This window comes from Rhipicephalus microplus, chromosome X (genome assembly GCF_043290135.1).
Source record: "Rhipicephalus microplus isolate Deutch F79 chromosome X, USDA_Rmic, whole genome shotgun sequence".
Lineage (NCBI taxonomy): Eukaryota > Metazoa > Arthropoda > Arachnida > Ixodida > Ixodidae > Rhipicephalus > Rhipicephalus microplus.
Window position 1 is genome coordinate 408,254,990 of NC_134710.1, and position 144,179 is coordinate 408,399,168.

The 144,179-nt window shown below is 43.8% G+C and overlaps 3 protein-coding genes across 4 annotated transcripts; all 3 read right to left on the reverse strand.

The window, feature by feature from the left end:
• Window positions 1-23,638: 23,638 nt before the first annotated feature.
• LOC119160969 (uncharacterized) lies at window positions 23,639-95,146 on the reverse strand. 2 transcript variants are annotated; one of them, XM_037413263.2, is made up of 4 exons: window positions 94,812-95,146; window positions 85,073-85,287; window positions 42,877-42,981; window positions 23,639-24,550 (listed from the first exon to the last, which is right to left on the reverse strand). In XM_037413263.2, the coding sequence occupies exons 1-4, from the start codon at window positions 94,966-94,968 to the stop codon at window positions 24,152-24,154; spliced, it is 876 nt and encodes a 291-aa protein (XP_037269160.1). In that variant the 5' UTR covers window positions 94,969-95,146; the 3' UTR covers window positions 23,639-24,151. The 2 variants fall into 2 exon arrangements, with proteins under 2 accessions (XP_037269160.1, XP_037269161.1); XM_037413264.2 differs by lacking the exon at window positions 42,877-42,981 and having other exon boundaries at window positions 94,812-95,145.
• Window positions 95,147-106,077: 10,931 nt separating this feature from the next.
• LOC119160970 (uncharacterized) lies at window positions 106,078-111,911 on the reverse strand. Its single transcript, XM_037413265.2, has 2 exons — window positions 111,758-111,911; window positions 106,078-107,408 (listed from the first exon to the last, which is right to left on the reverse strand). The coding sequence occupies exons 1-2, from the start codon at window positions 111,767-111,769 to the stop codon at window positions 107,142-107,144; spliced, it is 279 nt and encodes a 92-aa protein (XP_037269162.1). The 5' UTR covers window positions 111,770-111,911; the 3' UTR covers window positions 106,078-107,141.
• A 14,234-nt stretch (window positions 111,912-126,145) lies between these two features.
• On the reverse strand, window positions 126,146-129,444 carry LOC119161727 (uncharacterized). Its single transcript, XM_037414246.2, has 2 exons — window positions 129,337-129,444; window positions 126,146-126,791 (listed from the first exon to the last, which is right to left on the reverse strand). The coding sequence occupies exons 1-2, from the start codon at window positions 129,346-129,348 to the stop codon at window positions 126,480-126,482; spliced, it is 324 nt and encodes a 107-aa protein (XP_037270143.1). The 5' UTR covers window positions 129,349-129,444; the 3' UTR covers window positions 126,146-126,479.
• Window positions 129,445-144,179: the final 14,735 nt, after the last annotated feature.

Genomic DNA, 144,179 nt, shown 5'->3' on the forward strand with positions numbered 1-144,179 from the left:
TACCACCATGAGAATGATCTATACTGCGGATTATTTCGTACTGAATACACCTAAGGCGAGTCTTTTAGATGTTCTGTCTATAACAGTTTGGCAAAAGTAACAGGAAGGGCTGTATGTTTTCTGCAGCTTGGAGAGTCATCTGCATAGAAACGACAAATTACTAAATTAGCATAGTCATAAACTGTAATGAAACAAGGGATCGCGGGAGCTCAAGCAATAAAATAAAATATTAGGTAAATTGTGCACACTAACACCCATTCTGTTATATATTTCTTCCCTTTGTTACCCTTTGCACAGTCAGTTCTTAACAGGAACCACAAAGAACCGCATGTTTGACGCTGTTTCACAAAAAACAACTGCGAAGTCAAATGTGCGGAAAATTTTCTTTTTATGAAGTGCAACACTGCGCTGTGACTATGTCACAGCGCAGTGTTGCACTTCAAGAGAGTACCCGATAGTGTTGACATCAAGAGAGTACCCGATAGTACTCTCTTGATGTCCAGGTTTTTACTATACTCTCAGTGTCCCAAGTTCAAAGCTTTCTCAGGCGCAGCATTTGAACCAGACAATTAGAATTCTGATCCACCAGCAACGTGGGGCTCGAACCCATTTATAGGAGTCGGATTTTGACACTGATTATCATGCGCGAAGTCAACTCTACTTAAGTGGTGCCATTTTTGCAGTTCCGACGACGGCCGCTTCCCAAGTGACCGCCGATACTCGGGCAGGCAAGGGAAATCTAGGAGGCTGGGCAACAGCTTATGCAACGCCGAACAAAACCTTATGTGGTTCTTAAAGGGAAAAGAAATGTTAGCCCCGTAACTGTCTGCATCAGGTGCGACACCTCAACAGTAGCTTACAAGGAATGGGGGTAAGGAGTGATTAAAATGATAGGAATAAAAGGTATATATAGAGAGAGGAGGGAGAGAGCGAGACGCAGGCACAGCGAGCGACAGAAGTAATGAGAAAATAGGAAAGATGGAGACGTTCTCAGGAGTCCGAGGACGGGGCACCACTCGACGAGAGCTCTTGTCAGCGTCAGGAAATTGGAGGGGGGGAGGGTGATCTTAAATAAAAAGAACAGAAAAGTGAGCCCCGTAACTGGCTCTCGGGGGGAGGACACCTCAACAGTAGCTCACGAGAGGTGTGGGTAAAGGAGGGATTAAAAGAATAGAATTAAAAGGCAAAAAAGTAGGAAAAGAGAAAGGAGAGAGCGAGACGCAGGGACAGCGAACGACGGAAATAAGGAGAAGATAGGAAAGATGGAAATGGTCGCAGGAGTCCGAGGATGGGGCACCACTCGACGAGAGCTCTTGTCGGTGTAAGGAGATGGCGTAGGGCAAATGCAGTCGGCCAGATCTACGCTGTCGTCGGAGATCGGCGTCAGGAGATGACGTAGGGCCAGCTTAGTCCGCCAGAGATGCGCTGTCGTCAGAGATCGCGAGGGCATGACCGGTCGGCACGAAATCCAGCGAGCGAATCACCAAACAGAACATTGCCTTGTTCTGTAGTATTTCAGCAGCGTAAAGGCGAAGTTGATGATGATGCTGATGACCTCTGATGGATGGCGCTCACCCACAGAGGGGGATGGGCCAACAATGTTTGGGAAAAACAACAATGTTTGGGAAAAAACAATGTTTGCTGAGCAATCGGTCAAACCATCTCTTGTTTTTGACAGACACAGCTACGAATCATAAACTAAAGATCTGAAAAGGTTAGGGTTCACTAGCACAGTAATCATTTAGTTGCGTTGATGTTATCAAACACAGTGGAGCATATATCCCTTTGGCAGAAACCAAATGACGTTCCGCCAAGTTGTTCGAAGTTAAGCGCGGACAAGTTTTTTTCTTCTTTTGTGCGGAGTGCGAAGCAGGCACGCGCAGCGGGACTGCCGCGGCAGATTTGAGCAGAGTTGTGGGAGCGGCCGCCTCTGCCGGGGCAGTGGTGTTGAAGGGGGGACCTGCTCGCGAGTGACCACTATTTTTGCTTGATAATTCTGGGGCGTTTATAAGCTGTAGGCGTTGATCATGCCTAGTGCGCGTAAGCCTGCTCATATTGTGCGCTATTGAAGTGAACGTGTCTAAGGCAGTTTCATCTGCTGTACGTTCTATTTTAAACAGCTACAGGATTGTTATACGTTATGACTACTATCAGAGACGTTTTTCCTTGCGGGTGGCCGAATGTATGCCGATGTATGGATGCGCGCCGGCACGCGTCTTTATAAACTACCGTGATACTCGAGTTGATGCAGGTTCGCATGCAGTGTGTTGCATCGTCTCAGGTATGGCTCGCAAAGGTTGCACTTACGCTTCATGCAGCCCATTTAGTAAAAGTCGAACATACGGTATGCAGCAGCAGCATAGGTTGCCTGATGCGGCCAGAATCCGTTATTTTTAAGCCATTCGTTCACATTGAACTGTATTTTCGAACAAATATTTCATGGCTGATTGTGGCCGAATTGCTGTCCCTTACTGTGCGAGCACTAATTCAGTCATTAGTCCACGCGTTCGAGCACGATCGATTTTACTTTGCTTGTTTGTACTATGTTTCAATTTGTTTTGGTTTATTAAATGTTATATGCACCTCCTCGCCCGACCTTGGTGTTGAAACTTTGCTAAACACCTTTACGTGTACGATCATTAGGAATAGTTTAGAGCACCACCTCCAATGATATTTTCTGATCAATGTGAGGCTTAACGGTATATTGGATAAAGTAAACTTTCTAGGCATGCATTACAGATGTTAACGGGATCTGTGGTATGTGCCGAATGAATATTTTATTTATCACTCGAACTCGCGATAATGTTATAAATCACGGTAAGCATGCATAAGTCATTCACGTATTGCTCTCAAAATGTGAAAATGGACATTGTATTTATTTGAGAATAATAAATATAGACTACAAGTTAGCAAGCTATTCGTACGGAAGGAATTATACTATTTCGAAAATCAGTTTCATCAAATCTTCTTGCTAAATCGCGGTCAATAGCTTCCAAGATTCTGGTTTCCGGAGATTGTTGCTAAAGCTTGCATGCTTTATTAGGATGGTGCCTGGTTCATGGTCGGTGCCACGTATGTCTAAGTATTTGAATTTTTTTATTAGACAGCCTGTGATGCTTGAATGAGTTTGGCAGCAGACAATAGTGATATATTGACACTAATTTCTGACATTATAAGTATAATCGTCCCAGTGTGAGCAGTCTGAAGATAGCTACATTAGTTTTATTTGAAATCAAATTCACATTAAATTATATAAGTTACCTGCAATGGATACTTGATGAAAGTGCATATCATCATGTATGTGTCGTGGTATCATTTAATTAGCTGTCAATGCACTATGCACGAGCGCAATTCAAGCATGGTTTTGACACTTCTGCAATGTGCAACTTGCATTTTCTTTTATAAGGTAGCATTTGTGTTCACCAAAAACACCAAGAAAGTTTTGCTTGTGACCTTTCTAGTTTGTGTACATCCTGTTTGTTTTAAGACACATTGTTCCAAATCATTTTAAATAGACTGACAAATTCAGTTTTGCTAAGAGACACATGCCACTAAATTGTTTATTCAGTGTTTCCATCGCACCCTATGCATGCACCTTTATGCATGCACGAACTGAGTGTGAAAGAATTGCGGACAAGCCCGTCATCAATGGTGGCTCGTGGAAAAATTGACTACTGAATGTACAGAAGCTATGTATGGCTTCTGTTTCCTATGGAAAGGGAATTTCACTGAGCCACCTGGTTGCTGTATCGAAGTAGCTCGCATATTCAGGATGTTCAAAAGTAAGCCTTTTGTTTTTCTTTGAAAAATTTAGTGCTCTAAGTTGTGTGTGTAAAAGCCACCTTTGCAGATAACTAAGTGTTCAAGCGAACACAATGTGCAACAATAATTATTAATACCAGCCATGCCGTTGAATAAGATTCAATAATGAACCTGTTAGTGACTGCTGCAGGTAGCCATGCGCGTATTAAAAATTTGAGTCACTCACATTTCTACGTAGGTCCAAAAAATTCTGGCATGCCTGCGCACAGATATCCCAGTGGAAAGTTTATCTGTGGCTTGCATCATTATGCATGCAGGACAGTGAGCACTAACACACAGGTACACACACACACCCTGAGGTGCCCCATATAATCTGATCATGGGTCGAAGCCATAGAAAACATTAAAATGGTTACCTTTTTACTTCCGGCTGATGATAGCAGGCACTCAGTGCTCGTCCCACCACGGAGTAATATTTTGCTGATCCTCACTGCCTTGCATGCATTATAATAAAAAACACAATTAAACTTCCGAGTGAAATATCTCGGAGCATAGACATGCTCAAAGAATTTTTCTAAGTGGTACTGTGTACAAACACGACTGCCACAAACTTTTCTATGCAAACATGCCCATTTATTCAGAGTGTCAACCAACCCTGAAAACCTGGAAAAGTCAGTGTAATGTGTACAAACACGACTGCCACAAACTTTTCTATGCAAACATACCCATTTATTCAGGCTGTCAACCAACCTGAAAAACCTGGAAAAGTCAGGGAATTCGGAGCCTTCTTGAAAAGTCAGGGAATTTCAGAAAATTGTGGCCAGGTCATGGAAACCGACAGCAGTTCTGTACGACCGTCACAAGAATAAGCATTACCATTCATCAAAGCTTAAAAAGTCGCTCTTTCGACTCCAACTACAGTGAGCTGCTAGAACAGGTGTGAAAATAAAAGACAGTGCTTAACTGTTGTTTTTAGTATAAACGCGAAAGGATACGCCGACCCATGGAACACAAAGTTTAGTAACGTTTCGGCACTAGATGTGGGAGGGAGCCTTCTTCACAATAAAAGCCATCAGAAAAGCACAGTATACTTTAGTACGCCTAAATACGTGACATAAGCAGCGAGACTACATTGTACCGTCACTCCTGTTCAGCGTATGCATGGTGGTCCGTATCTGTATTCCAGGTGCAGGCATGATGCGAGCTTCTCTTAAATGTGGAGCATTTTATAGGCGCACCTACTCACAAATCTGGTGTCGGCAGTCGTGTCTACACCCCTAATGCACATGCTTGCGTCTCGCGTCTCATGTTGCATGCTCCCGTATCGTGCCAACTGTCGCCATCCCAGGACTTTTGTTGCACTTGAAGCATCAGAGCCGAGAGACATAAAATACAAACATGCATGTGCTTGTCAGAAAAAGAAAGAAACAAAATTTTGCAGTACGCTTCTGCTCTTGCAACGTTTTTGTTACTCGTTGTCAAGGAAAGGTACACAGATTACGCGAGTAGTAGTTACCCCCGTATTCACAAACGCTCCTTGACTCGACTTTCACCCTTCACTTGACAGAGTTGCACACTGCGCCGCTGCGCGGCTGCAATGACGCTGCGCTCCTTAAGAATAGCAGCAAATTGTCTCTTAGATGCAGTGACTTTCCCTGCCTACAGATGGCGCTTCCATCGGCTTTTTTATGAAGGTTGAGCTTTGAATGAAGGGGCGTTATAGAATACAGGGGTTAGTCTTTTTTTTCGAAAAGTGTATTTTAGAAATGCGGAAATTAGGTGGGGTTGCAAATCAATAGTGAATACAGCTGTCCAGATCCAATCAGGTCAAATGCAATCAACATCCTAAATAGTTCAGCCAATAAATGCAGCAGTTCAGGCCGATATAATTCAACCCAATCCACCTCCTAAGCGGCGCGGGCTACAGCCATCATAATAAACTAGATTACACTCTAGTGGCAGAACCGGCCAGGCTCTCGTGTGCTCATTTTACACGAATGCTGGGAGGTGGCACCACTTCTACGTTTCCTATAGGAAACGTAAAAATGGTGCCCCCTCCCAGCATCATAGTGCATCGCAAAGCGGCTGTAGCAGCTTTGCGATGGTGGACTATCGCAGGCTCCTTCTAACTTTCATCTGTGGTTACTTTTAACAGGTGTGTTTGCTTCGTGGTTCTTCTGTACCTCAAAGGGCTGACTTGCTCACTGCCTGGCTCAGTGGTTTTATTTTGGCGAGATATACATACTTTTTTTCACATTGACAGCGTGTGCTCAGAACATTCTAAATGCATCTGGGAAATATGTTTACCTATTTTATATGGAGCGCCTGATTTTTTTACCACTATAGGTTTGTTTTTAGTGCACAGAGTTTCCCAAGCAGGCCTGATGGTCATGAATTTTGCTTTTAATCATCATGGAAAACCTGGAAAATTCAGGAAAGCTGTATATATCTAATTGAGTAGACACCCTGCTTATTGTAGGTATCAAAACTTTGTTCTTAGTTGACTGGGCAGGCGACAGCATTATTGTCTTACTTTGTGTCCCCGTGGACACATAATTAGTCTGCAAAGGCGCTTTTCCGTTCTTAGGGCAGAATTTGAACGCAAGCACGAAACACGTCTCTGAATGTGTCAGTGCTGCTTCTTAACGCTTTATGTCATGTTTAATTTTTGTGTAGTGCGCGATTAGTCACCTAAAAGTAAACTTCTTTCATTGCAATAAGGCTGTACAGTGAAACCTCGTTAACCGTAGTTGGCCAGAGCTCGGAAAAAGTACGTACTAAATGGTAGTACTGCTTAATCGAAATAGCGTCAGGTCGCTCACTTACCTGTCAGAAAAAGAAACCCTGAGGGAGTGCGATGAAAGAGCAAAAAACGTGCAGTAATTTATTAACTTCGCGTGACAAAGTCTGTAATCTTCATTTGATGACGCGGCGGCCTAGCAGCAACGACAGCGGCCTCAAACTCACTTATGCTGTGAGCCAGCTTTTCCGCCAGCCCCTCTTCTCGGCAAATACCCGCATGACGCTGACGCAATGCGCAGCTTCGGCCACTGTCAAACTTTGATCACCAGTGTTGTCGCTTTTCATGTCGTCCTCATCACTATCATTTGGCGACACTTCGACAACCGAGGCAACAATGGCTTCGTCGGACATGTCCGGAGATGTCTGCACATTGCTGTCTGCGTCTCTGAAGTCGGGAAAGGAAAAGCTTTCGTAACGCCCTGCCGCTCCAGCACTTCAGCTAGCAGAGTTTTGCAAGCTTCTTCTACGATGTCCGAAGTCAGGTCGATGGTGTTACTGGCGTCATCTGCGTCGCCCGCACACACACTGAAGCCAGCACGCTTGAGGCAATTTTGAACTGTCGTTGCTTCAACCTGCCGCCACTAGTATTCGAGCAGGTGAATCGTGCCAATCAGGTCGACGGAGAAGATTTTGCCACATTCAATGGCGAGAATAAGTCTGCGCAGCAGATTCTTCTTGTAGAGCTGTTTTACAGCTCGAATGATGACTTGGTCTAAGGACTGGGCAATCGCTGTTGTGTTTGGTGTCAGAAACGCCAACTTCACAGCCGTCAGGTTGTCCAGGGCGACGTGCGCCGAAGCCTTGTCTCAACTAATAGGAACTCTTCTGTTCTTAGCCGCAAAACGACGATCGATGAGGCGCACGTACTCCTCAAAGAGTTTTGCCGTCATCCATGCTTTGGTGTTGCTGCGATAGATGACCCCTGATGGCAACCAGGAGCCTTTGAAACATCTAGGCTTCACCGACTTTCCAATCACGAGGAGCAGAGTTTTGTCAGTTCCAGTCATGTTTACGCAAAACGCCCCTGATATTCTGTCTTTTGCATGTTTGCCGCCGGTGCACGTCTCGCCTTTGAACGCGAGCGTTTTGTCTGGTAGCAGCTTAAATAATTGCGCCGATTCATACATATTAAAGATGTCTTCAGGTGCGTAGTCTTCCAAGATGTTCTTCAGCTGACCATTTTGCCACTGCTCCACGCCATCTACGTCAGCAGCAGCACCTTTTCCCGAACCAGTCCTCGTAGTAATGCCATGCCTCGCCTTAAATCTGGCCAGCCAGCCCTTGCTGCACACAAAGTGGTCATGGTTGATCTGCGAGGACACAGCCGCCATCATCATCAACACAAACAAGCGAGGCGTGTTTTGATCTCTGCGGCTTGCTGTTCTGTCGGGACACCAAGTCGGCGACGACAAGTCGCGGCGAGTGCGCAACGAAAATTGGAAAAACTACTTATTAACCGATACATGCGCGACAAGCTGGTACGGCTTATGCGGATACAAAATGCATTATGTTCAATGTCTGCCGAGTCGGGGATTTGACTTCACTACTTTTAGAACAAAACTACTGTTTACGCTGGTACAGTTTAACGAGGTTTCACTGTAGCAGATCAATGATTTTAATTTCACTGTAATATTGACTGAATATTTAGTTTTATTATGTTTTTGTAACCTTGGTTCAGTGTCTTCTCAAAATTATTGCCATAAGTGCAATCAAGTGATCTTCTACTGCCATGCTTAATCATACCTAACTTTGCCAATACCTAACCATGTGTGATATGTTACAGTGATATCTAACTATGTTTAACACTATCAATGATAACTGACAGATGGCATTCTGGAATATTGAAACATTTTTTACTTCACTTTGACATTTGTGCGAGCATTTTGGGATGGAATTAGAACTCAGGGTGTTGCCAAAGCCACAATTTGATTGTTAAACACAGATTTGTGGTGAAACCCACTCATTCTGACTACTCATAGTGCCAACATACTCAAATTTAGGCGCACTGGGTGAGAAAAAAATCAATTTTTGGACTGCTGTTTTTGGCTGTAACAAATTCTCTACCTCTAAATATTCACTACTGGGCCAATAGTGTGTTTGCTAAGCTAGCCTGCTAATTTTCGTTTCACTGATAAAAGTCTGCACGAAAAAAGAGTTTGTGCTTTTTGTGTGTCGGTTCCTGGACCAAGTATCTGGCGGGCACCTCAATTGCTTTGTACAATCATAGGTACTATAAAGCGTGCATGTTTTGGGACAAGGTGTGTAGTGATTGTTTTGTACAATAAAGGTTACAAGTATGCAACAAGATTTGTTAAAACTTTGTATTTACTTTTGGATGTGCAGTATGATGCATTCCAGGCAAGACCAAAAACGAAAATTGAAATTTTGTATTTACTTTTGAATGTGCAGTATGATGCATTCCAGGCAACACCAAAAACAAAAATGACTTGACGATTAAAAGCCTTTCTTGATCTCCAAGCAAAACAAATTATTGTAGTGATAGACGGCAGTGACTAATTCATTCTTTTATCATATAGGGCCCAAATTTTGCTGGTTAGAAAAGTGCCAGCAATCAATTTGATGCTAAATTATGCTGCTGTCCCTACTTCTCACTTTCAACAGTGAACAGCTAAATGCACCATTTCAAAACACTGAGGTGATCCAACAAATTAACCACGAGAAATGCTCAACAAGCTGGTTTGCATAAAAAATAAATGTCTAAAGAAGTGTTATATGATCTAGCAAAAGTCTTTTTAGAATTTCGGCAAGAAGTTTACTTGGCTTATAATAATATAATTATAGTAAACATTTACAAAAGTTCTTTAAAAATCTACGAAGACGTTTTTTAGAATTCTTGCTAGCAGTTTTCTAGCTAAATAATAACGTGGCATTAGCAACGCTACAGGAGGTTTTCAAGCTGCATAGGTTTAAATAACATCTCAACAAGACTTCTTATATACCTTTGGACTACCCTTTTTGGGCATTTACTAGAAGTTTTTTAGCTTTTCTTGTGTTTCGTGCGATGCCTGGGTCAGCGTGATGGAAGAGGCACGTAACCTCCTCCGTCAAAATGGTGACATTTTTATTGGGCAGCTACACCCGGGTCTCCAGCAACGCAGCGACCGTATCCTTGCGGGCGATGCTTGTGAACGTTTGCAGGAATGTGCCGCAGAAGAGATCACAGGTTTGAAAGGCAGACTCCCGATTTTCGAACCAGGTCCTTGCCGCATCTTCTAAATAAAAATAGACGCGACGGAGCTTGTCTTCTGGGTCCCAGTGATTGAGGGCGGTCACTCAGTCGTAAGCCTCTAGCCAGGTCTCTGGGCCTTCAAACGATGACCCATGAAAAATCAGCAGTTCTCTTGGCTGCAGCATCACAATCGTGGGCTGTGGCGCAGCAATTGTCATCATTGCCAAGGTCGTGGTCTTCCGAGCCCGTCTTGTAGAGGCCCGTACTACGGTGGTAGAGCCTGCTTTCTGTGGCTTGTTCGGTGCTCGTGGCTAGCGTCGGTGTCTTCTTCGCGACGTGGGCTGGGTTCGCAGCTTAACAAGGGTGTCCGGTACATGAACGAAGCAGCACCTCCACCAGATGTCACGAAATGGTGACGTGAACGGAAGGAGCAGACTCCAGGTCGAAGAAGAAACTATTTATTCGGGTCGAACTTGTGGCCACGCAAAAGGTCAATAAGACACTGGCACTCATAGCGGCGAACAGAGCATCGGCCGTCAATCAACTAATAAGTGGCGAGGCGTGTCAGCATTTATACACTTGCCATTGAATATTCTAGCGTTATCGCTAGCGGTGACGTAGGCTCCAGAATAAACTGTACTGTTCACGAAGCGGGAGTAATCGTAACGAAATTGCCCTGTCGCGGTGGTCTAGTAGCTAAGGTACTCGGCTGCTGACCCGCAGGTCGCGGGATCAAATCCCGGCTGCAGCGGCTGCATTTCCGATGGAGGCGGAAATGTTGTAGCTCCGTGTGCTCAGATTTGGGTGCATGTTAAAGAGCCCCAGGTGGTCAAAATTTCCAGAGTCCTTCACTACGGCGTTTCTCATAATCATATGCTGGTTTTAGGACGTTAAACTCCACATATCAATCAATCAAATGTCAAAAAAGTTATCTACTACCATCCCGAAGCTTCTAAAACAGTGTCGGCGTGGTTGGTGCTGAGTATTACGGACAGTAAAACGGGGTGATAACAAAACATGAGCAGAGAATGTGGCACTACATACACGGTGTCACACACACACAAACACACACACACACACACACACACACACACACACACACACACACACACACACATATATATATATATATATATATATATATATATATATATATATATATATATATATATATATATATATATATATATATATATATATATATATATATATATATGATAGCTATACCTATACGTTGTTTCCGTTCCCCCTTCATCATAGCGGCTTTATGGTTGGTGAAGTGGTGAATCGGTGATGGGGCATAGTGGGATGTTTGCAAGGACGAAGTAGTGGGCAGTTTGCAAAGGTGGAATTATAGACGGTCACGTAAAAATAAAGCATGGACACAGTGGGACAATCTATAGTTCTTGAACGAGCACCTGAATACAAAAGTGTGCACGACCATCTTGCATTTCATGTTGGCTACTTCTCGACAGTAGTTGCTTCATGGTCGATGAAGTGGTGCACCGGTCATGGGGGTGCAGTGGTATGTTTGCAAGGACGAAGTATTGGGCAGGTGGCAAAGGTGAAAAATAGGCGCTCACATACATACATACAAGGAATAGACAGACCCGCGCCTTTAAGAGCTTCGCACCTAAAGAGCAGTATTGCTTATATTCGTCGCTTTGACCAGCATTTCTTTTATACACTTCGCATGCGCATGTTTTATCCCTGCAGCCCCTGTCGAACATCGGTGCACTTGCAGTCGTGTCATCCTCCTGCATAAATGAGATGGTTCAGACTGGTTCCCGTGTTCTAGCACCCATATCCTTCGTTTCATCTTCTGCTCAGCGTACCCGGTGATTTGATTGTGCCCATTATATAGTATTGTGCCCATTACAGAAATTAAAAATTGTTTTCATTTTATTTTGTTTGCTGTTTGATTTTCTGTGGAGCGTGAATTTTTAGAATGAACTTGATGGGCACCAGTGCCCACTGGGTTCTGAACAATTGTAAAAAGAATTGCAGTAACAACGTCATCATCACCTCTACTACGCCAACTGCAGGGCAAAGGCCTCTCCCATGATTCACCAATCAAACCGGTCTTGTGCTTTGCCATTTGCCATGTTATACCTGTGAACTCTTTAAGCCCATTTAACTTTCTGTTAAGTAAGTTGTTAAGTTGGTGTTAAGTCAGTGTTAACTTTCTGTTAAACGCACAAAGGGGAGCGTTTGTGCGTTTGCCTTCTCTGGGATCCAGTCAGTTGCTTTTAATGACTGGTGGTTACCTTGCCTATGCGCTACGCACTGGCCCATGTTCATTTCTTGTTCTTGATTTCAACTATGATATCCTTAACCCCAGTGTGTTCCCTGATCCACTCTGCTATCTTCATGTCTCATAAGGTTACACCTATCATTTTCTTTTCCATCGCTCGCTGCGTCGTCCTCAATTTAAGCTTATCCCTCTTTGTAAACCTCCATGTTTGTGCTCCGTAGGTAGCTACCCGCAGGATGCAGCTTTTATATACCTTTTTCTAGATAGTGGCAGATCACCATTTAACAAGTATTTACAATTTAACATGTACTTTGTTAAGTTGTATTTTTGAAGGTGCTGAACATTTGTATTTACACCTTCCATGTCTCGAAAACTGAAAGAGCAGTATTTGTAAATAAATAACATCAAGACATGCTTTGTCACTTCAATTTCATTGCCCTTTCAGGGAAACGAATTTTTTTTTTCAGACTTCAAGGAACAAGTTGCTATTTCTACCAGCTATTGAATCCTGATCGTACCCCTTTCCCCTACCCGTGCCACGCCGCTGCCGATGGACCGCGCGCCGTTGGCACACTGCTGCCGGAGGTGAAAACACCAGCTCATTGCTGGCGGCAAACTTGGTACCAGCGCACAGGTCTATATGAGCGATGGAGAGTTCCGGTCATTTGGACCATCTGGTGGTCCTTAACATCTAATGACATCGCGCACAATACAGGCCTCTAGTTTTTCGATTCCATTAAAATGCGACTGGAGAAAGTGGTATTGAACCCTTGACTCTGGGTCAGCAGCTAAGCCCCATAACTCTTACACGATCGTGCCAGACCTGGAAAGCCATTGTGTGGGGAAGAGAAATAAACAATAATGTGAGACTGACTAAAAGCTGGGTAAATAAAGAAGGAACCCTACTGAAACGTTCCGTATGCGAGTCCAATAATTCCATATCTTTCCGTAAAGAATACATATGTTTCCCATATATTTTCCATATATTTCCGTAAGATTCTTACGAAAACATACGGAATTATTGGACATCGCATACGGAACGTTTCAGTAGGGAAGGAACCAAGATTGTGCTCCTCTCTCTCTCCCACCGAGAAGTTCCGATTTCTGCATGTGCACTGGTGAAGACGTCAAATTCCTATGCAGTCCAGCAGATGTACTGTACATGGTTGCATGGAATTATTGTCTGTATAGGAGGTACCAATACTCCCTAAGAATCCCATGCAACAACCACACTCAGTTTTATGTGTATAAAAATGTTCACTGCCTCCAGCGATAACAATGCTGTGCCCCTGCAGGTGAACCGTAATTAAAAAGTGATTCTCAACAAGAGTTCTGCAGTCATTTAAAACATTAGGGCAACAAAACCGTGCAGGTTTTGCACACGCTGCCAAACAAGGCATTGCATCAGCACTGAACTGCAAGAATAAATAAGCAAGGTGCATAAGGAGGGACACGGGTCTTAAAAGGCCGAAAATCGAGGGGAAAAACCGACTTCTTCAAGTTGATATTTTTGGCATCTGCAACTATTTTTGCACTTATTTGAGAAGTTTCAAGCTTCTCGCGTCATTATTTCTGGCACAAAATCAATTTATAACACCCCTGTGAGATGAATCTGAGCACAAATAGACGCTAAAGTCGCGCTTTTTCCACGCCGAACCGTTGCCGTAACACACGAGCTATCGTTGTCATTTTGGTCTCATTTGAAAGGGTCGTTCTTCATCTTCGATTTTCCGCCACCAGTGGCTCGCCTTGCTCATTGGTTTTTCAGCAAAAGAGGCACACCCGCACAATTTTATTGGCTGCTTGGGGCATGTGAAAAACCTAGGCAACCGATTTGGCAAGTGGCGTTTCCGGCGTCTGCTTCTTCATAGTGACGCGAACAGACATGCGCCATTTTCTCATGGTGCTGTCGACTGCCAACCGCAGTAAAGAAGTTCCTCGCCGCACTAATTTGTGAAGCGGGTGCGGCGATCGTTCGTTCGCTGTGAACTTCAAAAAACTCCCAAGCATTTCCCCGAGGGTGAACATGGTTAAGTGCGAATGCACGGGGTGATGCTATGAGGGGTATTTATTAATTCGCACTATTATCTTCCAACGTCGGCGAAACCACCGTGGTACCGTCACCTCCAACGACGGGTGCAGTGCTGGCATTCGGTTGTACTGCATTCGTTGTTGCTGGTAGCGTTGCCTCCGGGTGGTGGTGGTAGTGGTTACAATGAAGAGGAAAAAGGCACCTAATTTCTGTCTGCCTTCAGGCGACACGGCGCAGTGCCTTATAGGGGTGGGGGGAAGGAGGGATAAAAGAATAGAAGGAAAGTAGAAGCAGAAGAAGACAGCCAACGAGAGGAAAAAAGAAGGAGATAGGAAAGTGGGGATCCGGTCGAAGCAGTCCAAGGGCGGGGTGCCACAATGCGAGAGCTACACGGCGTCAGGAGACCGCGGAGGGCGAACCAGTCGGCGGGAGCTACGCTGAAGTCGGAGATCGCGAGGGCACAACCGTCCAGCTTGAAATCCTGCGAGCGAATCTGCCTCCGGGACATCCATCGCAAGACCCGCTCTCGACGGGAGACTGAGAGAGAAGGCGGGCGCGCGAGAGAGAGGGGTGCGCGCGCAGCTGCAGCGAGCGAGGAGAACGTAGGAGCGAGCGAAGGGGGCGGGGGACGCGCGCAGCGGCGTTAAAGATATAAGGCGCGTTACTGACACCGATATCAGCGTCGCGTTCGTGGCTTATTCGGCAGCGCTTCGCGCTGCGGCCCGCCAAGTTTTCTTTCTTTTAAAGATAGAGAGAAGACTGCGGACGCCGCCAACGGCCGTGGATGGTTTGGGGTCGCTTATAAAGTGTGTTCACACTTAAAAGAACCCCGCTATCACTCAGGACAGGGAGGATAGCAAACTCGCGGCGTTCAACGGCGGTCGCCGGGTCACCGGTGTAGGCCTAACTCACGTACGAGCCCGTCGGTTGTCGACAACGTCGCTGAAAGCGGCGGTGTTTTGGAGCTTCAACAGTTACATGCAGGAGAGTAAAAAAAAAAAAAAAACAGAAGTGAAGCTTCGAGAGATAGCAATCTTTGCAACGATGGAACGCAAGCGCAGTCTTATCGCTAAGCGCACCGATGCCACGGGTTCCCCCTGTCTGACGTGATTTGCGTGACGGGTCGTCAGAGTGGAGTTCGCCGCGCGTCGGCAAACAACAGAAAATCAATCCGTTTACGGTGAACGCGCTCGCTGCCCGCGCAATGAAGCCTAGTGGCAACAGGTAGAGTGCTTGTAACGACGCGTGCGTCCGCAACGATGAACATATTGCGCCACAGCCTTCAATCTAAAATGTGGCAATCTTGCGTGAAAAGAAAACTAACACCTCACTGCTCTTGGAGCCTTGCAATTGATGAGCGAGTGCACGAGTTCAGTCTGCGACATTAACAACTCAATCTGAACAAGCCGAAAACACGCTTTATTATACGACAAATCGCGTATTACGCGCGCACATTCGTCGCACATAGGCGACACCAAGCTGATATGCGGCCTTGTCGGCAGACGAGCACACGGCGATGGCATCAGCTCGAAAGAGTGCCTCTGCGGAGAACATGCAGCGGGCATTGAAGAAACGCCATTTAGGGGACGCAAAACAGAAGGACTACATGCCTGTTGCCTACTGAGAAACCTTAATTTGCAAATCATAGTAAATAAACAGGTTCTCCATGCTATTGTCTGCCCAAAATGGACTTGTGTTTTTGCATGATTACTCAGGATTCAAATTTTGCTGCAGTTGCAAACTTGTCTTAAAGATATCTCTGCTTTCACAGCAGCTAGGACTGTAATTTTTATCGTGATATGCAGCTGTATCTTTAGTTCACGCAATGATAGGTGTGAATTTTCGATTGAGATCTTCAAAAAAATTAATTTTTGGCAGAAATCGGGTGCATAAAGTGGGTGTGTCTGCAACACTTAAATGGAAGGTGCGACAAACCTAGCTAAAATTATCAAATAAAAAAAGCACTCCTACCGTTGTGTAGCTTAAGTTCATTAGTACACAGGCATATCCCAATAGTAGCTCTGCAATACAAATTTCTTGTGTCATTATACTAGAAAACAATAGGTAATTAATAGGAAATATCAAAACTAATTGGTTTAGTCGAAGAGTAATTGCACTTTTGAAATGAGCATCCCTTTATGGGACAGTGGGACATTTACAACCCACTTTATGACTGCAGTTTAAAAGCCGCGCCACACCAAAACCACCGCCGCTGTTTAGCTGAGACTGCTGTCGCCATCTGGTGAGTGTCTAACCTAACGTTTTTAAACATTATTTTCTACGAAGCTCTAGGGGGCAGCCCAATATAACGTTTCATTCGAAGCGTTCCGAATTCATTTACCGCGCTCAGTTTCGCGGGTATTTTGAGTCGACGTGCACTGAATACACAATGACAAGTAAGTGTGAAAGTTTTATTTCTCGTGTGGGTTTCTATATAGAATCACTGTGTTATGTTTTCTGATTTTATTGTCGTACTGGCTACCCGGAAAGTTGTGCAACATGAGTGACGCAACTCAGAGCTGGCGAAATTTCCTAGGCCTAATTTTCTTCTCGCTTACGTCGGAATTTTAGCGCGCTATTGCATTCTCTTTTCATTCCAGGGAGGTCGCTATCAGTTGAAGAAGCGGTTGAGCTTCTGTTCAGGCTTCCAGATGATCCTCGAGAAAGCGACATCGAGAGTGAACTTGCAAACAGTGAGAATGAAGTTGTGCCCGCGCTGGCTCCGGTCGAGGAAAGTGACTCAGATGACAACGCGCTTGATCAGCCATCCACAAGCACAGGAAAAAGGAGGCGATCATCGTATATACGTCAGGAAGAAGCCCCCCCAAAAAAGAAAAGACGCCCGAGAAGTCCTGAGCCAGTCCAATCGGATAACTCTGACAGCCGAGATGTTGCCTCGGAAGGAACCGCTTTGTGGTCTACAGCTCTTCCGGTTCTCAACAATCGCTCTGTGAGTAGCCTGGAACCGCAGTATTCAAGCAAGTTGTCCTCATCTTGTACACCATCCGAGTCATTCAGCCTGTACTTCAATGATGATGTACTTGAAATGATCGTGCTTGAAACAAACCGCTATGCCAGGCAGGAGGCTCGAAGAGGGTGGCACGATCTAACAAAACGTGAACTGAAAGCCTATTTGGGCATTCTTATTTTGATGAGCGTAAATCCTGCGCACCATCTGTACCTCTACTGGAGTAGCGACAGCTTTTTCAATGTGAAGGAGATATCCAGTGTGATGACATTCAAGAGGTTTCAGGCCATTATGAACTCACTGCACTTTTACGACAATGAGAAGATAAAAAGTAAAGGTGAAGAGGGTTTTGATAGACTAGCCAAAATACGACCTCTTGTGGACACCTTGAACAAAAAATTTCTTCAAGAGTACAAGCCTTCTGGCCGCCAGGCAATTGACGAAAGTATGGTGCGTTTCAAAGGACGATCGGCTTTGAAACAGTATGCCCCCGTGAAACCAATCAAACGCGGGTACAAGGTATGGTGTAGAACGGACTCTGTGACTGGCTACCTCTGCGAGTTTCAAATATATGAAGGGAAGTCTGCGGAAAGAGAGGCTGGTCGTACACTTGGAGAACATGTCATTCTTTCTCTTTGCAACAATGTTGACGAAGACAGTACGCTCTACTTTGATAACTTCTTCACTACGACCAAGCTCATGGAAGAGCTTTCAGAAAAACAAATTATGGCAGCAGGCACGGTTAGAACAAATAGGAAGGATTTACCTCATGAAATCAAAGTGGACCAGAAATTGAAGAGAGGGGACTATGTTTGGCGATCAAAGGGCCAATTGACGGCGTACCAGTGGCGTGACAACCGAAATGTGACGATGCTGTCAAACTTCCATGATCCATCTGAGGTGGTTGAAGTGAACCGGACGCTTTCTAATGAAGCCAAGGTGGGCGTGACATGCCCCAAAGTAGTCTCTGACTACAATAAGTTCATGGGGGGTGTCGACCGATTCGACCAAAAGCGTAACGCATATATGTGCGACCGTAGGTCGAAAAAGGGTTGGTACAGACTCTTCTATTACCTCTTAGATGCAGCTGTAGTCAACGCTTTCATTCAGCATTGCCACTTCACACCAAACGAATACTTGTGGTTTCGTCTTGCCCTTGGAAGGGAGCTTATCAGCGGTCAGAGCTTCAGGAAAAAGACGGCCATTCCCGCTTTTCAGCACAAGAAGCGTGGACGTCAGTCTGGACAGAAGATGGTGGGCGTTCCTGGAGAAATCAGCTTTCACAAAGGTGACCACCACCCTGTGAAGACAACCGGACGTAAACGGTGCAGGTGGTGTTCTACCAAGGCGAAGGAAATTAGGACGGCACTTGTATGCAAAGTCTGCAACGTGCCGTTGTGTGCTACATGTTTTCTGCCTTTTCATAACGGAAAGTGAAGGTTTTCATACAGCCAGAAGTTGCTGTTTGCAAGAGTGCAATTTTGAATAAATTTAGTACCCACATTTTTTTTATTGCCAACAGCCCTGTCGAATGTGGTTACTGGGACCATATTGTCCCACATTCTTTGGTTGTCTGAACAACCAGTGGGACATATGCTTCCCACTTTTTTTGAGTCCCCCTTTGCACTGACGAAACTAAAATTTTATATGTCACATAGTGATGTAGTAACCATCAGTTTTATACAGACAAAATGAATTGATCGTGTTTTTTCTCATTGTGTCCAATAAAGGGTTATAAAGTGTGTTCACACTTAAAAGAACCCCGCTTTCACTCAGGACAGAGAGGATAGCAAACTCGCGGCGTTCAACGGCGGTCGCCGGGTCACCGGTGTAGGCCTAACTCATGTACGAGCCCGTCGGTTGTCGACAACGTCGCTGAAAGCGGCGGTGTTTTGGAGCTTCAACAGTTACATGGAGGCAAGTGAAAAAAAAAAAAAACGGACGTGAAGCTTCGAGAGATAGCAATCTTTGCAACGATGGAACGGAAGCGCAGTCTTATCGCTAAACGCGCCGATGCCACGGGTTCCCCCTGTCTGACGTGATTTGCGTGACGGGTCGTCAGAGTGGAGTTCGCCGCGCGTCGGCAAACAACAGAAAATCAATCCGTTCACGGTGAACGCGCTCGCCGCCCGCGCAATGAAGCCTAGTGGCAACAGGTGGAGTGCTTGTAACGACGCATCCGCAACGATGAACATATTGCGCCACAGCCTTCAATCTAAAATGTGGCAATCTTGCGTGAAAAGAAAACTAACACCTCACCGCTCTTGGAGCCTTGCAATTGATGAGGGAGTGCACGAGTTCAGTCTGCGACATTAACAACTCAATCTGAACAAGCCGAAAACACGCTTTATTATACGACAAATCGCGTATTACGCGCGCACATTCGTCGCACATAGGCGACACCAAACTGATATGCGGCCTTGTCGGCAGACGAGCACACGGCGACGGCATCAGCTCGCAAGAGTGCCTCTGCGGAGAACATGCAGCGGGCATTGAAAAAACGCCATTTAGGGGACGCAAAACAGAAGGACTACATGCCTGGTGCCTACTGAGAAAGCTTAATTTGCAAATCATAGTAAATAAACAGGTTCTCCATGCTATTGTCTGCCCAAAATGGACTTGTGTTTTTGCATGATTTCTCAGGATTCAAATTTTGCTGCAGTTGCAAACTTGTCTTAAAGATATCTCTGCTTTCACAGCAGCTAGGACTGTAATTTTTATCGTGGTATGTAGCTGTATCTTTAGTTCACGCAATGGTAGGTGTGAATTTTCGATTGAGATCTTCAAAAAAATTAATTTTTGGCAGAAATCGAGTGCATAAAGTGGGTGTGTCTGCAACACTTAAATAGAAAGTGCGACAAACCTAGCTAACATTATCAAATAAAAGAAGCACTCCTACCGTTGTGTAGCTTAAGTTCATTAGTACACAGGCATATCCCAATAGTAGCTCTGCAATACAAATTTCTTGTGTCATTATACTAGAAAACAATAGGTAATTAATAGGAAATATCGAAACTAATTGGTTTAGAGGAACAGTAATTGCACTTTTGAAGTGAGCATCAAAAACTCAATCACACTGTGAGCTTTCTTTATACACACACGAAAATATCTGGAACTTCATCTCAAGTACAGTGTCCCCCACACAAGTTTTTTCATAATTAGAGCTGTGCGAATAGCAAAATTTTTGATGCGAATTTGAGTATTGAATAGTGAGTGTTAATCAAATATTTTTCGAATATTTCTCTACTTCAATAATACTTCAAAGCGAAATTTCAGAAGAAAAAAAGGTAGAGAGGATTCCTAAGCATATTTTGATGAGCTAGCAACATAAAAGTGTTTCATTCGCTAGCTCGATGAAGTGCTGGTGGGGTGGTGCATAATAGCTGTCTCATCAGGCTGAGTTGTATATATGTAAATAATTTGGTTCAATGAAGGTGCTGTCGCCAACACTTTGCATGTGAAAGGCAAAAATGCTATTTCCTTTGCCTCTCCTTCTCTTTCAACTTCCGTGGAAGGTTAACTGATGTGGCGGACAAGGGTATGCTCTCTTTCAATCGGGAGTTCCAAAAATTTGCCCCACAGACATCAATGTACAAGAATGACTGAAATTTTGATTGCTCGAAATCTGTGGACTATAATTTTTTGGATTTCCTGCCAAATTACAGGTTGAAAACAGCACTAATTCAGCCCCCACATCTACCATCTTCTTCTTGGAACCAGCATTTTCAATACCATTATGAGTCAATACCATTACGACAGCAGCGGAGCTTGAAAGACAGCTTTGCAGCATTAAGGGATTGTAATCAGGTGAGGCATTTGAAAATCTGAAGGGGCTGCTTTGAGTGTGACATTGTATTTTTTTTCGAGAAGTTCGAATACTTGGAATAGTAAAAGTCTAGTGCTAATCTAATAGAATAGCAAACACCTTTAGGAACATACTTAAAATTTCGAATATTCCCACATCTCAAAATATAAAGGAAGAACTCTGCCTGCACTCAATATTTATGAATTAGCTTTTGATATGCTTCAATTCAGCAGAAGGGTATTGAGGACTATAGCCCACAATTGGATAACTACCAATATATATGAAGTTACATTGTAATCTTCAAATGTGATACAACAATGTTCACTTGTATTATTGTTTCCAAAACTGCAAGTATGACAGGCTCACAACGATTCACCAGAGGAAGTGGATGAGGTGATCTTGGAGTCCCTCTGATGAGGTATAACTCATGAAATCCGAGGGCTTTCAAGGAGGAACGATAGCTTCAAAAATTTCAAGGGTCTTAGAAGCATATTTTCCTTTTCAAGGGTTTTCAAGGAATTCAAATGCCTGTACACACACTAAAAAAAGCGTGGAGAAGAACACGAAAGAATAACTCTAGAGGCATCATGAAAACTGTCCACCTAGAAGTATATAGGCGGGCTTCAAGAACTCTGTTTCAAGTGACAATGATACATTTGCTTTTCCAACCATTCTTTGTTAAATACTATGGTCAGCAAGTGTTTGCCCCCATAATGTGTCAAGCAATGCTGCTGACCGTGTGAGCTTATTTTACACTCTGCTTTGTGCAGTTGTGCGTCTCAACGAGGACAACTATAGTTGGGCAAGCTTGCATAGCTTGCAGCAAGTGTTTTAAATGACGTAAATCATTTATGAATACAAGCAGAATGAAAAAAAAGGAATAATAGCAACATATGCAAATTAACATGTGCCCTTTTTCAGCACACGCCCACCGAGCTACATTACAAAAAAGTGGGCAGTAATGAGGTGTGTCCTTAGTACTTCTACCGACTTCTTTCTCATTCGATTACTAGAGTAGAAAAGGAGGACATTAAAGATGTCCCTGCTTTGTTCAAACGGTTTTCATGACAACCACATTACTATGGCTAGTAGTTTACACATATGCCAAACATGTCCATGAATGTGCATGACTGAAGCCTGGCATGAAGTTTTTGTTTTCACGTTTCAAGCTACAGTAAGTGCAAAAGTAAAAAAATTGAGACCCTCAAGGCAGAATACTGCTTGAAACTTGGTAATCTAATCAGGGACCATATTTAATGCAAGACATTATGAGCCACAGTGTAATGTATTAACATTACATTCGCGTCGATTCCATTATTCCCCCATCCTCCTTTAGCTTTGTTCACCTCACCTGGTGTTGTACATTCACTGTGGTTGACCGACCTTTGACCAAGTGACACTGTCAAATATCATGTCATCATATGAGGTTATGTAATTATGCCATGATAATGACATAATGTCACATGATGAGGTGATAACTTGACATCATAAGTGACGTATGTTACATGAGTATTCGTACCACTTCATACGATTTCCATGTTTCCCTCAAGGGGCTCCACAACAAGACAATGTATTTGGCAGCTTAAGCAAGGCAGAAAGTTTGGGAAAACAAGAAACCATTATTTCAGCATTGCCATGTTTACATGGGCCTGAGCTTCTGCAATATACAAAAATAAAGAACAAAGTGAATGCAGGTTACTGGGGCCATAGAGTTTTCTAAAATTAACTAAAGGGGACTTTGGTTCTACAATCATTCAGCCGTCATGGGAATGATAGGTTTTACACAAATTTGCCTATTCTTTGTCCTTGCGCACTTTAAACATACTTGTGCCTTTGTCCATTGCTGTGTCTTAGTTTTGTTTCAAATAAAAGAATGAACCGTTGGGAACTTCGTGATGCGATTTGAATTGGTGAGTCTAAAAGGTGAAAATACAACTGCTGAACATTTGCTCATTGTCGTTACATGACAAAGTGGCTCCAAGCCAAACGCGAAGCCAAACGGAGCTGAAAGTACGAATACTAGACAAATTTGTGTACTACTCATCATTCCCATGCTGGCTCAAGCACTGTACAATGCAGCTCCTATATACACTAGCGCCATAGTTCCCTCGAGTGTAGTGCTCCTCTATGACTGGGGCATCATGTACTAGGGCCTTCCACAAAAATACGCCACCAATCGCATGTTTGTTTCATTGCGCTGAAACTTAGTCGTTGAAATTTTTTGCAGCATAGAAAAATTTGTATGTGTGCACAATATTACAGTACTTCCAATATGTGGAGAGACAATGTGGTGGTACAAAAAAATCTGAGCTACACCTTAGTGTGTTTAGAGCTTTTTTTTTGTATGCCAGGATAATACTTGATGTATAGCTCACTTGCTGTGTACGAACACCCAGGTCATGTAGCCATAGGATTACATGAGGTAATAACCTGGAAACATTTTACCGCTTTTGTACAAACGATCAAGCATATAGCGAGAATAGACATTGAAAATTTAAGATATCCTTGATGGTGGCATGTTTGATTTCACCATCATAGACCAATTCTCACCTCCTCATGCTTGAATTCCTGATTTAAGCTGAGATGCAGCAATGGGCTCCAGAGGAAACCATGCAGCTGAATAAAATAAGAATTAATGCATAATTTGTCGACTTTTTTTTCTTCACTCTAAAGTTTGCTTCTGATGTATGTGATATGCATGATAAGACCAATTTAAAAAAGAAGTCAACAATAGACATACTGAATGATGCAGTAGTGAAATTTTTATCCTGCACATTCTCACTTCATCAGCAGCATATTGAGCGATTGAACAAGAGTGCGAAAATATTTTCGTTTTTTAAGCTTTTATTAAAAGTACATTTAACCTTAGTACCTAAACATTTCATTAGCAGCAAATGTAGAACACCTACTTTATTGAATCTTGATAAGCACTTATGACAAGAGAGCCAAAAAAAAGGCAGTGGTGACATGCACAGTAAAACAATTAACAAGGGCACATAGCGACCAGCAGCATCACTATATGCACAGTGGGTGTCACCGATGCAGACAGGTCTCTTTTTTTTTTTTTTCATTTTAGAAAACACACGATCCTCCTTTCTTTATACACCACAAATTCAATACACATGCCATGAGACATTTGCAAACATGATCGGAAACCCAAGATCTGCCACAGCGAATTCACTCTCTGAGAAACAATTAACCAGGACACACATCCAGCTATGATCAACTCCTGCTAGCAAAAAGGGCAGTGGATTTAAAATCACTGCAATGTACAACAATGCCAGCAAAGGCAGATGTGTGCACCACATACAGCCAGGTCGTTAGAACCTGACGACGCATTCAAGTCCTGAAAAGTTCACCGAGCGTGATGTCGACTACATCACTGCCATGACCATTGAGTGTGAGCTTGAACCTCACGAGGGCTTGGTATGCGACCAGCATTGCCAGGTCTCGATTAGGGCCCTCAGGAATATCACTGACGCAGTTCTCCATCATAAGACCAAAAGCACGACATGCGCCAACTGTTGGTGACACCACAACAGCTGTCGAGCCGGAAGGTTCCTCTAGGGGAGACTCTCGTCGATACCGGCCCATTGGGATGCTACCAACGTTGCAGGTTCCCACTCCACCAACAGCTACACCATTGTCGCTGTAGCACTTTCGCTTCATAGGTATGGCAGAGTGGGTTGGAGGTGGTGCGGGCTCACAAGGTGGATGCGATTCCGAAAGGCTGTGATCCTGCAGCCAGGGTTAGTAGGTAAAGAAAATGAGCGACAGCATTAACACAAAAGTGCAAGTCCAGTCATGTCTAGCTCTGTCTGTCAGCACAGTACACGAGCTCAGTAATTTTTTTTCATTTGCAGTTGTATGACAATAAGATTTCCATGTTAACTACAGTTGATAGAAGCATAAAATTTGAGCAATGAAAATGATGGCATTAAGACCTTACAATGTAGAAGATACGATAGAACAGTTGTGTGTCGTTAATATGAGAAACATAAAAAATATATGTAGCATTGCTGCAGCTTTTTTATATTGCATTATACCCACTCCATCAATCAGTCCTCTCTCTTCAGTCACAACAGGCATAGAGACAATGGCACTTTGAATAACTTTTAACTTCTATTGGGCAGGCGAAATCTATTTGAAATAAAATATGGTGGCATGTGTTATGGGTCAGTTACAAGACAATGACATTGGTGTTAGAATGATCAGCTGCTTTGAAAGCTTGGAACTGTGGAGTACCTTAAAATATCTATTTTTCTCAAAGAATGTTCACACAAAACTGCAACAGATATTTGGGTAAAACAAACTTTTATGAACTTTCACAATGAAAGTTCATAACTTTCATTGTGAAGTTATTGTGAATTCATTGTGAAGTTCATTTTGAACGACGAGGCGCTGGTCGTTCGGACGAGCCAGCGCCTCGTCCGAACGATTTACCTGGTTACATGAAATGTCGTCCCGGACATTGCAATTCGCTTCCACGAAGCCGTCTGAAGACACTTTGTATGAAACTGATGCTGGGAAGCGAGATAACAGCTCACGAAACTCATCGTCTGCGCACTCGTTGTTGTCTTCACCGGTTTCCGCAAGTTCCGCCGTCTCGAAACCTGCCTTGCGTAAGCAGTTGTCCACTGTGTCCGTCTTCACGTCTGGCCAGGCATTGAAAATCTCCGCGGGAGAAAACTTTGCGGAGATTTCAGGCCACTTCTTCGTCATCCACTACAGGATCTCCTGGCTGCTCAGAGCTTCGCTTTCACCAGAATTTGTTTTGCCAACGATGTTGTAGTGCTGTTTAAATTAGTGAAGCCACCCGCTGTTGTCGGCGAAGTCGTTTCATCGAGTGCAGCGGCAAACCATTAGGCTTTGGCAATCAGTATCGGGCCATCCACTGGAATGTTCTTCGCGTGCACTCCTAAAACTCAGGCTTAGAGTGCCTTTTTTACATTCCAGTGGGCAGAAGCGCGCACATGACATGCTCCCGACATTTGCTGCTCCGGCGACTTTGCCTTGATATCAGCCTTGTTTTTAAACAAGGTACTCAAAAAGCTCTGTGGTATCCCGAAGTTGTCAGCGACGGTCGAAAATTTCTCGCCCGCCTAAACACGCTGAATACCCTTCAATTTCGTCGCAAAGTCAAGGGTCTTGCGTCTCGTGATGCTGGCCATAGCTACACGAGAAGTCGACATATCAAGGAGTCTACAGCGGCTTTACACACCACACACGCAAAAGAAAAATACTGCACATGCGTTGGTACACAGGCGTCGCGAGAGCAGAAGCAACAAAGCACTCATGAGACGATGTCCACCAGCGAGGGCAACAGCAAAAGGCACGAGCTGTGGTTGGCTGATAGAAACTCGCAAAACAGCAAAACAAAACATGGACGTCGGCTCTTCCGTTCCTGCTCCCCGAGCCGACGAGTACACGGAGAAAGCACGAGTTAGAGAACAAGAAGAGAAAGAAACGCCGTTCTGCAAGTTAGAAATAGTGCAGTCTGAACCCTGTCACCCTTACCTTTTTTTTAGCGTTTCGAGTTTTGGCGAACGCATGGTGCCAGGCGGAGGTTGCGAGGCGCTGCGAGTGCAAAACTGCACCTTCAAACTCGCACACGGAGACGCGCTGCCGCGGAGATCGCAGAGGGGTGAGGAGGGGGAGTGCTGAAGTGCATCATTCAGCTCACGCGACGTTCGCTATATCCAAAGCTGGGTAAAAATACCGTTTGATATAAACGTGAAAATTTTTATACTATTACAAAGGAATTTCAAGGGGATAACTTGCGAGCTCGATATACCCAAAAATTCTATATATGTGGCTTTGATATAACTATGTTCGAATGTATTTTGGGATATGCACTATGCTGTGTGCCATAAGAGTGATGTAAATGCAGACGATGCATGAGAAAAAAAAACAACCAACAGAACCTGCTAACATGACACACTTCGTAAGTAAACAAACCAGGTGGAGAAAATATACAATGTTGCATGCATTATACAGTAAACTCCCTTTAAGATAAACTCCAAGGGACCACGATCATTTGTTTTTCTCATCAGGAGTTGGTCTCATCAGAAGTGCCCCCAAAAACCAAATGGTAACATGGCAACTATGCCCAAATATGTTGCATGAAAACACTTGATGATGTACAGTGGACTCCCATTAAGTGAAACTCGGTTGAACGGAAAACCCGCATAAACGAAACTATCCAGGCACATTTGATTGGTCGCCTATATAATTATTAATAAAAAGTTTTGGGTAATCGGAACACTTTTTAGCTTACACCGGTTAAATGAAACTAAAATGGGCAAAATCCATGATGTTAGTGACTCCATGATCCATGATGTTAGTGAAATGGGCAAATCCATGAGATAGTGACTCACTATTCGGAAATGCATTGTATAACCCGTGTGCAGAAAAGAAAAGGTTTTCATCCAGATATTGCTCGTGATTCTCATCTCTGAGTATGACGCTAGGAATGATGGGGCTTTATTTACAGATTAGAGCTTCAGGAAATGATGATTCGCAGTGGAAGGTGTTGCAAGCAATGGCTCACAGCCGAGTTCATCGTTCCACTCCTCTACCATTTCACATCGATAAAACGTTTCAGTGCCGTCACGTTCTCACTTTCGTCATCCTGTTGACCTGACATTATTTTAGTTCAGTCGCGCACCCGTGTCGGCATCCTGTTTTCCAGAAGCTAATTAACATAATTTTTCGGGCACCATTTGAGGCCATACACGAGCAAAAAAATACATTTTAAATGTTTCACATTGCCCGCGCACATGGTTGATTACCGTCTCTGCGCAGTGCATCGCTGCCTTGCATGACGTGCAAAGATGTGCCAGTGCCATCTGGCGGTTTCCTCCCAAGGTATTACGCGCTAGCTGGCGTGTTCATCACACTTCCCTATTCTAGCCAGTGCAGCCTAGCCAAGTCAATCCAGCGAGTGCACATGTCCGGCCACGCCCATGGCGCATGCCGAGCAGCAATCGACGTCTCGTCGTGAACTTGAGGACAGCCTCGATAGTCTAGCCTTAAAGAACCTAAGCTGAAGTTCAAGATGAGGATCAAGTGATAACGAGATGGTGTGTGATCCTGAGCCTCTTTTGTGGTGAACAGTGCAGCAAGAAATGCTGCGATCCTGTACTTTGAGCCCGATGGTGGCAAAGAGTTCTTGCGCAGCCTTTCAGCAATGAACTCCTACTATGGGAGAAAGTGCTTGAAAAAGGCCAAGCAAATTGTTATCAACTCCTTTTCTCTGAGTCAGCAATATTAGAAACATTTTTCTTTCTAATCAACTATAGTTGTGTTACTGTGTACTTCAAAATGTTTTTGTTCAGTCAACCACAGTTTGTGCTTTTAAAATAAAGTCATACGTATTAATTCATTTCGTGGGCTTTGCTTAAATGAAACTTCTCATAAATGGAACAAATTTTCTTGCCTCTTCGAGTTTCGTAGCAGTCCACTGTATATTTACAGTGGAGATATCAGGAACAAGAAAAAGCATTTATTTGGCTCAGCTTGATCAAAACTGTGCTTTCAAGTAGACTATTTAGGCTAATCTACAGACTGCTCGATTTCGAGAGTTCATAGTACCATATTTACTCGCGTAATGACCACACTTTTTTTTCTCGAAAAATCAGAGCAAAGTTGCGGATGCGTTTCTCATACAGGACAAATTTTATAAAAACATTTTCCGAATGAGCGAAAATTGCTGTAATGTAAAAAAAAAAAAAGTTGGGTCGCTCAGCATTTCCCATATGCGTAGACTGTTTGCAAACAGGTTCTTTGTTGCGCTTTACTCATATTCAGTGGTTTATGGCACTATCTTCTGCAAGCTGTCCACGTGCCGCTCGTGCACGCCATAAAAGCAATTTGCGGCTATTTTTTCTTGCAATCGTTTACCTGCAACCGTGAGATCTGAAGGGCACCCAGAAGCGCGCGCTATGACGCTACGCCTCACTTTTCCAACTTTGCGACAACCTCGTACGACGATGACGTTGACACTCTAGCAAGTAACCAACACTTTAGCAAGCTACCCCGAAACATCAAAACCAACTGTCGATAACTAGACTAATAACAAAATACGGCCACCACCCCGCTTCCACATTAGAAGTTCCACTATGCGCGGCGAACAAAGAAGTCAGAATCGGGGGGGCTACAATGTTGAAGAAATCGTCACAATTTTTCCTGGGTAATAAGGGATTTGTTATAGTTTTCCAGAAACCTACAAAGTGATAGCGACGAATGACCCTTTGCGAACGCAAATTCAGTCATAGTCACTCGAAAATACACTCGCACCGTTCGCACCATTCATGAACCTCGCTGTGGCACACATATAACAAAGATGGGGGACGTGCCACGCACAGATAGAAAGAAAAACAATACGGCAACAGGCGAAGGAGGGGAAACAGTGAGCTGAGGTGGGTTGACATAATAAAAAATGAAAGAGATCCAAAGGGTAAGCAGGCGCTAGGTGTCGCTTAACGGGACTGCAGCAGATGAATGTAGGAGGTGTGTTTGTACCACGGGGGAAAAAAATCCAAATTTTGACGACTGAAGTTGAGGGTTCATTTATTATGCAAGTAAATATAGTAATTATGCTCATGAATAAATTGATGCCACATTTTAACAATAAAACTTTAGCACAACCCTTTTTCGATGATTACAAAAAGAGAAAGAAGAAGAGAAAAGCACAATTTTCCTACAGAATGAAAAATTTATTCTTCTGGCTGTTCACATTCTGAAAGGCTGTCTTACCGGCTTTCCTATCACTTTTTGATATGCCTCAATCGCATACCACTACCTTGACAAAGCCAGTATATGCCAAGTTGCTTATGAAAGTCTGCAAGCTTTTCTTTGAGGTTCAAATATTTTATTTTCAGCCCAAAATAACTTATGCTGAACGAAATGCAGCTGAAGAGCTCAGTTTAGGCTAATCCCGATCACAAGCCTTCGGCACACACACAAAAAAAAAAGACTTTACGCAGCAATATTTGGTGTACAAACTAACCTTCCTTTGCCGTGCACTTTCATAAAAAAATAGCACATCTCAATTAGCTACATTTCACTAGGAACGGATAGAAAGTTGACAGGCTCTATGCAAAACAACAGAAACTGACCAAAACAAGTGCTCAGGTGCTGACAATGCATCCGACTTCTCTAATGGGAGTACTAGTGCCGCATATGTGGTTTCAGTTTCATATTAATATATTGCACAGACAATTTTTGTTCTCATGTTCCCTTTCATTTTGCTTTTTTCTTTCACTAACCTTCATTTGCATTTTCCCCTCTACCCAAGCTCTTGTGTTCTTCTGTTTCCCAGTTGAGGAACTGAAGAACGCAAGGAAAACACGAAAAGATTAACACTTTTTATTACTTTCTTTGCTGATAAAGCCTGACCTTTTACCACCTACAGGGATGGGAGAGATACCAGTCTTATGCGCTGACCTTTCTTTTCCACTCAAGTCGCTTTCTCCCTCCAAATCGCCATTTGCTTTCGATTTGCTTCAAATTTATGCACCAGAAACTTTTTCTATTTTTTTTTATTTTGCTTCCTCTTGTTCGCCTGAATGCCCACATCAAGACTCCTAATGTTTGTTGCACTGAATTCTCATCATTTTCCGTCCCTGTGATAGTTCGTCTTAGCCCGTTACATGGTTCGTCTTGACAGATTTTTTTGCATTGAGTCTATGAGAAACCAAACAAACACTCCCGTGCTGTTAGTCTTAAGTAAGAATTTGTCTTAACAGAGTTCATTTCATTAAGAGTTTACTGTAAAGTGAATTGTGGTCATCCGGTGTGTGTCATTAATTTTACGTGTGTCATCTTAACGGAATTAATATCCGCCCGCTCAGAATTACGTGCCAGGTGGAAGTACCCGTTGCGTAAGCTCTTGTCTCACGGTTGGTGCACGAACGCCTTGCATGAAAAACACTGTACAATATTCTTGAAACAGGGAAATGACACCCGCTATGTTATCGCTGCATCGATCACGATCAATCACGATTCATTGCATCGATAATGATTGTTAATGAAGTGACATTGCTAGAACAATTATGAAGCATAAAAAAGATTTAATTTTTAAAGGCCCGTCTTTCTTAACGATATCTTATTAGGTATCTTAATACTTTTGTTTTAGATGTTTTTATTTCACCTGTGTTGTGTGCATATATTACATAGTGATAACATAAAAAACGGTAGGTGGAGAAAGATGGAAGCTTGCGATAAAAAATCCGTAAATAAGGGTTGTGTCGAGCTGACGTTTTGGCAAGCGGACTTGTCTTCCTCAAGGCTAGCCTTGAGGGAGACAAGTCCATTTGCCGAAACGTCGGGTCAAGACAATCACTGTTTACAGATTTTTCATCGTAGTGATAACTTGTTATATTAAATTAGAGTCTCGTGAAAGAAAACCTCGTGAAAGACAGCGATGGCGTAGTGGTTAGAACATCAGCCTTGCATGCAAGAGGTCCGTGGCTCGAATCCCAGTGCCGCGCAGCTCCCAACTGGACTTAAAAAAAAAGTCCGCATGGTGATAGAACTTCATTAAGAGGCCTAGGGTGCGGCCTCAACGGTGACCACCGTCGGTAATGCACTCACTCACTAGAAAAGGATTTGCCACTGCCTCCCACATGCATACGTCAATTATCTCATGGCCCTCAGTCCCCAGCGGCTGCGAAGCAACTGACAATGGCGGCGGTAAGATCTGCAACGCAGCAGAGAGTGCTAAGAATCTCTGGATCTGGACATGCCGCCACTGGAACTTGAATTTGGCAACGTTTAGTGCCAGAACCTTACCTAGTGAGGTTAGTCTAGCTGCACTATTCGAGGAGCTAGAGGGCATTAAATAGGATGTAATGGAGCTCAGTGAGGTTAGGAGGACAGATGAGGCCTATACAGTGCTACAGAACGGGCATGTCCTTTGCTATCGGGGCTTGGCTGACAGAAGAGAACGAGGAGTGGGGTTCCTTATGCACAGAAATATAGCTGGCAACATAGAATACTATAGCATTAATAAAAGTAATGAAAGGGTCGTAAGTATCGTAATTAAACTCGGTAAGAAATACAAGATGAAGGTGGTACAGGTTTATGCGCCTAGGTCCAGCCATGATGACGCGTCAGTTGAAAGCTTCTATGAAGACGTGGAATCGGCAATGGGTAAGGTAAAAACACAGTATACTGTACTGACGGGAGACTTCAATGCAAAAGTAGGGAAGAAACAGGCTGTACCCCAGGCAGTTGGAGATTATGGCATCGGTACTAGAAATGCCAAAGGGGAGCTACTAGTAGACTTTGCAGAACGCAATAATTTATGAATTTTGAATACCTTCTCTCGAAAACGAGGAAACCGTAAGTGGACATGAAGGAGCCCCAATGGCGAAAATAAGAACAAAATAGACTTTATACTGAGTGCACACCCAGGCATAGCAGCAATAGCGACACTGGATGATTCAGCATCAACACAATAGCAGAGAACTCGAGCAAGACCAATCTGCCCGTGCCTTGCCTGCTGACAGGAACGATTTTCCACAACCAGTTAAAGACAATTCGGAGCATCTTAGGGCCAGTAACCTGCAGCCAATGGCCTCCTCTAAAACACACCTAAAGAGCAGCTTTACGAATGAACCTGACTACAGGGCATGGCTTCACCTGCTCAATGCGACTGTCTAACCAATTTGTCATCATCGTGCAGTTCTGAATCAGGCAGTTGTGCGCCACCAGCAATGATAAGACTAGTTGGTTCAGGATCAACAAATACTCAGTGGAAGCTGAAGAAGCTCAGCCCCGCTACTTCGAGCAGCACAAAAGAATAAGAGAGAGAGAAAGAGAGAAACCGGTCTTGTGGTCAACCAAAACGTGTGCGTGCAGAAAACAAGATGAGCTTCACTGCAATACAGCAGTGACGTGCAAGCAGCATAATGCATGTTTCTCGCAACGTCAGCGCGTAATGACTAGAGATCGGATTATAGGCAAATGCCTATTTGGTTCCTTGCGTTCCATTCGTACCATTTTGATATATGAGCATGAATTAGAGATTAAGAAGGGCTTTTATGGTGTTTTATAGTGCCTATAAATGCCTCTTTTGGGTGTTCGTGTCTAAATGCCTATAAGTGCCTATACATGCCTATTTTCCCAATGAGCACCTATACGAGCGCTGTTCATGCCCAAATTTTGTTTTAGAGCATGGTGTGAAACCATTATTCACATAAAGAAGGCAATATTGATATTTCAAAACATAACGAAGGCAAAGCTGACATGCTGTGAGCGATTGAAGGAGGAGCATGAGGAGTTCAAAAGACGCCATTTCTGCAGCCCTCAGTGGAAGCACGTCTCACCGTCTGCAGGGGAAGGAGGATAAAGAATTAAAGATGGGGTAAGAAAATAAAAGTAACGTCTATGGACGAGGACGTGGCGACCACCTTCTACAAATAGCTGTCTAGTGCCCTGAAGGAACTGAGAAACCACCCTGAAAACCTGGGTGTTGAGGTCGGAAAGGAACAGCAGGTTTTTCTGGGCAGCTGCGGGTTGCTGGAGAATGAATGAAAAATCATGGAGGGCCACTCATGGAATGCTCTTCTTGATTCAGTGGTGGCCAAGGTCGCCAAATCGTTATACTTTGTGCAGCGAAGTCTGAGGCAGGCGCCGGCATGTTTACAATCAACGATGTATTTAGCATACATTACCCGTATGCTTGAATACGCTTGTTTCATATGAGATCCCTTGTCATATCTCTTTAAGTGACAAACATGAAAAAATACAGAACAGGGCTTCAACGTTTGTTTTAAGGCATTACTCAAAAATGACAGTTGTAACAATATGAAAAATGAACTAGGATGGAAATTACTATCACTGCATCAAATTAAACTGTGGTCAAAGCTCCTATCTCAAGCATTTCATGACAAAACTCGGATTCAAAAATGAATATATCTAAAGAGTCCTCTTTGCACAATGGTATAGATTAAGAATGTCGTATATTAATTTGTTTTTTGTTAGTTTTATGACAGAATGAAATGGCTTATAAAAGAAAAAAGTGTGTTGCGTTAATGAAGGTGTGTTTTCTTTAACAATGTAACCCTTCTGCTCAGCGCCTTTGGGTAAAAAATGTGATGTGCACGTGGCTTTTGTTTTGTTTGTAATTTACTTTTTAAGCATTTCTCTCTAGATGACATAGTCAGTTGTAGTTAAACACTAGAAGTTCTTGCGTGCCCAATGAAAAGCGTTCCACCACAGTGATTTTTCACATTGGTTCGCTATAAGCCTCCAAAGCATGATGCGAAGAAGCAAGCTAGCTTGAATCTCTTGCCTCTCCTCCCATGTAGCTATTGCGAGCCTTATTTCTTCCTTGTTCTCTTCAGTATTGGGGCTGGAGAAATACATTTCATAGCATCTTGAGGCTATTCAAAACAAAAATAAAATTAATAAGCCGAGATTACATTTGCATGTTTTATTATTTTTCTTAGCTTTCACTCATTTCTATACTAATTTTCAAAGGGCAGTGCAAATACACAGGGAAAAGAAAGACAGAGACAAAGAGCGCTGTTTTTCTTTTCCCTTTGTCTTTGCGCTTCCCTTCCAAATATTATGAAGCAGCTAGCCCAAACCAAAGTACTCCTCATTCCTGCTACACAACAGAACACACAAATTGCACATGGCAAGTAGAGCAATGCCACGTTCGACGCTCTTAATGAGGTACCGTTTAAAATGCAGAACATCAACAGGAGGCGGGATATTTTTCGTCTGTTTTTCTAGATATAGCTTGCATTTGATGAAGTTGTGATGAAGAGCGTATACGGTATGCGACGTCAGCCCACCAATGTCAATATAAAGAAGCTACGTGAACACGGGATAATTCCTTGCTGTACGTCACTCCCTAGATACTGGGGCGCACGCTCGCGAGACGGGCAAGTGGCATTCATTAAAAATTGAGCGTCTTTTCGCGACTTGTAATTATGCAAGTTTTAACAGAAATGATCCGGAGTGCTCAGTGCAACATTATGCTTGTCAGCTCGAAATACCAAAACCTAGTGAGGGGCTCTTTAAGGTGCTCACCGATAGGGGGAAATAGCTCCTACGTGATTAGACCTAGCATTCCTCCCTTCTGGAGTATCAGTGGTCTGGTTATTGAAACGAAAAAGACCCAGGAAAGTGGTAATTGAATGATGGACACTTGACGCACAATACAAGACTACAAAACGAAAGACCAAATACTGCGAATCGCGTGGAAAATGCATGCCTATGTTCGATCGTTGGTATATTCCTGCAATCTTAAACAATGCCATTTTCTTGCTTCTTTCCGCAGATACAAGTCACCGACGTGGTTGTTTTGAAATATTTCAATTTTCGTAGGTATTTATTGTTCCTATAATAATGATTTTGAGGGGCTAAAACGGTGTTTTACCTGCCTGTCTTTGGTGCCTAAAACACACTTTTTTAGTGCCTGAAAATCCGGCCTTTAGTCATGACTTACTGCTTTTTTTGGGAATTGTAAAGAAACATATTAAAGGACAGTTTGGCGAAATTCGCAATATATGCGAACCTTCAACTGCCGGTTGCTGTAGCGATTTGCACACTTAAACTGCTGGCAGAGTTCTTGCCTGCAACGCCTACTTCAAAAAATGAGTTTGAAGGCTTCAAAGACGGTGCTTTTCAGCCAAAACATATTGCAATTTTCATCACAGTGGCCATTATTAATTTATTTATTTTACCAGAAAAAATGGGCGAATGGTCGCATCACGACATGCTGACGCAACGAGGAGCAGGCGACATGCTGCCCAGGTGTCATTACTGTGCTGCAGTGAAGCACGTTTTGTTTTGCGCAGGTGCGCTTTTCAGGTGATCACGGCAGCGGTTTCTTTGTTTGTTTTTTCAGTGGCAACATTGAGGCCCGCCGTTTCTTAGTGTTCGCCACTAAATTAAGACCAGGTGTTGAGAGAAAACATAAACCTTGGAGCCGCAAACTAGCTTGTACAGCAAATGATCAGCCCTGATTACCTAGAATATCTCAAGTTCCTTGCATCCCCCATTTTGCATGTTCTGTTAATTCGAAAACCCACTTATTTGAACATTTCTCGTGGCCCCAGTGATTTTGATTAATTATTTATAACAGTTGTCATGGTTCATGATTTGCTCATCACATTTCAATTCATGATGATGACATGTTTTAGCAAATGATGCGCCTCATTTTCAGGTTATGAAAATGATGGAGTAGAAGCTCCTTGTGGCATGTTTTAATAGTTTTGTCAGAAATAGCAGTGTTTTAGTTATGCTACTGCCATAACTTCAGAGATGGCTGGTAGGCGGCGTGTTTTTCTCCAGCCATTCGAATTCTTGCCCTCTCCAAAACCAATGAGTTTCTCCTCGCATGCCCGGCTACTGTGAGAGGACGCTTTCACTGTGGATTTTGGCAGCAGCGGAGACCACGGCAGAAAGCAGAGCACATGGGATTCCAGCATGCGCATTTTTTTTTCAAGTACGATCAAAAATCACCGCCAGAATCTTGTGGCTGCACTGAAGGCAAGCATTTTCTTTTCTGTTGCTGCATTTATTTTGGTCCAATTTATGAAAAAAAAAAAAAAGACAAGCAACTGCTCAATTTTCCTGATATTGCAAAGAGGTATAAATGCGTCTGTGACAGTGTTAGTTTTTCTTCATTACGGTCCGTTTTGTCTTAGTGCTAAATACCTTGATTTGAGAAATATATTCATTTTTCTGGATATGTGTATTGGTGAAAACTGGGCTAATTATAATCGTTCAGTCAAATTGCTCTTTTATTATGACACATCATTTCACTACTTTATCGCGTGCGGATATTTATGAGGTGATCAACCGAAGCACAGTTACGCTCTAAATTACTTAGTGCCCTGGTCATGTCACTGAAGTAAGGCGATAAGTAATTTTGAAGGAACATAGGAGAAGGCTTCGATTAGCAGACCTACATTTACTCCCCACATCTTTCACAGTGAAAGTACCGCAGTTGTCATTGTTTCTTTTTTCGTCACTTGTATTTCGACTATGTTTTAGTAGCACAATAGCAATTTCAGTAGCGTGTTCACTTACTGTACTCTCTCGACTGCAACAAAATCAAAGAGTCGCACATGCAGCACAACTGCGTCTTTCCGAAGAAAACTAAGTATTTGTCGACGTAAACTACTGAAGAAATAAAAAGTGCAAATTATCACTGCTATGTCACGTACAACGTTTCATACGAGCTACACCAAACTGAACGTGTGTTGCCTTCTTCTTGAACAAGCAGAAGATTTCGATCATGTTCATTCTTCATTGTCCAACATATCCACCAAACTCCATAAAACTCACAGTGTGAATGGGCGACCATAAGTGACTAAAACGCCCCTGTAACCAGCCTGTGCTCATCGCTGGCAATGTACATATGGCGATCACCTCCACCCTCCCACTGTCTCCTGCTTCTGCGGCTCGACGGGATGTAGTTGGAAAGAGAACACGGGGAAGCCTTGCAGGCTAGTGCGAAGTGTTGTGCGCTATGTATGCGCGGCTTTCGTGCCAGCTGTATTACATCAGCACGTTTGCATGAATTCTTGAAAAGGAGTTACAATGAAAAGCAGCGCTAGCTCACGAAAGGAAAGAAAAGGCATTTAATCGAGTGTAACCCGTGAGAGTAGAACGCGGCACTCTTCCGATTTTGCTTGTGGATCAGGCTGTCATTTTTTTCTTATTCGTCAGTGGGCTCCCCAGTATATTGCCCTCAAACTTCGAAGCATAGTAAGTTTCCAGCACATGCAGACCTCTTGCGGATGCATCACAATTGTAAGTGTACTATTATGGGCAGTGCGAATCTCCAGCAAAAAAACAAACAAACCTATTAGCAAATATATATGCGACGGCATTGAATTTGCCTTTCGTACACCTTAACCCGACATTTCCCAATAAGTGCAAAGTTATATAAATAAATAAAATCATTTTTTTTGTCACATGCAAACTGTGCCAACAGTGCAGCAGCCTTTTCGATCCTCTGTAAAAGCACCGCGACGCAAAAAAAAAAAAAAAAAAAAGAGCGGACCATGCCTATCTCTGGTAACAGGCGCTCTCTGTGCAATTGGGACGCCAAAAAAAAAAAAAAAAAAAAAAAAACATGTCGTGCACCTGCCACTTTGGAGGCCATGCTACTGCTCAAAGGGATCACGAAGCACACCTCAGGCTTGATGAGAAAACACATCCTGTAGAAAGGCAACACTGCTATAAAAAGCTCAGCCATTTCTTACAGTCATGAGTTGCAATAAGAGGTCAGAAGCGGATCACGAATTTGTCATTTACTCAGGCGCTCTCATTTTCATACAGAGGCCTGAGCTCCCTTGCTTTGGAGTTGCTGGCACCTGCTGCCTGACGTCAAGAAGCAGATAGGATGGTATTGGCCAACAGCTGACATAAATAAAGAGCAGCGCATGAATGAGATGCACTTCATGTATTGGGGTGCCGGAATGTGCTGGCACTGCACTACACAGTCAGCTAACATTGCGGAGTGAGCCAGAATCATGTGCAGCAATTGCGACTGGAGAGAGTACTGCATTTCCATTTCAGAGTGACGGATTTCATCGGCAACACTTTGGAATTCAAAAGAATGTAAAAGAGGATGTTTACTAAAGAATCAGCCCTTCATCCGGGACCAGTCTGATCGTCTCCATTTTACTATGTGTGAGGGGGGAGAATCAAAAGGCCCGGAAGGAATAGAAAGATGGCAGGTGAGAGAGAGAAAAAATGGAACGCAAGGAAAATAATGGTTAACAATGTTTGCAAAGAATGCATTTCCATTAAACTTTGTCATTGACAGATGCTTTTAACATGGACTTTGTCAGTGATCAGACAGGTTAAAGGGATTCAGAATACATTGACAGGCTAGTAGTTTCTTATCCATAACAACTTCATATATAGTGCAAGAAAACAACACAAGAGATACAAACGAACAGAGAATTGTGTTTTTTGCATTGTGTTTTTTGTAATAACTACAGGTTTTCCCGCTCACTTTAATCCAAGTGCCAGCCTAAATAATCTGCACGCCATTGAAATAATCTGAGTGCCGAGCTATTTAGTCCATGTGCCAAACATTTAATCCAAGCGCCAACATATTTAATCCAAGCGCCAACTCACTCAGGCCGCGTGCCATTGAGTTTAATCCAAGTGCCACTGTATTTAATCCAATTGCCAATGACTTTAACTCAGGTGCCAGTCAGTTTAATCCATGCGCTAGAAACACACAGTTAGCCACTATATATAGTATAAATGTCAGAATAACGTAAACATGGCATAACAGCAAGAACTTTTCCCTCGGCTATACATGGTAGGGCTTATGAAATGAAGTGCGTAGTGCGACTTCCCCTTAACATTTTGGTGTCATAGCTTCAAAATAAAAAAAAAACAGTCAGTAGTAATTGCATTTATGGGTACTTAAATGTATTTGCTCATAGAGTTCATGTTAGTCTTTATTGCATTGCTACTGCTTCATTCCGGTTAACTATCTACACCATCGCATATGTATAGATTCGTGTCGTCTGCTCAGCAGACGGCATTTGGCTACTTATGCGCTGAGGCTACCACAGTCGTCTGCTCAGCCCAGGGAGAACAGTGACCGACAGATGATATTAATTCCTTCTTGAAATCAGAAATAACCACTTAAAAATACCAAACTTGCATTTAATCGGGTTCATGTGGAAATAAGTTGTTATAAAAGCATCAAAATAGATACTCCGGTTTTCATGTAACAGACGACGCTTAGTGTAGCTGAAGCGTGTTTACTTGAAACGTGTGTTTTCATACGGGAACATTTGCAGACGAAGAGAGAGCTTTGCTTGAAGTCATGGCTGGACGCAAACGAGGATCACACTTTAGGAACCTCGACGAACCTCGTCGAAAAAACAGCAGAGTATCGGTGGTCGACAGGGCTAGGATTGTGGACGTTTACAGGCGTGGCGGTGACTTAAAGCAACTGGCCGACGCTCTAGGCATCAACATTAAAACAGCAAGATTGATTGCCGCTACCGACAGAGAAACATCAAAGCATGCTGGGGGTTCAAAAAAGAAATTTGGAGATGACTTCGTGAGTACTTTGAGACGAATTGTCGACGAAAACTGTACATTTACATTGAAGCAAATAAAGGAGGCCCTGGAGAAAGAAATGCCAGGAGTAACAATCAGTGCAAGCACAGTCGACTGCTTGCTGAATGCCCACTGCTACTCGATGAAGCTAGTGACGCAGAGGCCCACAGATCGCAACCGTGATGATATCAAGCACAGCCGCATGCTGTACGCCCAATGGCTTCTATTTGCCGCTTCTATTTGAATGAGACTAACTTTAATATCTGGTGTTCCAGGAACTTCAGCAGGGCAGCTAAAGGACAACCAGCTGTGCACATGACCACAACGACAAAGGGAGTGAACTTGAACATTATAGCATGCATGTCCGCAAATGAAGTTATTCACTGGACTGTGGTGCACAAAGTTCATTGCGTTGTTTTTAATGACTTCCTCAGTGATGTTTCGGCCCACGTAGAACGTGATGAGCCAAATACCGAAGCTGTATTCTTTTTTGATAATGCACCTGCTCACGCTCGAGCAGAACAGGCGGCTTTGGCTAACTTCATGCACTCTATTAAGCGCCTGCCAGCATACAGTCCCTTCTTTAACCCTATAGAAGAAGCCTTCTCGAAATTCAATCCACACGTGAAGGCCTACCTCAGCGAACGTCGTAATTTAGTTTTAGTGACACCGCAAGGCATGACGAAAAAGGAGCACAGGTGTTCTTTGCTGGATGCGGCTCGCCACTCAATGCAACAAATACAGTGCATGGACTGCGCGGCCTTTGATCGGCACAATTTCTCTTTTGTGCCTGCCGCTTTGCGTGAAGATGACTTGTGAACATCCGTCTCTGAGCCCTATGATACAGTTCTGTTTTAATAAATACAATAACCAGTGCCTATGTTGCGTTTCTTCAATAATTAGTAGTAATCACTCTTGTTTTCCTGTATATGTATATGTATGTATGTGTACACACGCACGCATTCGTGTGTGTGTGTGCGTGTGTGTGTGTCGGCAGAGATAGAGAGGGGGGACAGAACAAATAATTTAGTGATTGCACTGAATCCGCAAGCTTCCAATGTGCGATGAGAGGCATAATGCCGTGCAAAAAAAAAAAGAAAGCTAGGCCCAAGGTCAGTTGTGTGTTATTATCATTTCGTTTCTTCTGTGTTCGTTTCATCGTATTTGTCAAGTACGTCACAAAACTAACAAGCTAAACGAACAATCAGTACTGTTCGTATCATTGGATATATTTAACTTTGTTTGAATAAAAAAAATAAGAGCATACAATAATGTAAAATGAAACTTCTATTGCTACATCAAGATGATCAGTTTACGTTTTATGTTCACTACAGGAAAAAAAACATTGGAATTATCTCTAATTCACAGTGCGTGCCGCGCGACGGCTTCCTAATTTCTTGATTATGTAGCTGTCTGACCCACCAATGCCTACGACCATGCTTTTAATCTCTTAGTATGCGTTCCGGCACTCCAATAAACATAGTGTGTCGTTCGCATTACATGACCTGTCCTGGTCATGTAATGTTGTAGTGTGTACCAAAGCCAATTATGAGCTTCAGTGACGGATACTGAATTTCATTGCACTGCAAAATATTTAGTAATATGTTCCTGCATTTTTTTCGTTTTCATTAAATTTATTTCACCTGGGCCAAGCACTCATTATGCAAACTTGCGCATAGCAAAGTACAAGCACTCCAAACATGGCTTAAGCGAACCACGGCAGTAATTTTTTTGAAGAATACTATCGGTGAATACAAATAATAATGATTGATTCTACCTTCCGACTATTGTCTTTTATACTGTAGGAACTGCATTTCAATTGCACTGCCGTTTTTACGCCCCGTATTCTGGTTTTTGTGCGTGGATTAAACTGACTGGCACCTGAATTAAAGTCATTGGCAATTGGATTAAACACGGTGGCACTTGGATTAAACTCAATGGCACGCGGCCTGAGTGAGTTGGCGCTTGGATTAAATGTTTGGCACATGGATTAAATAGCTCGGCGTTCAGATTATTTCAATGGTGTGCAGATCATTTAGGCTGGCACTTGGATTAAAGTGAGCGAGAAAACCTGTAGTTATGATGAGTTAAAGAAACACTAAAGGCAACTCAACAACTTAGCTTATACTGTTGCATAAATATTTGAGAAGATCTAAGGCACTATTTATCAACAACACTGCATCAGCAATCTGAGATATTAAAGTAAATATAGATGACATGTGACTAGCAGATCATTCCAGTCCATGCTTGATAATATAACACAGCGATCAGCAACCTTTTCAGACAGACTCTGCATGAAGCTGCACAGTGGGCTCCACGCAGCAAATCAAGAGGGCTGAGGTCCTTGCAGGCAAGTTGGAACGATTTGACAATAATGAGCAAACTGGAATAAAGTAATGTTTATCTACTGCACGCATGTCACAGGGTTGCAATTTAAAAACATAGTCTCCAAGCAAAAACCTTAATTGAGCTCAGAACTGCCATTTTGGCCTTCTCTAAGGTGGCATTGGCATGCGCCTGAAACGGCTACTGCTCATTGTTATATTGTGGTTTACTGGTGGTGAAACAAGATCCCTGAGCAGGGTAACATATAAAGCTATCATGAGAAGATTGCACTCATCAAGAAAATTCTGGCTTTGCAAGAATATCATGCCAAACACTCATTTTGCCATGAGCCCTTTAATAAGGGGCCGTTAAAAGTGCTGATGAATGCTAGAAAGAAGACACACTGCCAGTGATGCCTGAAAACAGCAGTTTAGGGAAGGCCACAGTTTAAATGAAACTCTACACTTATTCATCCCTTGGACAACATTTATAGGAGGCATAGTGCCTATCAGCTCTGCTTTTCATCCACCTTAGCTCAACTGAATGATCTCAAATTCTTTTTCCTTAATGTGTCTGCTTTGTGCAGCCCTTTCAAAATGTGATGCGAGATAATCGAGCTGCGCAATCTACAGTCCACTCACAGCTCAGCAAATGCTGTCTGCAACGTGCACACCCACCGTGCTGTTATCGTGCTGTTGCTCGAAATAACACGTGTAGCCAGGAGACTCGGGAATGTCATCCTTCCGAAGGAGCTGCTGTTGCTGGTCATGGGAACTGCGGTGCTGAAGATGCAAAAGTGGGAACTCATGGAACGACAGTACTGGCAGATGAAAAAGTCGTTAGGTGTCATTCAACTGCTTTCTAAATGCCAGCAAGACAAAGAAGAGGTGGTAGCTATGAGCCGAAAAACTGCTGACCAACATTGGTGATGGTTATGTGTTCCTGACAATTACAGACAGGGCACTTAATCTATAGCATCATATGTATAGCACATTCAGGACAGGACAAAGCAAGGGACACATAACACACATGCAGTACCAACCTTCAACAATGCAGTTTATTCCGAAAATCTACAGTATATACACCCTTACCTAGAGTGTGAGAAGCAATGCGATCAAGCAACCCATCATACATCTAATGTAAATCATCATGTCCCGCTCAAATATTCTTTTTCTTTAGCTGATAATGATACAAAGGGTTTACTAACGCATGTGCTACCAATTGTGGTGATTAATTGTGTTTTGACAATTACCCTTGTCATTTTGTTGCTGCTTTTTTTAATAATGCTCGTGTAAATGAAGAGGGGTTGGCATGCACACTCCTTGTAGTTGATTGAGACAAACCCCTCTTGCTGAGCCTTGGCAACTTTATTCCTGTGGTCACTGAGCCTATCGTTAACACATCTACGAGTTTAACTGACATAGCATGCACCATATGTTATTGATATCCAGTAGTTGACTCCTGTGTTGTGCACAAGTCTGTTCTAATGGTTTTTATAGCACACACCTTTTTCTGTGCGCTCCAGTTCTGTCTTTTGGCAAAAACTGTTTAGCTTGTTCGATGCCAAGAAAACAAAAAAATGCACGTCGCCATGTCGTGCAATTTTCTTCAGGTTATGTGAATTGCTAGGAATTATGGCAATTCGTGGCAAGGAAAAGTGCAACTGTGATCAAGAGACTAAACGGGAGCATGTAGAAAAAAGTGTAGGCGATAAGAACCATCGTAACAGTCTCATATCTCGCAAAAGAGGAGCCATCTACCCGATCTCATTAATGCGTGGTGCATGCTATGTGGATCAAACCAGTACAAGTATTAAAGAGAGGCTCAATGAGCACAGGAATTTCTCAGAATGCACGACAAGCAGTACACATGTCAGCACCTCTTTAATGACACGAGTATCATCGGAAAAAGCAACAATGAAATGACAAAGCTAATTATAAAACTGCAATTGATTGACAAGTTTAGTAGCACGTGCATTAGTAAACCCTCCATATCATTATGAGGTAAAGAAATAGAATATTCGAGTGTGACACAATTTAAATTAGATGTACGATTGGTTGTTTAACCACGTGGCACACACTGAGTTAGGGTATACTATGTCCTGTTGATTCTTGGAATAAACTGCATTGTTGAATGTTAGTGCTGTTAGCGTGTAATGTGTCTCTTGCTCTGTCCCGTCCTGGATGTGCTATACATCGGATGCAATAGATTATCAACAAGCCGCTGTGCGACCTTAGCTTGTTTAATCGAAATTGATACGCATGTAGCAAGCTAAGTTATTGCTTGTACAGTAGACTACTTAAGTCCATTTGTAAATACTGCCTTATGCCCATTTGCACAAAATTACTGCATCACCTTCTATTTAGGCGTGTGCAAATACTCAAAATTTTGAATATTTTTCAAATAAATCTTGCTCTTCGATTCAATGGACACCTAAATTTTAGTATTCAATCTATTCGAACTTGCCGAAGACAAATAAAGTCAGCGTCAAATTAACAGTGGCCCTTTCAAATATTTATTATGCTTCAGCCCATACCACTCTAGTATTGCTGCAAAGTGGCCTTTTTGGCTTCACTACGGTTGCAATTACATTGAATCAAGAAAACGCTTGTTCCAATATGAGGATGATAGCTGCGGCAGAGGGGGGAATCTGGGCCCGAAGCCAAAAAATTAGACACTGAAGATTTTGAGCATTGAAATTTCAGATGCTCTTATATATTGACATCTCCGAGTCATATTTGGAACTCTGGACTCGAAGGGAGCACACTCTCATCCACCACATCAATTGGGCTTCCACTGAAGTGGAAAGAGTCGAGGAGGCTGAGGAAATTTTCTTTGCCCTTCACGTGTCAGGTGTTGTTGGCAACATTTTGGTTGCACCAAATCATGTACGTAAACATTATTTGGCCTCTGCATTGCCTTTCTTGATAAGACAACTATGAAACACCACCCTGCCAGTACTTCATCAAGCTAGCCAAATGAAACAATTTCATGATGCTATGTCATAAGAATATGCTAAAGAATCCTCTCCCAATTTTTTTTCTGCAATTGCACTTTGAAGTAGAGCTCTGCACAGGCCGATTTTTCCCACCCGAGCCCGGCCCGGCCAAAAACTTCATGCTCTGACCTGCCCGAACCCGGCCTGGTGTTTTTAAATACAGCCCATACCCGGCCTGGGCCCGAAATGTTTGGGCCCGGCCCGGCTCGTTTCAGCTAGTTATACATTGACCATAAATGAGGCACTGTCTCTTCGGTTATTGTAAAGATACCTGCCTCACACAAGATGTATTCTTGTGAGTGTTTCGGAACTTTTTTCAGTGTCACGACTTCAACTAGTATACTCTGTATAATTTAGGTTAATTATGCCCCTAATACTCCTGCAAAATCATTACAGGGTACTAATTAAAATATAATTGTAGTGATAGCTGGCTGTCTCATGTACCCAGTGCTAACCACACAGTATTATTTTTGCATTTTATATAACGACTACAAAATATACTACCCTTTTAATGTGGAAAAAATGGCAAACATTTATAGTTTGAGTCTACATATATTGCATGCGAGCTTGGGCTGTTGAGTTAGAAAAAGGAGTCTCCTTAAAACAACATATATTATGCCATGCAATTAAAAAAAACACACTCTAGCTACTTCTGGAAGGAATACACCAGGCTGGGCAGCGTTACATAAATTAAAGCTGTCGTGTCGACTCCTTGGCTCTCCAACACATATTATGTTTCGCGCTCAAAACAAGATAGTCATTTCACCAGGCTGGGCAGCATTACATAAATTAAAGCTGTCGTGTCGACTCCTTGGCTCTCCAACATATATTATGCTTTCGCGCTCAAAACAAGATGGTCATTTCCGCACCCTTCCCCGAGTCGCCGCCACCGCAATTCCATAGATCTGTCAAAGCGAGTACACCAATTAGCAAGCGAGCCACCATCCTCGTTTTTTGCTGAAGGTGCTGATTTTGTCTTCTTGTGATCGTCTTCTGCCTTCGAAAGTGTTATGCGTTTGTGAGAAAATCTTTCTGAAGCCTTTGCTGGTGCTCAGACCAGTGTCGTCCACAACTTGGCGTAAATTGGGACAGTGCAAAAATAAACGAGCCTCTGCCCCGCTACCTTTCTTTGTCTCTTCAGTCCGTGTTGCGCGAATTTTCTACATCCTCCGCCCCGACAAGTTCACTTACATTTCCTTAATATTCTCCGAAGGCAGCCTTTTACAGTCTGTAAAATCCTTCCACAAATCTTCCCCACAATCAGCTACAATTGTCATGTTATTTCCACGAGTGTAGAGAAGTCCTAAAATAATGTGTATCAAAAGCCTCGACTTCAGTTGATTACTATCACGGCTTTCACGATAGTCTTCCCCCACAACCACTGGCCCCACACTGTAGACACTGTTGACTTGATGCAGCTCTGATTGCGACACTGTATTTTGGATAGGTGGTGTAGCTGTTGAGAGAGCATTGAGTCAAAATAACACGCATGCATCACGATTACTGCGCACTTGTGTAGCACGTGGGTGTCATCTTAGTGACCAGAACCATTCACATAGCTCAGCGAGAGTGCCATAAATGCGACCATGACGATGGCGTCGATGCATGCCACTGTGATTGAGGTGTGCATAATGCTGATATTGCAGCAGCCATTCAGGTCAGTTACGGTCTTCTGAAGTTGTCGCACTCTCGAAGGGAGAGCTCACACTAGATGTATCGTTGTCCTCAACTCTTTTTTTAAGCTGGACATTGAAGGCACTCTCCTCCTTGTTCAAAAAGGCATCACACACAACTGAGGTTCTTGTTGTACCTGTTTGGCAAATTTCTTCTGACATTTAATCAGTGGCCCTCTTCTCCGCATGTTAGTTTTTCTTGTGTAGCCTCCTACTTTTTACAGAAGGTTCAACTGTTTCTTTCTTCAAGGAAATGGCAACCCTGCCATGATAGTTCGCTGATATTCTCGGTAGTATAATTTAATTGCGACCATTTTGGAAATTGATGGCTTTGTTGAACCCTCTTATGTCGATTTCTTACAATGGGAATGTCTTTTCTGTAATACCACTGGTATCGAGCTCCAGAACCCTTTGTGATAAGCAAGATGAATCCTAATTTTTATTGACATCTGTTTGCAGGACGGAGATATCAGTGCTCGCATACTGTCCCCTTGGTCCTCCACGGATGACATTCCAGAGTCCCTCCCCCCCCCCCCCCCCCATTTTCGTGTTCATAGCGAATGACGCTATGTTATCCGGCAACCAATGAACTTCACTGTTATTTGACATTACCTTCCACAATTGATTTGATTCAGTCAGAAGACTTACTCCGGTTTCGCAGGTGATGCTTGGGAAAACAACTGCATCTACCAATGGTTCACCTTTTGCAATAATGACTTGATGACGTTCATCTTTGAAGATTCAATGACATCACCGAAGATGAAAGGAGCTATGACAGCTTCTATTTGCACTATAGTGTTGTCGTGTTTACTCCGAAGGCTAACATCGACAACCCTCACGCTCCAGGGCTATTAGCTGATGTCCAAACACGTATGTGACCAAATCCATCTCCTGAACTAAGCGAGCTTGAGCTTTCTGTAAACGTCTTCTCGCAGAAATGTTCTTTGATTCTTGTTGCCCAAAATACCATGTAAGTAACAGCAATGCACCAGTGTCATCAGCCAAATTCAAAAAGTCTGAGGGATGACATCAGATAAGAGTGCAGGAGTCGTGCCGTTCATAGCGACATACATACCAGCGCTAGAAGCACTATCGGTTCCTGCACGTGTACTTTTAGTTGTCCCCACGGTGCACATCGTAGATGCATGATGACGTTTGCATACTTTGCATTGTATCTGCGGCGGCAGTCTTGTGCCAGGTGCCCTTTGGCGGTTTACTTGTAGCAACGAACATCTGCTGTCTCTGCTACGCAGAAGTGGCTGGTGCATTCTTCAGTAACATGGTCACAAGCCCCACAGAAAACGCAGCCAAATTCAAAAAGTCTGAGGGATGACATCAGATAAGAGTGCAGGAGTCGTGCCGTTCATAGCGACATACATACCAGCGCTAGAAGCACTATCGGTTCCTGCACGTGTACTTTTAGTTGTCCCCACGGTGCACATCGTAGATGCATGATGACGTTTGCATACTTTGCATTGTATCTGCGGTGGCAGTCTTGTGCCAGGTGCCCTTTGGCGGTTTACTTGTAGCAACGAACATCTGCTGTCTCTGCTACGCAGAAGTGGCTGGTGCATTCTTCAGTAATATGGTCACATGCCGCACAGAAAACGCAGGACGTAGAATAAATAGTATTTGCCTTATTGTGGAGAATGTTGGCAGCCAGAGGCAACAGAGGCTTGTGGAAGCTCTGAGTAGTATCGCTACGATTGTTCATGAGACCTGGAGTCGAGATCTGTACGCTTCTCTCGCGATGCTCAACTTTGATTAAAAGAAATTGAAGCAGCCTACTTGTCTCTTCTTGCAAAGGCTGGGTGCAGCTGGTGTTCGTTGAGACTGAACCTGACCTGGCTCTCCCGTTTGTAGCAGTCAATAACGATGTGTGCGGGAATGACTTTCTGCAGTACCTCGTTCAGCATGGCAGTGTGTGACGTAGCGCTCACTCCAAGGCTTGCGAGTCTCTCAGGCTAATTGACTTTAACCTCGTCATACAACTTCCGTAATGATACCACGTCGCTCAACGACAGAGCGGGTTTCAAGATGCAGAGCCATTAAATTTTTCTGCTCAATCTAGTTCGCATTTACAAACCACTGTGTTCATATGTGAAGTGCGTCGCAGTACGATGAATTCGTGGCTTTTATGCCGGTAACAGCTTAAGCAGTGGCTCCGTCAAGTAGAGAGACCAGATAGTCAAACTGATCCACATTAAGCAAGCTCAGGTTATCGTGAACGAAGTGGCGGAACATGCGCCAAAATGGCTGCCACCGAGTTACGCTGCCATCAAAGCGCAAGAGTACAAGCATTGGCAACTGTGCGCCAAAGTCAGGTTGAGGCTGTGGCGTGTCCGTTGCCGAGGTCGTTGGCGGGTCCCTATCAGAAGCTGTAGGTGGATGCACCGTCGAAGGGAGTATGCGGAAACCTTGACCCTGTCCTTGTGATCCTCGAGCAGGCCCAAAGCACTGGTAGCAGCGTCTTCACGTTCTGGGATGGCATCGTAGTCTTCTGTCATTTGCTCGTCTGTCAGGAAAGTTTCACGCTCAGCGTTCAGCGCGGCTAACTCCGTCGGGACCGCCTTTAACCAGCTGTGGAGGACGTGAAGCATCGATATGTCAAACTGTGTAGAGTGGATTAGCTGGTTCACCTCATTCACAATTCTCATTGTTACATGAGTAGATTAACTGATGGCCAGGCGGTAGTGACAACCGTGAACAGTAGGCCATCAGGCCCGCGAAGAACACGAGAACGTCTTGAGCCCTTAGCCCAGAATGAACTGTTTTATTATTTCCCAAAACGGCCACCCCACTGCTGTGCCAGGCTTGCACAGCTCAACACAACTATTAGCGCCGCGTGGGGGCGCAGCATTTGAACCACCATTGTAACATTCATACTCTGGGCTCGACGCATGCTCCATGACAGTCTGGCAGCAGAAAGACGTCCCTGATCGGAAGCAACCGCTTGGGGAGATGAAGGCCGGCTTCCCGAGTCTTCGGCACCAACAACAACATAGGGAAATCTCTTTGAAGACTTTATTGATGCTCAGCGCAATGTCGTCCACAACATGGCGTCATCAAGTTCCTTGAATCTGTGGCGCACACCCACGCAAGAGGATCGGCCAAGAGCCGGATAGGTACATTCAAACATTCCACGAACAAACAAGCTTCTGCCCCCCTTCTTTGTCTGTTCAGTCCATGTGCTCAATTTTATATAGCCTTAAAGCAAGATTGTATTCAGGGTTTCCAGAACAATACTCAAAGCGTCAAAGTTAACCGGGCGGCAACTTCTTTAGTGCTACCCGTAGAACGCAGTGTATTGGGTGTCCGGAGAGCGATCCCCCGCAGGGCACAGACGCAAGAGAGCGGGTTGCCTAGTCGCCGATGGCCGAAGGCATCGATGCGAATAGGGGAGCGAAGTGTAGCTACGGTTGTAGGCTTTCAGCTCGCGGCAGCAACAATGTAGGAGAAAAAGATGTATGGCATATTTTGGCGACTATGGTGGGAAGAAAAGGTATGGTGGGAAGAAAATACTCCATTCCATTCACACTCACACTTTAGTATTCGAATTCCCTTCGCATGCAAAATTTTGCTATTCGCACATCTCGACTTTTAATGTGAATGATGAGCAGACAATTATCATGAGCTGGGCATACCCTCACACGAACACAATTTGCAACATTTAAAAAATTAGCCATGGTACTTGGTGTTTAACTCTTTATATAATTAGTGCATGTAGTGGAAATTTTTCTCAGCTAAACTTTGTAAGACTTTTAGCTACACTAAATACCGACGTTCTATCTAAACTAGTAGGGTAGACTAGATTATGTGATTTCCAGGCATCAGCCACATAAATTTTAACACCAAGTGCATGCATTACATTGAATGTCTTGTCAACATAAATAACAGGCACAAATAATTCCTATCGAATCACAGTGCTGATAAAAAAATAAGCAGCACAGTATGTAGCAGCTGTTGACAAAAGCTGCTTTCATATAAGCGAAAGACCCTCTGATGCTTGCACTGAGCATATGTACTACCTGCCGATGCTTCATAACATATCGAAATCCAAAAATTTGTAAAAACTTGCTATTACAAAATTTCAAACATATTTACTTTCGTATCCATATTCACCTATGCAGCGAAAACCAGGCTGGTCAAGACAGTCAGTCGTATAAGTTGGCCACATTACGAAAGGGCAAATTATTGGATGCATTACCTTTAGCAAAATATTACTATGTCAGATACATGCCTGCATTGCTGTAGTGTTCCGAGTTTATAGGAACACACACAGCTCACACGTCAGTTTAACGAAATTTTGAAAATAATAAAGTATGTTACTTTTTATAGTATCATATCGATAGACCACCAAGTATACTTAGCTCTACATAGCAAAGCATACTTGTTCACAATCTAAACAGAATGATGTTTCAGTGCTGTTGCAAAGGGAGATGAAAGCAATAAACTGAAACCACAGCATGTGACAGCTGTCCATTGTTGGAGTAACATGCCATTTTTCAAACGTGTTCTTTGAACTGTCAACTGCGTGATGCATCAGCCACCCAATCACTGCCCTGTCTTTTCTAGCCGTAACTACCTGCTCTGGCGCACCATCAGATTTAAAACACCACATGCTGGAGTGGGCAGTGTCAACCTGAGGACATGGAGAACGTAGAGAGAGGGGGAAGGCATGGGCACGTCTCACGTACTGAAGCAGTCTAGTATTACTACATTCTGCGTACTGCATGCCTTGTGTCAGCAACCGATTTGAGTGTTTTTGTGGTCACCCTGTGGCAAAGTGATGAGCAGGATTATCTATGGAGCACCAACACCAAATGGAACAACTCCTCACCTATCTAGCAAGCAATACTGATTCTTCAGGAAAATGATGTTACAGACAAGGCCAGTACCATGGAAGAAATCTTTTCTGCCGAAAAGCATAAGTCGCCGCTTGTTTATAGCTATCCAAAAAGCTAGCTCTCTCTTGACCCTCAAAAGACAAAAGAAGCTATCCTGGATTTGGTGCAAAAAAAAAAAAACTGAATATGCACTAAGACCAATCACAATAAACAGAATCTGTTGGAAATGAAAGTTTTTTTTCTCAGTGCTCAGCTACAATGACTTTAAGTGTTAAAGCTGACAAATGTTCCAACTACCCACTGCAGTCCTACTAACTTCATGAACGTATGCTGGTGTTTAATGATAAAACTACCAAGCGAAACTTCTGGTCACAAAATTAGTAATTATGCACAGTAAAATGTTGTTACAAAAAACACCACATTAACGAACATCTCAGAATAATGAAGTTTTAAGAAATCTTGTGCCAACTGCTTATAGTTTCCATGTAAAAGTAGTTCATTACTATGAACTTCAGGATAACAAACATTTCAGAATAACGATCATTATTTAATTCCTTTGTCATCTTAATAGCACCTAAGTACTACGAATTTATATCCAAAAATGTGAGAATTCTCAGATTTCACTCATTGTATAGGTCATGGCAGTCGGAGATCTAAGCTAGCAGATGACGCAGCGCGAGCAGACGCCTTCCCGCATAAACCTGAGATGACGCAGGAGAAGAATAACACGAGAGGAGGACTTTTCTTCTTTTGCGGAGGCAACGATGCATCAGGTTTTGTAAACAGAATGTGAACATGGGCTGGGAAAACCTGAGACGATGCAGGAGAAGAAAAAAGAAAGTTTTTTTTCTGATGTGGAGGCGATGGCGACGCATAGCGTTCTTCTTGCATGCTTTATCAGTTCACGTGCTGTCACTTGTTTTAGGCCTCTTCATTTTGGTTTTCTCTGCGTATTTTGTGCTAGAAGTGTGTGCCGGCGTTCATGTTGCCATGAACTCAACAACCCCTCCGACAGCGAAAAAGCGGAAGCATCTTTCATTGAGCGACTAAGACATTCTTCGAGAAATACAAGGTGGAAAGAAACAATGCGAACATGGGCTGGGAAAACTTGAGACGGTGCAGGGGAAGAAAAAAAAAATTTTTATGATAAGGAGGCGATGACGACGCATAGCGTTTTTCTTGTACGCTTTATTAGTTCACGTGCTGTCACTCGTTTCAGGCCTCTCCATCTTGGTTTTCTCTGCGTATTTTGTGTTAGAAGTGTGTGCCCGCGTTCGTGTTGCCATGAACTCAACATCCCCTTTTACAGCGAAAAAGCGGAAGCAGTTTTCGTCGAGCGACAAAGTAGACATTTTTCGAGGAATAGAAGGTGGAATGAAACAAGCCATTGTGGCTAAAGAACGTGGAGTGGAGCGGTCGACGATCGCCACGATTCTAAAATACAAAGAAAAGACCTTGAAGCACCAGCAAGTATCTCAGCTTGCCCCATCAAGAAAGCAACTGCTCCTTGGCAACTTCCAAAATATTGACTCAGCTGTGCTCACTTGGTTTAAAGACGTAAGAGCACAGAATGTGCCCGTGTCAGGCCCAATGCTGTAGGAAAAGGTGCGGCAGTTCGCTACTATTCTTGAAGTCACCGGCTTCAGCTCCAGTGCCGGACAGCCATCAACATCCGAGAGGCTGCGAAAATGCTTACAGGCACATGGCGGAGCGTCACATCCACCACCATTCAAAACTGCTGGAGGAAGGCCGGCCTGATGACAACAGATGGCCAACCACAAAGTGATGAACCGGCAGCAGAGGGAAGCTCCTGCGAGCTCTGGAGCGAGGTGGCCGAGCAGCTAGCCGTCGATCCCTCAGCCACATTGGACGACTATGTCGAGTCTGACGAGGTGACGTAGACATCAGCAGAGCTGAAGACTAATGACATCCTGCTGAGCGTCCGGGGCACAGAGACTCACGATGAGGATTGCAGCGATGACATGGACGGACGACGGTGTCATGGCAGCACCTGAGGACTGGGACGAGTCTGTCTCGGTAACAGATGCGTTGGAATACTTGAGAAAACTCCGCATATTCATAGAAAAAAGAGGCACAGCAACCGAAGCAGTGCATAAAAATGCGGATGGTCTAGAATCGTTCCGTGATGCAGAGTTTGTGCTCCACCTGTCAAAAAACGATCACGAACTATTTAAAATAAACGTGCCTTGTTTTACGTTAATGTGCGCATTCTTGTGAGAAATGCCTTAAAAGTCGTACTGTTGCGAAGGTAGGATGTTTGCGTTACTGAAATGTTATTTTAAAGGTGAACTTTCAGACTTTAACTATAACGACCTTTCAATATAGCGAACATTTTTCCACAGTCCCCTAAAGTTTGTTATACCGAAATTTCACTGTATTTTATCTTGTTTGATTCTTTGCTAATGCAGAATTGCAGCCAGAAGAAAAAATATGGTGGCCATGAATAAAGTTGCTGTGACTGAGGTTGTTGCTACATTTATGTGCGATCTTTAAGCAAAGAAGTCTTGTAATTCTGGCATCTGAAAAATGCTGACGCTGCACTCAGGTGACCCAATAGAGAGCAGCAGCTCAGTTTGCTGAACATGGCATATATGGAGTTATGTTGCTCCGGGCAACATCTGAAGTTATGCTGGCAAGTTCACAGCGCTAATACAAGCTCATTAACACCGAAGATGGGGCATCCCAAGCGGCAAAGTGGAAAGTGTTGAAAACCCCCTATCCAGGCGCCGAAAACGGGAAGAAAATGAGACAGCGAATTCAATCACTCCAGAAAAAATTTTTTGTTGCCCGCCGAAGCTCGCTGCTTTGCTACAATCATTCAGAACGACATGGGGCAGTGGCGCTGATCCATCTTTGGGAGAGGCATTGCCAGGTAATAGCGACACGTGCGCAAAAACGAAAGATGCCCGCCTCCTTTGCTGTGAAGCCAGCCAAAGGACCCGTGGCGTCTGAACAGATGCATGTAATCACCGCCTCACAGCTTCAAAAGGCCCACTCAGCTGCACCACCTTTGGTCTGAACAAGCATAGAGAGTGTGAGAGCTTGACTTAGACCGAATACCACAGCACATTTATTTTCATTTTTTCAAGGTGTGTCGCCTCTGCGACAAGGGCATCATCGGCACAGCAACAAATTGTAAATGTGCTTGTCCGCTCTTAAGATCAAAACAAATTTTTTCACACAATTCATTAAAAAAAAATTTAAATCCATTTTGTGTGAAAAATAATTACTCAATAATTACACTTTACATGAATGGCCAAACATTTTGACATAACAAAGTAGCGTGCTAACTTTATTGAATTAGTTATAGCCCGTTGGCAGTGGTGCAGTGGTTACGATGCCCAGCAGTTGACCCCAAGGATGTGGATTCGAATTTAGCTCAGCAGTAGCATTTTATGGAGAGGAAATGCTAGAGGCCCCTCTATCGGGTGATTTTAGTGCACGTTGTTAAAAAATCCCAGTTGATTGTAATTATCACTTTGGCACACGTCCTATAAACCAATCAACCAACCAACTGAACATATCCAGCTTTTCTGGACACCAGCGGCTTAGTTCGCGTGAACGACACCACGTGGCATATCGACCTTAAAGAATTCAAAAGTCTCGGCATGACATATGCAGTGACGTAGCAATGAATAAAATATAATAACAAAAATGGTGCACACACCCTGTGACGGTTGCTTCACTTCAGTGCACAGATAAAAGAGTGCGGCGCCTCGGCGTTGCCTCGACGGTGACGACTGCCAATGAATTGACAGTTTTCCTAGACATACCGTGTCAGACAGCTCGCAGCATTCCGCACGAAATGTCTGGCCGTCATAGACGCACCCTTAGTGTATCAAAAAATTGTATTTGTTTTTGTTTTTTACTTTCTGCACTGCCGTATCGGTGGGGGTATTAGAGAAGCAAGCTGCTTTCAGGGTTTCGTGTTCACTGAGTGTCAAGCATTATGCTTGGGTACGAACAGGACATTGCAGTTGTACCTTTTTTTTGTGCACTACCTAAACTATACTTGCTTGCTCGTTGCGTTACATTGAAGTAAAACTAGATAACTTTGAGGGCGCTATAAATGAGAGTATGAAAACGAAGTGTAAGATGTGTATTTTTTGTTTTCTTTTAGTTTTTGTTGAAATAACACAGCCACCTCCAGCTTGGCGCCGTGGAAGCAGTTGTGGCTCGAACATGCGCACGCAATCAGGCTTGTTTTCACACCACGCCATCTCGGTGTGGCACGAACATTTTCACTCGCGATCAAGGCCGGTACGGATCGAGATCCATTCAGAAGTTAGCCGCTCGGCGATTCAAAGTAACCATGCAATAGCACCTCCAACTATGTCGTGATCCCACCAGTGATCAAGCGCGCCCTTGTCCGCCTGTCGACGCTGTCGAGTCCGCGTGCTCCACACCCTGTAGTCCCCACCAGTACGAGCACAAAAAAAGAGAGAAAGCAAGAATTATCTCCTCAGTGAAAAGATTACGACAGAGTAGGACATAAAATATGTTTGAATCAATTAAAATTTTGTGATACCCCTAATTATATGGCAAGGTAGTTTAGGGAGTTTTTAACTGAGGAGGAAGTTTTATCGTTTACTAATGTGTCATCCTTCAAATATACATTCCAGGTTACGAGGAGTTCTTGAGAGAGCAGTCACCTCGCTTCTTCTTTTCAATATATAGCTAAGCACTATTCCTAGCCATGATGAAGTATACACACGTATATGCAGAAGTAAAGTAGCTTCTGCAGAGGCATTTAAGTGGACAAATTAAAAATATCGTAGCTACAGATGCCTCTCACTCTCAAAAAAAAAAAACTCGGCATCGATATTTTTTCTGAGACCTTCAATTGTTCATTCTCAATAATACTTCCCGATTTTTTTTATCAGTTTCTTTGGTGGAATGGCATTTTGAAAGCTCAGCTCATCAACCTCAAGTGTGGCCATAGTTACAGATACCTTATCTGTATGTTCGGCACTCGCTAGAAATAGCGGTTCTCAATTATCATGTGGCATTGGCACGTAAAGCCCTAGATATCATTATTATTATTATTCTCAATTATGTCACAAACTTTTCATTTTTTGTTCCTTACCCATGTAACTCTAATCAGATAAATCTGGGTATCGGGCGACAAAAGGACAAAAATGAACGAAAATGCCAAAATAGCAGACGCTTCGGCGAATGGCGCTCTCAGTGGTCCGGTATTGTGAATTATTCTGACAACAGCCCTCATGATTGACACCTCAGTATTGACACCTCTTGTTACCTAGGCGTAGCAATTTCTGTTCAACACGAAAAGTAGTATAGTTACATTTACAAAATTATGCTCTCGTGTACCGAAACTGAGCTATAGTATATACGCACAGAGATGATCTGGCTCCTTCCCTTTTTTGCTAGTCTTGTAACAAGGACCAAACAACTGAAAATTATTTCTTATCATGCATCCGCTTCAATTCACTGAGAGGAAACATTTTCAAAACGATGTTTTATCAAATCTGATTGGATTTTGTGATTTCAAATATTCTATCCTTAGAAGCCATTCATCGTCATTGTCACAGGGACCTCTGTTCTACGGTGAAACTTTTAAAAATGAATCAGGGCGATGTTGACCTCAACTATCTAAGTTACCATCATTAATTTGGGTTAATTATTATATAAATCATTAGTCATACAATTCTTATGTGAAAAATTTTTTTTAATGTATCATTTCTTGGCCAGTCCCGAAGAGTAGGTGTGAGCCATACATATTGGAAATCATTATCATTATCATCATCATCAAAAGATTGAGCAGCTCCACGTGAAAAAAATAAACAGAAGTGATGACAAGAAATGAACAATAGCAAAAATAAAAGTGGCTCCGTCCCGTATACTTCAGTGCACCTCCGGAAGAGAAGACCAGAAAAAGTGTAAGAACCGCTCGGCACAGGCATCACGAAAATGTTTGGCCACTTTCGCGATTGTTATAAATTGTTCTGGATAAGATAACACGCAACACACGAGTAGTAAATTTTGTTCTCGAACTTACATGAGTACCAGAGATTAGACTGGAAAGTTTGATCACTGATGTATAGAGGATTTAGATAAACCAACAATGCATTTTGGTACTGGTTCAATCACAACGCGCATGTGCTCTCCATGCTTCATTAGCCGATACATAGACACGTTTCCACCATCGGGAATACTTTCCAATTATTTAGGGTGACGGTATTGCAAGTGGAATTCACTTCACAATACAAGCACAAATTGCACGAGTACTTTTTAATTCACAAGTTGAAACTGGCTTGTGATAGTATCTCATTGGACAGATGCACAATTTCTTGTCTGACGGGATATATTTGTTTCTGTTATTGCGATTCGAATTGCAATGCTGTTTCCACCACCCGCCTATCAATTGTTTTCAATGCACAAAAAGTCTGATCGCGGTGCACTGCTCCCTATAGTTTACAACTTCTTCAAGTAACGAAAAAGTAATGAAAAAAATTATACATGAGCACTACACGTCTCCAATTAGTGCAGTATGCTTCAGCGCCATATAGAGCATGTCACAATATTCTTTTCCAGTCTGTCAAGCTAGGCAATTCACAAAAACTGCCTCATAAACACTGTAACAATGACTCTAGAAAAAAATATTCAATCCGAAAATAGTAGCACTTAAACATAAATAGTAAAATTTTCATTCTGCAGTAAGAAAACTCCACAGCCTAATTTTTGCCAGCCTTGTTTTAAAGTTCGCGAAATCAATACATTATCACATCACTTCTGCCTAATGGGCTGCGTTTTTATTGTCCACAAATATAGGTTCAAGGAATTATCAAATACTGTTCACGAAGGAAGGTTGCTTGAACAGGCAACCTTCCTTCGTGACTGAAGGACGTCAAGCGATGGCAGAATGGGACCGATATAAAAAAGAAAAAAAAAACACTGACTAAAAAGCCGCCGCCCTGTGCAAATGTGATACGAGACCACTGGCAGAATTCAATGCAGCACTGACATTTCTTTTTTCTTTCGAGCGATTTTTTCTTTCCAGCGAGCAACAGAACGTTGATTGCAAACTTGAGGCAAACAAGCAATGCATGCTTGATCTGTTCGTTAGCTGATGAACCATTATTGGGTTTGGCTGACGAGCACTGCGCAGAGGGTAGTCTAGTGAGCATCGAACACTTGGATCATTGAATCTATTAGACAGAACATTATTGCGAAAAGCACTTGTTAGTGTTGAATTTTCTTTTTCAGTGTTTTCATTCACTCTGGTGTATAGTGCTGACATAGTTACCTGTTACTAACAAGTGGTTCAGCAGCACAGCAAACTATCACTTGGTATGCCAATACATCCCCTTCTTCAGAGGCAGGGAATCACCACTTGAAAGGAGTGCGCTTCCCTCAGTGACAACAACCTCGTCAAATATTCTTGCAATGATTACAAGTATACATTTGCATATATTACCACAATCTTTAGGATTGTTATCCAATATGGATAAGTCCTGTATTCAAGCAATTCGACTTAATTGTGCTTGTATTTGTGCACGCCTCCCTGACAGGTAAATTATACTCCATGTGTTCTGATGGTCTCGTCTTTACACACCACTGAATCTGATTTTGGAGCAATATGGGAAAATTGAGAAAGCAGACGATTTTTTGCAGAATTAGAGAGTAGTAATATATTAACTGTGATAAAGTGCTTATTTTCTCCGAAAAAGTATTCATAAAACTAAAAAAAAAAACACCGTCCGAATTTTAGGAAATAAGCAACTTAAAGAACATATATATTAGGAAAAGATGCACCCTAAACAGCGATATTTTGGCAGCCCTTATAAGAGCTTTTTTCGTTCATGAAAAGCCATTGTTAGTCTATTTGGGGATGACTCAATACCGGGTAGCTCGGAGTGGGAGCAGCTCTTATCAGTTGAACCTTCACCCAGTCGTAATATTTTATTTTTTCCCTTCGGCAGATGTTGATTAGCTGATTTTTTGAGCTTGTATTGCCCTCATCACCATCATGATTTCTTGATCACTGCGCCGTACCTCCCGCGCAGCTGATGCTAGCTCGAGCTGTGCGAGGATTAGAACGAGCACCAGGCCTGGCGGTTTGGACGCTGCAGCTGCCGCCGCTCCGCTTCGGCAAATTGCCGTGGATAATAAAGTGGCGAGAGAACGACACGACCACGTTGGCCGCCGTCCCGTCTTCCTCTCTGGCAGCCCTACCTTGACAAAGACCTCATCACTCCGGCTACGACTCCTACCTCAAATCCGGTCACAGGAACATTGAATCCTGCACTCGACCACGACGAGGTAGAAGACGCTCGCACTTCCCCTGACTTCACCACCGAGAGCTGGGTTCCACTGGTGGCCACGTACAAAGGTTCATCGCAGGTGCCTGCCACATGCATGATTTCCGTGACATCAATGGCAGGCGACACCTCAGCGCCACCAGACTCCACGACGGCTACCTTGGCGCACACCTCAGAGTCTGGGCCCGAGATATTTTCGCCCATTATTCGACACCCGATCCCGGAGCTTTCACAGTGCACATTATCCAATGAACATGATTTTCCATCAACCATGGCAATCTGCGCATCCTGCAAGCAGCCACTGCCATCTACCTTGACGTGTCCCGCAACTGAAGTTCCTGCCAATGACATGCAATGGCGGAACCTCAGAGATGCTGCTACAATGACTAAGGAATCAGATCACAGATACGCCAACGGCAGAACAGCCAGCAAATTCCGTACCATTTACGCAGGTGGACATCCACCGGGCTTTTCTGACGAGCACGGGTGCGCCAGCCAACTCTCGGGTAGAGCCCACGCCTTCCGGATCTCATGACCAATCTGCGGAGCCTTGGAAGGCCGACACCAAAGCCCAACAATCTACTTTTAATTCAGACATGACCCTCATCACGACCCAGGCGACTACCGCCTTTGCACGGTACATCAGCAGACCGGTCACAGTGGATCTACCAGCCTGCTGTGGCTTCCGTGCGCTATTTCGACCACGGCGTTTCCACGACCATTGACTCGGTCACCTGTGCCGGCATGTCAGCCACACTGCAACACTCAGGTCGGTGTTCCATCAATGGCTATGTCCGCGCCAGACCTGCCAGCCCACTGATCCTTGTCAACAGCCATGTCGGCGCTATGTGCGCTGTTGGAGACACCGCTGCGTCCTTTACATTTCAGTACACAGTCGTCCTGGTTCCGCTTCAATGCATAGCACCATCTCACCACCATCACCGGCTCGGCCTTTTCGGCGCCCTCCCACGGCTCCACCTGTCATCGAGTCATCGTGGGACGCACGCGTTTATCACCACAGCGACCCGGCGCTTCCTTCTTCGTCCCTTGTGCTTCTCCAGAGTTGCCCAACGGAGACCCGCTGCTTACCGATAGCCCATCAACGTTGACAACCTGGACTTCCCAAATGAACACTATGGATTGTCATTCAGGTATATAGCATTTGTCACTCTCTTTCTTTTTTCATATGCCTTCAAATCGCGCAAGGCGCTAGGGGGGGAGCCCTGTAGTGCCATCATCACCATCATCATTTCTTGATCACTGCGCCGCGCCTCTCGCGCCGCTGATGCTAGCTCAAGCTGCGCAAGGATCAGAACAAGCACCAGGCCTGGCGGTTTCGACGCTGCAGCTGCCGCCGCCCCGCTTCGGAAAATCGCCTTGGATAATAAAGTAGTGAGAGAACGACACGGCCACGTTGGCCGCCGTCCCGTCTTCCTCTCTCGCTACAAGCTCATTGCAAAGACATAGTCGCTGTCCATTATTTATACCATCAGCAGTCACAAAAGATATGTGGAATGATTTTTTCGTTGTCAAAGTAGTTACAGGCTGCGGTATCAGCCATCTCAATGCGGAAAGCGGAGGACAGCTGGCTATACTTTCGAGCATAGATTTATGTATAAGCGCTTTACACCAAGAAAGAAAAAAAAGGAATGGAGCAAATGAAACATACAAAAAAATGTACAAAGAATGAGGCACAAAGTTAAAAAAGCACTTTCGGACGTAAAACTGCTATGCTATAATACCTTAATCAGAACCAAACTAGAATATGGATGTATTGTTTGGGATCCGTATACAAACACTAATATCAATAATCTCGAGCAAGTGTCCCGAAAGGCAGTTAGATTTATATTTAACAAATTCTCAAGACAGGACTCACTCACAGAACTTATGAATGCTAACCGCATTGAATAACTCGATATGAGATGAAAGAAACAGAATGGAATTTCTTAACCTGCTTTACACGAACAATACACCACAGACTCATCATTATATCTGTCGCCCCTATTCACCCAAACTACTCATCACCGTAGACAAGATGCATTAACACCCTACTTCGGGAGAATGAATACATTTAAAAATTCTTTTTTCCCTCGTACAATAACTGAATGGAATTGCGTAATCGAATCGTCACCAGAATGCTGATTATTATTAATTTGTTTGTACAGCATTTTTCCAAACGGATTGACTTTATTTCTGTATAGTGTTCTTGTTTCATTTATACTTTTTGTTTTTGACATGTTCACTGATGAATCATTTTATTTTCCCTTCTTGCTGGATTACGTGTAAGCAGTATTTGATAAATAAATAAATAAATAAAATACAAGTCTACAAAATTTTAAAACGTGATAAAAGTGCATGAGCAGAGGTTTCCTTGCTCTTTCGAGCCACGAAAAAGACTAATCGTGACCTTAAGATATGTTCTATCGATGACGGTTTGTTGTTTCCTGTGACAGCACCTGTCTCTGGAACTTTCTGAAAGCTTTGAGCTACATACAGCTCATCACACAGACCTATCCGATGCAGTGCACCGAGCTTTATGATGGTCAAAAAAGAAGGCATGCTGGTCGTTTTCTGTTCATGCAGCACTTTATATATGACAACCTAGGAAAAAATATCCCAGTTTCACCACAAGGGGGATGTAATGAGTGCAGTAGCGACTAAATAAATAGGGCTAAATTTTTATATCCAGTGTTGCGTAACTCTACAAAATGCTGCTGCAACAAAACATAGCCGGTTGCCCTAGGACAGCGAAATCTGCACAGTCCCTTCTCGTTGAGAGCGAAGAATGCAGAAGGGTATACAAGTCGTCCGCTAATGTCTGTCAATATAGTATTCACCACCGTGTCCTTATAGTCCATGTTCACAGTCACTGCTCGAACGCTTCTTCTTCATCCCCATCTTCACCTACGCCTCTTTTCATGCGCCTTCAAATCAAACAGGGTGTTTACACTTTGTTTCAGCACCATTTGATGGCATGCTTCACCCACGAATTAATTTTATCACATGCGCCCTTTAATCGACAGAGATGGGTCGATATGCTTGATCAATCGTGTTCGTCCCCGCCATTCACGACCTTTTACTTACGCGTAGATCATACAGTACATAGGAGAATGATGTCGATGGGGGCTTTTTACGAAACATGACGGCGATTGTGACGTCGACGGTGAGAACCTATCGATAGTGTCCATATAGTTGATATCGCAATAACACATGGCTGAGATCAAACACGAAATCATATTGTAGCGACCCAAAGACGACGAAGAACTGCTTTGGCGGGGAGGATGAGAGAAGAGAAAAAAATTACATTTTCTATTTCTGTCAGTCTTGGAATGTTATATTGGCACAGTCTTTGACAGCATCAAGAATGGAAATATGTGGATAACTTTGACTTTATCCCGAAGTTAAAGTGACAAGCCATAGTTTTCGACGTGCGAAGTGGATGAAGACACTTATGAATTACTTCAAGGTATCATGACTTCCGAACTGCATGAGTTAGTCACTCAGAAAGCCGGGTCGACACTGAATGAGCTCGACCATCAACTATCAGTGAAGCTGAAACTGAAGTACTCAGAGTTTCAAGAATTCATCTTGTGGCCACCTTCAAAAATGTCATCAAGGACTTCGCCAAACAAGCAAGATTCTTCTGTCGTCCCACGCCTCATAGAAATCCTCTACTGCCAGTAGCAGTACACAGAGCGACAGTAGCAATTCGTGGAGAGTCTTCTTGTCGTCATCCAGACACAGCAAAGACTCAACAAGGAGGCAGGAAAGCCTGATCCATTTGATGGCGAAAGCACAAGGCCGGACACCTGGATCAAGTTCAATAAAAACGCCTGTGTGCACAACTCGGGGCAAGAATCCAGTGATCGAATCAGGAACATGCGTCCATTTCTTACCAAATTGGCTCAAAAGTGGTACGATCTTCACTACGCAGGACATGAGACCGACACATGGGACGAGTGGAAAAGGAGTTTCCTGGCAGCTTTCGACGAAAAGCTCATTGAAAGGTGGGTCCGAGCAATTTTTTAAAAATTTCGATCAGGAAAGCCCCTAGACTATTTTTATTAGAAAAAGTGGCTTTTTCAAATGGCAAGCCCGGAACTTCCAGAGACCGCGATAATACAGCTCATAATTCACGGCCTTCCCAAGGAACTTCAAAAACAGGCACAAGTGCAATCGCCTAAAACTGTTCAGGAACTTTAAGTTCTTTCAGAAACCTCTCAGTGGATCTGAATTTCCAGAATCCACGTCGGCCAGATTACCACTCAGAGAAGGCACCTTGGAAGTCGCGTGATTTCGACAGTTGGCATGACCGAAACCGAGTGGTCAATGTAATCTTCGAGGCCAGTAACGACTAAGAGCATTAGGCTTCTTTGCACCCAGACGAGACTAAAACAAAAAATGAATAAAAGAGGGTGCGCAATCCCACCTGATGATAAAACTGGAGACTGTTTTTCTAACGGCTCTTAATCTTCTATATATCAAACTAAAGGTAAATGGTGAAGATGTTAATGCACTAGTGGATAGTGGCGCATCTGTGTCTTTCATAAATGAGGTACTTGTAAAGAGGAAAGAAATTATTTGAGGGAAGGCAGTACAAGAACAAAGCTTCGATAGGACAAGACAAATTTATGATGAATGGGAGAAAACAAGTGTCTATTTTCAAGGCCAGAACGCTGACATTGATGCTCTCGTAGTGAAAGGGTGTAACTACAAACTTTTACTTTTTAGACCTGATATGAAGACCCTAAAGTTAAACCTTTATTGGAATGATGAAGTGACTGTGGAAAAAAAGACATGCGCTTCCTTGAGCATCGCAGATCGCCTTATTACATGTGAAGATTAAGTCTACGCAAATTCTCCGAACTTGTCCGCTTAAGCAACTACCCCCCAGCAGCAACAAAATTTTTGGTTCCTTTCAAGCTAAAAGACATTACACCGGTCAAGACAAAGCCTTACATGTCACGCGAGAAGAAAATTTGGTTGAAAAGCGAGATCCAATATATGTTAGATGCTGGCATAATACGGCCATGACGTTCGCCTCGTCAATTGTGCTGGCTCCCGAAAAAGATGGATCTTTGAGACCATGTACAGACTACCGAGTCTTGAATCACCAAACAGACCTATTTCCTTTCCCAATGCCAACAAATCAATGAAATGATTGAGGACACGGGAGGTTGCAAAGTTTTTTCCTGAATAGATCTTTGCAAAGGATTTTTGCAGGTACCCCTCGAAGAGGAATATAAAATGTACGCAGAACTTGTCACTCCCTTTGACATATATGAATACAATCGCTTATCCCTCGGGTGGAAGAACATCCCTGCCTGGTTTCAAGTGATGATGAATTGCATCTTGAAACCTTTCCTCAAAGCATTTCGTCATGTCTATGTTGTCGATAATTTAGTCTATTCAAAAGATGAGACTTATCACGCTCAATTTTTTATGGCTGTTTTCATCACACCGAGCAAAGCTCAACTGAAAGTGAATTTTAAAAAAAGTGAGTGCTTCAAGGCAAAAATTACATTTCTTGAACGCATCCTGGATGGATTGACTAACAGTATTAAGGAAGAGTCTGGGGAGCGTGTGCGGCAGATGAAGAAGTCAGATAATGTACACACACTCAGAGTTTTTCTTGGGCTTACCAGACACTTCAGAAATTTCATTAAAAAATTTGTGGCCTGAGCGAAACCACTGAACAATTTACTTCACAAGAATACAGATTTTATTTAGACTGACGAATGTGAAACGGCTTACGATGACTTAGTACCACCCATATCGTCAGACCCGATCTTAGCGCTGCTCGATTTCACCTTTCCATTTGAACTGACAACAGATGCTTCCAACTTCGGTACAGGTGCTATTCTGTACCAGCAAAAACATGACAGAGCAGCCCAAGTTATTGGATACTACTTGTATACATTTACGAAGGCAGAGAACAACTATAGCACAACAGAGGAGGCATTGGCTGTTGTTCTTGCAATGAGGTATTTTTGATCTTACATCGAAGGAACAAATTTCAAACTATTCACTAATCATCAGGCGCTTACCCATTAGCTGAATGTTTCTCAACCAAAAGGGAAGAATGGCCCGCTGGATCAGTGAAATTCAGCAGTTTGATTTTGAAGTCACACACATAAGCGGACAATAATTATCAGACGCGGATGCACTTTTTTGGCTTCCAGTAATCAGTGGTTATGGGGAAGAGGAAAATGTCGACTTACTAAAACTCTGGAAAGGAACAGAGCAATTAATGCCCATATGAGGAAAGTTCCAGGTTCCACCTACGCTGCTACAAAAGGCTCGTGTGTTGCACCATGGTAGCCCACATTCAGGACGACACGATGGGTTTTGGCAAACCTATTAGAAATTGAGAATATGATTTACATGGCCAGCAATGAAGTAGGATGTTGCCGATTACATTAGCTCCTACCATGACTGTCAACTCACCAAGGACAAATACAAGCAGAAAACAGACACTATAGTTTTCCAACTTCATGGAAGTATACCATTTGAAACCTTTCATGTTGACTTCACTGAGCTAAAGAAAAAAAGTGAAGGCGTAAGGAAAACTCATTCTTTCTTAGTGTGCATTGAGGAATGCTCAAGGATCATTGCATCCAAGCTAGGAAGAGAGAATGCGAAAACCATCATAGCACTACTGAACAGAGACATATTCAAGGAAGCGAAATGCATGGTGTCTGACAATGGGTCGGCGTTCAGGAGCCAGCTACTTGCAAAGTGGGCAGAAGAAAACAACATCACCCTGAAGTTTACAGCCCCATACCATCTTTCAGCCAACTGGCTTGCAGAACGAGTCATACGACTCAAGTGGTTTGGGATGCACAACAAGTGCTTTGGGATGCAGTTCTCAGTACGCAGCCTTTGGTAAGCCGGCGTATTTTCCTGCAGACTATGCACTTGGAATTAAGACAACGCTACTACTTGATGAAACCAAGACTGCAGAGAGCCAAAGAAAACACAGGGAGTCGCTTAAATGAGCATTTGACAAGGGTCATAACAACAAGATCCCCTATATTACTCTAGGTGATCTAGTTTTGATATGGAAAGGCTATGACAGTCATGGTGCGAAACTGTTGGGACCATTTAAGGTTACCAGAATGGCTACAAAAGATGGAATACTAATGACCATCGGCTACATAAATGAAGATGATGTCATGGAAATAGCTGCCTCCAGCAATGTGATTTTCTATATCCAGCAGAGGGACAAAACAAAGGCCGGGACTGGAATGCTATTTTTTTGGCCTCTCCAAAGAAGCCGTACAGATTGACATACGTTCCAATCCCATATACAGGAAGGACTTTTCGTAATTTTAAGTGGCAGATCCCAAGTAACATGGGGATAAATGTAATGCGAAACATGCGCAAGGAGTGTCACCTTGTACTTTTTTAATTAGGCCAAACATTAAGAAATCACGCTAAATACATGTATAAATCATGTCGCTCAGACATATGTTGAGCAGTTGCGTATAATTTATATAACCAGATGTTCACATTTGTGTAACAATGCTAACAGCAACATGACAATTACCAACACAAGAGGTGAGCGTATATGTAGTGCTTGTGCTTGCGAGGATGGTAACACTGGTTAGTGGTGCGTGCGTAGACCAATTTCAGTGGATGTCGATGAAGTGTTAATTGACGCTAAGCCGACATGAACCCTGTGTCAAAGGAGTACACATGTGATGTTTATAAAATTTAATGTCCAGCAAATCGACCCCGATTGTCGTTGCACCAGCAATAGGGTGTTTGCCCAAAGCACTTTCGAGACCTAACGCGATACTGTGGTATTGTACTCTATTGTCACTCAGAATGCTTGGTTTTAATTCCTACTGGGACCCTAATATTTAAATTTTGCATTCATTGGGTCACAGCTGCCGGTTTTAGTTTTTCTTGGCGCTCTTGCACCTAAATTACAAATGTGTGTTCCCGCCACTCCAGGGTCAACAAACTGTCAATCACCCATGTTGTATACTCGCATATCGCCACACCAGGCATGTGCCACATATTTGTGGAGGAAAAGGTTTGACGATGTACGTACGCAATGAGATTTGCAAGTTAATCCTGTCATGACCTGTCAAACTTACTTTGCAAGCTTTCTTACCCCTAAATACTCATTCTGTCTTACCCCAAAATAACGAGGTGATATACTGGGAGATGATTTAGACTCCAACCAAAAATTTTGAAGAAACCCGACGTTTTGGAACCGCCTTGGTTCCTTCCTCAGGGGTGACTGCGGAGGCTACGTAGCAGCGTCGTCTTCAAAGCACTCGCGGGGTGGCTCATGACCCCCCTCTCTCTTTCTCGTTTTGCCGTGGAGCGCAGTTCATGTGAATACACTGGGGAAAGGGTTCCGAGGGTGCGGTTGATATTATGGGCTGTCCTCTGTATGTGCCACGACTCGAGTAACAACCTTCTCCTCCAGTTCGGCTCACTTTCAAGGATGGCCGTTGCTTCAAAATTTATTTTGTGATTCAACGTCTCAGCATGTTCGGCGACTGCGCTGCGCTCTTTGTAGAACTTCCGCAGATCGTTGGCGTGTTGCTTCAGTCGTTCCGGTAGGTTTTTCATCTTGTCGATATACGACGAGGGGCATTCAGCACACGGAATTTCGTAAATAACACCGGGGCGCCTGTCCATTGTTGGTCGGTCTTTCGGGCGGGGGAGGAGGCGGCCCAGCGTACACGAAAGCACATTCGCGATGCAAACCCCTTCCTTCCTGAAGATCCGCGCTAACATCTCGCTGGTTCCCTGAACGTATGGAACCGGACGTTCCGGGGGGCTGCCAATTGAGGTTGATTGGTGTTTTTGTATCCTCTTAGCTCTGCGCGGCGGGTGGTGGCTCGAATGAAGTTTTTTGGATATCCATTTTTCTAAGGTCAGCAATTACGCGGACCTCTTCTTTCTTTCGCTCGGTATCATTAGAGCATAAGTTCCTAGCTCTCTCGAGTAGTGTGGTGACAACCGAGGCCTTGTGGCAGGCGGGGTGGGAAGAATCGAATTGAAGGTAGCGGCCACTGTGCGTTGGCTTCCTATGAATGGAAAACTCCAGGCCGTCACGCTTTCTTTCCACCTGGATGTCGAGAAATGGCAGGCAGTGGTCGCTTTCACACTCAGACGAACGGACGGACTTATAGACAGACAGAGACAGACAGACAGACAGACAGATAGATACTATACAAAGAAACACTTCGCATTCAAAAAACAACAGCAAAACATTTGATTTCACCATATAATATGCCTTGGTTCTCTTCTCTTAGTTCGTGTTTTTTACATCGGTGAATTTAGGGACCTGAGAAGAGCATAACGAAATCATGAAAACAGTAATTAAGTTTACAAAACAATACGAGAACGAAAAAACAAAAGAGCTCTGTTCACCTAACTTGATATAACGTTGTTTTCTATAGGGTGTTTAAAAGAATAAATTAAGAATTAAAAATGCACAGATTAAGGCTGTGACATAGGTGCAGTATTTAATGCACTGAAAAGTAATAAAATAAAGGAAAACAAAAAAGACTCCTCAAGATCACAGCGAGAAATCAAAACTGAAACGGAAACTTTCTTGTTTTGTTCCGATGGGGACATCTCGTAGGATGCCGTGAAACTAATTCACGGGCTGAAAAAAAAAAATGTTTCGACATGCGGCGTTGAACCTATGACGGTGCGCTGATGCTTCGCCCCGCAACTGTGCAATTAATGCACTCGGCCACGATTGCCACCGAGCCACTTGCGATAAGCAAGAGTTTATCAATATACTACAAGCATTTGAAGGACCGCGTTGCAAGAAACGCGTTAGGGAACAATGTTATGCGAATAGCGGCACGTTGAGAATGACGTCAATCGAAAGCTGGGTGTCAGGACTACATACAGTGCACTGACCATTATTAAAACCTGCTTAGTTTGACTGCAGTGAACTTTTTGTCCCGAAAAACAGACCACTTTTTTTCCATAGACTCAACGTTTCCATAGACTCCTATTGTACGATCTTTAACTGCTCTGGGAACCAAATTGAAGCTTACCCCAACATGATCGTTGCAGCCTTCTCATCTGTTTAGGTTCCCAAATGCACTTTGTTGTCTGCGTTTTCCAACATTCATCCTCTACAAATAATTATTCTAGAAATACTCACTGGTTCCATAGAAAATGCACTAGCTTCGAGCCAGGACCGCTAGGGGTGCTGGCTCTTATGTGTCCAGAAAAGCTGGATATGATTTGTTATATCCCGTTTCTACACTATTTTTGTCTGATGTGCATGGCTATCACGAAGCCCTTCAGCATGATGTCCACTGCCAGGCATTATGCAAGGCACAATAAAAAGTTTATTTCGATATGGAACGAAATTGAAGCGACACTTAAAGGCAATTATGAAGCCAGTTTGAATGTATAAAATATTAATCTAGAAACCTTACCAAGCTAGTTTTGTGTGAAAAAATGTGCTTACTTTAAAACAAAATCATGTTTCGAGGGTCCACATACTCCTTCTGTGCAGTCCAAATCATCCTCCCCTAGAAGGAAGAAAGATTTCGGGAACACCATCACCCCCCCTTTACTGCACAACTGGCAGAGGGTTTCTTGACTAATACAAAACTAAAAAGCCTTGTATTACCAAGTGGTGCCCATGGAGTAAACACCGTTCCATGGCTACAAAGTTTTTTTTTACTTGCTGTTTCTACAATCAAGTGAGAGCGCTAAAGCACTATAACTATAGTGGAAAAATAGGAGTGCACAGGCGATCAAAGTTTTTAAGTACTTGTGCTGCCTTTGCATTGTCATGTGACGGTGTCATAAACATCGCAGAGATATGATGTGTTCACAGCTTGCACTGTTGAACACGGTCCTCGCAGCCCACAAAAGCATCACCTTTTAGATTGCTGGTTGTTACTGAAGTAAAATAACCACTGAGGTGCGAGTTTCTACACAACTCAGGCTATCATAAAATGATAATGTGTCTCAGAAACAAAAGCATACATAGCAAGCAATTTGTTCCGCACTACAACGTGCTAAAATGAACTTTTCATAACAAGTAACCGAGAGCTAGTTAAAGAATTCTACAAAAGACAACCAACGTCATCAGGCTAGTACTAGAACGTACCTTTAGAGTCTCATCCTGTGTCCTACAGTTGCTGCGTTTGTTGCTTTGACAGTTGCTTCATCATTGTTTGTTAGTTGTCGTTAATGTTGTATCTAACAAAAAAAAACAGCCCTCAGATTCCCACTTCTTTCCAATAGTTGCTTTGTTATCTTGATCAGTAAAGTGCAGTTACCGTCAAAATAAATGTTTCAAATATACTCACCTTACAGTCAAGCCCTCACAAAGCAAACTATTTTGTACAGTAAACTCTTAGTAAATGGTCTGTTATATACATGGAATCGCTGCTTAAATGGAAAAACTACCTCCAATACGATTGGTTTAGTACTTGTACCTTCACCCTTGTTCCCCTCTCAGTAAGCGAAACTCCTGTTGAATAGAACACATTTTCCTGGTCCCTTTAGATTCCATTTAGTGAGAACCTACTGCACATCAAACAGTTGTCAAATACCCTTGAATGTGCCTTTGATATATATAAAATATTCAATATTATCGAAATGCTTATACTAGTACAGTTAACCCTGCTTATAACGAACCTCTATATAACGAATTCCTCGATATAGCTAAGATTTTGTATTTCCCGCCGTAACTCCATAGAAGCACCTGTATTTGTGACCTCTATGTAATAAAGTAACAGAGGGAGACAATCTTGATATGATTAATTTTTTCTACAGACAACCTAGGCATTTCACCCCAGATTTCAATAAAAGCAAGCATCTTTCGCGAGTGACCCGCCACCGCTGAAGCGCGAAGCGGTGACGATGCGCACAGCGCAGCAGGCGAGAGCAAACGTTTGGGATTGCACACGAGTGAGCGCAAGGTGGGCAGGCGCCTCACAAGTCGGTGCTGCCGTCGTCCTTGCCGCTGCAGACACACGAGCGCATGTGACCCTTCCCCTTCTAAACCAAAAACAAAAAAAGAGAATAAAAAAACTATTTTCGCATTGGCAGTGTGCCGCTTTTAGTTAGCCTCACATATGTGGAACCTCACATATATGGAATTTACAGAGTTTGAATACTTTCTACCTAAAACGAGGAAACTATAAGTGGATATTGAGGAGCCCTAATAGCGAAAATGAGAACGAAATAGACTTCATACTGAGTGCACATCCAGGCATCGTGCAGGATGTAGAAGTGCTTGGCAAGGTACAATGCAGTTGACCATAAAATGGTACGGTCTCGAATTCGCCTATACTTGAAAAAGGAACGACAAAAACTGATACGCAACAAGCCCATCAATGAGCTAGCACAAAGAGGGAAAGTAGAGAAATTCAGAGTCTCACTTCAGAACAGGTACTCAGCTCTTATCGAGAAAACCAGCCTTAGAGTTGACGCAATGAATGATAACCTGACGAGTATCATTATGGAGTGTGCAGTAGAAGTTGGAGGTACGATACTTAGGCAGGACACTGGCAAGATGTCCCAGGAAATGAAGAACCTCATTAAAAAGCGTCAAAGCATGAAAGTCTCAAGTACGACAGACAAACTAGAACTGGCAGAGCTTTCAGTTGATTAATAAGCGTAAGGTATTTGATGTAAGAAGGTATCACATGGAGAGAATTGAACACGCTTTGAAAAACGGAGGAAGCATCAAAGCAGTGAAGAGGCAACCTGGGACAGGCAGAAATCGGATGTATGCACTAAGGGACAAACAAGGCAAAATAACTACCAATATGGATAGGATAGTTAAAATAGCGGAGGAGTTTTACAGAGACCTGTACAGTAGCTGGGACAAGCCCAACCTTAATAAGAAGTAGCAGTAACCCAGATGACAACCCACCAGTAATGATAGAAGTCAGAAAAGCCTTGGAGAGCATGCAAAAACGTAAAGCTCCTGGTGAGGACCAGGTAACATCAGATCTGCTGAAAAATGGAGGACAGATTGTGTTATAAAAACTTGCCACCCTGTCTACAAGGTGCCTCCTGACGGGAAGAGTACCAGAGTCTTGGAAGAATGCCAACATCATCGTAATACATAAGGAGATGACAAGAACTTGCAGAATTACAGGCCGATCAGCTTGCTCTCTGTAGTATACAACCTGTTTACAAAGGTTATTGCTAACAGAGTAAAGAAAACATTAGAATTCAATCAACCAAAAGAACAAGCAAAATTTCAAACAGGCTACTCAACAATTGACCACATTCATACTATCAATCAGGTAATTGAGAAATGCTCAGAATATGGCCAACCACTATACATAGCCTTCATAGATTAAGAGAAGGCATTTGATTCAGTAGAAATATCAGCAGTCATGCAGACACTGTGGAATGAGGGCGTCGATGAAGTATATATAAACATCCTGGAAGAAATATACAGGGGATTAACTGCTACCATATTGCTTCATAAAGAAAGCAACAGAATACCAATCAAGAAGGGTGTAAGGCAAGGGGATACAATCTTCCCAATTCTAATTACCGTTTGCTTACAGGAGGTTTTCAGAGGCCTAGAATGGGAGCAGTTAGGCATAAGAGTTAATGGGGAGTACCTTAGTAACCTGCACTTTGTCGATGACATTGCATTGCTGAGTAACTCAGTGGACAAATTGCAACTCATGATTACAGAGTTAGACAAGGAGAACAGAAAGGTGGGTCTGAAAATTATTCTGCAGAAAACGAAAGTAATGTACAACATCCTCGGAAGAGAGCAGCGCTTCGAGATAGGTAATAGTGCACTTGAAGTTGTAGAAGATAATGTCTACTTAGGGCAAGTAATAACCGCAGAGCCGAACCACGAGATTCAAATAACCAGAAGAATAAGAATGGGATGGAGCACATCTGGCAAGCACTCTCAAATAATGACAGGTAGATTGCCACTATTCGTCAAGAGGAAGGCTTATAACAGCTGCATCTTGCCGGTACTTTGCTATGAAGCAGAAACCTGGAGATTTACAAAAAGGGTTCGACGATTGAGGACGACGCAGCGAGCAATGGAAAGAAAAATGGTAGGTGTAACCTTAAAAGACAAGAAAGGAGCAGAGTGGAATAGGGAATAAATGGGAGTTAAGGATATCATAGTTGAAATCAAGCAGAGGAAATGGACAAGGGCCGGGCATGTAGCGTGTAGACAGGATAACCGCTGGTCATTAAGGATAACTAACTGGATTCCCAGAGAAGGCAAGTGGGTTATTGGGAGACAGAAGGTTAGGTGGGCAGATGAGATTACGAAGTTTGCGGGTATAAATTGGCAGCAGCAAGTACAGGACCGAGTTGACTGGCCGAACATGGGAGAGGCCTTTGTCCTGCAGTGGAGGTAGTCAGGCTGATGATGATGATGTGGAACCACGCTGCATATGGAGGGCGCTTTACCGGATAGTTTTCCGTGGTATCTGTGTCTCCGACCATGTCGTTCGCTTTTGGTTTTCAATGCCGTGCGCGCGTGCATGGTTTCACTGAGCATGCATATGGCGACCCCCGACGATATTGAGCTTTGCTTTTTTTGTGCTTTTAATTTTTTTAAGCGCGGACAACCGTGTCATCACCACTGAGATGTCAGATTAGGCAGGATGAAAACTCTACGAGACTTTGGTGACAATGAATCTTCGGAGGTCGACTCCTCGTGCCCTTCGATCTTGCGCCGCACCGAGAGTTCGGAGGCTCGTAGCTTTCCCGATTAGCCGATTAGTTTCGGCAACAACACGACGGGGCATTGAATGCAATGCAATAAACGCGATAGCGAAAATTTGTAATGTTATAGGAAGTAAGGCTGGCAGCCAACTCTTTTGTATCCGACACCATGGAACTCTTACAAAACACTGGTGTGAGCAATGACAGGTGCTCCAGAGAGATGTGCTCTTTTCAGACAGTCCCTTCATGTTGAAAATGCACCAATACTTGCCGAGATAGCAAGCGTGCCAGCGATCGCGACCGCTCTTGAAATGAGAGTTTATTGTTGCTGAGCAATTTTTTCATGCTCGATCAAAACGTGTGGTTTTCTTTCTGTTTGGGCGTTCGGCGGCAGTTCGAACATGAGAGGAATGTTATCTTATGCGCCTTCCAGACAATAGAGATGGGCCGACTAATTTCATCTCTGCTTCAGCAGCGCTTGTGCGCTTTTGCCCGTCATGAAAGTTGAGATGCCTCGAGGCATGTTATCAATTCGGACTTGTTACGAAACATGGCGGCGATGGCAAAAACCTGCTGTGAGTGTCCATATAATTTCTACCGCAATAATAACGCAGTTGTTTACTGCTAATGAAGAGTTTTAAGTTAGCTCTGTACACAGTCTCCCTTTTGTTTAATTTCTGCATGTCATTTCTGAATTTTCCTACCAAATCTGCAGACAATGCAATCTCCTTTATAACAAATTTTTCCAGGAATTTATGGATTTCGTTATATCCAGGTTTAACTGTATACAGAACTCTTTTGTGATCTCCTTCACATTCTATATGTATCCGGGTTCCATAGCAAAACTTTATCAGTGTACCCTAACTTTCTATTTGTTTATTTAGGGTTCTTTTAAGCTCAAAATAGACAAGCACAAAATGAATTCACTACAGATACAAGAGCTGAATTGTAAGTAATGTATGAACATTTCGTGTATTTATAGAGAAGTGCATACAAACGATGAAAGAGCAGTGAACTGCAATAAAAAAAAAAAGACTTTAAAGGGGTTTCCTCATCATATAGACTCAATGATAGAAAACTACCAGCCATTAAGCTCACAGTTGGGAAAATTGTTGTACATTTTTTTAGTCATCTTTTAGATGTAGCTGAAGAGCCTACTTGCACCTGCACTAGATAGAACTCAAGCTCAACGTGACTGTTGATCCATATTCATCATCACTGCAGCAGCAGACCATCCCTGAAAGAGTTTATGCAGCTGACACACTAAGTTTTGGCAAACACTACTCTGGCCATAAAGATTGCTGCACTAGTGGATGCCATTGGCAGCGAAACTTCCATTTGTGCATCACCTGTATTAAGTTTATATGCCATGATTTGAGTTACAGTTGGCAACATGCACCATATCAAAGATCACCTTGACTATGAGATGCATAGACTGTCCTAACTCATGAATATAATAATACGTGTGTTATATAGGTATAATATTGAGGAAAGTGTACGTCTGTATAATATTATAACAAGGTACCATTCTAAATCAGGCAATGACTGCCAGAATGTATTTGTTGAGTTTTGCTGTAGTCATTTTGATTTTTTTCGTCGATGACAAATAACACTAACTGAGAAGAATAGGAAGAACCAAAAAGATAGCGCTCTTGTTAGTTTTCTCTTTTGAAGCAAAAACAATGGCAAAGCAAAAAAAAAATACCAGTTCCAAATTTTACAACTGTAACGTAAAAAGAACAGAAATAGAGAAATTCAGGAAATGCAAATAAAGTAGACTAAAAAAAGACAGCTTTAACAGGTGAAAGTGGAACCCGCATATTTCCCATAATGCATGTGATGTTCCAATTTTGAGCTACTGCGGCAAGTGTCCTTCAATGCACTTTTCAATGAATTTGCGTACCTATGTGCACTAAACCCTGGGAGCACTAGCAACTGATGGTTTAAGCAGTGGATGTACAACATCCTTCGAACCGCAGGTATCACAAAGCCTCAGAAACACTGGAACAGGCAGCCGATCGAAAACACACGTCGGTTATGTCCTGGCTTGCAGAAATAAGCAGCCCGATTGGATATTTGGAATGACTTGACGTTTTACCAGACCAGATTCTGCTGCGATGCACATTTTTTCAAACTTTGTCATGTCAGTTCTGACACGACAAAACATAGCTGCCACATTTCCTGTGTGCCCAGCGTGGTCAATTTCAATGTGTAGATCAGGGCTTTAAATTTTTATAACTCGTACTTTAAATTACATGTGTTTTTGAAAGTATAATAGAGAAAACGAGCTCCTCGAACAACTGTCTTAGGTTCTCCTTTTCTCAATTACAGTATAAGCTAATGAAACCAACAGACAATTAGGCCAAGATAAGCATGGGGGGCATTATTTATGGTTTATTAACTGCACTCCACAATTTTTCATTTAAATTGAAAGAAAGTAAAGGGGACGAAAAATCTCCTTCTCTGTTCATGCGACGCGAACCCACCACCTTGGAAATTCAGGTCCAATGCTTTACCATTAGAGCTACAATGAAGGGTGCAAAAAAGTTTTGCCACTATGTCAGCAACAGAATCTTATATCTTTTCATCATGTTATATCTTCTCTAATCTGCTGCCATGAAAAAAGCATGAATAATACATATACTAGACCATTTGTGAAACCTGAAAGTATGCTTCTCCACATGCTAAGCTTGATGTAACCAGAAAGAGAGACCTTGGCATGATATAATAATTTGTACACTAAAACACGTGCACTGGCAAAGTTGCTCTGACATTCTGTGCTGCCCTAATCATTCGCTCGGCTTTAAAAGTGATGCTAGTAAGAAAGTAACCATTATTGTTACAGCAAGCTACACGAGAGAGAAATCCTACCTACAGAATATTACAAACCATCCTTTTACAATGTACAAGTAGACTGCCATAATAGGCGAAATAGAACCTAAGGACAAGATCTTCACTGCTAGTGGCAAGCCAGGTTAGCTGGTCACCAATGTAGCAAAATAGTACATCATCCCAAGTCCTCACGTGCCTCAGAAAATCCCACATAGGTAAGTCTTTTGCTTATGTCTTTGAAATTCATACACAAAAGAAAGCCAGACCATGTATAAAATTATTTTTTGTAGGCCTGTTTGCTTCATCATACTCTTAAATTCTCCTCTTCTCATCTGCTTGTTCAAATTTCTGAGAAACCACAGGAAAGAATTCACAAAAAGTATTTACTACTAGATTATTCCCATGGTACTTACCACTCCAAGTTTGAGAATGATTTATTGATTGACATGTGAGGTTTAACGTCCCAAAACCACCATATGATTATGAAAGACGCCATAGTGGAGGGCTCCGGAAATTTCCACCACCTGGGGTTCTTTAACGTGCATCCAAATCTGAGCACACGGGCCTACAACATTTCCGCCTCCATCTGAAATGCAGCCGCCGCAGCCAGGATTCGATCCCGCGATTCGCGGGTCAGCAGTCGAGTACCTTAGCCACTAGACCACTGTGGCGGGGCATTGAGAATGATTAGTGCCTGGATGCCAAGATGCAGACGAGTCTCACTATGAGGAAGTTAACACTATTAAAAGATCTTACAGTAGTGGATGATGACATGAAGTGGTATTGGACAGTAGAGCTGAACAACTATGTATCAACAGGTTTACAGCTGATTCTTTTAAGTATCTTCTGTATCCTTTCTGTGGTATAAATTATAACTACACATATATTATTAATAAGAACTAACAGACAGTAATACCAGAGAAAGTATAGGGGATGTTATTGGAAGTAATTATTAATGTAAATGTGAAAAAACAAAAGTGGACGCAAAGATAACTTACCACCAGCAGGATCTGAACCTGCGAACTTCGCAGGTTCGGATCCTGCCAGTGGAAAGTTATCTTTTTGTCCACTTTTCTTTTTTTCACATTTACATTTATAGTTACTTTCAATAAGATCCCCTATGCTTTTCCTGATATTACTGTCTATTAGTTCTCGTTAATATTGTGTCTAACAAAGAAAATGAGCCCTTATACATACACTCATATCATATTGTTGCTCTAAGAAAATGGGGCACCGATACGAAAACACAATATCCTCGCATAGTGTGCTTTCCTCTTTATGAATACAGTTTGCTCGCAATAGGGGAGACCCGCTCAAGTTTGCCGGGCGACGCCAGCGCTTGCCTTTCCCCTGCCAGAAAAAGCGCACAACAGTAGAGCCTTCCGGCCCTTCCACTCCCTTTGACTTCCACGCATTTGCGAAGCACGGGCTGCACGTGAAACGTCCCTCATTCCGCGATGTCACCCCAACAGAAAAGGGGGTGACATCGCTGCGTCGTCAACTGTCACAATAACCATGCAAACACGAAGAGGTCGACTCCACCAGTGAAATTCTACCGATTCCCAAACCGATGGTACGAAACAAGCAGACGACAGAAATGGATTAAAGCAGTGCGCCGAAAAAAGTATGTAAACAATTTTTTTTTCATAAACATTAGCACGCGCACAATACATTCAAAATTACGTGTGTTAATTCCAGCGTCACCGTTTCTCTAATCTATCGAGTTACTGGGAGATGCACGTCCCCATCTTAAATGTATAGATTTTCAATGCCCGTCTTTAGAGCACTGTTAAAAAATAGTGAATAAATATTTTATGCTGCTACGATTATTCGATATTGTTGGGGACGTAGTAGTTGAAGCTGTGTGCACATGTGGTATTGGTAATGTGTTATATATTTTTAAATCTACGTAGCGCCGACGGAAGTGTGTGGTTGCCAAAAGCTTGGACAACTATGAAAAAAAGAAAAAAATGCATTAGCCGTTGTTGCACGTCCGTTGGCCGATACAGTGAACTAGTTGTTACTGAGTGTGCAGGGGCAGCCCGAACAACACGGTGCACTTTTGATACGTGACCAAGATAAAATGCCTTGATAGCAATGCGCTCTTCCCCTGCAGATTAGACACACACAAAAAAGTTTCTCTGAAAGCTGGGCGCTCATCATGATGGTACGCACGCTGTTCGTGAACTCAAAGTACCCGCGATGAGAACGGTGATAATGCAAGGAAAGACACGCGAGATAGATGTCAATTATTGTTGTGGGTCAGAAAGAAGCCCCAAATAGACCATTTATTTTTGAAGTGTTGTGTATACACCGCACGATAACTTGGGTAGGTGCTAGTAAATTAAGGTATCCCAACTAATAGCAGTCACCGCGCAAGAACCGCTTAACCTAAAGCACGAGAAGTGGCCTTACCCATCCATCCAGGAACAAACATAGTGCATAGTACACAGAGTAAACCAAATAAAACAAGTATATAATAATGAACGTACAGAAAGTTTGATTGATTGATTTGTGGGGTTTAACGTCCCAAAACCACCATATGATTATGAGAGACGCCATAGTGGAGGGCTCCGGAAATTTCGACCACCTGGGGTTCTTTAACGTGCACCCAAATCTGAGTACACGGGCCTACAACATTTCCGCCTCCATCGGAAATGCAGCCGCCACAGCCGGGATTTGAACCCGCGACCTGCGGGTCAGCAGCCGAGTACCTTAGCCACTAGACCACCGTGGCGGGGCACAGAAAGTTTTATTCACCTCTAACGTCGTAAACAGCATCGTCTGCTACAACTTGCTTCGCTGCCTTTTCACTAAATTGCTGCCACGAAAAAAATCCTCAATTGCGGCATCCTAATGAATGTGGACAGAGCGCACCACACGCGATGCGAAACTCTCAAAAACACGTGCAGAACGCGTGCAGCGCGCGAGCAAACAAACGCGTTTTCAAGGCAGGTTGAATGGGACAGCGGAGGGGCGAAGACTCGAGTAACCAGTTTTCTCCCCGCATTGACTGACAGCGCCACGCTCCGCAGCGCCTCCCTCGGCATGGGTCTCTCCTATAATTCAAACTCTGATAATTCATACTTTTGGTTGATTCAAACAAAATTATATTTTTGGTTGGTCCTCTATTTTTTCAGTGTATTTAAAGGCCTCCTAAATCGAACTTCATAATTCGGTTAATTCATAATTTTTGCGGTTCTATACCCAAAAACATCTGCCGCTTTACCACTACAATTTTAAAAATTTGCATGCTTATATAATCTTAACAGTCTAAAAATGAAAAGTAGGCACCTCAGGCCTTCAAGAAAAAAGGCTTTGCTAGTAAACAAATGTTTCAGACAAAGCGTACATATGGTAAACCGCGATGCTTCTCAAATGCTCTAGAGAGCTTTGTGCTGAAGGCAGATATCTATAGCAAAGAAGAAGTTGGCAATTAACGATTCCTTTAGAAGGTTTGATCAGCAGTAAATGGCCAATAAACTTCTAGACCTTACACCTCTGCTTTGTGTTTATTGCATGCCCTTAGGGTATAAAAATACTTAAAAACTTTTAAATATGATAAAACCAATGCCCAATCATAATGTGTAGTGTCACCTCAACCAGAGTCATCTATCTGAGAACTTCTGACTATTCAAACAAACTTCAGAGAACCCTTCGAGTTTGAATTAACGAGAGTCAACTGTACCTTCTAAAGGAGACATTCATGAAAAGGCCAATAATAAAAGCAGTGTTGGGTGACTGAATTCATTAATGACCACAGTCAACAGTTGCCCTTTTTCTTAAATACAACAATTCTCGAGCAGAAAGCCCGAGAGATCGCCATGCAAAAGGATGTTGAGAACTTCGTCCTAAGCGACGGATGGTTCAGCCGCTTCAAAACACCCCATGGCCTAGTCTTCGAAGCAATCTCAGGTGAGAGTGCTGCAGTCAGCTGGGACATTTGTACCGACTGGCAACAGGCACGATTTAAGGAAATTTTGATGAGCTTTGAGCCACGAGACGTCTTCATCGTCGACGAGATGGATCTTTTTTATTAGGCGCTTCCATCAAAAACTCTCACCTTCAGAGGCGAAGCCTGTAGTGGAGGAAAACACAGTAAAGATCGCATCACTGTGCTGGTCGGTGCGATGATAGCAGGAGATGAGAAATTGAAGCTGTTGGTAATAGAAAAATCAAGGCCCGCACAGTAAAGATCGCATCACTGTGCTGGTGGGTGTGATGATGACACATGATGAGAAATTGAAGCTGTTAGTAATAAAAAAATCAAGGCACCCACATTGTTTCAAAGGCGTTTGACACCTTCCCTTTGCACACCATGCGAACGAAAGAGCGTTGATGACCATGTCTATTTTCGAAAACTGGCTATGGGAGGAAGACGCAAGATTTACGAGGCAAGGCAGGAAGGTTGTCTTCATCGTGAATAATTGCCTAGCCCACTGTCAGGTTGAAAGACTTCAAGCCATTACTCTGGAGTTCTTGCCAGCCGATGCAACAGCAGTGATCCAGCCGATGGAACAAGAGGTTATTCAGAACATTGAAGTTCATTATCGCAGACAATTGCTCCATTAAATGCTGCTTTGGGCAGACAGTGGGAAATGCGACAGCATAGATTTATTGGCAGCCATCGGCTCGTGTCTGGGAGCAAGTGAAGGCAACAACAATACATATATGCTTTCATCATGCTGGATTTCAATTGCAAGAAGCAGTACCTAATGAAGAAGAAAGCTCTGCTGAAGCCGAAATTGATGCAGTATTCAGTGAGGTCTTGCCGTTTGCCCCTTTCACGCTGCAGGACTACGAGTCAATTGATAAAAATGTTCGTACCTGTCGTGACGAGACTGTCGAGGAAATGATTGTCAAAGTGCAAGATGAGAATCAACAGTCCAGCGATGAATGTGATGACAATATTGCCAGTGTAGTGGTACCACCAAACTGATCAGCTAAAGAGGCTATTGTACGTTTGCAGCGCTATTTTGAGCATGCGGCTTGTCCAGAATTTCTGGCTAGTTTTTCAAGCATGGGTGCGTACCTTGTGAAAAAACAACTCAAGCTTGCCAAACAAACCACCCTTCAGTCCTTTTTTTCTCCTACTCATCCTCATAAGTAAGGTGAGGTTTATGCAATTTGAATAAAGTTTTTGATTCACTAAACAAGTGTACTTTGCTTAAATAAAACTTCTGAAAAATGGAACAATTTTATGGATTCCCTTCGAGTTCTGTTCAAGAAGAGTCGACGATAATTCAAATGCATCAGTATCTACAGTGATTATTTTAAACTGGGAGCCCCTGGTTTTAATTACTTCCTGAAGAAGCCAGCCTCAAGTGATCATGTGTTGCAAAACTGAACTAAACTGAATATACAGAGATACCAAACAATGAAACAACAGCATTTCTCATCAGGTGAGAATGCAGATGCCTTGCCAGAACACTTGGGCAAGCTGTAAATGTTGCTCGTAAAAGCATAGTAGGAGAAATGCATGGTAATGAAAATTACTTGTTACTTTTAGTTTTGATTGAGTTATGTCTGCCGTGAAAATCAACGCACAGTAAAACCTTGTTGATTTGAACTCATTTTGAAATCCCACTTAATTTGAAGAGTTCTCACGGTCCCGTATTTGCAACGTAAGTTTGAGTGAATGATTTGAAGTGGCGGCCAGCACCAATCCCGTAAATTTGAAAACTTTGGGCGCGATATGCCAATTAACAATCCCGATTTTGTCATGAGTCAGTGGAAACAACGGGCTTTTAAAACCACAAGGCAATGAAACGTAGCAATTCTAATGAGTGGCCCCTGATGCAGCCCAGCCTCGTGACTTCCAGCACAAAAAAAAAGGGGGAAAAAAACCGTCTCGTGGTCAAGTGAACGATCTTGTGATCGCGAATTTCACCCGCGGAAAACAAGACAGGCTTCACTGCAACATAGAGGTGGCGCGGGGGCAGCATATCGCAAGTTTTTGCGCTATGTCTGCGTGTCATGATTTACCGATTCTTTCTGGGATTGTAACGAAATTTCATAAAGGCAAAATTCACGATCTATGCCAACCTTCAATTACCGGTGGCTCCAGCAATCTGCGTACTTGCACTAGTGAATGAGTTCTTGCCTGCAACGCCCACTTCGAAAACTAAGTTCCAAAGCTTCAATGATCATGTTTTCCAGCCAAAACATAATACGAATTTCGTCACACCGATCATTATTAAATCCTTTATTTTACCAGAAAGAATAGACGAATAGTCACATCATGACGTGCTGACGCAGCGAGGATCAAGCGACATGCTGCCCACGTGTCACTACTTTGCAGCAGTGAAGCACGTCTTGATTTCAGCAGGGACATTCTAGTTGATAACGAAGGCGGTTTTTTTTTTCTATTTATTTTTTTTGTAGCAGCAGCAAGGCCTGCCGTTCCTCCGTGTTTGCGGTGAAATTAAGACCAGGTATTGCGAGAAAACATGACCCTTGGAGCCGCAAACTAGCCGGCACAGAAAATGATTAGCCTTAGCATTAGTTTGAATAATTTTAAGTTCCTTTTTGGATTCTACTATTTGTATGTACTGTTATTTCAAAAACCCCTTAATATGAAGCTTTCTCGCGGCCCCAGTCTTAAATTATCAAGGTTGTACGGTGCTTTGCAGCACAAATAGCATCATATATTTGGATAGTAAGGCTCACCGTTTCCATTTCCCATATACGCATGTCGGCGCTTGCTTATGGCATATCACTGACTGACCGACCAATTCTGTTCGTGGTGCCAGCCCGCTGATCCTAACTTCAATTAATTTAAACAACTTTATAGTCTCCTTTAAGTTGGCATTAATAAACTTTTGCTGGATATAATTATTATGTGTTCAAATCTCAATTTGCATGAGTACACCTCGTAGTTTTGACACCCAGAATTTCGAATGCCAGAAATTATTATGCATGAAGAGCTCGTTCACAGTGTATAGTGCCTAAATGCTCCAGTCGCATGGCCCGCGTGCAGGATAAGCATTCAGGATTGGTTGAAAAATTGCTTGTTCATGCATTATCAACAGTTTCCCAATAACCATGGACAAAATGGTTAGCCATCAATAATGAAAATCGCACGCACATATTTATTTAAAAAAAAAGATTGACCCGTGCAATCTTTTGTAGGATGATGTATACATATGTACAAATTGGACGCAGGAGTATATCATGTTTTCATTGCGAATAAACGCCTGTTGCAAGTCTGATGCCAGTCCTGTAGTATGTGTTTTGTCTTAGTTGTTTGCGCCTTTCAAGTTTACTCTGTATTTACTTTAGATAGGCCAATTATAAGGGGGAAAGTCGGTCCCACGGCAGCATTTGAAAGCTGTGTGTACTTGGTGCTAAAGTGAAAATGTTTTGAGCCATAAACACTGCACTGTCATTTGAGCATGTGAAATATACGCTTTGGCACATAATGAATGCAGTGAGTCATACAAAAGTCGTATTGTAGAAAAACGGCACAACTAGTGCAGTTGGACCTCCACTCCGAGCTGCACAATCCACTCACAGCTCACCAAAAGGCCTTCAGCAAAGTGTGCACCCACCATGCTGTTGTCATGCTGTGGCTCAGGTGGACAGGAATAGCCACTGAGGGACTCTGGAGTGTCTTCCTGCCGAAGAAACTGCAGCTGCTGGTAGTGGGCCCACTTTGACATGTAGCGATCGAGTGGGTGGCCACCTTGCGCAGACTCCTTGATTTTGCGTACCTCGCGTTGAAACTGGGAACGCAGATTGGCCCACTTGGACTTGATGATAGATTCTGTGGCGTGGGCAAGAAAGTCACTGTGAGCCATTCTCATTTCTCAGAAGCTACTGTCTCACAGCCCCTGCACACTGCTATGTGTCAAACAAATCGAGTTAACTGAATGGAGAGTACGTGAAACCAGTACTTCGAAGCCCTGAACATGGCACACCAGCTCCTAAAAATGGTATCAGGGTGGATTATGCAGTAAAAAGTATTGCTGCAAGCTACAGTTACAGTGATGTAAAAATTTCAAGGCATATCAAGAGACAAAGTCACAGACTAAGAACATGAAAACTAGCAAGTTGAATCTTCAGAAATAACCAGCACCCGCAGTTTAAAGCAACTAAAAATGGTTTAATCACTTGCTGAATCCAGCATATGATCAGAAATATTGTCAACATTCTTTGCAAATTCATATTGAAAGGAACACCGAAGAAAATTCCCAAACAAATTTCACAATTCGTGAAGCAAGCTTTTAAGCATGTTGATTTTCAATTCTTTATATTATGGAATATGATTATAGAAAAATTAATGAAACCCACTTTTAAAAGTTTTACACTAAAAAATATGAATGCATGGTTTGTACAAGCTTTAGAAAGGAATCTGCAAGGGTATTCAAAGACTTTCAGGACCCCGTGAAAGCTTTTCCTAAAGTGTAGACTAGCATCTAAAGAGACACTTGCTTACTACACAGAAACACTTCAAAAACACTATAGACAGTTTCACTGAATAAAGACACAAGAACAGTTTGGAAATATTCAGCGTCACCAGAACTTTCTAGTACCAGATGACTCACGAGTTTGCCTGCTTTACTTTTATTTTACTACGATAGCAATTACCTGGACTATATATATATATATATATATATATATATATATATATATATATATATATATATATATATATATAAAGGCACAACGATACAACATTAAAAAAAATGCCAAGGCACCCTGCCACGAATTCGAATTAGTTGCACCTCATTCCGCAGCCCGCTGCATTAACCAATCAGGCCACATCGTGGTTGTCTTTTTTTTCTTTAATACGTAGAAATGCCATGAAATATTGTCATATACAATTGCCTATACAATTCATCGTTTCAGAATTATGCTAGCACACATGCACAAGACAGTTTTACACAGTCCACTGAATGTTCAAAAGTCCGGTAAACAAGCACACGCATCCAAAAGTGCAAGCCACCCTAGAACAGGGTTGAGTCTCAACAAAACTACACACATTGGCTCCTTCTGTAAATCATGCGGCTCCTTAATAATGAATGAAGGCCCAATACTATAATTAAATCATGTGACACATTATTGTTGGCAATCTTTTTGAACGGTAGGATTCTAACACTATGAGCTGTAATTGAAAATTCTTTTTTGATGATTCTCTCAAGAATGTTTCAGAAATGACAAGCATCATAGCAATGAATGAAATAATGCTGGATTGTTTAGGGCTCGTTGCACAGTCTGCAATTTACAGACCAGGGCACTTATATACCTTTTTCATGAAGCCACGTCTTTACAGGTAATATGAAGATGTGTAGTTTAAAGAAAAACATTTTTTCTACTGGTTATATACACACTTTATGTATATGATAGAAGACATCATGACCAGTGTGAGATAAATATTGCTGTCGATAAACAGGTTCAGGGAAAAGGATGCTGACAAGTGCAGCAGCTAGTGTCATTTTGTCTACACTGTATAGATATGAAGTGAATTTTGCTTTCGAAAACTGCATAGCCTCAACAATTTTTTTAAAGAAACCCCACAATTGCAATATTTCAGGAACTTTTGTCGTGACAAAAAGAAGAGGGAAATGGTTAAAAAAATGGTTCCGGATAATAGCCAGAAGAAATGGGTGACACACATCGTTAAGGTAAAAAAATTGCATTTCCAGTTATCGTACAAACAAATGCACAAGACTGAGTTCACCCTTTTCAAGTGAAAGAAAATAGTTGTGTCTTAGCATGACTTTCCATGAAGAACTCCAATAAACCAGGCAAATATCCTGTCAAATCCCTGGATGCTACTTATCTTAGTAACGGAATCTCTCTCTCTATCTCTCTCTCTCTCTCTCTCTCTCTCTCTCTCTCTATATATATATATATATATATATATATATATATATATATATATATATATATATATATATATGACATTTACCACTGGCTTGGTGTCACTGTACATAAAAGAAACATTCCTTTTCTTCAAGCATGTTTCTTTTAGGTCCATGGACAGTATTAAACAATTTTCTTTATATTAACCACCGGTTTCATGGCCAATGCCCCATGGTGGGTGGGAGCCATAATCAAGGAACAAGCAAACTTCTCCCACCATCCAGCTGCTTCTGGCGTCAATGCTCTCACAGTGACAATCTGAGGTGGACGTTTTGGTGAAGTGCGTTGGAACTGTATTTCCTGCTACAGTCGCCAGTATGATCGATGTCCGCTGACACCAAGGAAGGAAACGCCGAACTAATGCCAGCGAGAACACTTTAAGTAGTTCGGTCTTTTTGATGCCACCACGTGTTGTATGAACACCTGCGGAACAGCTCTAATGGAATGCTAGTCACGGTGAAAGAAGGTGGGCTCATACAAGTACCCAGACACGGGAAGAATGTGCTGCTGCGCATGGGAGAAATGCTGCAGTTCAATGCAGATTCTACCGTGTTCACTACATTTCATATGGTTTCTAAGTATCCCAGCCTAACTTCGTATAACAGTCCGATGTGTTGATATCCCATTCATTGCTTCGGACTTGTGTCGAAACTGTAATATTTTCAAGTACTAGACAAACATTGACCAATGAACAACACTTTTATGCATAGTTTACTCGACAAAAAGAGAAAAATAAGGTGGACAAGTTTTTTGTTGTGAAGTCATCACAAGATCAGTGAAGAAATTAAAAAAGTATAATAAGGCAAACTGACGAATGAAGAGAGGAAATAAATGGCAGGATACGGTGCGAAAAAATTTGTGCAATAGAGCACACAAACCAGCACCAATCTCTGTTGAAATCGCGCTTCACATCCACGGGTTGTGGCTGCACAACATAGCAAAAACATGACTGCTCGTGGGGTTTTGGAAGCGTCCTTCATCAACATACAAAGTGACGGCTGTGTAAGTGATGCCTCAACATCGGTCTACAGTGCATAGGTGTCATTTTTGATGAATAAGGTGCATTAGCACATGATGTTCCTGGGCACGTATTTGCAGCCATGTTCTGCTTACCTATTTAACCGACGCTCTACAGTCAATAAAAACAGTTACACTCGATTGATTTAGTGTTCCTTCTTTGTGGTGTCCTTTTCTATTTTAGCGCTATTTTTTCCTGCCTAGAATGAGCCAACTAGCCCCTAAAGACGTCCTGATTGATTAAACAAACCCTTGTGGCCATAGATGCTTGTGGTAGCTGTAGTGGTTAACGGTGAGAGCAGAATTGAAGAAAGCGATGTGACAGCCAGAACAGTCATCATTTAACGGATGCCCAACTTGTGCTATGCTTGCCTACTTGTGACATGCTAGAGTATTGCATGCCACTGCCCGACTAGACAGAAATGCAACGTGCATTGTGTCTACACTGTTCACAGGCCGCTATTCTTTGCGGGCTGAGCACAAGTGTTGAACGCGGAATTACAGCCAGGTGCCACATAGCTATTTTGGCATGCTATGAGCGAAGCCGACACTAGGGGCAATGCCACCACCTGGAATTGTGCTAACGCATTGATGACATTGCTCTTCTCCCATTGAAAATGCACAATTCCAGGTGGTGACGCGTAGACACGACGTGTTAAAGAACTAATTATGGATATCATGATCATGTATTCGTTACTTAACTTTATGAAAAGCGCTGTGAAAAAACAGTGGCAGACATAAAAAGTGTATTTACAAAGCTTCGAGAGTATGTGGTCATGGCACAGTGAGTAGAATGCTCAGCCTCTGTTGATGCAGGCTTAAAGGTCATGGGTTCAACTGCCGCTTTTTTTTGCTTTCTGATGCTACATATTTTTTGGACGTCATTTCCGTGATGGCAATACAACACTAAGGTCTTGATGAACCCCGACAAGAAACACTTTTATGTTAAAACAGCTGCATATGCCACAAGCTTTCTGCAACACTGGCCAACGTATGTGAACAGACGTTGTTTAAAGGGGCCCTGCAACACCTCTCTATGAAGCCATAGAATGGGTTCCCTATAAGAGGTTATTGTCTCACGAATGCACTGCCAAAGAATTTTTCAAATCAGTCCAGTACGAGCTGAGTGACTAAGATTTGTCACATGCTGCAATTTGATCCGCCCTTCTCTACCCAATGAAGGTGCTGAAAACTACACAGTGAGGGATGGCACAAGGACACCTTAAACGTCACGCGCGCCTCATGACCTCAAGCAATTTTTTCTTTTCTTCAGATACGCGGCTTTTCAGTGCGGTTGTGCGCGCATGCGTGAACAAGTCTTAGCCTCCCGTGTTGAACCCTGTAACGACCGAGCGCATCATGATCAAATCAGCCAATGGCTGTGACGAGCAGCCAGCTGTGACGAATCAACCAGCTGTGACGAGCAATTTTAAAGCTCCTTGCATTATTTGTTGAAAGAACAGAAAGCAATTTTTAGCCAACTTTAAGAATTTATTGTAAGTTCCCGGCCACATGCTGTGCTATATAATTTAACTCACATGTTCTCGGGAGCCTCTACTACTGATCGGCAGCATTTTCTGACCATGCTTGAAAAGTGATGCAGGGCCTTTTTAAATCTGAATTAGTGATGTTGACTTATAACACAGGTGTGAAAATTTCGGCCTGTTGTCAGTTTTTTTAGCTCCTTTTTCTATTTGAAACAATCTGTAGTAGTCTTCGTATTTGCCTCCGCAGGTCTGTTTATTATCCCCCCTATATGGCATTTTCAGTAATGTGCAAAGTAGAGGCCGAATGGCACCCAACCTGGACACGCACACTTTTGTCGTATCGGGCACCCTGCTCTGCCTTGCGCACGCATTTATTGTGACATTGTACAGGATGATTGTCCATTATATTGCCGGTACCGTGCGTGGCATCCATGGGCTCTCATTCTTAAGCTCCGGGACCTAATGTCAGAGTTACGCATGGTGGCAATCACGAAGCAGCGTTGCTAGTCATTCGTTAACTACCCGGTCACAACACAATCACATTATCTGGTACTTCTTATGCTTCATTATGTAGTTACTTTGGGCTGGAAACCTGAATCATATTTTGTTAAATTCTCCTTTCACTCGTCACCAAAGAGGAATGTATGTCATACATGCGAAATATAACGCTGGGCACATTGAATGCGATTGCCACGCAACATGTGGTTGTAAGTGAGCACTGTAGACCCATATTCAATCGGTTCCAGTAAAATAATGAAACACCCACACAAAAGGGTCCAAGTTCAATGAAGTTACGAAGAAATGGTGATGTTTGCATGAAGATCATGAGTAACTAGTTTAGCACAATCAAGCACAAGTCACTACACACAGCTGTCGTAAATATGCGTGCAGGCCGCAAGCTTTTGATGACACAAAGATTATGCATCGAAACACCCAGTTCACTGCTACCAGACACCATAATTATTTTCCATTACTCCACTGGTATTTAAACGGTCAAGAACAACTCCTCAGGCATGGAAAAAACACATCCTATAGATAGCAAACACACTACTATGAACATCTCAACTAAATCTTGCAGTCATCTGATGGAAAGAGAACTTACAGGCACAGCGCTGAGTTTCCATTTTTTCAGGTGCCCTCTTTTCGTTCAGAGGCCTCTCATCCTTCTTTTCAGAGCTGCCTGCACCAGCTGTCTGACAGCGACCAGCAGATTTGTTTATGTGTTAATTAAATATACTTTCAAGCTCTGGAGGCACAACAGAAAGAAGTGGGGATAACAAAATTTGCAGGAAGAAAACAGAAAAGTTAGAGGGCATTTTGTACGGCAAGCTTGAAGACTTTTTTGTCCATTATGAAGGTGAAAGAGGCTGGAAGGTGGTTCCGGGTGGTGAATGTCCTGGGAACAAATGAGTCGCAGCACAATTCGGTGCGACAGGATGGCAGGTCCACCTTATGGCGATGATCGGTCCTTGGTGATATGGAACAAGGTGAACAAAACAGGGCATCCTTCATATGCTGTTGATTTATTGATTTGTGGGGTTTAACGTCCCAAAACCCCCATATGATTATGAGAGACACCGTAGTGGAGGGCTCCGGAAATTTCGACCATCTGGGTTTTTTTAACGTGCACCGAAATCTGAGTACACGGGCCTACAACATTTCCGCGCCCCGCCGCGGTGGTCTAGTGGCTAAGGTACTCGGCTGCTGACCCGCAGGGCGCGGGTTCAAATCCCGGCTGCGGCGGCTGCATTTTCGATGGAGGCGGAAATGTTGTAGGCCCGTGTACTCAGATTTGGGTGCACGTTAAAGAACCCCAGGTGGTCTAAATTTCCGGAGCCCTCCACTACGGCGTCTCTCATAATCATATAGTGGTTTTGGGACGTTAAACCCCACATATCAATCAATCAATCAACAACATTTCCGCCTCCATCGAAAATGCAGCCGCCACAGCCGGGATTTGAACGGGTAAGCAGCCGAGTACCTTAGCCACTAGACCACCGTGGCGGGGCCTTCATACAGCTGTTGTGATAAATTTTGTGAAAAAAGGTTAAACAGGGTGTCTTATCAATTTATTTTTTCTGAATTTCCTGGCTCTTCCAGATTTTCTATGATGATTTTTACCAAATTACATGACCGTTAAGTCGGCTTGAAAAATTCTTTGCCCTGGAAAGAAACCCTTGGGTGGTTAAAAAAAAAAAAAAGCACTCGCATAAAGTGGAAACCATGCCGCTTTATTATTAGCTCCCTTGGTTGAAAGTATCCTTTGCAATACATACAGAATTAAAAGACAATAGATGTGCATCTACAAACAGAAATACTCATGCATTTGCATTGGCAATGGTTTTACTGTTTTAAAGGTTCAGCCTGTTGCTGTAGCATAGAAACCTGAAGCTGAGTGTCTTTCAACAGTTTCCATGTCTTGTGATCCAAGTGCTTTCGCACTAGCCACAGTTCTCTTCCTTCAGCATCTGAAACCAGATTTATGCGCAGGGGCCCAACTTCCCAGCCTTCCAGTCAGATATCAGCATGGGTGTCTGTAGTGACGGTTGAAAAAGTTTTGAGACCACTTGATACTGGCCAACAGGTAACATGCAATGAGCCGGAGGCACCGCAGTGAGGAAGTGAGCAAATGGCATGCTTTTGCTCACTTCAGCCGGTCTATGAGCGGAAATGTGTAAGGTTGCTAGGGCAGATTTACGTCACATATGGAATACTGCGTTTTAGACAGCACTAACAAGAAGTGCCCACCTGAAATGAAGATTTTCAGTTTCGCAGTGCGACAATGCTTCAGAGACTTGCGGCAACACTGGATTAGCAATGCATGCACGTGGTGTGAAGCAAGTGATACCTTAGGCATGTTCACAAATTACATGTGAAAGCTAGTTCGCTGTAAACTCCAAGTGCACACAAGTTAACTGATATTTTTGCACAGCTGATGGAATCGAGTGGCAGCCGGCAAAGTGATCTCGAGGCTAACAGCACATCTAACGCAGAAGGAGAAAACAAGAGGACATACAGCACAGTGTTGTGCCGTGTGTCCTCTTTGCTTCTCAATATTTCCAGTCTGAATTTCATTCGTGGAAAGCAATCGATAGATCTGAATTTTTTCTTTTACACTCCTGCTGTTTTTCTGACCACGCGCCACATTTCGATCAACTGTGCTGTCCGCAAATGGGAACATGGAAGTGGTCATGCGACATGAAACGTCAAAGCTGAAACGATGCAGAATCTGCTTGATTTATTGAAAGAACACGCCATCACATTTCCTGCTAATGATGTTTAGGGTTTTATGTGAGATTATTTACATTGTGTCACCATTGCATACAGTAAATGCAAGAAGTTTTCACCTGCATGTTTAAATTTAGCGCGCTAGGCACACCCGTCCGTTGCAGCGCCAATCTGGTGGAGTCCTCGTAAATGTAATCAAGGTTATTGCTTTCCAGTGCCGGCGACGCGCTGCCCCGTTCCAATACATTGCAACAACACGAGAAGAGCTCTGACCTCACGTTCATACACTGATCAGTACTACGCCGAAAAAATTCCCATTCAGAGATATGGAAGTTCCCTATTTCGCGGATTTTCCCCTGTAAACGTTGACCAAATTCCCAGCATATTTCCCTGCACAACAGTACAAACTTACGCCCCCATCCACACACACAAACCATGGTTACACGTGTCTCACGTACTGGCGACTTTCGAAATTACGACTACTCCCTCCATTGCAGCACAATAAAAGCATGACTTCAATATTTCATATAATGTTAGTACACTGCACATTGTAGACTTCAAGTCTAACACCAATAGTGAACTAAAAATCACTCCACGTAAATATCAGAAACAAATCTCGAAGGCTATGCTTGCGTGGTGCATGCCCCAGAACCGATTAGAGCAGATGAAGGCGCACTGTGACCGCTAATTATCAGTCGCCATAGGAGGATTTAACCATTCATGCAATTTCCTGCAATTTTTTCAATTTTCAAAATTTGTTTTATTGTTTTCTTGTACAAGACACAAGAAACAAAAGGATGTTGGGGCTAAAAGCATATAGCCTGACAGAAGACCCAACACCCTTGTACACAGTTCGTACATTAAAAAAATAAAATAAAAAACAGCTTTCGCGGCATCCAGACCTTCATGAACAAAAGAAGCAACAGAGCAAAGAATAGCTGACAAAAATATCATGTCACATTGAATCTGACTGATTATACAAATCTTGTAACATGCTTACTACATAAGATACTTAAATAACAATCACTCAGGAAGGAATAAGACTAGAACATTAGAGACATGTGATACATACCATTATATTTTATAGATAATAAAATACATGCAGTACAAGATTTCTATCGCCCGACTACTACCATTGCTAACATCAGACATTTTTAGGATCTATCAAAAAGTATGTTTTCCTGCATTAGCACTTCTTTAACTTGTACCTTAAATGCTTTTTCTGTACAGTCAAAATTAAGCTTATGTTCTAATTTGTTTAGTATGCAAGTTGTTTGATGGGTAAAAGTTTGTTTACCAATATTTGTTCTTGTTCGCTGTGGACGCCGTAAGATTTGGCGGATCGGATAAGTGTGTTGTCTAGCTCCTTCGTATCACGAAGGAGATAGACAACACAAAGATAACACGAAGATTCCTTTTTTTCCTTTGGCTCAAAATAACAGGCAAAAATTCTTAGAAAAAGGGAAAGTTTTCTGCATGGAACATCACTGACATTGATCTGAAAGCTTGTTACAAAGCCAGTTCGAATGTCGCGCTTTCTAGTCTTTGCAACGACAGTTATGGTGGCTGTCAGCAGATGCCGCCACCTTAGCGTAACGCGCCCGCCAATTTGCGCTTAGATTGTTTAGCGTTTGTCGACACGCAGAAAAAACGACCACCTCTGTCCGCTACTGCAAACGCGTGTCCTCACCTGTGAATCCATGTCCCAATCGTTCGGTGATTTCTCGCATCGCCATCTCCTTGACATGCCTGTTGTGATAATGAATGTCTTTGGAGTTCCACAGGCACGGTCGTTCTTCGACGAGAGCGATCAGTTCCGATTCGATGTCGTGCGTGAACTCGCCCATCGCGGATCATTAATAGGGATACCCTGGGTTCTGCGGCTCCGAGCACCACAAAGCAGTCAGGAACGGCAGAAACGAGAAAAGCTAAAACCGGCGATTTAGTGAATAGGAAGACAAGACTCGATGGAGTAACGCAGTCTTTATGCCTTGCTGTTCGCAGTGGCGATAACGATAGCAGCGTTTTGCTACGCATATCCACCACAAAAAACACGTTCGGAGAAGTATGTATGCAGAATAGAGGCAGAATTCTCGTTAAAAAATAGGTATAGAAACAAAATATGCACGTTCCTGGGTTCAATATGAACTAGAGGAGCAGTAAATTGCAACAAATGTTGTTTCGGGTCATGCACAATGCGTGTTTGACGCTGTCTGCGAGGTCGTATTGTGTGTCTGGCAACAGCGTCTGCCGACGTTGTCTGCCGCCAGCTGTGTCCGCGTCGTCTGCTACGGAGCACGGGGGAACACAGTCAGCTGCGTACGCGTCAGTTTCAGCAGTGCAGTTCGGTGGCACCTCGCGTGCTCTGCGAATTGTCTGGTGTTTCACCATCATTCAGCGCAATGTCGTATAATCACCCTCACGATGTATTCAATCGAAGCTTGTTGAGAGGTTTGAGCGGCTGCGGCGTCTTGTCGAAAGGTCAGACGTTGGCGAGTGCGTAGAACAAAGGCTCTCGCTGCGCAAGCAAGCGTTTGGTGCGTAGCAACATCACGGACCCGAGCTAACAGAAGGGTTGCGACCAGTGACGTAGCCAGAAATATTTTTTCAGGGGGGGGGGGGGGGGGGGTTCACACCAACCCGACAGGAGAGGGGGCACAGACATCAGTTTTCTTGTGACGTGACTATCGGCCTATCGGCGGTCGTTTAAGGAGATTGTGTACATGTACATCAAAGTCATGAAATTCCCCCCCCCCCCCCCGCCCATTCCTGCCCATGCGTATGCTTATGAAGATATATAGTAAGTAAATGTAAAGTAACTGCAGTAAAATACGGTACATGACAGGTACAGTAGCCGTTTAGAGCAAAGGCCTCTCGTCGCATCATTGAATGAACTAGTCTTCGAAAACGAACAATTGTGATGACCCGTCTGATCGAGGAAGATATTTGTTAGTCGTTAATCTCGGTTAGGTGTAGATGGCGTTGTCCTCGTCGGGTCGAAGTGCGTTTCGCAAGTCAAGGACGGCTCCGCTTACAACGTGGAATGCGCAGCATGTTTTTGTACATTCATAATTGCCTTTTGGGTTTGCTTAATTTACTTAGTGAATTTGTAGTGTCGATGTTTGTGACTGCATGCCTATGGGCATGATTTCTGTGTTAAGCTCCTTATGTCAAGCAGGCCCGGTCACTGTAATAGCTTTTAGTCCCCATTTTTCACTTTACCGCGTGCATCCTAGCATGCTTTGAATCCGCAATAACCTTTTTTGTAAGTTATGCTTCTTGTTGGCAACACGATTTTGCATGCGTTACTTTTCAGACAGACTTTCTCGCAACCTTGGTTGACAATACAGTTGCACTGTGACTTTTGATAGCAACAAAACACTTGAATCGTAGTAGTTTTATTGTACAATCTGTGAGGGCAAGGTAATCGTTGTTCATAAATGTTCACTTGGTTTCAATCAAAAATGGACCTGGGACCAGACTATGCCTACTGACGTTGAAATAGCTTGTTTGCTGCCTATATTCGCTAGAAAACTTAAATACGCACAAAAACGCGTAATATTCTCCTTTTTTTTTTTTGTAGCTTTCGTCACTCTGCTCTCTAAAACGATAACATTGCGGCAAGGTGTCTTTCGTTGTTCGCAAGCATGCAGCCGTCATCTCCTCATACGTCGACAGATTCAGAACTGTACAGAATATTCCACCGCGCAACATAGATATGCCATGTATACACCATTTTAACTAGTGCGTACATTCATGTTTCCAGCAATTACGCCGGCGCGAAAAGGAGCAGGCCCGTACCACACAAAATCTCCAGTTATCGGTTCGCTAGTGATGAAGGAATGAACTAGAGTCCTGTTGAGAGCCTTGTGCACCATAATCAATATATCAGAGCGCGTGCACTCCGACGAGAACAGCCAGCGCATGCAACAGCAGTTAACTTATAAGCTGTACTGTGCACCGTCCACACCTATCGGTTGTCTGTTTCGGGCATTCTGAGGCGAGTCACTGAAATTTCACTGCTGGCGTCAATTCCTTCGAGTTCATTCACATTTGTGGTATGGGATCCCAGCGCAACAGAAACTACCAGCCTTCCATAGAGGCGCAAGCCCCGCCGCGGTGGTCTAAGGTACTCGGCTGCTGACCTGCAGGTAGCGGGATCGAATCCCGGCTGCGGCGGCTGCATTTCCGATGGAGGCGGAAATGTTGTAGGCCTGTGTGCTCAGATTTGGGTGCACGTTAAAGAACCCCAGGTGGTCGAAATTTCCGGAGCCCTCCACTACGGCGTCTCTCATTTTCATATGGTGGTTTTGGAACGTTAAACTGTAGAAGCGCAATAACAAAAGCTAGACGTTTCGCGCGCAGAGCTGATACTGGGCGAGCGCGTCCTTACCGGCGCCTGAATGAAAGCGGGGGAAATGTATACCTGCGAATATTTCCGCCAGGGGAGAAACGAGCGTTAATGTTTAAGGCGGAACTTAACAGGCGACATGAATTGTCGCTAAAGTTATGTCTCGCATTCAGTGTCACTGCCCGAACTTTGCCGAGTGCGCTGCTTCCTAGAATGATAAGTCACCCCTTTGAAATACGCTGCCTACACGTATTGCTGGGCGATTCGTATTCTACGTGTGCCAATCAGTGCCCTTATATGAGGCTCGGTGGACGCGCCGGAACGCCGTAAGGTTACACTTGATTATTATTTCTCGAAAGGCGAAGCTGCTCCAAGCGTATACATAGACAACTGGCGAAAAAGCTCCAGCAGCCGAAGAAGTGCATAGTTTCCAGCTGTATAGGTCTGCACTGCTTAAATACGACTCGGTCGCCGAAAGAACTGAAAACCAATCGGATCACGATTCATGCACGGAAACCACGATTCCTGACAACGACATTGCTTTTCACGTGTTTAACGGGCCAAGACACGAGGAGTCCATGACGACGAGACTAGTACGACGTTTGCTAATGACGCCATATAAACCAGGCGCTAACCACAGCCTTCCCTCAGATAGTAAGCGCAAACCTCGCAGGCAAGAAATGTTTTCCTGATTTGTGTATTCAAACTATCAGGAGGGAGTTCCCTGCAAAACATGTGTGCTTTTTGGAAGACGAAATTCATCCAAGGGCACTCAGTAAGTTCTTCGTGCTTTGGTCCGCTCTCCGTTCACACGTTGGAAGAACGCGCTCGAAAATTTCAGAAGCCACATCGAGTGTGGCTATCACAAGACCACTGCTTCATGAGTGACGAAATTTAGCTAAAAAGTCAATCGCTAAAAAGATGAAGTCATCAGCGCAAGCCCAAAATGAACTAAACAGAAAAAAATGATCTCATTCGTAAACACTGATCTTCTGTGGGTGACAAGGGGATTATGAGAGACGATTATGACGACTATACAATACGATAATTAGAGATGCTGCAGTGGAGTGCTCCGGAAGTTTTACCCCCTTGGATCGGTAACATGCACCTAAATCAAAGTGAATGGGCCTCAAGCATTTTCGCCTACATCAAAAATACGACAAAGATTCGATTCAGTGACCTGCAGGTCAGCAACGAAGCACAATAACTACTGTACCAACGTGACGGGTAGTAAAAAAGAAGGTCTTGGTAAAATCATTATGTGCTACTTTTCTTCCAGCTGCAGGTGCGCAAGTTCAACTGATTGAGATATATTGCTCAAAATCACTTTCACACCATGGCAGAGTGATTCGGTTCTCTCCCGTTGCCTATACTCATTGCTTTTCGGTGGCACCTTTCACTTACATACGTGGTTCGCGGACAAGAAATGTGTGAACGGCAATGCAACGACACATGTTTGCTTGTAACGATCCCCGCAACTTTGGGTAACATATGTGGCATATAATATGTTCGTGTCGATTTAAAAAAGATAATCAACAATATCCCGCTAAGTCATGTGTCTTTTTACTGCGTGAGTCATCGCTTGCACAGTTTCATTTCTAATAAAAATAATGGTTGTTATGTATATTGTTCTTAATTTTACATAATAACATGTCCACCCATATTTCTTCATTCTGTTCATTTCTTGTGCGTTATGCCGCTAGTTGCAGAAATCACTCGGCGTGCCCTTCTAGACATGTAAGTGTGAAGGGACGAACAGATGACGCGAATCAATGTAAATATAGTTTTAATTTGTAGTATATTTTTGCAGCTTTATATTCCTTATTCTTGCGCTGTCAGCCACACTGCAGAACAATAATACTTGTGCTCGCTACAGCTGACCATACTGCATTTCTCATTATGCTCCTGTAGGTTTATGACAACCAACATTTTATTTATTAGCTTACATAAAAACAGCTTAGATAAAATATATTTTTAATTATGTCGTTAATTAACATAAACACAGTATCTATTTATTATCAGAAACTGAAGCGTTCACCTCAGTACTGTATTGCAGGCCATAGACTGTATTTTAACTCTGCCCCTTGAGACTAAGAAAAGGTTCAATATTACCTGCCTTTTGATGGTGCATTGGGGAAGATACTATTCCATAAAGAAAGCAATACTACCCTATTTTTGACTTTATATACAGCAGTATCACTAAAACAAGTGACAAGAAGTTGTTTGAGAGACACCATTCACTGCGGAAAAGCCCCCGACGGAACCTCGCACTGACGTGCTATGCAGTAAAAGTGAAGCAAAGGCAGGCTTTCTACTACCGTGTGACTGTTCAGTTGGAAACGTTTTTCTCCTTTATAACAAAATATACTCCTTCGAAACTTGATCCTTATTTAACCGACAAAGTATACTGTGCAACATTATAAAAGCCATGTTTTTACTTGGACCACTGCATTGCGGAAATTAAGCCGCAATATGAGTCAAAATGCTGTTTTTCCCAACTTGGCCACTTGGCAATATTTTTTGCAATTATTTTGGCAATATTTTTGCTTGATTTGCTCCCAAAGTATTTTAATCATTTGACATAGAAACATATATGGCGGAAAATGTAAATATGTTGGCGTCGAAATTCTGTCCTTTTTATAAAAAAAAACCGCTAAACATGCAGCGTATTGCAATTTCTCACCCAAGCTAAAAAGAAAGACAATAAAACAAAAAGAATAAAGTATCATCGTAGCGAAAGAGTTGCGCCTTGATATTGGCGAAAATTATTGTTTCGTATTAATTTCTCAGACCAGTAGTATTATATGAATTATTTAACATGAAACAGTTTCAATTGGGTGCCCAAGCCACAAAGTACGAAGCACCCTCTAGACAACTTAAAAACTTTTTGTGAATTATGACGCCTCAATGACTACTTCTCACATTCACGCGCACCTCCACGATTATTTTTCCTGCATGATCGGAGATGGTCGAAAATTGACCTAGTACACTTTATATGGCTTAACCCTATATAAGAGGTGCCCCGGTTTATTTAGCCAAAGTTTTAAAATATGCTGACACACGCAATGATGACGCGATCAAATGCATGTTTCTGACTGTTGCCTGGAGTGAGTCAGCTGTACTATTCTTTGTGCTCTGATTCATTGCCTAACTAGGTCACTTTTAATAAATGCGAAAAATACCACGTGACAAGCTCGCTCGCGGGCCATTGCGCACAATGACTCCAGTATTCCCTAAGGTCCGCGTACGAACGACCACAGCATTTGCCCGATTGTGCCGACTCAACAGGGCCGAAACGATGGAGCAGCTCTGCACAGATTTCTATAGCATCCGACCCAACCGGGATGATATCAACAGATGCAATAATGGCCCAGAGAATTTGATATTCCACTGGTAACTACAGGGGAAGTAAATAAAAAGCCCTGAAGGGAATGCGAAAGGGGAAAGCCGCAGTTGAGGATATGGTGAAATCAGAACTCATGAAAGGTGGTGGAGAGATTGTGTTAGAAAAACTAACCACCTGCATACAAAGAGTCTTTTGACGGGCTCGTGTCTTTCGTGTCCTTCTTGTCTCTGTGTCGTCGTTTTGTTGTCGCGCTATAACTATCGAGGGTACCAGAATTTCGGAAGAATGCCAGTATTATCTTAATGCATAAGAAAGAGGACGCCAAATACTTGAAATATTACCGGCCGATCAGCTACCTATTCGTTGTCTAGAAGCTGTTTACAAAAATATTACCTAATAGAATACAGACAAAATTAGAGTTCAATGAACTAAAGGAGCACGCGAGATAACGTCCAGGCCACTCAGCAATGAACCACAATCATATTATCAATCTGGTGTTAAAAAAGTATGCGGAATACGAACAACCCCTATATAGATTACGATGCCTTCATAGATTACGAGGAGGCATCTGATTCGGTGGAGGTATCATCAATTACGCAAGCAGTTTGGAATCAGGGCATCGGTGAAGACTATATAAACATACTGGGAGAACTCTACATCGGATCCACAGCCACTATATAACCGTTCGTAAAGAAGCGACAGAATCCCAAAAAAGAAGGGTGCTAGGCAGAAAGACAAGATTTGACCAGTGATATTCACCACGTGTTTACAGGAGGTTCTCAGGGCCTTAGATGGGGAAGAGTTAAAGATAGGAGTTAATAGGGAATATCTTATAGTAACCTGCGTATTCGCTGATGGCAATGTATTGATGAGTAACCCAGGGGACGAATCACCACTCATGATCACTGAACTCGACACAGAAAGCAGTAGAGTAGGTCTGAAAATAATATGCATAAAACTAAAGCAATGTACAACAGTGTCGGCAGAGACAATCGCGTTGCAATTGGTGGTGATGCACTGGACGCGGTAAAGACATATGCCTACTTAGGATAACTATAGCAACCACGGAGCCAAACCACGAGCGTGAAATAACTGGAATATTCAGCAAGCATTCTGAAACTATGACTGGTAGTCTACCACTAACCCTCAATAGGAAGGTGTATAACAACTGAATCTCATCGGTACTTATCTACGGGGCATAAACCTGGAGGCTTAGAAAGATGGTTTAATTTAAACTGATGACGATGCTGCGAGCAATGGATAGGAAAATGTTAAGTGTAGCCTTAAGAGACAGGAGGAGAGCAGAGTGGGTCAGGAACAAACAGGGGTAAAGTATATTATAGTTGAAATATAAAAGAAATATGCATGGGCCGAGCACGGGGGCAGGATAACCACTGCTCATTGACGGTAACTGACTGGATTCCAAGAGAAGTCAATTGAGTGAGAGGGAGGCTGAAAATTAGGTAAGTAGAGGAGATTGAGAAGTTTGCTGCTGTAACGTGACAGGCCAACGCCCTGGATCGGGTTGACTGGCAGAACATGGGAGAGGCCTTTGCCCTGCATTCAGTATGTCTGTGGCTGTTGAAATACTTATACACATAGGCGGCAGTTGTGATTATTTATTATTACAACTCCACTTTATTAGTGGCAGTTGTGATGTAAATGTGAGCAAACGGAAATGAACGAAAAGATAATTTGCGGCTCGCAGGGGCCAAACCGACGTCCTCCGAGTGATGCGCCTGATGGTCTACCAATAGACCCTTTTTCAGCAATCCCAGAGCCCCCCGCAGGCGCGCGAAGCACTTTGGGAGAAGTTTGTACGTCGAAACCGCTCAAGCGCGCTGGGTGTTTTCAGTTGCCCGCTGCTGGTTGGCGCCATGGGAGCGCCAAAAAAAAATGAAGGGCATCCCCACATGTTGGCTATTATTCCATCCAAAATACTATACATGTTAAAACACACCTGCATGTATATCTATATACGCATGAAATACGAAAGGAATGGTGCAGTCAGTGTCGCTATAGCCAAGCAGACGTGTACAGGATGTAGCAGTTAAGTGGCATGCGAAGAAATGATGACGTGCCGATACATGCAGTAAAAACGTGCCATCGTGAGCAATGGAAGCTGGAACATTGAATTCATATTTATTGAATGATTACTTTTTACTAAGTCGATCTATTCATTGTCCGTGATGGGGTGTAGCCAAACTGCACAGATGGTTTACAGTATTCAAGTACAGATAATATCATTTTGTTTCAGAAGTCACGTGCTTTACAAAGAAGTGAGCACATTCTAAACACGTTTAAACAAGAAGGAACGAGACTAGAATTCATTTGTGAGGTTCTTTGATCTGATAATTTGCAGTTTTTTGGTACATGATTTAAATTTTCACTGTGGGTTCACCGAAAGTGGTGCCCCGCCGCGGTGGTCTAGTGGCTAAGGTACTCGGCTGCTGACCCGCAGGTCGCGGGATCAAATCCCTGCTGCGGCGGCTGCATTTTCGATGGAAGCGAAAATGCTGCAGGCCCGTGTGCTTCGATTTGGGCGCACGTTAAAGAACCCCAGGTGGCCGAAATTTCCGGAGCCTTCCACTACGACGTCTCTGATAATCATATGGTGGTTTTGGGCCGTTAAACCCCACATATCAATCATATCAATCACCGAAAGCTGTGTTATAATTTTGCGTCGGCGCATTAGTCAAATATTGTTAAATGAGGAATTGTGATGTCATGCTACACACGGCATCGGGGAAAAAAGAACTTGCTCACATAAGATGGGTAGTAGTTTTCAGCTGCACATCGATCACCCCGAAGGCCGGGATCCTGCATATTGTTGCATTGGTTTGCGAAAATTGGTTCACATGGCAAAGAAAGATAAATATTGAAGTACTTCACCCATGTATGATGAAGGGGGCGGGGGGGGGGGGGGTCGGCCGCATTTGCAGAACAAATGCACAAATAGATTAGGCGCATTTTTTCTCTTGTGCTCAAGAGACTGCAAGGGTCGGCATTGAGGTCTACTGCCGTGCAACAGTGGAAACGGGGCTCAGCTGCTGACCTCAACTATAATTTGAAACATTGGAATGCCAAATATCATTTTTATTACTAGTCTGCTGCAACCAAACAAAAATTCGATCAGAGTCATGCCAGTTGCTTTGTCAGTTGTGGTGTAGCAGGTAAGCACAAATTTCTCTCTCTTTTTTTTAAGTCCACAACGGCTACGCTGATCGATGTGTTAACACGCGCACCAGCGAGCATCAGTTCATCTAAGAGAGTCGTCTTATCTCGCCACGCTATGTTCGTCATGCGAATGTGATTCAGTCTTCGAAACCACAGCAGTTTTGAACCATCAACCTAAATAGACAAATTGAGAAATTGCGGAAGCATATATCATGTCACAAATAGCGCCGCACTTTGTGCAAGTTGACCTTCGCAGTTGTTACAAGACAAGTGATTCGACTGTATTAATCGATTCTAAACAGGCCATTGTTTGACTTTTTGTGCCTCTTCATAACAAACACGCTACACCCCCATATTTAAGATTTTTTTCACGTGTGTAACTTTGAGTTGTAAGGGAGCACTAGATGATGCGTGTATATCCGGGCTTTCATGTCCTACTTTTTTTTTTTCTGTCGCCACCCTCAACAAACACACATACGCAAACCAAACACGTGTATGGTCTTGGCGATGCTGTCTCCTCCGGTGAATCTTGCTTCCAGCGAGCGGGGTGAAACGTGTGGCAGCTTGGTCGAACCACGATCGTGGTCTATAGGTTCCTCCAAGGGGCCATACCTGGACATCTGGTACTGATTTGAGCATCGGCGGCTTATCAGTTAGAGACGCACAGCGTGGTGGTCCGACATCCGTAATCGGCGGAAGCTCGGCATTGTGGATTTTTCCGGGGCACGATAACGTTACGTGTCGCATCTCTGCACGGACCCGAAGGACAGCGGTGCTTGGTAGAGTGATTTCAGCCACGCAGCGCCCAGCACATGGAAACAGCAGGGCGTCTTGGCGCTGCTCTTATCTCCACAAAATGAGGAGACTGCCTTTCTTCCGTTCTGGCAGCCGCGGCAAAAGGGTGGCCCGCCAAACTCAACAACGGGGACCGTGGAACTCTCTTTTTCTGCCTGCAGGTGTCACGAAGCACATGACGCCAGTATCTGAGGCACCTCCCCCAAAGCCCCTGTTCGCTTTAAACCAGCTCCTAACTAGCTATAACCTAAATAGTTTTCGATTAACGTTTCTTTTAACCGAATACCACCTCTCCACAGTTTTGAATTAATTTTACGGTCCACGTCCGGATTTTTTTTTCATAGTGAAGTGTGGTGGTCTTGAGAGAAATGTTGCACCTTTCCCCTTTAAACTCAGTTTAATCGACCATGGTTCAGGGCTTCCTTTAGCCTTCAAAGTTATGTTTCATTGAATACCAATCTCCCCTTCTTGGGTACACTTGACAGCTTGCCTCCTGTAGCGTTCTGTTGCTAATAGAATGTGGATATCGTTGGGGGAAACTGTCTCCCTCCTTTAGCTGCTCCTCTGGTGTAGTGCTGTACATTTTGTTAGGTCATATTATTATTATACCATTGCACCATGGCGTTGAGCTGAGCATGAAGTCGCCGGTTGTAATTCAGTCATACTCAGATAGGAACACAATGCCTGCTACTGTATTGGGTGCGGCGGTTCATGACCTCTAAAGTCTTACAGATGGTTAGGATCATTCCGTATCGTTTCATAATGAAATCCTTCATAGTCAACTACGCCACTAGATGGATAGACATACTAGTTGGTATTGCAAGAAGAACAAGTTGGAGTGCAACAAGGAACAATATGAGACGAGGAAGGTGTGGGGAGTGCTTGTGGTGCGTGTATTATACCTTTTTCGTCCCGTGTCTTTCTATTGGTGCACTAAATTTTCTGTGCATCACCGAATGCTAAAATTTGGGAAATTCTAGCCCCTACTAAGTCATTTCTCTATCGTGGGTTCGGCCAATCACCCTGAAGTGTCTCGCGACTTGAACGATAAGTCAGTAATGTTCGCACATAAGAGCACTTCACCTCAGCACGTCTTATGAATGCCAGAAAATCCGGTCAACGCCGAAAGGCTGCTTTGGGACGTAAGGCTGAATGCTGGTTTGTAGTACATAGCTTTTGTACGAACGAGCTTCGAAAAAAAATTATTTTGTTAAGTGGTGTAAGGGGAGTGGTGCCCCCCGACTGTGATTACATGTAGAGTTGAAGGGATCAGAGAGTAAATGAATCTAGAATGTGACATAGGCTCTTTATTTTGGGTTCGACATAGGAAGCGAACGTTTAAATACAACCTCAGATAAACAGCCGCTCATGAAAGACAGGAAGGAGCTCTCTTCGTCGAGAGTACAATGACATTACAGGCTATAGTGCGGAGTTTATTTTAGACGCCAGACAGATCATACTGAAAATAGGAATACATGTACAGTCACCATAGCAAAAAATCAACAAGCAACTGTTGTGGCCAGTAGTATCTTACGCTAACATTTTCCTACAGTAACCGTATATCGTATTCGCTAGCAGTACCATCGACAAATTACCTAGGCTTTGTTACGATGCATATAGAGAGGTGAGACTCATGGCAGGCATAGACAACGTCTCCCGCAAAAGAACGATGCGTGATCGCTTTGGCCAAGACGATACGCTTTTTTTTTCTATTTACAGCATTGGTCGGCTTTGAAGTTGGCAAGTGCAGGTCCTGTCATTTATAGAGGCGCCGGCTTGCAAACCAACGCGAGCACAGCAGCGTGTAACGATAATTGTTAAAATATGAGTGTCTCAGCAAGAGGCGACAGAGAAGAAAAGGGCGGCTAAATGCGTTGCCCGTTCACGTATCAAAGAAAGAAAAACCTTGATCGTTGCTTAACACATTGCAATTAGGTGACCGCACGAGGACAGCTTTACGCAAGACTGATAAAAATGAAAAGATACAAAGCGGACCGTCAGTACCACTAAGTACTGCGCAGTAGAGTAGCCAGAACGTTAGCATAGCCTACAGTCATAAGGTGCCTCTCCATCGGCCTTGTCAACGGCACAAATATGATCTCTGGTATTAGATCGCGTTTCAGCAAATGTAGTTGAGAACGGCGTTCCTCTGTCTTTGTTACCCATCAGCGCAAGTACGCCACGTGCGGTGCCCCTGAGCTTGGCTGAGGGCAGAAAGATACTCGAATTTACAGTATTGCGCCGCGCACAGGCGCCACACCATCGCCGCGGTGGCAGAAGTCCCCGCGACTCGGCGCGGAAGCCCCACGCGGGCTGCCGCGCCGTAGTTCGGCCACACCATGTCTTCCGGCTCAGTGCTTGAGGCCTCCAAAGCTGAAGCCTCCTCCGTAGCCACCTCCGTATCCGCCGTGCCCGTAGTGTCCGCCGACGAGATGTGCGCCACTGTGGAGCTTGCTGACGTGGTGCACGGTCTTCACCAAAAATGAGGGCCCCGGCACGGTCTTGTGGTAGCCAAGGCCACTCTCGAAGCCGCCACCGTATCCACCGTAGCCTCCGAAGCCACCGAAGTGACCGGCCATGACGACGGCGACACAGGCGCACAGCAGAAGGGCGATCAGCTGTCAACACAAAAGACAAGTTGAACAAACAAATTTGCATTGCCAAGCATGGATACGTAGCAGAACAGTGCTGAAATGCCACGTCATTTCTTTATGCCAATTTTGCCATGTGCGCATACGCATCAGGGTCTCCGGCAGTCCAGTTTCCCGATGAGCAAATATGCTTTGTATGACACTTGTTTTTCTTTTATTTGGCAGTTAAATTGTAAAATGCGTGGGGCAGGCTTCGAATACATGGAGATAATTATATTGATTATGGCATAGATAATTTACTGAAGGTTAGTTAACGTTGGCCTGCGAGGAATTTTTCATTCTGACATGTTATGTTTTGCCTACTATACTCAAGGGACCATTTCACTGATAGTCGACCAGAGTCATATTATGCATACATCACATTTGCGTGTGTTACCTACATATCAGTTGACTGCGTGAGAATACAGTAAAGTTAGGATAGACGACATGGGCATTACGTTCATAAAGTTTTTTGCGTAGTTTTTTTTTGTGATCGAGACGCCCCCCCCCCCCCCCCCACCGGTGGCATCAGGTGCCATCGTGAAAACACACAGGCCCTATTCACTGAAGCACCTTTTTCACACTGCATTGTTTTTCTAGTAGGCGATTTGAGTTGAGAGACGTTGTTCGAGGGCTGCACTAAACCTTGATTGATACCTCAACTGACATGTAATATATTTTCAGTCTTTGCATAGTGTTTCCAACGAAATATTGGGCAATATAAGCCGAAGTCACAAAGATTTCGTTCATAAATATCACTTTTCATTGGCGGGTCGTATTCGCTACCAACATTCCTACGTTGCAATTGAATGACAGTTCCTTTTTCTAACGTGAGTACTTTGTAGCCCAAATACATCTTTGTGAATATGCGGGATGCTTAGGTACCTGGTCACGGGACACGAGAGTTCCTTACTAAACCACGTCATGAATAAAAAAAAATTCTTATGTCCCACGCAAAAATAATTTTGGGATAAAGACGAAAGCTAACACTAAGCTTCCATTTCTGCCCCGCCGCGGATGTATAGTGGCTAAGGTACTCGGCTGCTGACCCACAGGTCGCGGGATAGAATCCCTGCTGCAGCGGCTGCATTTTCGATGGAGGGAAAATGCTGTAGGCCCGTGTGCTCAGATTTAGGTGCACGCTAAAGAACCCCAGATGGTTGAAATTTCCAGAGCCCTCCACTACGGCGTTTCTCATAAATGTATGGTGGTTTCGGGACGTTAAACCCCACATATTATCAATCAATCAATCAATCAATCAATCAATCAATCAATCAATCAATCAATCAATCAACAAGCAAGCAAGCAAGCTTCTTTTTATCGATGTTCGCGTCGATACGTTACGGATTTCAAAAAGCATTCTCGTGTTGTACGCATGCCTGAAGGGTTCTAGACAATTAAGTGGAGGCTTCACGTCTCTCAAAACAAAACGTTATACAGCTAAACAGCCTACTAGTGGTCCACTAGACTCCACCAAAACCTATGACGTCACAGATTGCTGGTGCGGGAACTTCAGGAAGGCGTCGTCATCCGCCAATTGCTTTGGAATCTATTCGGAAAGCTTTGTGAACACTTTCATAAAAAAAAACAAAGGCTTTGGTGCTCTTTCGCAAGTGCATTTTTCTTTTACTGCGGAGTGCCTATTATCACAGTTAAATTTAACAGTTACATCTAAGAAGTAAAATTCCCTTGGTTACCTTTGAAAATCTTTGCCTTCGTGGTGAACACAATAGCGCGAAAGGGAACAAGTGGCGGAAATGAACAAGTGACGTTTCTCCCCGCCACCTCTTGCCCGCTGCGCATTTCGACAAAGAATATACACACTATATACCTATTTAATGTTTGTAAACAGTGGTATGCGCCGTCCACTATCAAAGGCACTTGTTGCAGCGTCACGGCGTGCAAACTCCGCCCAGCCCAAAGCTCGATACCACCCTCTATGATCCAGTGGCACAGCAGCTGAAAAGCTGCCTCGGAGCACAGTATACACCCGGGAGTCTACCGCGTGTACGCGTAACAAGTCTATAGCCTGGTCCTGCATCATGACTTAAATTCACGCCTGTTGGCTGCATCACGTGTACATTCTGACGGAAACGGGAAGGGCAGACAAAAATACTTTATGCGGAAGTACGTCCAACTTTCCACCACGTTTCGTACTGGACGTTCCCTATACCACTTTATAAGTAAAGAACAATAGAGTGTCTTCACTCTGCTTTACACACAGGCATATGGAGTTATCAGATGCACGATGCATCAGGAAATGCCAGAACGCTCGAAGACGGGGCTAAATGCGGGACAAGTGGTGATAATTACTCCCGCATTGAGTAATTGGCCCCACTTCCATCAAGATATTGCCGCGGATAGCATTTGGAGGACCAGTGTAATGATATATATTATTAGACCTCGTCTGGGGGGCTTGCTTCCGTTTGACATTTAAGGCGTGTAGAAAATTAGTGTAGAATTTTTTCCGCATCTGCATGAAATGATAACCCATTCAGCCTCTAAATTACAGAAGTTTTTGCTACGTGCGTGTAACGTCAGCGCAAGTAGTGGAACTCGTGATACTGCCGCTGAATGTGCCCCAAAACTCCACATACAGCAAAAACATGCAAGAAGAGACATATCAGAGATGCTATGTTTGCTTTGGATGTGCAGTGTATTTAACAATCACGGAGTGAGTAAAATGAGTCATACAGGGGAGCAAAAAACATTGCGATGAACCAGAAACAGTGTGGTTGTTAGACGTTTTACTGAGAGATAAGTGAAGAAAAAAAATGTCTTCTTTCGCTGCCGAATACAGTCTGCTACTATCAAAACTGGCCCTAAAATGTTGAACTCCCGTTCAGCGCCCATGCGATATTATAACGCGCGAAGCAGGAACCATGCACTTAGGCATGTAATATATACAAGTTGACACACTAGGAACGTAGATGTAAGAAGTATTACATAGCTTTTCCACACGATACGACCAGCAATTCAAAGGCCGGGTCCAAATAGGGCAGCATTTTTTATTGGCGCGGAATCGCTTAAGGCCTGTGTACATGGGTTTAGGTGTACATTGAAGAAACCCAGGTGGTGGATATTTCTGGAGACCTTCACTATATATGGCATCTCTCATAATCATATCATGCTTGCGCGTCGTTAAACCTGGACAATTGTATTATATGAATTTAAAGGGCCCCTGAACGAAAAGCGAATAATAAAAGGTCATTGAGTCTCGTTATGGGATTTTGAACCTGCCTGTTGTAAACAATGAAACCGTTCTCGAACAAACATGCCTCCTGGATTCTATAAGCACACGGCTGCATTTCGATGAGGCCAGTGAAATGCAATCGGGCGCGCTGCATACCCACAGATGTTTACTGACGTGATATTTATAGTACGACATGATTTTCCCCGGTATTTCGAATAATTTTGCTCACAATTAACCAAAAGATTACGTTTGCAGTATATTGCTTTGCACTATTCCAATTACTTCTGTATTGTAAAATAACGTGAACCTGAGTGTAATGTGAGAAAAAGTACGTGGATCGAATCGTTTGCACCCGCAAATGTGCGTACTGCCGAGACATCCTCACTGTCTGGAAGTTATGTTCCATATATAATACATAATCTGACATAACAGCACAGATTACTGTGATTCACTGACGCAATTAACTTCGGGCAGGTGCGTGGTGTATGCTGTGCTTGCGTATGGCGAACCTTTGAGTAATAAACCGAGACTTATGGCCAGCCCAACACATTATAATGTTAAGATTCCTAAGCGCAAATGTAGCATAATATGGAGGCTGGGTTCACGGGTGGTATTCCGTCCATGGCGTCCGCATTTCTGTGATAACGAAAGCCTACAGCACTCGTGTTTGTAGTTTTAGATCGAGGTGCACAACAAAGAATACCGTATCGTCAAAGACAATCCGGCGTGCCTCACAACCATACCGCTATTTAGGCAGTTAGAACTCCACAGTGCCGTTAATTTAACACAGCATGGCAACAGTGATGCTACAATAGCCAAGGAATCTTGGGTTACTAGACACGCTTTGAGACAATTTTATCAACAGATATCACTTCAACAAGTACAATCCAACGATATGAAAGCGAGGACACCGGACAGTGAGTCATCACCAGGGCGAGGTTGTATTGCGCCCAGCAAGGGCTAACCGATAAATGCATCTACAGGTGCACGCATGTAAATGAGCAGCCACACCTGTCGTGCTTGCTTCCACACGTGCAGTTGGCATGCGTGCTGCAAGCTAACTTCAGCACGTGTGGCAACAGGCCGATCAAAGTTGGCCGAACGCGTGACGCTTCACAGGGACAAGCGCCTTGACTGAACTTACCGAGGCGTTCATGGTGATTGTCGGTGTTTCGGTACGGACTAGCGCACTGCTGCAAAATAAAAGCACTTACACCGAGGACGGTCAGGCGATGAGTGCCCGAGCCGGCCGCCGGCTCCTTATATATGAGTTTCAGACGGGAAGCATTTTTCGACCAACGCGTCTCTCGTGCGACCGCAGTGGAAAGCGAGAGAGAGAGAGAGACGCACCAGGAAGGCGTGGTCATTTTGCGAAAGGGCACACGTTGTTGGATGCCGCATTCACTTTTTTTTTTCCCTTCCGACCCCTAAAAATGAGGCGATAACGCTTTGGGGTTCCGGTTGCCACGATTGTTGCGCACGTTTTTTTTTTTATTACTTGCGTCGGCAAGTGCGAGGCTTTGTGGGCGCTTTCAGCGGCGTTGGCTTCCACCTTTCCGCGTTCAGCGGCCGAGCGCAATTATCTCGGCTTTGGTACGCGTAATCGCAGGTACGTATAGTTATCGCGTTTCGCTTGCGCACTTTCCCGAGCCCCAAAGCAGCCCGGGCCGAGCCGACAGAGGCGCCCACCAAAACCTGTCCTCACAGTCAAATCGAACGGGGCGCGCTGCAGAAGACAGTGGCCTCCGTGTTTATAATTAGCGATCGCTATTTCTCAGTTCCTGTATTCCTCCTGCTCGCCGGTCAACTTGGCGTCGTAATCGATGGCAACATCATCATTTTGACGCTCGTCAAGTTCCTGAGTATGACCTGCATTGTAGACAATGACATAAATTTGTAGAGATCATTTAAACTTTTGGTCTAAGAGTCTGAAAATGGAACGGAGGATAATAGAGGATGAAACTGTGCTCCGTCAATGTTTACACGCCCGAAAATCTAGCCCCTATTTATGCAGTTTCGACTTAAGGCTTGTTCACACAAGCGACTACCACTGCCCACGCTACCAAACGAGTCGTAGTAGCAAATTGCCGCTTAGGTCGTGAAACGACTACTTTGGCTCAGTCTTTGCTGCCTGATTTTTCTGTGGCACTGCTGCCATCGCAAACCACTGAACCAATGACAAACGTATAGGGCCAAAACGTAAAATTATCTTCCGGGCGAATAACAACGCGAGTGGACGAGACTTCTGTGTGACGACGGGTGTAATTCTCACGCAGGCGTGAACATCGGTTGCGCAGAGTCGCTTTATGAACGTCAGTCGCAAATGGTCGCACGACAAGCGCCTGCAGTCACATGTGTGAGTGACCCTTTAAGGCCAGAACTGTTCATAGCAGCAGGGACTGACTTCATGTAGCTTTTCGTTCGCAAAGGTGATTTGATTTGGTTTGATTTCATTCCCCAGCCACTTTCGCTTGTACTTTGGGCTAGCACTTTTGGGCACCAGGATTGGCTAGCACTTTTTTTTTCTTGCAAACAATATCAACAGAAGTATTTTCGTGAAGACATCCCAGATCAGTGCATCTAAACAGTTCTTTCAGAAATAGCCTTGGCGGCAGCCACATCCCTTGCTTTATTTGACTCTGTGCAAACTTTCCCACTTCCGTTCGTTTTACCTTACGCATGATTGTAGTCAAGCAGTGGGTAATTACTGCATTTAAAGTAAGGAGAACGTTTTGTTATTCATATGATGCGACAAGGTGTTCGCGCATAAATAAGGTGCTCGTCGCTTCCAAAGCTTTTGAGGGTATCTAGCATACGGAACAGAAGGAGCAACACAGCAATGAAACGTGAAAAAAAAGTCTAACATTGTACTCACAGTAACATAAGGGCATAACTGATGCGTTGCGCCTTCAATGGATCATTAAAGTATCACCATGACGCAAAAGCAATGTCATAAATGCAAATAAATGTTTCTCTACTAATGCTTTTAGTCACTGAGCTGTCATACATCATGCAGGTGATTCGAAACATAAAAGACAACATATAATAATATATACGGCGCAGTACATATAACACATGACTTTAATATAGTAGGAACATTATTACTTTGACAATATTCAACAATTTCGCTTTATCGACAAACCATTTTAAGGCTTTTAAAACATATTTCTGTGAGGCTGTGGTTGGCCACGAGCCCAGAAGATCCTTTACACTGAGTAGCTTCTGCTATAATGGTATAACTCCAGATTTAAGATGGCGTCTCGAAATGTTCTCATGGGGGCCGTCTCGGAGGAGGAGACATTCATCTATAAATACGCTTTCGATTTCAGGAGAGTCTATGCTGCCAATTCTGCGTAAAAATGTTTTGGTATATGCACTGCCTAGCTTTCCCTAGTGAATGAGGGAACTTCATAACCAACGATCAAGACGTGCACTTTGATGAAGCGACGTAGTTTTGGCACAGTTGAAAGGGAGATATTGTCATAATGCTGCGAAATCGATTTTCGAAATTGGCAGAAAAAAGTACACCTTTGTAATGTGCTTGTCGTTCAGCTTGATAGGCTGTTGTGTTGCAAGGTGTAATGTTCAGGTATCCATTTTAGTTTTAGCGCGATAGAATTAAAGAGCTTGTTTCGCAGAAATACTGGCGTCATCGCTTTCGCTTGCGTTTCGCGCTTGCGTTTCGCAAGCACGCTACATCATGTAGCGCTTGTATTTGCGAGGATAGCAGCTCTGAAAAGCGCTACGTAGAAAAAGTTCAGTGCATGGCGCTTAAGTACATTATACCCGACGTGACACCTGTATCACTGGAGTAGATATGCAATGTTTAAAAAAATGAGAAGTGCAGCACAGCAACTACAATTGACGTTCAAGTAACAATACGCCTTCCAGACTCTTTTTACAAAATAAGTTGCGAGACTTGGCGTATTTGTGATAGCATTATACTATAGCTGATTGCCGCCAGAATGCTTACGTTGGATTGCTGCGGAGACCATAGCATATGTTAAAGCGCTAGCGTTAAAAAGCTCGCTTGGCACAAATTTTGACGTTGGTGTCGGCGTCGGCGCGGCCATCGTTGGTTGTGAGCGAAAATCCATAACCTTGTTTGTGACTACCAAACTGAGAAAGACGCTAATAAAATGAAATTTTCAGGTCCGAGCACGCATTGAACCCAGGAAGTGTGCGTGGTAGAAAGGTTTTCTACAACACAGCCACACGTCTGCTTCAAAATGTAGTGAAAATAAAACACTTGCTTTGCAAACATATGCCTCCTGTATGCATGATTCACAATACAACCGCAAATATTGCAGTAACAAAGCGTAGCACAAACGTGCATTTCCACCGGGCCTCAGAACATGTGGTTATCTTAATTACTTCGTGATTTAAATCTGGTCACCCATTACAAAAAGCACGCACGTTACTGTATTCTCTGAAGACCACATTGTTGGTGCATATCAAGTTCGAGTAGATTTCACCCGCATAATTCCTCCTGGTTTAAAGCATGATACTAATTACACAAAATGCGGCCTTACGCAAAAGCTTCACTGATGAAAGCTACTTTCAAATTTATTGATTACATTGTAGTAATTGACAGTGTGAGAGAAGAAGAAAGGTGGACATTTCCTGAGTATGGCAAGAAAGGTGAAGGTGGCATTGTTGCACATTTAATAACTCAAAGCGACGGATTTGCTGTCTCACAATCGCCATGAACGAACCACTAAATTACAATTTAGGGAATCCTTAAGTTGCGCCTTCAAGGGCTTGGCGCCATAGCGACATCCTGTCCGTATACTTCAGTCACTTAGTGCGTACTTTTCATCGTATTATGTTACACGAGAAGTTCAAATTGTGAATTACTACAATGTAGTTGGTAAAATTGCAAGTAGCTTGTGTTAGTGAAGCTTTCACGCATGACTGCATTCTGTGTGTTGGGTAGTATGCTTTAAACCACGAGCAATTGCGTGTAAGCCTATGTTTTCGAATTTGTGGTGCACGCACTACATGGTCTTCAGAGAATACGCGCAGTAGTAACGCGTGTGCCTTTTGCAATGGGTAGCCGGCTTTAAACAATAAAGCGTTAAGATTTAATCACTTGTTCTGACGTCCGATGGGAATGTATACTTGTACCGCGCATGATTACTGCAATATTACGTGTTTTATTGTGAAGCCTGTATACAGGGCACGTGTGTTTTTAAAACATCATTTATACTGCATTTCCAAGCAGAGGAAGTTGTTTTGACTAATTTTCAAGCAAATGCGTGCATGTGTGGTAGAACACTTGTTTGCCACGCAAAAAATCTTGAGTTTGATCCTCACTTCCACATGAAAATTTTTATTATTTACATTATTTATTTCGCTTGATTTTCGGGTCGCGGAGAACATGAGTTCTCTCGGCGTGAACAAAATAGAATAAACGTGGTTTCATTCTTTTATTCTCGCTCACAGCTGACTTTGACCACGCAAACGCCGACACCAACGCCGGAATATCTGCAAAACAAGTATTTTAACACTATTGTGTTAATTGTGTTAGGATTACAGCAGAAATCCAACCTAAGCATTCTTCGTGGAAATTACGTATGCTGTATATACCACAGAGCCACAGAAGGCCTCAGAACTCCTTTGTCAAAAGACCCTATGCAGCCTTTATGTTAGTGAAACGTCAATCGCAGTTGCAGTGTGGCCCATGTCATTTTATCAACATCACATATCTACTCCAATGATAGAGGCGTCACGTCGGGTTAGCGTCAATTGTACCGTTAAGCACCATCTCCTGAAGTTTTTCCAAGTGGTACTATCTAGGGCTACCATCCTTGCAAGCATAAGCGCTACATTTGAGCTGACCACTTCTGATGTTGGCTTTCATTTTATTCTTTAGTTTGAGAAGCGAAATTGGAAATACAATACGCAAAGCAATGCAATGCAAAGTCAAATACTATACAGGAATAATACGCAGTAATAGCAGATAAAGGGCACGAAATTGAAAATGAAAAAATGAAAACAACCAATACAGTGAACAAAAATAAACGCACATAAAAGACGTGAAAAGCGAACAAATATAATATGCAATACTAATCAGCAATCCGTTGTAAAATAATATTTTTTATTGATTTGTTGGAAAATGACAATGTGGGCACACGTCGAAGTTGAATGGTGAAGTATACCAAATTTTAATGGTAAAGAATTGAGATGTTTTCTTAGCGTAGCTAGTGCGCGAAGGGGTAGTAAGGTAATACCTATGTTGCTCTTGGCAACTGTAACTGTAAGCAACTCTAAGCAAATGGTTATATAAAACATTAGCCACTGTTCAACGTACATGTCTGTGCATATAACGTTTGTTATTATGGTTCACTTCATTTCGTTACGTTTGACTAAAAAATTATACTATAGAGTCAATCCTTTCCCACAGGCTTCGCATCACATCGATGCTGATAATAAGTGGGATCGGCCAATTTTTGTTGTTGCACTGAATGCTTTGTGAGTTCAATCGGTCTAGTGCGGTCTGTAAAGAGGTACACTGACAGTGGGTGCAAAACACATCATGCATACTTTCTTCATGACCCCATGTGGGCCTAACATCGGTGTGCCGGCTATTCCAATAAGCAAAGTGTACATGTTCGCTAAAGTCTCCACCAAGTGGCTGCTGAAGTAGAAACATGTGTATAGAAACGAATAAGCGCATATCGTATGAAGAGGGCATGAACACCCGGTATTGGCAGAAATTCATTGAAGGTCGACTTATGCAAGGAAGCTCTATATCTCTCTCTCTACACCATCTATGGGGTTTTCTTTATGTACGCATCATGAAGACAAATAGACCGCGGTCGGTGATAAGCAAACGGGGCAATAGAGGATACCTCGACGGACAGATGTGGATCTCACTGCCTTACTAGCATGTAAGGTTAATATTAAAAAAAAAATCAGATACACTGCCTGATACCTGTGGCAATAATGTTACATGCCTTCAATTAAAAAATAAAGAAATATGAGCTGTGATTTCTGTTGAATAAATCCATACCGGTTTGATATCAATACCCTAGTCACGAAGTATTTCGGAAAGGCACCTACTCAAGGACCTGCTCCGGTAATTTGAAAAAAAAAAAAAAGGTGAACGCAATAGAGCAAAAGATGAAAGACAATGTACTTTTGAAGGCTACAATAAATGGGAGGCGGTGCATGCAACTGCGCAGTGCCGGCGCTCAAAAACACAGTTCTGACTTTAAAATCAGGGGTCTGGTCCACTAAAACTTCAACAGGAAACAGACGTGTGGAGAAAATCGATTAGGAAACACGCGTTGCAGCTTCTCTTGTTAACAATCTGAGACTACAGTGAGTGAATGCGTGCCAGTTTATGATGATGATAATTTTCTATTTACGACAAACGGTAGAACTTGTCTTTAACTTCTCTGTAGTAAAAAAAATAAGGATACCTAGTAAATTCCGAAGTGGGTTCGGCGAAAGCCTGCGGCCATTCAACTGGCTCTGCCAAGTCATTTTTTTAAACACTCCCCCAATAATGACGTGAATGATGAGAGAATGTGAGAGGCCGCATCTCACACCGTTCCAGGGCGCGGACGAATGTCGGACGGGCACCGCGAGTATGTGACATTAAAGGCCTTCGCCTTAAGTGGTAAATGGTTCTATTTACCTTGTGCTCTCTTGGAAGTCACGGAAGCGAGGCTTTGTAAATAGAAGTCGGTGGCACTTCTTCTGTACTGGGAAAGTTTTATAGCGAATACAGTTCTACAGAATACGAAAGAGTTTATCAGAGCTGTAAAATGACACGTAATAGCGGTGCATGAAAAGCGTGGAAATGTAATGAAAGAGAGAAAGAGAGATGGGTTAATGAAAGATGGGCAGTGAGGCAGGTTGAAGCTGTTTTGCCACCGTTCACTGGAGCAAGGAGACAGATGTAGAAAAGGGCTAAGGACATGGCAAAGACGAGCTTATACATCCGTACACATAAAATGTAAAATAGCGAATGTTCAAACGGTTTCCAGCGGAAACAGGCCCGAATGAAAAAAAAGGTGATTATAAAAGGGTGCGTTTGCGTAAGGCTATAAAAAATCTTTATATATGGCAGATTTCATGAAAGAAGGGATAGAAAACTAATACGGCAGACTAAATACGAGGTATGGAATTCTAAAAAAAAAAAGAATGCCATGAAAATTCTAAGAATAGGGGAAAAGGAGGTAAGAACTGATAGTCACAATGGTAACCCAAATGGCAGCACTTTGCTGTCTGAGGCACAATCCGGGGTTCCTAATAGAAAAAGTTACCGAAAGGAATATTCATACAGAAAATGTATTCGCAGCAAAAGGAGACACGTTCTGCATAACCAATGCTCGGAAATTAGTGCATTAGTGAATTGTCGTGTTCAAAGCAGCAGGGAGTATTAAACAGTCAAAAGTGGGCAAGAGATTGGCAGAACCGCATTAATTGTATGTGTCTGTACTGCGTGAAAATGGATCATCATGATTTATTCTAAGGTCGTTTTCGTCCTCTGAAGAACGAAGACCACCCCCAATAACCTCTGCAGTTTACCCTATCCTGTGCGAAATTCTTATTTCTGCGAACTTTTTAATTTTGTCACTCAGTTTAACTGTCTGCCTTCCTCGACTGCACATCCTCTGTAAACCAATCTGTAGTCCTTACTGTCCAGCGGTTGTCTGTCTTACTAGCTACGCCTTAGGGGGGCTGACCATGTTCATATTTATCGCCTGAGGTTACCTAGAATTTTTGCTATCTCTGTTTATTCCTTGACCAATTCTGCAATCCTCTGATCTCTGTGTGTCACTAATATTTTTTGTCCCGCTTCACGCTAGATAGTTTTCAACGTGACTGCTAAGTTGTGTACGTTGATAAAATATGTTAATTATGCTTTTAAGGTTCGTGATGGGACTACAGGATATAAGTCTTCAAGTGCTAAATAGTGAATGCATAACTATAAATAGGTCTCCAGCCAAGTTTATTTCTTAGTTTTCTATTTTAAAAAAGTAGTCCCTGCAGACTTTTCGAGAACTGCTTTAAAATTAACGTAATGTGACATCTTTTCTCTTAAGCTAGACTTCGAAGAACATAGTTGAAGTGTGCGTTAAAAGGCATTTGAGCATAGACTTTTCATGCTTCTGGGAAAGGGCCAACCGATGGCTGAGTCCGTCTCGTACAGCCCAACGTGTAACATTGAACTGCGCAGAAGAAGGGCACGCGGCCGTCTCATCTATTTTAAAGTGGTCGCGTATCCTGCCGTTACAACGTGGTAGCAATTTTGGAACGTTGCACCCAGTCGTGCGGCACAAAAGTATATTGTCATGTCCGAATACGCTTGACGTTGATCACACCTGCAGTGAAGGACCAAGCATCTATCAACGAAGATCGCAGTACTCCGAAGTCATCCAAAAGACTAATAGCAAACTGATTCGGCAATTGATTGTGACAACACATGGTGTCACAATCAATTTGCTAAAGTTTCTAAAAACATTGTATGGAACTACACAATCTAACCTTTCTACTTGTGAAACATTCCAGCCCAATGGGCGAGAACCGTACACCTAATGGAAATAGCCAACTTAAGAAGAAAGGACGTTCGACGTTACAAGTTATGAAAAATCAGTTTCATTACAGCCTTGTAAACTCGGCTACACGAATATCTAATGTTCATGCACTCATTTGGGTTTTTCTTAATTTCTTTTTTTTATCAGCACTCTTTGGTCATGCCCCCATTATTGTTCACTATGCAATTGAAAGTTGGAAGAAACGGACATTTTATTATGTGTGTCAAGCGTGTGGAACGCGTTGTTCTAAGCGCCCGCCCCGCTCAGTTAACAAGGGCAAGGCTTTCTCTTCCCACTGACCGAGTCGGAAGAGTGCGGGTCTCGACCGGCCGAGTGTAGTCAGAACTATTTCTTGATTAGCGTAAAGCAGCGTTGCGCAGCCGAAATCATGGTTGAGAGGTTACGCTGCGGAATTCAGGGCCTCCGTGCTATCTCGGTCGTCGACGGAACCACAGGTGTGACGGGGGAAGAAAAGTTTCAGAGGCCGTGAAGTGTGGGTGGCTGGGTTATTGTTAAAGTCTCAATATTCAAATATGTATGTTGATTACTTTGGCCCTAATTGAACAGTTTAGGAGAATTATTAAGCTAAACCGCAATAATACTTGTATAACATTACTGTTTTAGTGAAATAAGGTTGCTGTTGTTACAGCTCCTTTTCTGGTCCAGCTACGAAATGGAAATATTGACACCGTCCTAAGGTCATGGTATTATCGAGCTCGGTGAAACGAAGGTGTCGCTAGTTTGGCGTCTATAGCCACTAATGATATAAATGTCATCAGTGCTGTACGTCTTCTCAACGGACACTTGCTACTGTATTTACTTTGGTTGGACAGGACAACGTAGGAAACCAGGCAAATGGCACACATGCATAAATGCATAAATTTCGTACGTTGTTTGAGAGAGGCTCACGTCATCTCCTGCTGAAATTATTGTTTTTCGCGAAGCAACCTGGTACAAAGCTACTATTTCCAAATTATGTTTTAAACAATAACGGCAAAAATATTGTTTCTTGTCATGTCTGTTTGCATTCGTTGTCTTGTTGTGAGCTTTTCTCTCTCATTGTAAATGACTTAATGTGTATAGCGTTTCGCAAACATTTACTACAATTTCGTTTTCTCTACGTCATATCACGTCCGGTTTTTCAGATACCATTTTTTATGACTGTTAACGCTGGACAAGAGTGACAACGCAGCAAATGTCAAGTCCGAGGCCTCCAGCAATCTCATGTTTTTTGTTTATGTGAAATCATAAAAAGTAAATACGAAATTGCGATGCTAATTTTGGCAGCGTATTTTGAAGCGCATGGCGTTATGCAGATCAAAGTAACTTTTAGTTGGCTCAGAAAAGCATTGTATACGAGGAATACGTCAACTGCTCACAAGGGGTCCTTTAACCCTTTTTCTAGCAGCCATGGAATGGATTCACCAAAAGAGCTGTTTGCCTCACGAATTCACCACCGCAAAAGTTTTTAGAATCCTTCTAGAACGAGGAGTTACAAGCATGTGCCACTCGTTGCAATTGCATTCTCTCGTCCCGAAGAAAGTGCTGGCTGCTAAATACGGAGGAACAGTAAGGGGAAAGAAAACACGTCCCACGCACCTGGTGACCTTGAGCTTGTTTTTTTTTTTCAAATGCGCGGTTTCTCAGTGCAATTGTGCTTGCACGCGTGGACAAGTCGCGACCTCCCGCGGCGGCCCCAGTAACGACCAAGCCCCCCTCCTCCCTCCTTGCTCAAATCAGTCAATGGCTGGTATTTGGCCTGTTGCGCAGTCATTTTTGAGTAAGTAGTATCATTCGTCAAAAGAAGAAAAACTAATTTTCGATTGTCTTTGGCAATTTATTGTAAATTCCAGGCCGCGTGCGGCGCGAAAGTTTTTGGCTTGCTTTTTCTCGTGAGCTTCGACTACAGATCAGCAGCAGTTTCTGACCATGCTCAAAAAGTGTTGAAGGCCCCTTTAAATTAAAATCACAAATCATTTTTTCGCGTTTCTCCCGTTACTTTGCTAGGAAAGTTGTTTTATTCAGACGATTTTGAATAAAATATACTAAAACTCACGTAATATTTTTTTCGCAGTCAGTGGCAACAACGGGAAGTATTATTGGGCATCTTTAAAATGAATGCTTTCCTATTTCGAGCAGTAGTCGCAGGAGTCAATCGAAGGACTTAAAATAAGCCAATTATTTCCTCAATGTCGGAGAAATTTCCTTTTTGAGGATACTCCTATGCTTTCTCAATATCATAATACAACAACAAAAGAAATAATTGAACCCTTCTACATTACCAGGTTAAAAGTCAAGGGCGTCAGCCGGGCATATGTAACCCTCTCACCAAAAGAACATCGAATACCTCATGAATACGGGTGCAGATTCGGGTCAATTCTTAATGTAGTGTCCTGCGTGTGTTTTTCCACTAGGCTAACAATAAATACTTTTCATTTCAAAATTGTTAATAATTACAGTGACAAATTAAAGTGAATTACAATTGAATTTTGGGTGCAACAATGAACAGAAGTACAAAGAAAGACACTTGGCCGAGCGTCTGCCTTTTGTTTGTGTCATGCCTGGAGTTTGTGTCTATTTTCGCGCCCTGAATTCAATAATGAACGCACACCAATTCACCAAACAAAAAGTTATGTAAAGTGACTTAGTTTGTAGGTGAGTACCACTAAACAAGAGTAAGTTTCCGAGGTCTGCGGAGGGAGGAAGTATTCATAATGTAGTTAGCTGGCTATGTTGGTCATGCCCCTCCGGCTGATATCATCTCAATGTGCTTTGCTTTGTAGCGTTCGTGACAATTTGTTTGTGCTGTGATGCTAGTGTCGGCGTTTTCAGGAAAAGAAAATTGCTAACATTTATGATATTGCCCAAAACGAATTCTGACTGCAGCTGCTTAGGTGTTTCAATTTTGCGATAAGGGCATGACAGATATGTATATGCATGTACAGTTGCATACCATCATTTTTTTCCACAACTTTCTTTTCCCTTAGGGAACACACGTCTGCCAGTCTATTGAAATGCAGGATGCTTTGTGGTCGGAGAATTGTTGAGTGAATACACTTTATTTGCCCAACGATTGTGCTCGGGGTGCCAGGGATTCACCGTTCGAGGAACCTATTCCAAGGTCCTCAGCAGTGGCCCTGTGAAGGGAGTGGACAGTGGAGGTACGTTCGACTTGCTGCACCAGTTCCTGGTTCTCAAAGACGAGTTCCATGTAAGTGCCTCGCGAGGTCGTCCTGTCAGTGTGTTGAGTTACAAACGGGAGGCATGGGATGTTCTTGCACATAAGTGGCGGAAAGATCTTGCTTGAGGCGGCACCCACGCCCGGGTCTTCGCGGCGACGGCGCTTTGCTTCTGCTTCGGTGGCGCACGTCTCTGAATTATGGCATCGCAAGCGCCGAACCTCTGCTTGGACACCTCGTTCATCAGCAACGGCAAAACACACACTTGCACCAGTTGCGTCTCTTATTGTTCAAAAGAAACTGGCTGAGACTATTTTGCACACAAAATTAACTTTACCTATCACGTTTAACGCTGTGAAACTTCGACCAACGCACGTCTTTTTGCTTGCCCTATTTCTGTTGAGCATACGTCATTTTCGTTTGATACTCGTACCTGCTTTACACGGTAGTGGAGATTGACTGAATCCTGTGGCCTGCATTCATTCACGCGGTCATGCCTCCGACGGTGACGGCAATGGCGACGCAGCCTAACGCAGGAACGGGCACTTAGATCGGCGCTCTAATAAAAACTTGAGCTGTTAGTACAGCACTAGTCCTGTCTTCTTCTCGTCTTTCATATTCGTTTTTGACACCGCCCCTTTACATTAGTATTGATACACGTTTGTTTTTAAAATCGCTCATTACATGTATGTAACACATTTATATTACAATTGTTCTAATAATATCTCCTATACATATCTTGGTATCATTATGTGTTAGGTCTTATTAAAATTGTGTTTAACAAAGAAAGCAAGCACTTAAATTTATTTACACTTCTGTCTTTCAATCATAGTTTGGAGAGGGCATCATTACGGCAGACTTGACATCTTGAGGTAGTATGTGAAGGATTATTGGTCAGCGGCCAGGTCGTAACAACATGACGGGCTGCGTGACTCATTTACGATAGCTCATAGCGCAAGAAGGACGCAGACAAAGTTTAGGACAACACGAGTGCTGTGCCTACAGGCAAAAGGAGCCACGGCCGGTCTGGAGGCGCGCGCTCGCTCCCTTCCGGCCGGTCTGGAGCGCGCGCCTCCAGACCGGCCCTGAAGGAGTGTTCAAAACTCCCCTCAATGACAACAAGTGGCGCTGACTAACACTCCCACATTTAAATGCACATATATATCCTATAAAGCACACGGAGGGATGACCGCCACCGTAGCTCAGTAATAGAGCATCGAGCACATTATTCAAACGGTGCAGGTTCAGACCTTGCCGGCGGCAAGTTATCTTTTCGTCCACTATTTTTCTTCACATTTACATTACCAATACTTTTAATAACGTTCATTATACTGCTGTTAGTATTATTGTCTGTTAGTCATGATTATAGTTGAGTGCAACAAAGAAACCAAGCCCTTAAACTTACAGTTCTTTTATTCTTTTCCAATTGTGGCTTTTAATTATTTTTAGCAGCAGAAGACTAGCTGGAGGGTTTCATGGCCTCTTCTTTCCCCGCAAATGAGATAGTGTTTTTTTTATTAAATGTATGTAAGGAGAGGTTGGTGCCACGCATTGGCAGGAACCTCTCCTTGCATACATTTATTAAAAAAAAAGGTACGTTTCCCATCTTGATAACACGATGTTTGTTTTCATTTCTTACGGCTGGTACCTAACAAGTTTTAAAATTCATGCTGGGGTGCCACGGTGAACACACCTAATATGGTTTCTCTTGCTGTTCAGAAAGGCGCCTGTCACTGAGGTCACCGTCTGTATTTTTAAACGTCGGGTCCTTTACTTCTGATCTCATTCCGAAACCGGCCATTAGGAATGAAAGTTCTTGATAAACTGAATCCATATTAACAATGTTATCTGAGGCTACAAATCTTCGTACGATTGTCATGCGGATCGCAATGCTCGATACGATAAACTATTTAGGAATCGTGGCGCCTAACCAATGCTGACTAAATTCCAACAGCGGGGGTCCTGAATATAGTTGAAGGAATAGAGACATGGTCCCACTTTGTCAATCTAAAAGGCGCTGTTTTCATGAATTGCCAGCGGCCTTATTGCGACGTTGGTGAAAGGCGGAATACCTGCGTACGTATGTGTATGTTGCTATTAAAAGATCCTTAGACTGTCTACGCTCATTCCGAGTGTTGTACTGCGACTTGCTTTACAGGCACATCTTGTTTTCTGCTTGTAAAAGCCCAAAATTAACAGAAATATTTCGAACACACGTGGCCACTGATACCATTTTTCTAAAAACCAATAATGCAGCGCTAACTTGGTGAAATAAACATTTTGCTGTTTAGTACGTCTGCACATCCGAGTAATCCAATATAACCCAACTTTGACCAAGCTGCAAGTTTGATATAGCATTGAGAATTTGTTGAGTGGTGAATAGCGCATCTGGCCCTGTTACTGACTCTAGCTCGACCATAGCCCGAAGATCTTACACTCGAGTCATCAAGTCATGCTGGCTGGAGCCCTGCCAGCTGACGCGTATACCGTATACTCGTTGCAAGGCCTTGACCATGCCCTGCCGGCCGCACGACCAAGTCTGCACAAAACAAATGACACTGCACCATCTGTTTGCTCCATTTTTTGTCCTCTTCCCTAGTGACAGGCAAGATTTCTTGGATGGCTGGAAACCTTTCTTTCTCCTGCGGATGAAACCACGCTACGTTTTAAGCAAGTACGCACGTGTGTGGCTCGGCTTCTGTTCGGCCGCATGACAGGTCATTCGGGTGAATGTATGCGTAGAACCATCCGCTGTGAAAGTAACATCTACTAGTGACAAAGAGAGATGCAAAAAGAAAAAAGTCACGCTTCTGCAGGTTTTATTCGAAGGTACACATCTTTTTCTGTCTTGCGTTGCTTTCAGGGAGTGAGTGAAGGCATCCCGCAACCCAGCGGTTTGTTCTTCTTGCGAACCTTCGTCAGAAGCGCATTAGCCGCGCAGCATCACTGCAGCCGTCAGGAGACGCAATAAAAACACGCGTATACACAGTTACGCCCCGTGACGGCACCAGAGCGACCGCAACGGAAAAAATCCCTGATGCTTGCCGAATTGTACCCTTGCGGGACGGGCGCTCGGAATCCTCTATTTAGACTGAGAGGACATCCGCGTGCGCGTCCCACGAGGCACTGTCTGTACTTAGTGCTTGAGGCCTCCGAAGCCGTAGCCACCACCGTAGCCGCCGCCGTAGCCGCCTCCGTAGCCGCCTCCGTAGCCACCATGTCCGTAGTGTCCACCGACGAGATGCGCGCCCTGGTGAAGCTTGTTGACGTGATGCACGGTCTTAACCAGGAACGAAGGGCCCGGGACAGTCTTGTGGTATCCATAGCTGTGGCCTTCGTCGTATCCGCCATATCCGCCGTAGCCGCCAAAGCCTCCGAAGCCACCGTAGTGACCGAGGTCACCAGCAAGGACGGCGGCGGCGCAGGCGCACAGGAGGAGAGCGACGAACTGCGTGCACGAAATGTTTACATAAGTTTAAGTGTTAATAGAGAAACGCCAGTATGCACTTGCACAAAAGTAGCTGATGCGGCGTTGCATTCACGGTTTCATAGTTCTGACTTTCTCGTGAAGAAAGCGCCCCCCCCCCCCCCCCCCCCCAATAAAAAATGAAAGAGAAAGGAAGCACTTCGAAGACTGTCCAAGCCGGCAACACATGTTTCTGGGTTCCTTGCACGCTACTGCTGAGAGGTAAATTGAAAAGACGCTATATAGAGAACTCTATAGGGAATGCACTGCATGAGTCAAGAAGTGAGAACTTTATGAAACGGGCTTACAAGTAGCTTTTCTAGACGAGTGAATTAAGTTAAACGAGTGAATTAAGTTATACGTGTGAAAAAGTTGGACGAGTGAATTAACTTGAACAATGGAAGCCTGAATCACGGCACGAAAAATTCGCGTTTTTGTGCCTCCTTTAGCTGTTCACAAAGCTATTGAAGGGTACAAAAAACACTTTGAATGTATTTCGTGTTCGGAAAATTCAGACCACATGAAAAAAAAGTGCGAAATACTAAGTTTGCGCTTGCTTATTTTCTTGAACTAATCGAACCATGCGGAGAACTGAAGTGTTACTGATGTAATACGGAACGGAACAACGCACGTAGGTTTCTTTTTCCAATTTAATGTATCGGTATCAATTTAAGGAAACACTGCACGCTTATTTACGGTAAGAGTAGAGGCCGACGCAGTACTGGCTAAATGACTGGTTTGGCTTCCGGTGTACCAAGCAATAGATCAACTAATTAATAATTATTGCTTAGGTTAATAGTGAAGCTTAACGTCCCAAAATTATGATATGATTATTAGAAATGCCGTAGTGAAGTGCTTTGGAAATTCAGGCCCCCAGAGTTAGTTTAAGGCACACCTAAATCTAAGCACACGGGCATCAAGTTTTTTTTTTTTCACCAAAAATTGGGCTGCCGAGGCCGGGATTCAATCCCATGACCTGGAGTTCCCGGCAATAAGATAGAAATATAACTTGACAACGAAATAGCAGATACGTCCGTTACCTTATTTGCTGTTACGGTGACTTGAATTCAGGGATCACTCGCACACTTTTTTTTGAAAATGCTTGTTTGTCTATGAACTACTTAGAATGGTTACAAAATTGCCAGGCTACACTTTAGTGATGACCGATTAGACGAGCTTCTCGATAAATAGAACGTATTTATTCATGGCGAAAGGGATGTCACCTCCTCTTGTTAATTGCCTTTACAGGGTGGCACAACACGCATCGTTTAATGCAGGAGAAAATTACAATGACTAACACATGAGTGCGAACACAGCCTTATTCCAGCATTGCTACCGAAGTTGTGGTTGGTGTTGTGGCCCTCTATATAGGCGGCAGTAGACAGCCTGATCTCTCCCTCTTTCCTGTGGGTCCTTGTGTATTCGGAATCGCAGATGCAAATATATTAACACTATATGTGAATGCTATTATCCACATCTCTTGACAAGCTCTAAATTAGAGTGAACTTATATATGTATGTCAACACTATCGTGCTACGATCATGCAGTTGTATTTACTCTGGGATAAACCAGATAGAAGTGAATGAAAAAATAGCACCTTAGGGGAAAGTTGAAACCGAAGAGTTGGCAGTTGCCAATGTTTTTCAATGTCATGAAATTCTTCATTTATTGCATTAAATTATTATGCGATTCATTCATTGATTCACGGAGAGGCCTCCTTTAATAAAATCTCGCGTCAATACAATCACTTTATATCTCATACACGCGGACTTCGCTTGAAATCTACATTTGCGTAGCAGACTTGCACCGAGTCACCCGAGAATCTACAGACGCAATTTCGTCGCCGTTCGTAATATAAGCAGATAAATAGACTGATTATACAGACGGTTCACAGACCCTCGTGTATTTATTTCCATCGCTGTGAAGAAAAAAAAAAGAAAATGCAAAGCACGTAGCTGATCCAAATGCGCAGCTGCGTCTCGGTGAGGTAGCCGAGAGGCAACCATGCGCTTCTGGTCCCCACGTGCTGTGTCGCGCCGCTTTTTTGAACACACCTCCGTGTAATGGTCAGTTTGACAGCCGTCCCTGTAGCTTCCAAATGATGAAACAACGAGCTCGGATTTCTCCCCAATGCATTACTTCATGAATGCTCCAGCGGACGATGAGGAGGGTCACCGTGTGAATTTACGCGCATAATTCACAGTGTTTATGCTGTCACCCTAATCCCCTTTTTTATATTGGCTACTTGCGCTATGTTCCGATGCGGTTATGAGTAAGTTTAGTGATAAGTGCAACGTAAATTGTTCAAGGTGAATGAACGCGTCGTAGACAATTTCGCCTACATCTTGACTGCACTGCGAAACTCCTCTATGCATACGCGAGTATAGAACAAGAACTCGACCACACGGCACTCGTCGTATCCGCGTGGCGGGCTCTAGCGGCCGCGTGATGAACTCGGATGAAATGAATAAACTTTCAAGTCCGAGCGTCGCGCCCAGTTTGCGAGCCAAGCGGGGTTCCAACTTACCGCAGCGTTCATGGCGACGGTTGGCGTTGCAGCACAGGCGGGCTGAAAAATTCCTGAAAGTGCTTCGTTGGAGCGGAGGAAAGCTCGAGTGATGGAAGTCCGAGTGGGCCGTTGGTCTTTATATACGGTGTGAGAGACAGGAAGCGGGCATTCGCCAACGCCTATCGCAGGAGTGAGGGAAAATGGCGCCAAGAAAAAGAGAGGTGCGAGGTGGCCGAATAAGGGTGAGCTACGACAAGTTAGCTTGTCTCCGTGGAACGCCTGAAGAGAAAATGAGGTGCGATAAAGGCTTCCTTTCTAAAAGAGCGCAGCAAATGCGTACAGCTAAACAATGCGTTTATTTTTTTCTCTCTCTCATTGTCTCTCTCTTAGTAGTTGGGTTTCTGGGGCTTTCGCGTCTCTCGCCACTTTCTAAAAGAAAGCGCATTCGGTGAAACGTAATTATCTTCGGCCAGGTCCGAGCAATCGAGCACAATTCTTATCACGTTTCGCTTGCACCCTTGCGTAGCCCAACGGCGGACTTGCAATCGACGTCCCATTCTGGTGCCCCCCCCCTCCCCCCCCCCCGCAATGAAAGCAATCTGCCGGGCGAGAAGACACGCGCACAGGGGACCCACGCCTCGACAGTGAGAGACAAAAACTGTAGCGCCATTCAAATATTTACAGTGCTCCCACATTACTTCTCGTTTCTTAAAGTCGTTCTTGCTTTGCTCTTGTCGACAGTGAATCTCTAGCGCTGTCAGCGTTCTTGCCTTGTAAACGCCGGCGTTTGCCGATGAGAGCGGATGCCAGTATTTCTAATTCCGAGAGCCCAGCCGCCGGCAGGTTGCTCTCGATCGGCCGGGGAAGCGATACACGAAACTGGACGCAGAGATAAAGAACGGGGAGGGGTCTTAATATTAGACGGGCTGTCTTCTAGGCTTTTTTTATCTATGTGCATCTTTTTGTTAATTTATTTATACACAATTTACGCCGCCACACCCTCCTCTCTGTATGAGTTGGCGCGTGTATTCATATATCTATCCATCTATATAGGTAACAAACACCGCATCGGTCACTCCTTTCCGCAAACGGTCCGGCAGAGCGGAGCGGTCAGAGCCAGAAGCGTCGGCGCCTGCAGTTTCCGCGTTTGGCGCTGATAGCGAAACGCGCGGTTCGGTTTATTCATTTATTTATATTGTTGCCGCCACATGTACAGAGACGTCGTCGATCGCCTCGAAACGGAGGCCCGCCGACGAAATGCCGCGTCGCCGAAGGCGCGTCCGACGACCACTAGGCCGCCTCTTGTTTTGTTTCGTTTTTAACGTCTCACTCAGTACTTCGTCGGGACGCTCGCGTTTATTGGCGCAACTGGTGAGAAGGCCGTCAAGCGCGGCGGGACCCGCGGACTACACTTCGGTCGTATTTACGGCGTGGGGCGTAGCCGTTTTAGTTTACGCCACATACGATGATTACTTCGCATAACGGAGAGTGAAATCTGTACTGAGGCTATACATGGGTGGATTTCGAACGGCGCGCGCGTGTTCCGGCCACGATAACAACGCGGACATCCCGAGCATAGTCGTGCTTACACGTTATGCAGGGCTCTGTGTTTTATGATTAACCCGTTATGATCGACAGGAAACGCATAGTCACACCAGTAAAAAAAAATGAAACATCAACTGAAAGTTTCGGTTCATCCGGAAAGTTCTGTATTTTCGGAGACACTGAGTTAGGATCGTGGTCCCCCGACAGAGGAGCACTTGTCATGAAAACGAATAGTGCTCGCAACACGGCCATCAGGCTGTGCTTCCCAATGGAAAATCGCAAAGAGGCGATCTCGATACTATAGAAGTTGCTGTTTAGGATCTTTTTATCATTTTTCAAATGACATTTGCCAACTGTCCCTTTGCTATGCGCCTTTAAGGTGCTGTCAAGTGGATGGAATAACGTATACTGTGTAACAAGCTTGGGCGATCGCAATGATTGCCTGAGGATTATTGTAGACAAGTGGAAGACCAGTGAAGTTAATATACAGGCTACTGATATCACTACACTGGTTTTGTACATTTTTCTACGCAGTCATACTTTGAGCGAAACAATAGGCACGGCTTGTTATAGATATACATGTCACCCAGCAGAATTATGCAGGCTTGATCAATTTGAATTTTCTGGTTATTGTTTGAAGCCTGCTCCTGCCGTGAAGAAGCAAAAACAATACCTTGAACCAGACAAAAAACCTGGCCCAGGAATAAACTGTATGACAGTGAATGTTACTGTCAGGGACATACCTGTCAAGAACGTACCATACCTAACCCTACTGAAATGCATCCGAAAACATGTAAAATACAGTATACTATACAAACAAGCTCAAAATGCTCCACCGTCCACCGCTTGTTTTTGGGATGAACGAAAGAAGCATACACACTGAAAATAAAGCTGGATGACTAGTGAGGAAGTTCTGCTGATGAGTCAATCTAGATGAGCCAGTGTGATGGCAGAATGTGGGTACAGAGACACGGTTTATTGAGTAAGAAGACCACTAGTTTGGAGCACACGCCTGGTCACTATATAGGCAAATTTTATTCCTCTTACTCATATTCAAGGCTAACGAGAGGGCTGATTGCTTTTCCAAATGTTAGAGTTAATGTTCACGCGCTAACTAAGCGATGAAGTGCATTTTGGCAGTGATTAGCCTACTATAGGTTGCATAATTTTTGCCTGATACATTTTGTGTTACTGTGCTTGCAGAGGTCGTTGGGTTCCATTCGATGATCAGTATACACAATATTAATATGACGGACAAACAGCTGTGGTTCAAGAGCGGCTTCGATCACACTTATAAGTATTTAATATCAAGTAAACGTTGCCTAACGCTTATGTACAACTTTCTATGAGGATATATAAATAGGTGCGAGGAAAACAATGTGTCATTCATCGTATTTCGCGAACCACTTTTGTTTTAGTCGTATCGACTCAAGAAGTGGCCACACGGCCTTAGCTTACGCAGATCTATACAAAGTTGGCACGAAATTGTCACTACCGATATAAGCTTAACATCAAAATGCAATCTATTATGCAAAGCTGAGGTATTATGTTGCTAAGGTTCTTGTGAGGCTCTGCAAGCATGCACTGATTACTCAAAGCTTGAGTTACTGAATGAAAACTTGTTAAACAATATTTTGAATCTTTAGTACCGCGCAGTGCGTAATTCAGTTCTTCGAGTGGAAAGTAAACTACATGAGAAGGCTTATTGTTTCACCTCAGAGCATTCAAAGCCATAGCACCTGTGACAGCTCTACTGTGCACAGCAAGTAGTGGCAATCTATAGGAACTATTGACCCTGTTTGTACATAAAAGAGTGTTACAACTTTATGCAGGACTTTTTGACGTTTGTAGCCAATCCACGTTACAAATTTGGTTGCTTTTCTTGTCTGTATTAAAATAACGCTTGATTCAGGGCTGCATGCACATGTGCGTTACTGCAGCGCATACGGCTCCTATGTGCTAACGAACAGCTGTTCACGCAAAAGCCTTCAGATTTAAGATATACATAGCGTTAGATTGTACGCGATGTAATACTGTGTTTGACAGTTCCTTACGTAAATGTATCAGAAAGCCTAATTTCAGAGCCAGTAGGTGTTATTCCTTGCGCTGTTGCCTTGTATCATAACGCTCCTTTATTGTTCGTATGTTAATGTGGAAACCAAAATCAAAAGTTGGTATGCATAAGCAAGTTGATACGCGCGCAGTGTATCAGGTCGTGTAACACTAAGCCAAACAAATTCTTTAAGTACTTTGGCAGAAGAATTTGGAATTTCTTAAACAGATCTATTACTGAACTTCTCTGTTAAGACATGATTCTCTCGTCAAACGAAGTCACAACGATCATGTGGGATCTGATAAGGGTAAAATATTATTTCGCAATTCAGGGCCGTGGTGCTTTTAAATGTATAACTATAAAACCATTTAAATGCCGCCCGCCGCAGTGGTTTACTGTTTATGGCGATTGTCCAGTGACCCGAAGGTCGCCATGATTGAAGATCGGCCATGGTGCCTTACAGTTTTATGATGCCCTTTGACAGGACCGAGGCGGAATGGAAGCTAGCACCCAAGCTCAGGTGAAGACGTACTTCTGCGACGCTTGTCCCATGTAGCTAGAAGACACGTTTAATTCACGTATATACAAGAGTATTTACAAACAAAAGTAGAAATGCGCTAATTATATCACAAGAACACAAAAAGACAAGAGAGCTTAGCGCAAAACTGACACGCGTTTTTGAAAAACAGGTTCATAGAGAAACATACCATATAAAGAGTGGCCACTCGAGCCTCTTCGCGACCCAGCAAGATAGGCTCTGCTTAACTGCTAGATGGCGCGCCCATTCTCGCTTCCACTTTTCTGTCGCGGCATATAATAGCTGCTTCATGAAGTCAATGAAAACATAAGTTTGGCATCAAATTTTTGCAAAGAAGAAACTTTATTGATTTGTGCAATTTTTCACATCCACATTACAACGTGTCCCACTGAGGACGTATAATGCTTTATCAAAAAAATCAGTAAAGTTTGACCAGAAAGTGTTGTTGTTTTCATTTATTTTGGACAAAGGGTACAAATTCACGTGGTTTAGATGTGCTCTAGCTGCATCCCTTTCGTGCACGAATGGGTGTGTAGCCTAGTGGTAGAGACACTCGTTTTCAGAGCATGAGGGTGCGGGTTCCAATTGCAGCACCAAAAATAAGAAGTTTGTTATTTTATTGCTGCAAAAGTCATGTTCGGGTCTGTCCGGCCACTCGTGGCGCTCAAAGAAGCTCAGTATATAGCTCGGCCGCAGGGCCCTATGGGAGTGGCCACTTTCTATGTAAGTATGTTTCTCTATGCCTGGTTCGTGCACGCGATTATCGTGAGGCGTTGTTTTCGGACGTGGACTGCGTGCAGCAGGCAAGCCGACTTTTAAAGACGGTAGCCTTTCTTGGGGACCTTCGACGTAAAAATTTTCGTCTGTCTGTCTGTACATTTGTATTTTTGTCCACGCTTAAGGGTACCGGGTACTCTGAACGGACCGGCCAATACCCCAAATGGCCGACCCCATCCGCAGCGCCTACCAATGTTGCTCAAGATTTAGCGTTCATACTTGTGTGATTGTCAATTACAAAGCAATAATTGCGCATATCTGAGGCACCATAACAACACGTATATATTCTGCATGTGCGTCTTTTACTGGAAAATGCATACATAAGTAATTCTATGCACAGTAGCGTTTATCACGCTGCGCTGACCATGCAACGCTTGCACGAAGAAGCGAGTGTTTCCAACGCTTTGCTAAGACGACACGGTGGTGGCACGTACCCGTCGCCTTGCTTTCTACACCTCATCACCTCTGAGACGGGCGCGCACGCCCGTCTCAGGGCCACACGCTTTGTTTTTCAAAAAAAAAACTGCCATATGGCGCTCATGTCTTATGCGTGACGTGACTTGATGCGCTCGTTCGCCTCCGCTGCACGCTCGAGGCACTCTAACGCAGCGCCTGCAGAATACCAGGGGGGGGGGGCGCTTCGAGCGCTCGATGGTGACGGACGCACTCCACATCGCCTCCGTAGATTTTCTGCTATTTCTGCGGACATCCACCCGGTACCCCTGAAACTTGGGTTTATCATCACCGCCAAGTTCTCCGCTTCGCCTAGACAACACCTTCGTCCAGGTGGGTCCAGTTTTGACAACTTGAGGGACATCGTTCACTCCCGGCTACAATGCCGCCTCGCTAAGGGCTCTCAGCCTGGCGATGGCAGCCGTCAATGTGGTTACGGGCTATGATCCTACCTCAAGCCAAGTACTGTCCATAGAGATTTCATCCTCCGTAAACACTATGCCATCAGAAGACGAATACCTCGACGACATGGTGAGACTGTGGCAACGCAAGCAAGCCAAATCAAAGTCTGCGTCTCAACAACAACGAGAAGCCACAGCTGGCCGCCATTCCCCAGCCTTGCAAGGAACGCCGGCGCGCCATCCCTCCGGTGGTGTGCCTACCTCTGCTCCGTCCTCGCAGCCAGCGAAGCAACGCAAGTGGCGTCCGCGTCAGACTCCTCGCCTCTCTCGCGACGACTACCTCGTAGTAGTGAAACCTCGCGTTCCCTGCGAGCTACGCACATTTGTCCCGGCCGATCGCGCGGGCGACGCCTTCAGCAGCTACCTCGGCGACCGGACTACCACGCAAATTCAAGTGTGGCCAATCAGGGAACAGAACATCTTGGTCTGTAGCACCACCATTTTGCCTATGGCATAGCGACTCCTCGGAGACTTCCAGCTGCAAGTGGGGGATCAGCAGCTGCCCGTTCGAGGCCACGCCAAAGCACCAGGGGATACATGCAAGGGCGTCATCAACGTAAACCCTGCTGAAAGCCCGGAGAAGATAAAGTCTGAACTGTATTGGCCTCGAGGTACTATGCTTGCGGTCCGCAAACTCGGAGATTCCGCGGCGGCGGTGGTTACTTTCGAGGGCACGAAGTTATCCTTTTCTACCACTGCGTGGCGACGTATATCCGCGCCTACAAGAAAACGGTCCCTGTTTGCACCAAGTGCGGTACCATCGGCCATCGACCACCTCAGTGTCCTCACCCCGCTCCAACGCAGTGTGCCAAATGTGGAACCCCGCACCTGCAGGTCTCAATACCCATGACTGCCACCTCAAGTGCCTCCTCTGCCACGGCGCCCATGAGACAAGGACCAGTGGCTGCACGGCAAAATATAGAAAACGCAAGAAGCCCTCAACATCTCCTCGAGGAACCACCTCATATTCGTCACAGCCAGACAGCGACACCAACCTGCATCAGTCGGCTCCACCATTCCACGCCGACACTCAGGCATTCCCACCGCTCGAAGCACCAGCGGCGGTACCTCAGAAGAGCAGTTGGGCAGGGAATGCTGCTTCTAAGCCTTTCTCACTCCCATCTGTCGATCCTCCTTCTCCCGAACTTGCGGCCCTTCGCCAGCAAGTTGCGGCACTTCAAAAGCAAAATTCTCTTTTAACTAAACAACTCGAACTCATAAATAAGCGACTTCAAGCCCAACAACAGTGTACTGCAAGGCCATCCGGTATTGCCTCCGCTGTCCAGGCGGCTACGCCAGCTACGTCCAAGCTTAGTCCATGCGCTAAGTCCACTTCCATTAAACCGCCGGTTCAAGGAGCCATGTGTACTCCAGCGCCCGGAACCGGTGCCGCATCTACTCCAGAAGCTCTTGAGGCTCCTGGGGCACCTCAGGTTCTCTTGCCCGCTAACCGAACTCTCCCTAGCGAGGAGCGCGCCCCGCGCATAGAGGAACGCCTTACGCGCGTCGAAGCTTCGATTAATCACCTCCTCACCAGCTCCTCTGTCCAACGCATAGTAGTAGAGGTTACCCAGGCTATTCAAGCCTGGGCAATCACCCAGTTTCAACCCAAGGCATCGCGTTCCCGCTCCTGCTCGGTGAGCAGTGAAAGTGCAGCTCCACGGCGTCGTCGTAAGGTGGCTACCACCACCCCACCGTCGGACAATCCGGCCTCTGTGCCCCTCCCTACCTCTGAGGATTCCGAGCGGGACATGGAGGGCCAAATATAAAACCTAAGACAATCACGATGGCTACCAATCGTACGTCCCGTTCAAACATTCCGTCTAAATTCGAGATCATACAGTGGAACCCTGGAGGCTTCGGGAACAGGCGAAAGCGTTCACATCTTTCCCTTTTCATCAGCTCACTTGGATCTCAGCCGGCCATCTTGGCGCTCCAAGAATCTGGCCCTGCTCCATCCCTTTCTGGATACTGCTCCTATGTAGGCGGCACCACCACATGTCTCCTCGTGCATAAACTTACACGGCGATACAGATTGACCTCGATCTGGATCTTCCTTACGACCTTATGATCTTCCTTATGATATCAGTGCTGTCTCAGTGGAGGGGACAACCATCAATACATATCTTAAACGTGTACTGTCCCCCTCGCCTTGCGAGAGCTTCGTTTGCGCACCTCTTTCATCGGGAGCTGCGTATAGCGGCCCGACAACCACTGGTGATTGTCGGGGACTTTAATGCCCCCAGCCCTCACTGGGGTTACCATTACGAGAAGGCCCGGGGCACAGAGCTCAAGGAGCTCATTTCCTCGCTGAGCCTCACGCTTCTTACCGATCTGGCACAACCCACACGTTCCGGCAACTCGGTCACGCGAGACACATGCCCCGACCTCTCCCTCACCCGTCACATCCGCGATGCTACATGGAAAAATTTAGGCGAAACCCTAGGCAGTGACCCCTTTTTACTCCGCATTTCGTTCACACCGCGGCAGAAAATGCGCCAACACTGGGGCCAAGCCCGTCTCACCGATTGGACACAGTTCAGAATGCAACCATTTCCCGCCGTCCTCTCCTCGACCGAATATGCAGCGTGGGCATCATACGCCCTCCATTTGGAACAAGCGAACACTTGCACCTTTGCAACCTCTAATTTGACTCCTGCAATCGATCCACACCTCCTACATCTTTGGCACGCTCGCCGCGGGCTCGTAAGGCGCTGGAAACGCAACAAACTTAATCGGAAACTTCGCGCTCGCATTGAGGCGCTCATTGCAGAGGCAGCCGCATACTCTGCACAACTTTCCGATGCTAACTGGGCAGACACCGGTTCGAAGGCTGCAAACCAGATGAGCTCTAAGAGTGCGTGGCGGCTCTTTAGAAGCCTTCTCGATTCCTCCACCACCAGGGGAAAAACGCAACGCCAGCTCCACCGTGCTCTGCATGCCTTTCGGGGCACTACGGATCAACTCGCGCGAGAACTTTGTGACCGCTACATCTGCCGCACAATTGATCTCGCGGGCCCAGCATATACGTATTCCGGCGCCCCTAACAACGACCTCGACGCCCCATACACGCTTTCCGATTTACGATTTGCACTCACGAAAATGCGACGGGGCACGGCCCCTGGACGCGACGGAATCACAGTATCGCTCCTGGCAAATCTTCCCGACCAAGCACACCTCTCGCTACTCCACCTTATAAATTCGATATGGGACGGCTCTCCGCTGCCAACGAAATGGACCACGTCGGTCGTGACATTCATACCCAAATCGGCAAAGCCCGTTAGTATCGAGGCACTGAGACCCATCTCACTTACGTCCTGCGCAGGCAAACTCATGGAAACCTTGGTTCGCGAACGCCTTTCCGCCTTTTTGGAGGCCAGGAGGACCTTTGCCGACACGATGTTTGGCTTTCGCCCGCATCTGTCGGCGCAGGACGTCCTGCTTCAGCTTCAACACGATATCATAGAGCCGACTACTATGCGCCATAACGATAAAGCCGTGCTCGCTCTCGATCTCCGCGGGGCGTTCGACAACGTCAAACACAGCACTATACTCACTAACCTGTCTACCACAAACTGTGGGCAGAAGACTTTCAACTACATTCGCGCCTTTCTATCACATCGCACCGCCTTCATTCGCCTTAATTCTACCGAACACGGCCCGTACTTATTAGGCACGCGGGGTACACCTCAAGGGGCAGTCCTGTCTCCTCTGCTTTTTAACCTGGCGATGAGGAACCTCCCCTCTCTTCTAAGCGAGGTCGAGGGAATACAACACGCACTATATGCGGACGATATCACAATCTGGACCAACACCGGCTCCTTAGCGCAAATCGAAGAACGCCTGCAAAAGGCTGCCCTTCTGGTGGATACCTACGCTGGTTCATGCGGCCTGGAGTGCTCTCCAGCTAAATCGACTCTTCTTTCAGTCTCTCCGCTACCACCACCTGATATTTTTCTTCCGTCCTGGCCCGTCCCGTCAGTGCAAAATATTCGGGTTCTTGGCCTTCACCTCACATCGTCCTTGGATCCAAAGGGCACAATAGCAGGCCTCAGACGCACCAGCGAGCAGGTGAGCCGCATGATACGGCGAGTGTCTACCAAGCGCGGCGGCCTACGCGGGTCTCAGTCCCTCCGATTGGCCCACGCGTTTGTGACCAGTCACGTCCTCTACGCCTTGCCTTACCTTCGCCTGCGTCGTCGACACGAGCACCAGCTGGACGTCCTTCTTCGTTCAGTATACAAACGTGCTCTGGACCTACCTATTACAACTTCCAACAGCCGATTCACGGCTCTGGGGGTACACAACACCCTTGCAGAGATGTGCAAAGCTCATCGCGTTAACCAAATCAATCGACTGTCGCAGACGCCTTCAGGGCGCCGTCTTCTACACAGGTTTGGCCTTAACCCGATATCTGACCAAGACCCTCTGCAGCCGGTACCAGAGCTCTGGCGTCAAAAGCTATGGGTGGAACCTCTACCCCGTAATATGAACCCCGACCTCCATTCTGGCCGTAGACTAGCACGCGCCGCGGCCCTTCATACGCGACACTCCGATCGTCCTGGTGTTTTCTACGGGGACGTCTCGGGTCCCTCCCCCTCGGGTCACTTCACGGCTGCCGAGATTACAGAGGGCAAACACGTCGATGGCCTCTCCTTTCGAGCAGACACAGTAACGCACGCTGAAGAGGTTGCCATAGCTTTGGCCGCCTCTCACCCTGCCTCACGCACCATCGTGATGGACTCGCGCTCGGCCTGTTCTCAGTACCTTCAGGGTTCCATTGCCCCGCTGGCGGCTAGCCTACTACAGGCAGCCTCTTGGCGCTTTAACCCTCATCCCATTCGTATAGTCTGGACCCTAGGCCACTCGGGCCTGCCCGGCAACGAGGCGGCAAATGCCGCTGCCCGCGCTTCTCCTGTCCGGGCCGTTGCCCCTCCATGTCCCGAGACGGAATCTGGCAATACCAACCTGACGCGCTTTCGCGAAATTTTGGCTTATTACCGGACTTCGCGCCGCCTCTACCGGGACCCCGCACGCGGTTTGGAGAAAGCGGACGAACGACTGCTACGCCGCCTGCAGACTAACACCTTTATCAGTCCGGCGGTCGCCAGGCACTTTTTGCCGGAAATCAATGGCACCTGCTCGACCTGCTATGTCCTCGCCGACACATATCATGTCGTAGCGTCGTGCTTAGTTAATCTCGTCCCTTTCTCATCCCCTTTTCCTATCCCAACTAGAGAGGCTTGGGAGGAGCACCTGCTCGGCTGCTCTACCTTGGCTGCGCAACGCTCCTTGGTGGAGCGCGCACGGGCAGCTTCCAGCTCCACTGGCGTCCCGGAATAGGGTCTGGCCACTCTAGCACGCCGATGGGCCACGTCGGCACTCTCTAGTAGACTTTTTCTGAAATAAATGTTTTTTACCACCACCATCCAGAATACCATTCACCAATTTTCTCGCGCAGAACATCACATAAACGTCTTGTTCACTCTCTGCGCACGCAAGACTATCATCTTTTGACGACGTTTGCAGATTAAAATGTAGACACGAGGCCAATTTTTCTGCAGGCCGGAGCTTTGCATGGCCGTTTATAACTTAGTACTCTTAGACTAAGGTACACGTTAAAAAAATACCAGATGTGGAAAACTTCCAGTGCCCTTCACTGTGGCATGATTGATTTATATGTGGGATTTAACGTCCCAAAACCACCATATGATTTTGAGGGATGCCGTAGTGGAGGACTCCGGAAATTTCGACCACATGGTGTTCTTTAACGTGCACCCGAATCTGAGCACACGGGCCTAATTTCGCCTCCATCAAAAATGCAGCCGCCGCAGCCGGGACTCGATCATGCGTCTTGCGGGTCAGTAGCCGAGTACCTTAGCCGCTAGAACACTGCGGCGTCCCTCATATTCACATTATGGTTAGGGCTTATGAAACCCAGACAATTATTATTATTATTATTATTATTATTATTATTATTATTATTATTATTATTATTATTATTATTAAAATAGAAATAGCTGTGAATCTCGTTCTAACATTTCCAGATTATTATCATCGCCATCACTTCACTACCGGTGAAATCGCCCAAACCTATTATTTCTTTAAAAACTAGTTCATGGTACGCTACCCTGCCATTTACTTCTCAGTTGTGTAAATTTTCGCATTCCCCGTAAGTCAACGAGAAAAAATTGACCATTTCATGCACCTGCCAACTTCTGTCAACAGCCTACAGTTCCCAGAATACAATGTGTACATAATGTTAACTTTCATGATCTTGATATTCTGCAGAGTCCCCTGTCATTGTTCTGATCTAAGCTCTGCACTGTTCTAACATTGTTTTCCACAATGTACAGATTCTTCTCTATCCGTCTTTCAGGAGGTTTCCGCATAGATGTCCTTATTCCCCTTTATTTTTCACTTCCTTTTCATGATTTTAGTCTTGTCTTTATTCTTCCTATTTCACGCTGATTTATTTTTGGTGTGTATTTTCACTGTTTATTTGACTTTTCTGAAGAGTGGCTGTATTGTATTATTTGTATTGTTTTATTGTTAATTATTGTTATTAATATTTATTTGTTTTGCTTTATTTTTGCGTGCGCCTGCTTTAAGACCCCATGGTTGTTACAGGGCATGTTAAATAAATGATTTTTATTGATTTATTGAATATTATTATATCTAGTAAAGGCCTAGAAATGCATGAGAAACGGAGGTGTTTTTATTTCCCTTGTGTGAGCCGGATGATGGCACTGCGAACCGTGCCTGTATGACGTCAGTGCGGGCATTCTTCAGCTACACAGGCCTGGCGCTCTGTGGAAACCACCGTCGTGTTAAAACTCAACGTAGAAGCAGTATATTGATTATCTATTATGTGTGGTAAATACCGATGCCATTCGAACAACCGTGGGTCTCCGCTTCGGACGTTCATTTTAGCATCAAGGTTCTTTGTTTCTTCGAACTACGGCTGCTCGTCTGCGCGGCGAGTGCTCCGCATTGGTAAAGCACTGTTTTGTGCCCCAGTGTACGCTGTCTGCTCGTGAAAAGAGCGTTAGCTTTCTAATAACATGGAAAACAAGCACGCACATAATGCAGAAGTTTACCTCTTGTTGCTTAAACTAGTCCTGAAGCTTATATATGTTGAATTTGATTCATCATGCTATCTATAAACTTTCGGCACATCTTTTGCATTGACACATTTATGGCACATTTGGAATACGAATGAATGAAATCACCTCCAGTAAACCCTTTCACCTATCTCCGCTACATAAACGACATATTTATTGTATGGCAACATGACATATAAGAACTAAACAGATTCATTCACCACTGCAGCAAGTTTCACAATAAATTCCCTATTCACCATTTTTGCCTACAAAAGTGACTTCCTAGGCAAGACGGTATCTAATGAAAGAGGCAAACTAAAGGCGACGCTCAACAGAAAACCTACGCACAGCCATCAATAGCTAGATTACACTAGTCACCAGCCATGACACTGCAAACAAGGCATATTTGTCGGACAAGCGAGGTGTATAAGAAGGATCCGTAGGGGCCGTGGCGACTACGTTCACCACTAAGGTAGGTGGCGACTACGTTCACCACCTACCTTCTGTATGGAACATTACTTGAAAAAAAAATTTACCCATAGGAGGCCCTAAACAAGGCGTACAACAAAGCACGTAACCCGAGGCTGATTCAGATTGAGACCATGCACCACCAGTGGCGCAACCATTGGTGGCTGGCGACCAAAAGGTGACTCACGGCAAGCAACGTTCACACCTGCGTGTGATATACCCGTCGCCACAAACAATTCACGCCTGCTGGCGTACATACGGCTCGCCACGCCTTTGCCCTTTAAAATAGGCTGACGTCCTTTTTTGCCGTTTGTTATTGGTACATATTTGTGGCTGCTGTCACTTGACTGAAAAGTCGAGCAGTGAGCGATCGCTGAGGCGGAGCGGTCCCTCTACGACTAAAGTAGCCATTCGCGACCAGCCACTTTGCAACCTGTGCTATAGTGGTGGGTGAACTAGCCTTTAGACAGCAATTTAACGCTAGCAAAAAGAGCCTCCGTAGCACAGCCAAACCAGCATTTCTAACCAAATACCCAAATGGGCTTTCAAACATAAATAATATCCTCCGCAAGTACTCTTCAATGTTAACTAGGAACGAGTGCCATATATAGAAAGGCGTTACCCGAAGTGCCAAAGGTCGTGTATTGCCCATATGGGAATTTTAGTAATATGTTAGTGCATGCTAAAATAATTCCCTATTATATTGCCCTCATAACACCTTGTTCTCATCCAAGATGTAAGACTTGCAAACATCTTCAAGATGACGTTGAAGTTAAAAGCACAGGCAAGTGCTTATGTATATCGCACAAATTCGAGCTTTATCAGCACTAGTTCAAACGTCGTCTACACGATCGAATGTTCATTGCGTCGCAGTCGGTATATTCGCGAAACAACACACCCTGTCATTGTAAGGTTAAACAGGCATCGCGCGGGCAAGGCGAAAAAATAACCGAAAGCATTGGCACATGATTTTAATGTAGCAGGTCACAGCTTCGACAACATCAAACTTTACATCCTCCTGCCAAACATCCAGTCTTCATGAGACAGAAAATATACAGAGTCCTACCTTATTCACAAGTTAAATACACTTCACCCAGCAGGTATAAATGATTTAAAATAGGCTTTTGGGTCCATGAGATATGGTACATAAAAACACAAATCTTTTTTTTGTTTTCTTCTTTTTTTCTTTTTTTACGAAATGCCTTGTTCCTTTAGACAAACTGCATTTGCCATGGCGGCCTCTAAATGTCCCCCACACCCTCTCTCCCCTCCCTTTTCACTGTTGCTCTCTTTTTCTCCTTTGTGGGGATCGGGGGAGTGGGTACAAAATATACACACACCAGTGCTAAGAAAATCAGTTGCAGCATTGAAAAATACAAGTCCGCTTACCGAAACGTTGGCTACACACCTACCCCCCCTCCCCTCCACCGTTTTCGATTTTCTCGGTACCATAAGCGGTGCAA

Coding starts and splice junctions, on each gene's coding strand:
- LOC119160969 (XM_037413263.2), bottom strand. CDS start 94,968: ATGGGCGAGTTCACGCACGACATCGAATCGGAACTGATCGCTCTCGTC. Junction 85,288..94,811: donor ATTGGGACATGGATTCACAG/GTGAGGACACGC, acceptor CCCACGCCACAG/AATCTATCATCAAGTCCAAG. Junction 42,982..85,072: donor CACAGCATGACAACAGCATG/GTGGGTGCACAC, acceptor TTGCATCTTCAG/CACCGCAGTTCCCATGACCA.